Consider the following 144,179-nt stretch of genomic DNA (forward strand, 5'->3'; position numbering starts at 1 on the left):
AAGCCATTCAAGAATACCTGATTGCCACAGGCAGGCAGTAGGGGTGAATTCAGTTTTAAGGACAAGTAATTCCCATGGTGATGAATAATCAATTTGAGAAACTTTAGCTTCAGAAAGTTTTTGTTCAACCAAATGCAGTTTTGAGAGAGCCTCGGGTGTCAAGGACCGAGGTGATTTAGGGTTAGGATCTCCTTGTGAAATCTGGAAAAGAGGGTGTAAATCACCTGTAGTAATTTTAAGATAAGGACGAATCCAATTAATGTTTCCAAGTAACTTTTGAAAATTATTTAATGTGGAAAGTTTATCAAGGCGGATTTGAAGATTTTGAGTCATGATGAAATCATCATGAATAGTTTTTCCCAGATAGTTAAGTGGTCGATCACGCTGAATTTTGTCAGGAGCAATGACAAGACCAAAGGAGGTCAGGTCAGTAATTAAACATTGTAAAAGCGTCTCCACACCTTCCTTAGAGGAGTGGCTCAGGAGAATGTCATCCATGTAATGAATGATATATGCATTAGGAAATTTATGTCTCGTAGCTTGTAAAGCCTGATCAACAAATTTTTGACATAAAGTAGGAGAATTTTTCATGCCTTGAGGCAGGACTTTCCATTGAAAGCGTTGCCAGGGTTGGCTAAAATTAGCGGATGGAACACTAAAGGCAAACCGAGGAGAATCATCAGGGTGTAGTTTAATAGTGAAAAAGCAGTCCTGCAAATCAATAATTATGATATGATTTTGTTTTGGAACAGCTACAGGGGAGGGGAGTCCAGGTTGAAGCGCTCCCATATTATGCATAGTGTCGTTAATTGAGCGGAGGTCCTGAAGAAGCCTCCATTTTCCTGACTTCTTTTTAATTACAAAGACAGGCGTGTTCCACGGACTGTTAGAGGGCTCTAAATGCCCTTTTTGTAATTGGTCAGAGACAATGTCATGTATAGCCTGGATTTTGTCAGATGTAAGGGGCCATTGAGGTATCCAGACAGGATCATTGTTTTTCCAAGCGATATTATCAGCAAATAAATTTTCCTCAATGGCCCCTAAGAAAAAGCCTGTTCATCAATTAAATCAGGAGCGGCGAGAGTTAACCCCATAGATTCCATCACATCACGGCCCCATAACGAAAAGGGCAAGGAAGGAATCACATATGGCTGAAAGAGACCAGAATGCTCATTCATTTGCCAATGTAAAACCTGAGAGCTTTGAGCTACATTGTCTGCCATGCCTAAACCAATTAAAGTAGATGAGGAATTAGTAATGGGCCATGAAGGGCATAGAATTCTTGTACTTCTTTTCCTACTTTTTTCTAGGTTTCTAGTGATAAACTGTCTTCTTCTGGAAACCATGGGCATACCCATATTATAAATTCATAAAGTTGCAACAAATCTTTTTTATTTACTTTAATACCACGTGCTTCAATCATATTTTTCAGTATAGAAAGAAAAAGATCTCTGTTTTTGGTCTGTTGTTGACCCATGACCTCGTGGTGCTTTGTTCACTCACACAAGATCTTTATTTCAACTGTGCTGTCCGGCCCGTGTCCCTCGCGGGAACTTGCGGAGGCGTCTTAGCTAAGGTCTGTCCGTATAAACCCCGGACCAGGCTGCTCCAAGGAGCAGATGACCGTTATGCCTTATGACGTCCTCCACGGGAACCGCAGGTGCAGCCCACTCAGACTCCGTAGCCCTAAGGCCGTGGAGCCGTATTCATGCACTCTCTCACACACTCAGCACCACGAGTATGTTTTCAAGTTTAGAAAAACTTCTCACTGTCTCAAACTGATCACCCTTTATCAGCGAGCTCCGGACGCCCCAGTGAGGATTCTATCCCTGACTGTCTAAAAAAGAAGGGTATTTAGGAGAAATTCACTCACACACTCACACAAGAAGGAGATAGCTTACCCAACGCAACCTCTTCGTTACTTACCTCTCCTTTGGGTGAAAACAATGAAATGAAGGTCAGGCCCCACCTTCGGGCGCCACCTGCCGCGGACCAGCACAGCGATGGACGATGAGGCCGTCTCAGGGTTGAGAGATTGCGCAGGGTGGTCAGGGATTCGATGAATAAATGACACACAGACACACTTCAAGAGAGTGAAAATCTGAGTGTGTCTTTATTAAGCTAGTGGTCAGTATATATATGTTTTTCTAAAAGCATAGGAACAGTGAACATCAAAGAGATCAGTTTGCTCATAGACTTAGCTTAATTGACAGGGCAGTGATTTATGTCCGAAGTTACATCTGGACCTAGCCTCATTCCTAATTGGACAGGCTATAAATTCTTTCTACTGTTTTATATAATTATTTTCTAGTTGCACTATCATTTTTACTCATAATTAATTGTCATGGGTGAATTTATTTTATAATGCAGTTAATATCAAAGGTACTAAAGTTAAGCACATAATAGAAAGATTATTAAACCAACAATTCTATTATAACACAGTGTTTAGTAATGTTTCATTTGCATTAGCCTAATTATTAAATTATGTATGTTTTTTAATTAGCAATCAATGACCAGAAAAAGGAAAGATTTTAGAAAGACAGTTGTAGCAGAATAAAGTTTGTGGGCCTTGAGAAAGCGAGATAAGGTTCCAGGTGGTCAGCATTTCTTTTAATCATCTTTGTGGCAGCTTCTGGTGGTCGTTATCTCTTGGCAGGCATTCGGCTTCTCTGCATCTTAGGGAGTTTGCTGTTCTCCCCCTGCGCGCATGGTTCCTTGCCCACGCCGGACCTCAGGGACCATGGCAACAGCCATTAGCCCTGAGGGTCACTGCAGGGGGGGGTGCAGCAGTCCTGAAAGTGATTTGGAAGAATGCTTTGTATTCAGGGCCAATGCATCAAATTAGGGAGATGTGGGCCTGACCACAGCAGGGGGGAAAACAGTCAACCCAGTGACCATAGATAATTACTCCCTTTCTTGGCATGGAGAAAGGGTTCTGTAAGTTTTCTCCAGCCCTACCACCATAATCATGACCTGTCTCTACAAATCTAAATCCTAAACAGAAATATATTTGAAGAGATAAATAACGAAGAGTGGAGCCTGAACTAGATACCGTGGGGGAAGCCAGGAGGTGAAGATATAAAAGGGCTCTTATTCTCAGGGTTGTAACTCCTTAAATATTGTGCCTGATGCCTCTCCCTTAATGCATCCTAGACACAGCCTTAAACAAGAAGCATAATCTCAACCTACAACAGAGAGAAGGTTTGTTTTTAATCAAACTTTTCTACTCTTTTAAGGAAAGTTATTTTACCAATCAGGCTGGTGTTCCTATGTGTGAAATTGGCCTCAAGAACACAATGATTCTAGAGTAAGTTTTTCATTCCACATAAGAATCTATGGGGAAACCTTTCATTCTCTTGTTTGGCAGATTTCCTTTTATTTATTGTTCAGTGTGGCCTTGATACCCACACAAACATTCTGTCTCACAAAATGAAATTTTTAGGGTTAAAAAAGCAGTGGGAGATTTGGTCTCCCTGAGGCTGGAACAGCATCTCCTCAGGAAAATATCATCCTCACTAATGAGACTGACTCCTGACTCTGTGCTTTAATCCTCAGAACTCCATTAAGGAGGAAGATGTAGAGGTCAGGGAGGTTCTGGAAGTGATCACATCACACAGTGGTGGAGCTTGGGTTTAGTCCAATCTCTTTATTTCTCTATGACTGCCAAACCCAAAGAATATAGGACTCAAAGAAAGCTGAGGAACTTTGTTGCTGGGCATTGCCTAAAAGCGAACAAATTGTTATTCTTAATAACAGAAATCATGGCTATATGCTGTATTTGAAGAAAAGTGAAAGGAATCGGAAAATGTACTTAATTTGGCTAGCAATGATAAGAATTTTAAAAATTATTTTATGCACAAAATTTCAGTAGAAAACTCCTGAAATCAATTTTACAGAAAGATTTTTACTTGTTGATTTTAGTGATGACTCAGTCAGCTGGTGTTGAAATTATCTGTACCTCAAGTTTAGAAAGTAAATAAAAAGTAAATTTTTACTACTTCTAGTTAAATATTTTCTAGACAATGATAGTGCAAAGAATCACATCCATCTGGCCTGCTGGTTTCTATCATGGGCTTTTGATATCTTCAACACCAAGTGAGCGGCCATTCATCAGACTAGAAGGAACATACCAGGTGAAACCATCATTCTAATGAGCCCCATGAGCTTTCTGGGGCCCTTGGACACAGAGACTTTACCATCGAAGGGTGCAATGGTTATTCTGAGGCCATTGGAGTCAAATCATTTGTTACCCCTTAGTTCCTTTGGGGACTTATTTAACTGCCATGTGGAAAACTGCAGTTGAATTGGGTCCACTCAATAATGCATCGATATTATAGATTCTGTGCATATATGCATTGACTTCTATTGAGTATTCTCTAGACATACATACTTTCACTTCAAAGCTGTTTCTTGGACACTTATGTTGTACCAGGTAGTAAGGAGAAACAGATGAAAGTTATGGTTCTTATCTTCAGAGTCCGGTTGTTGGGTCTGACTCCTTAGCCCTTTGGGCATTGTTTTGAGCCCACTAGAGAATTACCTAGTGTGTTTTATGTCCTCAACCTGCATTAAATCCAGAGGAACACAATTGCTGAGTTGCAAGTTTCCCAGTGGACAGCAATATCTATGTCTTTTTCAATCTTGTATCCCCAGCACACACCTCCTGCCCAACATGGGCTTCACACATGAGTGCTGACTGAGGGGTTCTAGGCCTGCCTCCCACTCAATTCAGAGCCTCCCTCCAGTGTCTGGTGTCTGCATGAGGACATTCAGATTCAAGAATCTCTAGCAGCCCATATTACTACTCAATCTCTCTAGATACTAGAAAGTCCTTCCTTCACATTGAGTCAACACCTGCCTACTTTGTATCTTACCAGTGAGACTCAGATTCTCTCCTCAGGAGCTACACAGAATAAATCAATTACCTAATCCATACATTGAGCTACTAAGTATTCAGAGACATCCACATTGTATCCTGCTACCCTTCTTTAGCCTCCATCAACCTGAGTCTTTCAGTTACTTCTCAGATGGCTTATTTCTGAACCCACATAGTCATCTTGTTGAATAGGCAATACTGGCCCCAAGGGTTAAAAAATAGGTTGAAACAACAGTAATTAAGAGTCAAACAAATGACATACCTATCTGAGTAGATGGGGACTTGTACATGTATGTGTGTGTCCAAGTAAAGGATAATTCAACAATTACCAGGAAAAGGTGGTTGGCCACTTATGCTCATTGGAAAGGATGATTTTTCCTGGTTTCCAGAGGGCTTATCTGGACTCTCAAAACAATTAATAATAAAACCAACCAAAAGAGAAGTTATTTTTCTCCATAGATTGCCTTGATTAGATTTCTTGAATGTTGAGAGAGGAAATGTGTGGGGCTAGTGGAAAACTTGCAAGAGGGGCCAGGTCTCCACTCATCTTGAATACAGCAAGGCTCTCAGCTGGTAACCCTTCTTTAACCCTTGCTGTTGATCCCTGTAAAAACACTTGGGGATGGAAACACTTTGATTCTGATGTTCTTGCTAGGAATTAGAAGGCAATGACTTGAGTTTAGAAGGCATGATCATGGGACCAGAGCAGGTAATGTGGGAAATTTTCTCTTTCTGGACAGCGATTGTGCAAGAGGAGGCCAAATCACTTGGTGGATTAAGCAACAATTGAGTGTCCAGGTCCTAGATGTTAGTGGAGACTGAGGCAGTGGGAGGATGGATACCAACAGGAAGATAATGGTAAGTAAGATGCAGAGGGACCAGACGGGTCGGGGTGAGTATACGGGAGAAGACTAGCTTGATTAGGTGCTCTGCATTTAGAGACAGAACAGACCCTTGTGCCACTATTTCCCTGTGTAACATGTAAGTAGAGATGTAATCTTGTAAAGCCTAAGTTTCTTCATCTGTTGATGAAGATGAGCGGTAAAATCTGGCTAGCAGAGGCATGTTGAGAATTTAATGGATGACATTTGCAAAATGGTCAGTATAGGGCCTTGCACAATTTGAGCTATCAATAAATGGGAGTTCTTAAAAACATTAATAGCACAAAAGTACTGAGAGCACAGAAATGTTCCATGGGAATCCAGTGTAACTAAGACGCTGGTCTTTGCCTTCAGTTAGCCTAGACAGAGGCAGTATAGCTTAGTGGTTCAGAGTAAGCGTTCCCCAGCTTTATCCTCTTTGACGAGTTATTTAACCTCTCTGAGTTGGTTTACACCTCTGTAATAATAGCTCCTACTACAAAGCACTATTGAGAGCACTCAATGAGATATAGTACACTTAGGATTCCCAGGACCAGATAGATGTTCATATTACTACTTAGTGAGAGAAGAAGTAGAACAGGTGGAAGAATAGGACTGCTTTTTCTGTAACAACATACTGGCAAAGAGACTGTCTTATGTTGGCAATTTCTGGCAACAGGAGGAGAACAGAATGAGCAAGGGAGGTAATGGTATTATGGTAAGCAAGCCATAGATTGCTCTTTGTTTCTTGGCTAGAGGACAACCCAAGGAAATCAACCAGGCAAGACTCAGGAAAAAGGACAAGTAGGCAGAGGTCAGAGAGGCTGGAGGGGGTCAGGAGGGAGAGCTCTCGGTTAAGTGAAGGTGAGGCAAAGAGCTGGGCAAGTAGGTGCCGGAGCACTGAAACAAGTTGGGTGGGGAGTGTGGAGGGCGGGCAGCTCAGGAGGTCCTGGTTCCCTGGAAGAGGGTTTGAGTGGGCATTGAAACTATGCTGTGCGTAGTATGTTCCTGCACTCAGTTGGGCCCCACACTTGGTGCCATACTCTTAATCATTTCTGAACCAAAGGTCCTCTGTTTTCATTTTGCATCAAGCCATGAAAATCATGTAGCCAGTCCTCTTATTCATAAGCAATACATAAAAGGAAGCCAGTGCTACGAGCATTCACAGAAAGGGAGAATAACTTCCAGCCGAGGGTGGGCAGGGGTGAGGAAAGGTGTCTCGGATGCATTTTGAACTTCACCCTGAAGGATAGAGAGGATCTGGACAGGTAGAAATGAGAGTATGGCTGTATGGTTGCATGGAATATGTTGGCAGAATCAAGAGGTGGAGAGGTGTGGACTGTGTTTGGGGCCTAATAAGAAATCCTTTTCCTGAGCTGTGCACCCCCGGTTATTTCAGGGTTGCCGAGCTCATCTGGCCTTTCCAGGGGGCAGCCTTTTTCTCAAGATCTCTCTTATCCCTTTCCTCCAAGTGCTATTCTGTTAGGTGTCTGCCCAACCAGTAAGTTAAAGTTGCTCAAGTTAATCATATAGATCATAAGTGGCCCAACGGCTGCCAGAGGCAAATTTAACAAGGAATCAAATACAAAGTCTTCATTGAAAAGTGTGTTTTTTGATAGAAAGTGAAAAACACTTAAATAGGTCAAATAAGAGATCAAGTACAGACCAAGAAAAAAACCCAGTTAGGAAACCCCAGCATCTAAACCGAATGTGCTCTCTCTCCATCTTGCTTTAAGCAAGTCCTGTGTTGGGATTTGCACAGCAAGCAGGGTGGTGAGCGGGGATTCCTCCCAGTGTTCAGTCCTGTCCTCTGCCCACCAGCCCACACCGCCATGGACCCAATTTTGCTCCCAATGGTGGATTCCCCTAAATAGAAAGCTGAATGGTCCAGCCAACAGTGCCAACATTGACACTGACAAATGTACCTAGAGTCATACCACAGCAACCAGATAAACAACAATCTAAAAGGAAAAAGGCTTTTTTCAACTTTTCCCAACCTCTATCCTCAACCTTACTATCCTAAATTTCCATTAAAAAATTTATCTCTGTTAACAATATGGATCATGAATGACACATCAATATGCACTTTGTTGTATTCTTACTTGCATAAACATTAAATTTCGACACTTGATCAACATGATTTGATTTTCTTTTCCAATGTAAGTGTCCCGAGGCCTTTAAAAGGTTGAGCTCCCTCTCCTGAATCAAACGTGACAGAGTTGCCTAGGAGCTAATATGTTTTGTGTCATACCAGAGCCTCGGCCTCCTTCTCAGCTGGGTTGCCATCTGGGGGCTGGGGGAATCCACGCCAGGAAGCCGTCCGCAGGATGGGTAGGGAGCCTTCTGGGGGCAGAACTCACCTCCTAGAATAGAGCCAGGACTGATGGGCCTGCCTAGTTCTGAAGCCTCCTTCGTGGTCAAAGTTAGCAACAAAACAGTGTCTGTCACTCAGATTTGTCTCCTGGCCTGGTCTGCTTTGAACTCATCCGTGAATCCTTGGAGAAAGAACTAAAGAGAGACTGTTCCTAGAGAAACGCAGGGCATCTGCATTGATGCCTCTAATGCAGAAAAGCAAAGAGCTCTTCTCCCCAGAGTGGGCACAGAAGCTCCATAGCTTCCGCGAGGTGGGGAAGGGCAGTGCCCAGCAGTCAGAGAGGTGCCCACAAGAAGGTCCAGTGGTGCCCAGGACAGAGGGCAGTGTCCAGGGACAGGCAGTGGTGTCTGGGGACAGGTGGTGGTGTCCTGTAGATGAGAGTGTGTCATTTGACTGTCATTAGAAAATAACATCCACTCACTACAAATAATAACATACAGCATATTTTGAGGAACAAACAGCATGACATTTAACCAAAAGAAATTAGGGAGCATCTCATTTAAGAAGGAATAGGTTATTCAGGAAAAGTTTAAACCAACAGAGACTGCATGTTATCAGGGGTTGGGGAGAGAGGGGGTGGCTATATTATCTTTTTGCAAAAATTCCAAAACTAACAGTTCAAGGTTGATTTACTCTGATGTAATGAAGTGTTAAGTCCAAAGTCAGTTTGTTATTCATATATCCTCTGTCCATGAGCCCAAAGATAAGTCCAGGGGAAGTTATTGACCAGAGAACCTGAGGCGGGATGGGGGCTGGGGGTGGCTACAGGGTGACCTGGAATGGATGGGGGTGGGGCTGAGACCCCAATTTCTGTCACACTCTCCTCTCTTTGACATGAAAGATTGATGTTTCCTCAATCTAACATAAAATGTCATGTGAATGCCACCTCATGACAGGTCAGCTGTCCCCTTCCCCCTGACAGGCTACCCAGAATCACCTGTGGTAGAGATGGTATGAGAGATGCTCTGAGCCCAGTTGTCCTATGCTGATGACAACAGCCATAACCCCCAAGAAAAAAGTCATTTCCCTCTCCATATCCCCCCCCCCCACACACACACATATACTCCTCCTACTTACTAGGGTGCAAAAGGGTGAAGCTGGGGATCCTGCTCCAGAAATAGGGCCATATGGAGGCTGTCAGATCTAGATTTCTGTTATCTCAACTGTTCAATTTTTTCCCCTCAGATAAGTTGTTAAATATTTATTAAGTGTGATTTAAATGTCGTATCATCCTAATACTTGTCATTCAGACGTCAATCCATAAACCAGGGAAAAGTCCTCTTTCAGAGCACACGTGGTGAATTTTCAGCAGCCACGACACACATCCCCTGCGTCACTGACCACACAGGAACTTTGCCACAGGCTTGTTCAGGCCTGCTTTATGCTTCAAGGATTGTGGCAAGGTCTGGCGCTGTACCACAGCACATAGGAGATGCACGTGGCGATATTCTCCAAGAAGAATGTGTGTGAGGAGAAAGAAGGGAATGAGGACAAGGCCATGGAGGCCACACAGTGCCAGGAGCGCAGGAAGAGCCCAGCAGCGAGGCACCAGGAATGGTCCTCCCATGAGCCAACAGTCCTCAGCAAATCTGGACCAGGAGACTGCAGGGACCTCCTTGTGTGCCAGCCCCCTGGGAACAGAAATGCCCCCTGGAGCTCTGTGTTGGGAAGGAGACTTAGCATTGGGGCTAGTGGGGAGGAGTCGGGGAGACAAGCCTGCACCCCCACCCTGCACAGGCTGGCTTGTCCATGCTGGGCTCTGAGCATCCTGGGTCCCCCAGGGCCTCCAAAGTTCATGGACACAGTGGCTGCTTAATAAATGTCTAATCAATCAATAGAGTAAATTGTTTTCCTCTGAAAAAGTCTCTTGCTCCTGTTTTTATCCAAAATTAAAGCCAGCAAAATCTTCCACCACTGTGTTCTCTTTCCCCTTGAAGTAACTTTGCCCACTCCTCTCTACACCAGACTGTGGGCTTTTCCCAGGCTGAGAGAGTGCGAGGAACCCCTGTCTGCGCTCTGCGTGACTGCCTGGGCAGTCAGTAAAGGGAGCTAGAACAACATTGGCATAAAGCAGCCTTCCCTGGAAGTTTGCATGCATCACTCCTACAGACAGAGGCCTAAGCCTTAGTCCCACGCCCTGAGCAGTTCGCAGCGCCCTCTGGTGGGAATAAAGAAACCTTCTAAAAATGTTTCTTTCCCTCTGGAGGGTTTTTGTAACCTGAACTGGCAAGCTCAGGCTGTGACTGGGCCTCAGAGACCACCCAGCTGGCCGATGTCTGTTGCAGTAGTCAGGGTGGGCTGGAATTCTGAAGCTGAACAATACCACCATTCACAGAAACAAGCAGTGCCTTTTATTACATAAAATGAGAACGATTCATATGCATCTTAGGAAGATGTTCTTTTGGTTTCTCAAAAGGAATAACCTCACAACAATCAAAAACGAGAATGAAATAAACAAAGACATGACCAAAAGCAGGGGAATTTTACCAACAGTATTTTCAGGAAAAAAATTAAGTCTTTTCAAGAAGGCTTTATGCCCTAAACTATGTAAATAGTTTAAACACTTAGTAAGTGCAATGGCTAAGGATACTCATTGAAATAAATAGAAAACAGTGAAATGAAAGATAACTCAATTAAGCTTACATTTTAATCCTATCATCAGTTCATGCAGTAATTCTCTTGCCTTCAATGTAGAGGACAAAGTGCATATACAACTTACACTAAAGGAAATAATTTTTGTCTGTTCCCCAATTTAAATGTCCAAACTGGAATGTTGTTTTCAATGCAGCTGATATCTGAGCCGGCCCAGGAAGAACTTTCTGGGTCTGACCTGCCCCATACACACTCGCCATGTTAACACCTGCCCTTAACCCTGCCCCCTCAGTTTTCATGCACAGTTCCCAAGGGTTCCTCCTTCATGGAACCCTGACAGGGCCCAGCCAGCTCTAGCCCATCCTGTCCCTACAGCTGTCCCATCACTCTGCACTTGCCCATGACAGTTAAGAGTGACACACCCCGGGGTGTCTGTGCAAGGGAGCCCTGCAGGTCTGGACCTTAGGGCCACTACCTATCATGATTTGCCTGAATCTAAGAGCTTTCTAGAATGTGGGACTTGCAGTGCTAAAGCCAGAAGCAAACCTGTCCTGGGCAAATAGGAATGAGTTGGTCACCCTGGTGCAGATGGGGGTCACACCAATACTTTGAGAGAGCTCCAGCAGCCAATGCCCAAGAGATCAGAGGCTTCCTGCTGTGTAAACGCCTGTCAAGTGGCATGTCAACTCCAGAGACACCTGCTTTCATTTCTTAGAAGCTCTGGGGGTGTTTGGCCTCTTCCCCTTTTAATATTTAGTGTGTATGTCCCTCCTGGCACTTTCTGTCTCTCTGTACCTGGAGCAGAGTGAGAATGAGATCGCTGCAGAATTCTTCAGCATGGACACTCCTGTTTTTTCTCCAAGTGTGTCAGGCGGAGTAGCTGTCATAAATCCACACATGCAGGTCCGTGAATGTTTTTCACTGGCCAACACCAGAGAAAAATAACCAGTTGGCACTTCAAAAACAGGATGTTTTCATCTGAAATGCAAATTGCTTCAAAAAACAGTTTAATCACATTTATGACATAACTGTCATATCTATCTTCGCTTGGGCTATGGTGGTAAATTAGCACAGACTTAGAGATTTTAACAACAGATGTTATTTTTCACAGTTCTAGAGGGTGGAAGGGTCAGGTCTGGGTGCCAGGAGATGGTGTGTCTGGTAAGGAGGACATGCTTCCTGGTGGGTACACCACTGTCTTCTCGGTGCCTCCTCGCGTGGTGGAGAGAGGAGTCATCTCTCTTACAGCTCTTCTGAGAGTTCTAATCCTGTCCATGAGCACTGCTCTCAAGCTCTTATCACTTCCAAATGCCATCGCATTGGGGATGGGCTTCAATCTCTGAATTTGAGGGGTACAGAAAAATATTCAGTCTATAATAACTAATATTTAACAAGTGCATGCTGCACACCAGATCTGTGCTAGGTGCTTTAAGTACAAGGTACTGTTTAGCCTTCAGAATATGAGGTCGGTTAGTATCCTGAGATTCAGAGAGGTTAAGATCCTTGCCCAAGGCCACAGAGCTGCTAACTGGAAGATCAGGGATTTGAACTCAGTCTCCCTGCAATGCCAGCACTTGCACTCAGAACTATAGACCTGGAGCCGAGCACGATCATGCCTGAGCACACTGATGAAAACACCACAGTTTCACAGACTGTTTTCTGTGGCGACACTGCATGCATTACCAGTCAGGGTGTGTCTCCTTTCTGAACCTGGTTTTTATATCAGACAGGGCTCCCATTCTCCACAGCAAGAGTTAGATAGAAGATAATACCTGTGCAGTAAGGGGACCCAGAAGTTGCCAAGATTTTGGCCAAATAGTCTCAATTTCCATGATCATCCTGGGATTCCCATGCTATCACAATATTCCATGGTCAACATGCCCATTGCTAATTGCCTGTGGTTACTTTTCCGCACAACCAGGTCCTCTTGAAAGTAGGCCCAGTTGTCCCAGCTGGCAGCACAAGGAGCAAAGGAGTGTCAGGTTTTGAAACTTCAGATATACCCGATGGTTTGTGCTTCGAAGGACACCAAAAAAATTAAACTCCTCTCGTGATATTTTCGTAGTTTGACTTTGCATCCCCTTCCTCAATGAAATTCTCTGTGACACTCACATGCTTAGGTTAGCGCTGTTCTGAGTGCTCAGGTTTCAGGGTCAGAATATTCAAATATCACATCTGTAGAAAAGTCTATTTTTATAAACTCGTCTTATGAGTTTGTTAGCAAACTTAATTCTCAAAGATCTCAATTTGGGGTTAAAGATTGCTTCTACTTTCTAAAATTGAAGCATCTAAGTGCATTGAAATCTTCATATTCTGCCTGCAAGTCGTAAAAATGTGCTTTGTAAAGGCAACAATCACAAAAGGAGGGGACCCGGCTTTAACCACTTGCCTATGCAACAGACAGGGCGTTGGGGGTTCACAGCACAAACATCCTGTAATGGGTGAGGCAGGCAACACAGAATGTGCCATGTTCCCTTTTTCTTGGATGAATTGTTTTCCTGTCAACATTTAATTGCAGGTGTTCTTCTGTGGCAAACTAACTCAGCTTCTCATAATTATATCAATAGTTTCAGCTTCTCATAATTATATCAATAGTTTCATAACGGCCAGTGATTAAGGCTTTGTTAGTCTTATGGTACTGGCTAATTGCTTTTAGCTGTAGTTTTTTTTTTTTTTAAGAGGCATGTATTATTTATTTATTTGTTTGTTTCTGTTTTGTTTTTTGTTTATACATGCACTGTGTACAGTCAGAAGTGCGGGAGGGTGAGAGAATTCACCAGAGCCAGAGCAGGGAGCAGAGCAGGCAGAAGGACCGAAGTACACTGCTGAGGGGAGCAGCGGGCGGCAGGAGAGGTCTGCGCACCATGCCGGACCCTCCTCTGGTGGCCGGGGAGCAGCCGGGGATCGAACCGGCGCCGCAGAGGCCACGGGCAGCTTCGCAACCCAGCACTCAACCGCTGCGCCACCGGGGAGGCCCTAGCTGTAGTTTTGTGATATGGGAAATCTGGGTGTGGATGTGCTTCATGTTTAAAATCTTAACTGGCTTTTATACAGCACATGCGTGTATTTCTCAAGGTTTCTACACTGAGCAGGAGTTATTTGGTGGGGGGGGGGGTCTGTGTTGGAAACCTCAGCACTAGAATGTGAGCTCCCCAATGCTTGAATTATGTTCTAGCACCTTATGAATCCTCAGCCCCTAGCATAGTGACTGGCAGCTAGTACATTCAGTAATCATACCATGTTGAGACCTGCAAAGTATAGAAGATACAATTGACTTTAAGAGATATTTCTTGAGCTATTCAGTTTTAAAAAGTAATCAGTTGCCCTTTGCAGGGTAAATAAAAAGTATCAGGCTTTTCTGCCCTTCCGCCATTAGGATTGATGTGGATCCCTGTGGTCCTGAATGCATGTCTGATGGCGGGCACCTGGAGGGGGGTGTGGGCATGCATAAGTGGGTACACCTGGGCTGAGAGACAGAGTTTATAAGGGCGGCGTCACCGGGACAACAGCAAAACCACGAGAAGAGCAGAGAAGCAGAGAGAAGGAGAGCGAAAGAGAAGCAAAAACCACCAGAGAACGCCGGAGAGCCCAGAAAGAGTGAAGACTTGCTGAGGGCTGGGAGGCTGGCAGGCCCCTGGCATCCCTTGCCAGCCGTGTACCTGGTAAATCCCAATAAAAGCCTGAAAAGCCACTGAGGGCTCCAGGACGGACTCCTCTTTTACCCCATCTGCTCAGATAATAGAGATCCTGCTCCATGTCTTCCTGCCCACTACACCCTTGTTTTCTGGAATTCGGTTCTGAGAAACTTGACAGCTATGGTGAGGAACCAGCTCTATGACCTGACATCTCTCTCAGGCTTGTTTGTCCACAGCGTTGACTGGCGCCCCCTATGTTCTCACTGAAGGTCACTGAATTGTAATTCACATTACCCCTAGCAGAAAGGCGGCCAGCCCACGGGGCTTGACCTTTGAAGCAGGTCCCATCTCCAAACTCCACCCCCAGGTTTCCTCCCTTCCTTGCTGAAATCAGGGACAGGGCTGGTGCCCACTCCATTCATCTTGCGCTCCCCTGCCCTCCTCCATGCTCCGCGAGTACTATGGGCCCCCTGCATTGTGCTCTGACATTGTCCCTCTTCACAGCTGCTGCCCCTATGGTCACCTCCTGGGATCAGTTGGAGCAAGTTGTAGTTTTAAAAAATGCTCACAGCAATATTGGCAGATATCCACACTCTTTCAAAATCTGAAAGATTCTTTCATCAAAAAGTTGGGTCTGATTCCTCCCCCTGGAATGTGGGTGAGCCTTTCTCACTGCCTCTATGAATAACAGAACATTTTGGAAAGGGTGCTGCATGACTGATGAAGCCAAGTCCAAAAAATAAATTGGGCTTTTACTTTGTTCTCACTTTGTCTTGGGAGCCCTGAGTCATCAAAAAAGAAGTCCAGGCTGAAGTCCCTGTGCTTGGAGACCCATAGGGACAAAGTCTCACGGAGCCCCACCGTTGCAGCCTCCAGCTGCCTGAATCCTCCCAGGAACAACTGCAGACACCTAAGTAGAGGTCTTCAAGTGATACCAGTCCCCGGCCTTTGAAATGTCCCAGCAGACACCACGTGGAGAAAAGGAGCTGTCTACCTCAAGCCTGGTCCATACTAGATTTGCAAGAAAAACACGTTGTTGTCTGACGTCACTAAGTGTTGGGGTAATTCGTTCCATGGCAATAGTAATTAGGACATCACAGCAAGCTGCTCACCTTGCTCCTGGTAAGACCCTAGTTTATCTGTTGTAGCAGCTGCTGAGCAGAATTAGAGAAGAGTCCTTGTTCCCACCGGTGTCAAATTTCCTTTACCAAACCACAAAGTGTGGAGGCAAGTTAACACTTACAATTTGAACCTATAGTTTCTTTCTTCTTTTTTTTCTCTTAAAGATTTATTTATTTATACAAGAACTGGGGTACAGTTCTGAGGCACGAGTGAGAGAATTCACCAGAGACAGCGGGGCGCAGAACAGGCAGACTGACCGAAGACACTGCTGAGGGGAGCAGCAGGCGCAACAGTTTTGCTAGATAGCTCTGGGGAACTGCCTGCATTCTGAGCTCCACAATGAGGATTATATAAGGATGATAAGGTTGGGAAGTTATTTCAAATGTTTTTGCAGAGCAAGGAAAATGTGGGTAGGGATCCATTAATATATCTATCTGATGTTATGTACCCAATGAGGAAAACAAAGAGGGTCGTTAAATTTACCCTATCTATTTAGAACCTTATATTTGGGGGAACTGGAGGTTTAAGCAACATTATAAATCTTGAAGTTACTGATTTGCCCAATGGTAGACATTTTCAGGTGCTGCTTTGATCATGAAAGTGCTTTCTTATGGAAAGCACTCACAAGTGCTGAGATGAAGCTGGTGCACCCCAACCCATCCCTCCAGGTTCGCTCACCTGAAGCATTGTGCAAGAGTCCAAAGCCTGTCTGGGCAGCTTTAATGGGTCCTGCCTCTCTCCTGGCATTTTGGACCCAGAGGTCCATAAAATTTGTGAAACTCTGTGGCTCACACAGACAGCAGGCCAGCACCTGGCATCTTTAACTCTCTTCCTAGGGGCTCACCACTAATAATAGTATTGCCCAGATTAAGACTGAGAACAGAGCTCTTTTTGTGCAAGTAGAAACTACCCACCTTCCAGGTTGACATTGATCCATTAATCAGTAGCATGTTCAACCATAATTATTGAGTTATGAATCCAACTATTTTTGGATTTTGCTCCAAAGGTTATGGGGAGATGAATAAACAAATGCTTTGCGGAAAACCTTGTGTCTCTCACTTCAGGCTCTCCCAGGTTAGGTTGCCTAACTGTTATAAGATGCAGAGGGGCGCCTCCCTGGTGGCGCAGCGGTTGAGCGCTGGGTTGCGAGGCTGCCCGCAGCCTCTGCGGCACCGGTTCGATCCCCGGCTGCGCCCCGGCCACCGGAGGAGGGTCCCGCATGGCGCGCAGACCTCTCCTGCCGCCCGCTGCTCCCCTCAGCAGTGTCCTTCGGTCCTTCTGCCTGCTCTGCTCCCCACTCTGGCTCTGGTGAATTCTCTCACCCTCCCGCGCTTCTGACTGTACCCAGTGCATGTATAAATAAATAAATCTAAAAAAAAAAAAAAGATAAAAACCATAAAAGTTTAAAAAAAAAAAGAAGATGCAGAGGCCTTAATTACTTGACATGTTCCTAATCATCTAGTCTGTTTCCTCACAGACATTTTTAAAAACGTCTGGCCCCTTTTTACAGCTGATTTGACAGCTAGCACATTGTTATTTTAGCGCCACCTGGGGGCAAACATTGTGCACTGCCTAGGGGCAGACAGAAAATAAACTTTCTTAACTCAGAGATGGTAACTTGTTTTTTTCTGCCCGTCTGTCCCAAATCAGGTATTCCAGCTACAATTGTTCAATTATTCAACAACCCTATGAAATAGGTACTTTTATTACTACCATGTTACAGATGGAGAAACTGAGACACAGTCAGTAAGCAGTAGAATAAGAATTTGAATCTAAACAGTTTGCTTGCAGAGCATGTACATTTTAACCGTGTTATAGAAAACTTCCCGTTTTGCTTCTATAGTTTGACAAAAAGAATTCTTGAAATATAAAGGGTAGCGTGAACATCAGTAAGAGGAAATGGAAGTCCACGAGGGAAGAAATGATTACAAGAAACACTTCAACAGACACCATGACCTCTTGGCTGGAGACTCGAGTACTGAGAGAATACAGAGCTTGCTAAACATGTTTTTGATTCTGAGCAACTGGGGAGGAGAAGATGGAAGCTTGGAGTTGGGCAATTTTTCCAAAAATTAAGATTGTGATGGTGAACTTTGGGATCATCTGTGAGCACTGACTGGTCCTGACCACCCAACATAGGCTCACTAAGTCTAAGTCACATTGGACATGTCTCACTTCCTAACAGGCTGCTGTGGAAGTGGATTTCAGCCAACCTTCTCAGCACGCCTTGTGGATAAGACAAAGGAACATAGTCATATGCACAGTTATTTTCTGGACGACGATGTGACTACCCCATTATTTATTTTTTTTCAAAGATTTATTTATTATTTATATAAGCACTGGGTACAGTCAGAAGTGCGGGAAGGTGAGCGAATTCACCAGAGTCAGAGGGGAGAGCAGAGCAGGCAGACTGATGAAGTACTCTGCTGAGAGGAGCAGTGGGCGGCAGGAGAGGTCTGCTCACCATGTGGGACCCTCACCCTGTGGCCGGGGATCGAACCAGTGCTGCAGAGGCTGCGGGCAGCTTTGTAACCCAGCGCTCAACCGCTGCACCACTGGGGAGGCCTCCCCATTATTTTTGATAATGGATGCTGGAAAGATACTTTTAGTGGTAAAAGCCAAGGGTTGGCCTTCTTTTCTCAGCACTTTAATTCACTGATTGGATGAAAATCTTGATGTCTCTACTAATCCAGAGGACAAATAGCATCAGGTAGGGAGACATGGATAAAATGTAGGAGGCTAAGTTAGGGTCCCCAAACTAAATTGAGTGAGGTAGTTGAATAGGTATTAATGTGAGGCCCTTCTCACATGTGAGGAGTGACCTGGCAGCAGTGTTGTCAACAGAAGTATAATGTGAGCTACCTATCTCATTTTAAATTTTCCAGTAGTCACATTTTTTAAAGTAAAAAAAACTAACCCCCCCAAAAAAGCCTTAGTTGAATTTTAATAATGTGCTTCATATAGCATTTTGATAATATATTTTACAAAATATACCCAGGATACTATTATTTCAACATGTAATTAGTATATAAAACTATTATTGAAATTTGTATATATATATTTTAAAGATTATTTATTTATTTATACAAGCACTGGGTACAGTCAGAAGCACGGGAAGGTGAGAGAACTCACCAGAGTCAGAGCGGGGAACAACAGGCAGACTGACGAAACACACTGCTGAGGGGAGCAGAGGGGGAAGCAGGAGAGGTCTGTGCGCCATGTGGGACCCTCACCTGGTGGCTGGGGATCGAACCGGCGCTAGAGAGGCTGCGGATAGCTTCACAGCACGGCGCTCAACAGGGGAGGCCCTGAAATTTTTATATTTTTTTTGGTCCTAAGTCTTCAAAATCAGTCGTGCCTTCTACACTCACAGCACCTGTCAATTCGCACCAGCCTCATGTGGCTACAAATTTGTGTGGCTTTTGAGGGTTCTCATGAACACTCAGCTCTGTGACCACGCTGCCCTCCAATTATGTCATTCTCGTTAGTGGAGGAACTATGCATAAAAAACCTTCTAAGCTTTGTTTTAGTGAAATAAGAAAGGGTCTGGGCTCTTTGGTATATAAATCACTGTGAAAGCTGGACTGGTGCCCACTGTAGTAACTGCATTCAGCCCTGACACTGAGCATTGGAGCAATTTCAGTAACAGAAAGACTCAAGTTTTTAAAAAGCACTACCTACTGACTTTTTTTTTTCCTGCTCTGCTTATCTGCCAGAGTCCTTGGCTGAGCCTTTTTGTTCAGGGTAGATGTAGTTACTATAGTTAGTAGCAGTTTACATTTTATTTCAAGAATAAACTCCTTTCATCCCCTTTTCTAGTAACAGCTGATGCCACGTTTCAAATTGGTTTTAAGTTTCCATATCGTTTCCCATTCGCAAAACAGTGATTTCTGAGTACTAACACTCTCTCATTCAGCATTCAGGAATGCAGCACTCTAATCAATTATGAATGCAACTGAGGACCAGGAAGTAAACATAAGAAAATTGTCTGAGTAGCCAAAATAGGTGTTAGAAACCCACAAATGTTCAAGTGAAAAAAAATTACCCTCATTATCCCCATTTTGCAGATAAGAAAACAGGTTCAGAGAAGTTAACTGGCTTAAGTCTGATCCCAGGCAAAACATCCTTTTTGCTTCATTACATACCTAGAATGACATATTTCCTTGCAAGACTGAAGACACTAATGTAGTCAGTTCTCCCACCATCACTTTTAAAAATCCTTCCACGGCTTATTTTTTTTTTTTATTTATGAATTCATGGTGACTGAGAGTGTGTTTTCTGAAGCAGACTGCTTGAGTTTAAATGCCAGTCAACGACTTGTAAGCGGTGACATGTTAACTCAATATCCTCCTCTGTAAATTGAGGATAACTCCTTCTTCCATATGCCTCATCCATATAAAGCTTTTGGACAGAACCTGGCCCATAGTAATCCTGAAGAAATATTCTTTTTACTCACTGAGTAAGAGAACATATTTTCACTGTTCTTCACTTGAAAACTCTGTAATATATTGGACCTTCTGGCTTGATGAGCCTACCATAACTATTTCCAGGCCATGGAATCCCTCTGCAACATTCCTGGACAGAAATGTTTTTTGGTAGGGGGCTTGCTGCTTCATAGATAATTCTGCTTTCGGATATCATGAACTTCTGACAAAGCAGTTAGTTGCACCAAATACAAAATCCTTGGACTCAGGATTCTGGTTTTATGATTTTCCCATCCTCTCCACCACCACCATCCTGTCTCTATGGTTTATTACAAGAAAACCTATGGAAACTTTGACATAAATCTTTCCACATTATAATGTGCTTCAGATAAAGCAGTTAACTGAAGCTCTGAGTCAAATGATGAAAGAATACTCTTGCTTACATAGTTAAATCATAGCAATCTAATTATGAATAAAAAGATTAACAAGGCCCCATTATCATTATTATTATTTTGGAAGCAAGGCTATGGGGTCTACTTACCAACACTAGTAACTAGCTCTTAGTAAATGACCAACTTGTGAAAATCTTGGGAAGTGGGAGATGAGCAAGTGCAAATGATGATTGAGAATTCTCCTGGGCTGATAAGGGAAATGTTGACAATTATTTCCAAGAGGTGCTCAACTAGGTCAACTTAGTACATAATATTAAATATGCAAAAGGTCCACTATATTTAGGTTTAAAAGTGGTTTCATTTAATTACTAAGACAGATTATCAGCATTTTAATTTCAGCCTTTTAATTTCATCTTTCTTTCACAACCATTGGATTTACTCAAGTCCAAATCATGTCTGATTGAGGTTGAAAGGTATGCTGCTTTTTACCTTATTCTTAGCTGTTCTAAATTAGTGAAATTTCCATTCTTACACTCATTTTTATAAACCAGGAGCAAAAGGCAATGAAAAAGCAAATGGTAGCAATGGCTGAATAGCCAGTGGCAGGGATGCAGCTGGAACTATACTCATGGCTGGAAGGCAGCCACATACTGACTGCAATCAAAATTGTTCAAAAGCAATGAAACATTTACCTCACTGAAGTCCAAAAGTCCATGAAGAGCAGAGTGTGATGTTACTGAATAATGTAGAAAAATGAAGGCAGTCCAAAAGCCAAAAATACTCCTGTCCTGTAGCATCTGAATTAGAGAGCACTGGGAGAAGCAAATAAAATTTCTAACTCTGCTTTAAAATAGCTTTCTAGAGCCAATGGTAAGTCTAGCTCCTAACACAAACCAAAGTCCTTTTAATTATGAAGTCAACTGAGATTGAATGTATAAAAAGTGCTTCCTAAACAGTTAAATATCCATATCAGGTTTAATTATTCCCAAATTTAATGAGAAGATATATACTTTCTTGAGGACAACTAGGTGGATTGTTGCATAACCTGGATTCCTCTGTTCCCTCCCCTTCATCTGTTCAATCTCTTCAAGCTTCTTTCTAGAAAATGCCATCTGAGTCTAATTGGGAGTGGGGACTGGATTTTTATAACTCTCTTGTAGGTTTGGTCACCCATTTTGCTTGATGGGATGACAACCCAATTAGCTTGCAGGCACCAAGGAGGGAGACTAAGCAGATCAAGAGAAGATAACCAAAATGGACATGGAGGGGACAGCCGAGTAGCCAAACCAACAAGAAACAGGAGTCAAGAAAAAAATAACAACAAAATATATTTGAAAACAGACTTCTCCAGTTGGCATTTTGAATGAAATAGCTAACAATGAACTCCAACCCCTTTTTGTTGTTTCTTTTGTTTCTGGAGTCCTCTTGCTTCTTAAATTCTGCAAATTCAGGCAGCAGCACCAGGCATTAAATCCCCAGAGGGAGAGGTATTAGTAAACCTTTTGCTGGTCATTCTTTTCTGAATGCAAATGGACAAATTCTTAACCCCTCTTATTCATTTCATGACGATCATCAGAAGAAAAAAATTAAGTCAAACTTGCTTACTGAAAATAAAAACAAAACACACAAAAAAACCCTGCAGATAATAAATATCACTGATTCACTTATGTTAAACAAAGTCCAATTTTATTCACTCTTAGTATCCTTGCAGTCCATTGTATATCTTCTGCACTGACCCCTGTTTCAGAAGCTGTTTGATACCTGAAGAGAGAATGAACAAATGACTCCATTAACAAAAGCGTGACTCCCCTAGAATTTAAAAAGCATGTTTCATGGGGCGGTTCATAAAAGTCTTTATGCCAACTGTGGACCTAAATCAAATAACTACCAGGCCTCCCTGGTGGCACAAGAGGTTAAGCACAGTACTATGAAGCTGTCCGCAGCCTCTGCAGCATGAGTTCGATCCCCGGCCGGCCAGGGAGCCACCCATATGGTGCAGCAGACCTCTCCTGTCTCGCCCACTGCTCCCCTCAGCAGTGTATTTTAGTACATCTGCCTGTTCTGCACCCCACTCTGTCTCTGGTGAACCCTCTCACCCCCACTCCACCTCTGGCCTGTACCCCAGCTCTTGTATGCATAAATAAATCTCAAAAAAAAAAATTAATTAATTAAAAAACTACCAATGCCCAACTTCGCCATATGTGACAACCCCACACATGTATGTGTTTTATGTTCAACATGATCCTTTCCTCTCTCTCGCTGGCATACATGTATACACATCCCACAAAATTCTACCCAATAAGAAATAACAAAAAGCAATTAAAACAGAAAGCTTTTTAGGCTGACTTCCATTCCTTCTTTTTTAATTCTAATCCCCACCATTATTCTCCTTTTTAAGGGTCAACCAACTGGGCCCTCTTCTCAACCAGATCACAGATATCACTCCTAAGCCTTTCATCCTTCTAATGCATCCCTCATCTTTTAGAGTTTGATCCAACTAATTTAATTGATTCTGTCCCATACTTATATACTCACACACACTAGTACTCCCTAAGTTTCAAAGCCCAGCTTACACAGCCTTTTGTTAGAGAGTGACAGGAGATTTAATGCTGCCTTTTATAAAGAAAGGCAAGAGCATTCCTAATCTTGTGTTCACTGGTGTTAGTGGTTGATGTCTGAAGTCACTCGAGGATCTGGTTCCTGTTGCCTAGCCTTTATAACCAGCCTTTCCTCATGTGCACAAACACAGGCACACCCACTCATTTACCCCTCACCTTCTCTTGCTTCCTCTGTTAGCTGTTCTTTTGGAAAATCCACATCAAAAGTGATTATCAAAGAGCCCTTGATGTTGTTGTTGTCAAAGTTGGGGAGCCCTTCCCCTTTCTTCCATAGCTTGGCTCCTGGTCTGGTGATCTTATCCCGGGAAATATGGACCTGAGAAGCAAAAGGGAATGAACTGGAGCGGGCCTGGTACTCCCAAAGTATAACACACAACTTCCAGGTGCCCAAAGTTCATGCCAGAGTTCAGCACAGAAGCAAGGATGGAGAGGCAAGAGACACATCACTAGCACAATGTGAGCCAAAGAAAGAAAAGGTTTTCAAAAGAAAAAAGAAGAATCAAACATAGAAACAGGTAAAAAAGCAACACTTTGGCCAGTAAGGACTGTAAAAACCAGAATGCCAAAAGCTAAGCAATGAACCTTGAGTAGAAAGCACTGTTACTGCTAGATGTTCAGGAGAAGAATGAAGAGAAGTAGAATAAAGATTGAGAAAGGAGTCCTCACAGTTCTAAGTTATCAAAGGGATTGAAATAATCTCAAAACCACTGACATGAAGGTCTTCAAAGGAGAGGAAATAGGAAAATCAGTTTGCTTACCTTGTGACCATCTAAGTGAGTAATATCCATATCAAAGCCCACCAGAGACTCAACCAGTGAGACTGTCACGTTTGTGTACAAATCATCTCCTCTCCTTTCAAATATTGGGTGCCTAAAAACAGAATAATGTAAAACTCATCAATCTCCATCTTTCTTAGGGAAGATTTTAAACAAGAATGAAACAAGAATGAAAACCATTCTTTCAAACGATAATCATTTGTTAGATACTCCTTGGTGTAGTGTTAATCAAGACTCTAAAGTTGTGTGAGACTTACAGAGTCCAATTCATAAGGCATTTACATTAAGAGAAACCCAAAAGCATGTCAGACTATGGAAAGAGAGAAGGGCGCTTCGGTAGTTGGGGCTGGGGAAAGAGTAGCTTTGGAGAGGTCGCCTGAGCTGGGCTTTTTAGGCCACCCCAGTTCTAGAGGTACAGATAAGGTGGTTGGGGGGGAGCATGGGGAAGTGTTGAGAGGGAATTTAGGAAAAGACAAGGACTTGAGAAGGCACCAGGTCCACTGAGGGAACAAACAGCCCATGTTCTAGTGGGAAATCCATCTTTCCACATTTAAGTAGAAACTTAGTTTCAGTGGCTCCTTAGAAGCAGAGCTATCACTGCTTTCCAAAATAATAAACAAGAAAGACTGAATTCCAGGCAAAATTCTTATCTAAGCAGCACTTCATGCTGAAGAGAAGCCAAGAAAAGAAGAGCTCTCTCTGCAAAGCAGCAGCACATTATGTAATAGAAGGTCACTTCTAAGCAGGTGCCCCATTCTTAAATTTCACCAAATTTCCTCAGTTAAAATCTCGGTGCTCAAGATTCCCTATTCTCACTTGTGTCTCTTTTATAGAACTCCTTATATGTCTTATCAATTCTTTCCTTCCAACATCTTTTATTTTATTTTATTGTTTTAAGATTTATTTATTTATTTATACAAGCACTGGATACAGTCAGAAGCGTGGGAGGGTGAGAGAATTCACCAGAGCCAGAGCAGGGAGCAGAGCAGGCAGAAGGACCAAAGTACACTGCTGAGGGGAGCAGCGGGCGGCAGGAGAGGTCTGCGCGCCATGTGGGACCCTCCTCTGGTGGCCGGGGAGCAGCCGGGGATCGAACCGGCGCCGCAGAGGCTGCGGGCAGCTTTGCAACCCAGCGCTCAACCGCTGCGCCACCGGGGAGGCCCCCAACACCTTTTAGATTTGTATATCCTGAGTAAATAAATAATTGGGTTCAATCCTAGACTGCATCCCAACATTTTCAGTATCGATGTAGAGTTACAAATAATTATTTAGGGTATTAAGGGCATGAAACAGAGGGTAAAGACTGAAAGCACTCTGGTAATTACTCCAATTTCCATAATCTGATAGACATCTGAAAAGTAAGGGCTAGGGAGAGGGCTGTGAAATGAGAATACTTACTTGACAACTTTGATTCGGAACCGCAAGTCTCCTGGTTCCCCATCCACATGAGGTTCCCCTAGTCAGAACAGATTACAGTATAGTATAAGTCACATAAGTCAAATACCACAAGTCATCTGGCAAATGAGAAAAATTTTTTAAACCACTATCTTAGGTGTTGATTCTGCCAAGTCTATCTGTGAGGGTACTATCTCTATCTGGATATAGCAAGTTTCAGATTATTAGTCAAGAATCATCTGTAGTTCAGGCACAGAAATAAATAACTTGACTGTTTCTTATACAAAGAATGATTCATTGATTTCCTGAACCTGAAGTCTTAAAGGCTTATTTCCTTTAGAGTTTTAAATTTAACTCCAAAAGTGACAAGTGAGAGTATCTTATTAATGCTAGTAGAATTATATATCTTCTTTCATTCCTGAGTTAAAATTAATCCATTAAGGTTTCAACAACCTAATTTTTTATTTATCAGCTTGACAGTAATACTAACATATAAGCAGACCAACCATGATGGCCACAAAAGCTTTCTGTACCTAAAACAGACCAAAGTGTTGGGAATCTATACACAGGCGCTATGCAGCCACTATGATAGGGAGTGAAGCAAGGACAGGGGGAGGTATATACAAGCGAGTGGTGAGCAGAAAGTTTTGATGATACAACATCAATATTATTATTTTACCTTCTCCAATAAAGGGGTACTCCATGCCATCTCTCACCCCAGGCTCTATTTCTACCTCTAGTGTTCGTTCTTCATTCACTAGCCTGAGACAAAGAGAATTTAAAAAGAAAAACATGAAAATACAAACCAACTCCAGATTCAGATAAAGTTTTGCTATTCTATCAGAGATTTTTCATGGAAGACTATTCCATAGCTCTAGTTGACAAAGCTATCTGATATCTAATTCACATTTTCCACAAGCCAACAACCAAGTTTGAAATGAATGACCATTAACAGAGAAAACTACTCACATTTACAGATACTTGCACCAGGAAGGACAAGGTGACATTATCAGGAATCTAGCAGGAGAGTTTATTCTATCTGATTTCCTCCTAATCCCCAAAATCCCAAAAAGACTGATCTAGTTTTGATATATATAATTTAAGGTCTAATGTAAAAGTTGTATTTATAATAATCAGCAAATAGTATTTCAATATTTCTCTAATCTGCAATATTATCTGGACATGTAAGATTTTGCTAATATTCCAAGTAGGAAAAATGAAATAAAAATATTTGTTGAGTATATTCAGAAATAAAGGACACTGCTTATTCAGGAACATAAAAGATAATAATTAGAAGAAATACTTTCCAAAAAAATGAAAATGTACATTTCTTTGCCCTATCATTTGGTAGAAGATGAGGGAGAGAGGGAAGAAAAATCTAAATACAGACCATACGCATTTTATTAGACAAATGAGATGATGTTAGTGTTTTCTGTAGAACAAAAGAGATGATTTTTGCTTACTTGACATTAGGGCACTCATCACAGACCACCTCCTGGGTCATCTGGAAGCGCCCAGGGCCCAGCTGGGTGGTCCGCATCTCTTGCCGACAGTTGCATTTTCGTTTGCCAGGAGCCTGCCTTGCCACAGGTTTGTTTCTAACTACCTAGAAGTGAATATACAACATCAGTTTCTCTCTCCAGTAAACTGGGCTTTGTTTTCTTCAACCTTCAGGGCTCTGTGCCAAGTGCCAGGACTGAAACTTCCCCTTCTCTGGCAAGCCATCCCTCAGGGAAGGCAAACTGACAGAACTCTTTGAGAAGTTAGATATGAGCCCTCAAAAACAGAAATGAAGCAAGCAGATATTTAAATGACTCAAATTCTAAAGCTGGAGAAGAGGGGAGTAAGAGAACTGAAATAACTATGTGTTATCACCATTTCTAAGTCATAAACTAAATACTGTTAAACCAAAATAGTTTACAGAATTACAATCTTTTAAGAAATCTAAGCTGTGTAAAGTATAACCCCTGAAGAAGAACCACAGCTTTCAAAAGCTGGTATGTGGCTATCATCATAGGATTAGCTGTGATTAACCTAATAAAAACGGCCTCTTGTTTTAGGCAACTTAATCTAGGACTGTTTTCCAGAGCTATCTCAATTCAGATACTTTAACACGTAAACAGAGACACAATGACCATCTCTTTGCAGTTGACTGCAATCAAACATTCTGACCCATCTAAGTATGTGGACACTAATACACATGAAGAAATATGTTTTCTGTTTTTGCCTGTCTAATAAGTCAAACACCTAATCACGAGACACATGCAGCATGCACAAGTATTTGGACAACACTCCCTGACAGCATCCCAACACATGAATGTCCAGGTCAGCAAAATAAAGAACTGTATAACTAGAGCACTTTCCAGTACTTACTATGTGCTATGCAAAGCTCTAATCACTTTTACATATATGACTCTATTTAATTCTCACAAACTTATGAAGTAGGTGCTATATTTATCTCTATTCTATAGAGGAGGTAACACGGTTACACAACTACTAAAGAGCAGAGCCAGAAACTAAACCAGTCTAGCTCTGACATTCATGCTTCTAACCCCTATGCTCTAGTTTTTCTAGTAAAAGAATTTACTATGAGGCCTCTTATGCCCTTTACAATAATTAGATTAAAAAGAGTCCCACTAATTGCAAAGTGTGATGTGTGCTGTATATTAGTGGTGACCAATAACGCAAAGAGCATTCTAGAAGGGAACACAGGAGTTAACTAGGCTCGCATTTTTTTCTCCCACCTCAACAACCATCCCGTTTTTGAAGGAGAGGGTCCAAATATTTTTAATACCTTTTTCTATAATTCCTCAGTCTAAGCAACAGTATTACAAGCCAGTTACGTCTTAATGTAATTGTCCAGTCCTCTTTCAACTATTCAGTGTAAAACCACACTAAGGAGAAAATACTTCCTGTTAGCATACAATAGGCTACCAGTTTGCTCCTCCAAAATCCCAGAAAACCTCTAAGAAAACATGGATTCCATGAGATAATAAATATAACACAAAATCTGTAGGAAAACTCCAGAGATAGAAGCTGTTTTGAACTGCTCTGTGTACAGGGTGGTGACTATTACTAAGAGCAACAGTAGCTAGCGGGGGCAGTGAGGCGACTAGAAAAAAGCAGTTTAAGTTCTGCTCACCCCTCTCCTAGAAAAACAACAGGACCCAGACACCAAACAAAAGCAAAAATGCTTCAAGTAAACAAATATAAAACAGTTAAAACCAGCAGGTAAGGGTTCACCCTAATATGCTCTAGCAGGGAAAGAGTTGCCAAAACCCATGGGGGGAATGGGAGTAAGGTCAAAGGCAAAAATAGCTAAAGACTGGGAGGAATCCAACCATCGCCACCCCCCCCTCAACCCCCCCCCAACCCCCCCCCCCGCCACGACAACAAACTGTATATGCAGCAATTGTATTAGAAAAGACAGACCAAGAATTTCAAACAAGTTTGTATGGTATATTTGAGGAGATAAGGCTAGATACTAGCAAAATGAAATAGAAAAAGAGATACTACAAGAATCAAGTAGGAATATTATGTATAAAAATAGAATTGAAATAAAAGCACAGCTGTTAGGATATTATTGGAATGGATATAGCTGACGATGGAAGGATAGAACTAGACAACCAAAATGAGGCTTTCTCCTATAAGGAAGCAGGGAAAGATACAGAAGTAGAATTTTAAAAAATATATATTTAAAAGAAAGGTAAGAGCAGATAGCAGTAGAAGTACTAAATGAGGATTAAGTGTTTGAAAAAGTAATGGAAATAAATTTTCGGGAATTAAAAAAGATAAGTAATTTCAAAATAAAAAAGAACCAACAGTTTTAGTAGAAAATATAAGTCAATTACTTTCTGATTTTAGGGCAGAGAAGAATTTCTTAAACACACACGCATACACACACAAAAAAACACAAATCAAAGTATTAAGAAGTGGCAGATCTAAAGAATCTCTTATAAACTGCTGGTAGAAGTGTTGGAGGCAATCAACTGAGAAAACAACATGGTATTATCACAAACAACTGAAAATTGTTCCTATTCCTCAGCAATTCCACTCTTATATACACTTACAAAGAGAAAGTCTTGCGCATATGTATCTGGATATATGTTTAAGAACATTCATACAAGCATATTGGAATGGAAAAAAAATTGGAAATAACTTTTCTATCTATCCACATAGTATAGCCACAGTGAAATTTCCATTCAGGAGAATTACAGCTATAAGCAACAACCTGGATAAATCTCGGTGACATAACCTTGAGTGAAAAAAAACAGCCCCAGAAGATAACTTATGGTATAGTACCATATTTACAAAGTAAAAAAAGAAAAATATCATTCAGGTATTCACACATACGTAATACAACAAACAAACACACAATAATGGCAACAGAACAATGAAGACAGAACTCACAAGAGTAGTTACCTCTGAAGGGTAGCAGGGGAATGGAACAGTGAAGTGCTAAGTAGGCTGATCTAAGTCTTGGGCTGCCAGATGAGTTCATGAAACAGTAAGACTATCATGAACCAAGGATTACCATTAATTCAATTCTGTACATCTTGTCTCCCTCACCTAAAATACAGAGAGAGTCCCCAGAGACTTCTTTTTTTAAGTCAAAAGAATAAATTCTGGGTGACAATACAAAGAGTTGTATTGTTTGGACTTACTTCCACAAAATTTCCCGCATACACTTCTTCCAAAGTGACTTCTAGATCTACAATAATATCACTTCCTCTTGGAATATTTCTGTCTTGTTGACGAGGAGTTCCTCCAAACATGAAACCAAAATCTCCAAAGAAACTGTAGATAAGTGTAAAATCATCCAGAAAAGAAGTGAGACTTCATGTCTTTATTTACTTTCTTTACATTTACTTTACATTTCTTTACATTTACTTCATGTCTTTATTTAGTTTTCTTTACATTCTTTACATGACAATATATTGTATAAAACTGAGACATTTTGAGTAGATTGGAGTCATATACTATACACAATTTTTAATTATACAATATCAACTATATTGTCCCCTACCACAAAATTGAATTTATCTTTTAATACTATATAATTTAATAGAGATATAATATATGCTTATACCAAAACAATGAAATTTGGGATCAACCAATAATCTATTTCAATACTGAGGAATACCCAGATGATGGGCTTATTTAGAAAAGGTACAGAATGTGTGCATGTAGATATATATGCATGCTGAACTTAATAGTAACATTGAACACTGAGGAAATAACTTCTCTGTAAAAGAATTTGGGGTACACAATTAAGTTTAAAAAGCATCCAGATCATAAGGATCTGGATCAATTCCAGATCTTAAGGAATAGGAAGTTTTTATCTCTACAAGCCAAAAATTAATGTTTATAAGCAACAGAAGCAGCACTTTGAGATTTACAAAGTGATCTTTAACTGTTAAGGCATTCTAATCTTAATTTTTAGTTATTAAGAAGTACATATATTAGCATAGTGATGATGACAAGTACACAACTCCCCTTGCCAATCAACTTTGATGAATGGATTCCTTGAATCTTAAACAAAAACAGGGAGGGAGGATTTGGCTGGAGGAAGGGGTAAATAATAGAAGGCACTTCTCATTCTAGCAATCACTTGTAATAGTTAAGGGGAAGAAGACACGTTCTTAGTGGGCAAAATAGTCAAATCAATCCTGAGGAAGAGAAGGATATCCTAATCATGTAACACCCTAAACTAGACAAGATGAAGAAAACAATGAACTCTATACCCACAGAAAGGAGTAGTCAAACATCTTTTTGCTTATAACTAGACTTGAAACGCCACATTAAGAAGCCCTGGTATGGAAATTCAGTGTTCAATAAAGGGGGGATTCAAAGAGTAGAAAGGAAAAGTGTTTATTATTCTAGTCAATCAGCACTCCCAGAAGATGAAAAAGAGCATTTACCCTAATTCCTTTTCCCAATGCTAGTTATCATAATAGTCCTCTCTTGTTGACAGAATATAAGACAGCTCTGGGTAGGGGAACAGGAATCTGTTTACAAGAATAACTACTCGTTAAAATGGTTTGCAGATTCTAGGACATCAAGGTGAGGATGACAATATCAACTATTTTGTCCCCTACCACAAAATCATATTTATTTTTTAAAACTACATAATTTATTTAATACAGATATAAAGTACGTCACATATATGCTTATACCAATACACTCAAAGTTGGGATCAACCAATGAAACTAGTAGTTTTCAAAAGATTAGATCCTGCCCCCCTAAACTGTCAGGATTGATTTGACTGGTATACTTGGCTACATGGACAACCCTTTCTGTGTTACCCATCTTTTCTGGAGCTGTGTGAAAACAGTAGACACTACCTTCCCACAGGGAGGATGATAATTGATCTTTGGCTCAAGAATCAGTTGATCAAAAGCTTCTGAACAAGGGGGTAATAATTCTTTAATAATCACTAAGTGATTCATTCTCAGACATTAATACTTTACATATGAGTAAATTACTTACTGTGAAAAAATGTCTCCATGGGAGCTCTGATGGCCATCTTTTAATCCCTCTTCACCATAAGTGTCATATTGTTTCCGTTTCTCACTATCTGACAGAACCTAGGTACAAAAGCCAGGAGGGGAAAAGACAATGAGTCTTAGTAATATTCAGACAAGGTACATATGTGTGTATGTGTGTGTTTTAACTATGATACTACGTCTTAGATTTTAGTGGAATTTAGTTTTCATTAGGTATGGCATTAAGGCATGTTTATAATTTTCTTCAACAGACTACGTCATCTCAGGCATTGTTCATTTTATAATTCCCACATTGCTCAAGTGTCTTTTTAATTTAATCAAAATCCACAAAGTCAGATAAAAATCCTATCTGAGATTAGTGTTATGGCTCTGTAGTTGAGAGCTCTAACAGTAAAAAGGTAAGACAAATTCCTCATGCTTACTTCCCATGTAATTGGATTCCAGTGCTCATGCAGTTAACTATTATGCTATATTATATCTCTACACTATAAACTAAGATATGACTATGATAGACTGTCATCAGTGACACAAGCAGTAAATTAGCACAGCCTTGAAATTGGCTCAGCCCTATGTGTCTATATTATAACATCCCCTATTGCTTCCTCCATGTGCACATTAAGAGACTGGCAATTCAAGGGAACTAAATGATAGGTACTCCAGAAATCGCCTATTCCCCTTTGCAATTTTTTGGTGTATGTAAAAATCCTTTTGTGGAAGAATATATATGGCATCTGGCATGATTAAGTTTGTTCTTCCCGAGTATGAACTACAGAGAGTAAAAAGGGACACTGCTCTATAGATGTTATTCAAAGTCAATTCACAACAGAAAGTCTTTCTTTTCTTTTTTTTTTTGAAAGAGGCATTTATTTATTTATTTATTTGTTCGTTTGTACATGCACTGGGTACAGTCAAAAGCGCGGGAGGGTGAGAGAATTCACCAGAGCGGGGAGCAGAGGAGGCAGAAGGACCGAAGTACACTGCTAAGGGGAGCAGCGGGCAGCAGGAGAGGTCTGCGGGCCATGTGGGACCCTCCTCTGGTGGCTGGGGAGCAGCCGGGGATCGAACCGGCGCTGCAGAGGCTGCGGGCAGCTTCGCAACCCAGCGCTCAACCGCTGCGCCACTGGGGAGGCCCCCGAAAAAGTCTTTCTGAGGTTTTAATGGCTTTGGAAAATAACATGCGTATTCACAGCTATATGTTTTCTCATTAGGTTCACTCATAAATAATACCAAAAAAGGGGCCTCCCCGTTGGCGCAGCTGTTGAGCGCTGAGTTGCAAAGCTGCCCGCAGCCTCTGCAGCGCCGGTTTGATCCCCGACTGCTCCCCGGCCACCAGAGGAGGGTCCCACATGGCGCAAGGCGCGCAGACCTCTCCTGCCGCCCACTGCTCCCCTCAGCAGTGTACTTGGGTCCTTCTGCCTGCTCTGCTCCCTGCTCTGGCTCTGGTGAATTCTCTCACCCTCCCGCGCTTCTGACTGTACCCAGTGCTTGCATAAATAAATAAATAAATCTTTTAAAAATAAATAAATAATACCAAAAAACATAAAAAAAAATAAGCTTCACACTCTTCAAAAATTTGCCTTCAACATGGAAAAAAATGGTACCCTTTTATTTAGAGCAATCTGAAGTACATCTATATATGTAACTTAAAATTAAGTAACTATATTTTTTCTCTGATTTTTTAAACTCTTATTTAGATAGAGTACTATAGAAGAAAGTTATTTCAAGCTCATACTTGTGCTCACAATGAAAAAGAGAGGCTGGATAGAACTTGTTAATTCAGTAAAAGAAAGAAAAGATCTAATTAGCATATTCAAACAAGACACATTTTTGGCTCCAAGACCAAATCAAGCACAAGGAGTCACAGTAAAAATTTATTAACATTTAAGATATATCTAGAAGGATAAATAGAAGCTGAGTATACAGAGAGTGAGCATTCTTAACAAGCAAAGACAAATGGGTTAGTCCAGAATGACCGGAGTACTCAATAAAAGCCACTATGACAGGTCAGCTGAGAGAAAGGAAAGCTCTGGAAAATATCTTTAAAAAATAGCTATTCTGTGGAAGCAGAATTGAGCAGTTAAATTTAAAAAAAAAATTCATTATTTTATGATCTGGATTTCCAATATTTTCACTTTTAAGTCTACTACTCTGGTTTTATCTTGGCAAAGAATGAACACTACAATTACGTCTCTAAGAAACACCATTTTAAAGCCCCAAGACTGGCTTATTTTTAAGCCAGTTTGTTTTAGCACATAAGAGGATGTATACATACTCTTGATTTGCTGATGGTCTGTTTGGGTCATGAATGATCTAAGTACAGGTTGTTTAGGTTATGGCCAAAGAACAGCATGGAATCTTTTAAAAAGCACAGTAAATTCTTAGCAACAGCTTCCCTTGAAAATATTTTTGAGTACCAGGTTCCTAGCAAGCAATGGGACTAGTCATAGGAAATAAAGTGCAAAGATAGAATTCCTATTATCAATAAGAAATTAAATGTTGTATCCCTGAATTCTCTCAAGTTCCTTCAACGGCCCCGGGTTAGGATATTCAGTCTTAAAGGATAACTGAAGGTGTCAAGAGAAGGGGAGCTATTTGGTCTAGGTTTCACCTGTATAAAAGTCACAGTTTTAGTTTAATAGTTTCTTTACTAAGGAGGTTTTAAAGTCATTCCTTTTGGGGGGTTCATTAGTTCTCACTACAAAAATATTTTCTAAATTTATTTTCTAGCCTTCTCACTGTACCAGAATTTAACTTGAATTCAGGAGTTTTAATTCTATGACTTTTTGAGCTCCTATAATTTTTTCGTGTCCCTTTACAGAATGGGAGTAAATGGTAATTATAGTTGATAACACTGTATTGCATAGCGGAAATCTGCTGAGCTAGAACCTAAATGTTCTCTCAACAAAAACAGAGATAAATATGTGCATGAAGATGGGCATGCTATGAGTCTTTTTTTAACATATAGTGGTATCAAATCATCATGATGTATACTTTAAATATCTTACAATTTTGTCAATTATACCTCAATAAAACTAAGGGAAAAATAAAACCACAGAACTCTAATTCTGTTTTTAGAGGAAAAGTAAATATCAATATATGCAGCATAGCCAACTTCTAAGGTAATAGATATGAAAGATTTTTAACAGAATATTTAGTATTTCAATCTGTATATAAGAAATTGCAAATTCAAACTATAACTGTTTTATTAGATCTGCATGAAAAAGAAATTTAATTGAATTAGTTACCAAAATTTTACAATCAGGAGAATTTACATGAACATTGGGATTTCCAATTGCTCTAAAAAAATGAAATGCCCTGGCAACAGTGTCTGGATTCATATATGGCAAAAACCAGTGGGGGCTGGATAACAGATGGAGCAAGGTTTCAGTTTCTCCCTTCCTTTATCAATCCTTGTCGATTCCCAACATGGAGAGAGTCTAGGCAGTGTCATATTTTATCTTTTAACTGTCCTGCATGTCATCTGCCTGGTCCACATGGGCTGCGGGTTTGCAATCCTTACTGAGATTTTGTGCATTTTGGTTCCAGCTCCCAAACTGACTGACTGATGATAAACATATTTATTAATCTATCAATCTTACTTTCTCTCTTGTATTCATTCTTTTTTAATATAATTCTCCTTAATAAATGTTAGTATGAAAAAGGCAGAAAATGGTATTTATTAACAAGAATATAAGACTAAGGACAATATAGCATGAAGTACTTTTATTTTTACCCCATTGTCTATTTAAGAAGTGATCTGAAAGGGAGTGTTTCTCTGTTCTATGCACATGGTTTTGCTGTATCTACAGATTTACAAATACTTTATCCTCTTTCCTAACTCACCTCATAAGCAGCACCCAGATCCTGGAATTTCTCCTGAGCTTGTGGATCATCAGGATTGCGGTCAGGATGAAGCTGCAGGGCTAGTTTCCTGTAGGCCTTTTTAATATCCTTAATAGAGGCACTGCGAGGCACCCCCAAGATCTTATAGAAATCTCGCCTGGTGAGGGAACAGAAGGAGAGGACACTTCACTAGTGTTATACATTACATTTTTAGAAGTGGAAATTTTTTTCTTTACACTAATTTGTGTTTAAGGTAACAGGTAAGAAAATGAAGGTATACTTATGATACATAGATAAAAAAAAAAAAGAATGACTAATAGAGTAACACAACAGAATTGGTGGTCTTATAGTGACATAATCACATTAAGTAGCTATGTATCTTTTGAGAGATGCTAGAATTACTCAAAGTACTTGTGGTAAACTTAAAATTACTATCCTCAGTGAAGAAATCCATTTTTTTATTTCATGGTCATACATTATTTTCAACCAATAACCAAATAATCAACTCAACTCACTCCCCTTTCCCCCATTGCTGACTTCAAATGACTCTTGACTGTTTTCAAGTAACACAGCTGGAATGTCAAAGATGAAGTGACCAAACTTAACTTCAGAAGATAACAAAGGTTAAGCTAAAGTCCAAATAAGAACTTTGAAGGAAGAATAACACTAAATTAGATATATGAATTGTAGCGGTTATTTTGGCTAAAAGAGAGAATATAGCAATCTGTGGTCACTGTTAACAGTGATACTAGTTTCTTCAGGTCAAATATGAAGCCCATATGCAGGAGCCTGCATTTCTCAGCAGTTGCAAATCTGTATATGGCATGAGATAGGAGATAGAGATCCAGATTTCCTTGCCAAATTGATGGTAACGCAGCTCTTTGCGTGAAAAGCCAATGGGAAGACAGAGTAAGAGTGTAATGTAGTTCCAGGGCAGGGATTGTATACAGTCTGTAGAAGACACCAATAAATATTCATTGAATGAAATGAATAAGCATCCTCACAAATATCAAATACTTTTGCCAGAGTTACTTTAGCTACCAGAAGTTACATCTCAAGATGTTTTCTCTCAATCAAGGGGAAGGGAAAGTGGATCACAATAGAGGGAGTCACACAGTAGTGATGGTAACTTTAAAATGCAGTGGGAAAAAACGCACTGGGTTACCAGGATCCAGGTAACATAAGACAGAACATTAAAAAAAATGGATTTTATAAGCTCTTAGTCAACTTTAGGAAAATCATTTAACCATTTCATTTGTAAGTTTTAAAACTTATCACCCACCAGGGATTGCATAAGGATTAAACTAAAGAAGTCAAAAGGTTCACAAAAATTAACAATAGAAATGCTGACTGTATAAAGAATGAGGCTTACTTAATATATGTTTAATTTTTAAAAAGTGGTTAAGTAACAACTCAGAAAAATACAGGGAAAAAATGGTTCACATAGTTCAGCATCAACAGTGCAGTTCCCAACAGACTTCTTTACAAGGGACTAAGGTTTAAAACTGAAATATTTACACAATTTACAATGACATTTTGTTTAAACACCTTAGGGCACTTTTTGCTTTAAGTGTAAAACGTACCAAGAAAAACATCAGAGCATTACTTAGGATAAGTAAAAAAAAAGAACTTTAAGATGTTTCACAAGGAAAAAAACCCAAAATTTAAGCATGTATGAAAATAAAAAAAAATTATGAGACAACAAGCACTTAAACCTCTGCTAGGTAGTACTTTCTCCATTTAGCACGAACTATAAAGTATCAGAAGTTACCACCATACTATTCCCCACATTCTAAAGTATGAGCTTCATTCATCTAATCCTGTGTTCACCAGGCTTATAGGATCATGATTCTTAAAGTTGGAAGGACCTCAAAAGTTGATGTGGGTGAGTCCTATTCCCTTCAGGTGGCACATTATTATCCTCGAGTTACACATGAGAACTTAGATGATTCCTTCAAGGTCACATAATTCATAAATGGGATGGGGGTGGGTGGACTAAAACCCCAGTCTCCTAAGTGTCAGTGAAAGGCTCTTCCTGCTCACTATATACCACTCAGCGTCTTAAGAACGTCCCATGCAGGCAGTGGAGCACGGTGACAGCTTAGACTCAAAACCTCCAGAAGCTAGGAAGTACAAAGGTCCCCAAAGGATCTGCTTTACTGCCTCAATTCAATTTCCTTCTATTCCAGCAGGTCCTTCGTACCTGTCTTCCTCACTTCCCCACCCACTTTAATGCTGCTAGCCCCTCAAAGTCTCCTGGCAGGCTCAACATTTTCCAGCATCGCTTCTCGTCGTGTCTGGCACTGCACCCAACTTCTGCAGCTCTGGGCAAGTCCAGCTCTACAGGGCTTCTGACTGAAGCCCCTCTCACCCACCCCACACACAGCCTCCTGCCCATCCCACACTACCCGCCCCTCTGCCCCCACCGCCTCACCACGGCGATCCCCCTCTCCACATCATCCGCGTGGCAGCGTCCCTTCCTCGTCGGCCCTCCTCCCTAGCCAAGACTCACGAGCCCGGTGCCCGCGCCTCACCCGGCGATCACCGCCCCGATGAGGTACAGCAGCAACAGGCAGAAGGTGCCCAGGTTCTGCGGGGCCATGGTTCCCGTGCCGGCCTCTGTGCCGGCCCTTGCCCCACGTACTCCTCACAGCCTTCTCTTCCGCCGCGCCGGCTCGCCAGCCCACGCGACGCTGAGAGGCCGCCTCACGCCGGGGCCTCCCACTTGGTCCGCAGCGACAGCTCGCCGGCCCCCTCCCCAGCCAGTCCACTTCCCGGGAGTCCCGAGTGCCCGGGAGAGAAGCCCCCAGCCGGCGAGAGCCAATCGCCGCTCAGGACATCACACGCGGCCGGCGCCTCTCAGCCAATCAGCGCAGTACACTTCACCTCCGCGGCTGCGTCGGCGGCCAGTTACATTTCGGAATTGCAGTCGCGGTTCCCGGCCAATTAGAAGGGGGAACGTCATATAGTCGCGCTGCCCCAGGAATCTGCTCTGCCCCGGCATCCGCGGGTCGTAGAAAATTGCGTAAAGGTTCATTGGGGGAGATGGTGCCCGTGAGGGCCCTCGAAATAGACAAAGTTCCTCCCGCCCCGCTGAGATTTTCTGTCAATCAGGAAGCTCCTCCTCCAACACTGACCAATTGCGAAAAGGAAGTTTTATCTTAGCTGCCAATTTCGGAATTTCATTCATATTGAGCTACTGGCTGAATGGGATGTGGGCGGAATGGGCGGGGACAAGTTCAAGTCAATCCTCCAACGGACGACTCACTTAGGAGATCGTGTTTTACCTTCTCCTAACAAAAATAGAAAATTGCCCTGTTTTCACAGAGAAGGCGCCTAGGAAGCATAAAGACAGGTTCAGTTTCACCTGCTACCCCGTAGAAGAACACCATGCCGCCCCCCTCGACCCCGTTCTGTCCCTTCCCTATGTCCCTTCCCTGAGCCTAAGTTGCTTTATTTACAAACCTCAGGCAAAGTATTAACCTGTAGTGTTGTGAAATTTTAATCGGAGAAAATCTATCAAACGCCTAGCACAACATCTGGCACATGCTAACCATCAGTTAGAAGAATTCTGATAGCCGTTCCACTTTTGCTCATCTTAGCACAATCTGGTTGTTTATGACAAAACTCTAGGTATCTTCCTCCACTTCTTTCCTGCATTCCCTATCTAAATTTTTACCTTTAAACCACATCCTGAATTTGCGTAATACGTCTCCACTATCCTTCTGGGACAAGTCACATCATCTTTCACCTAAAAAGGGCCTCCTAACTGGTCTTCCATTCTTAGCATCCTATATTTCTTTGCTTATTCCTGCCTCCCCAACCCCATGATTTTTCTTATAGAAACATGTCAGATCATGTCATTTCTCTGCTTTAAAGTTTCCAATGGCTCTTCATTGTGCTCAGAATAAAATCCCAGCTCCTTATGCTTGCTTGTAAGACCTTATATGTCTCGATAAAGCTAGAGAAAACATTATTTTTAAAAACCTTATATAATCTGTACCTTTGCCTTTTATACTTCTTACCACATTCATCAAAACTGATTTCTTATCTCTTTTTTATTACAGCAAGCTTATTCCAGTCTAGGGCATTTTTCCAGCAGGTCTCTCTGCCTGAAACTTTTTTTTCCTTAAGATCCTAACATGAATAACTCCTTTTCAAAATCTGGTATCAGCTTAAATGTTACTAACTCTATAGGAAAACCACAGTAACTCCATCTTGTATGTATATACCATTGCCCTATGCTGAAAAGAGAGCCAATTTCCCCCATTCTCTCTTTCATGTTTCTGTCTATTGATCTTAGTAGGACAAAAACTCATGACCTGTTCCATATACACATCTCGTACCACTAGGTTCACAATAAGAAAGTTCACACATATTAAGCAGGATACAAGAAGACTCTATCAGAGGATGTAGTGTGGCCCCTGTACAAAGTCCTGGTCACTGGCTCTAGTGTTGAGGACCTCTGTATATAAATTACTTAAACTTTAATTGTGATTAATGGATATGCCTGCTTTATTCTTCAGATTCAAATTACCTTATTATTTTGGGAGAACTTATTCAGAAACTCAGAGAAAGCTTCCCTGATCAATCCATTAAAGTTAGGCCATCTTAAGTCCATTATTCTCACACTACTCTATTTTGTTCCCACCCTCACCCTTCATATTCAAAAACACACTGGAATGTGTTTCATGAGAGCACAAGACTCAACTGCTCTGATCACAGCTATATAGAATAGCATCTTAGAACCAGCCCAGCCAGAGAAAAAGTTGCTTCAACTATGATTTCTGATGCTGGGTTCTTTCAGACCTCAGCTCAAATTTGGCAGATGCTCTCCCCCTAAACTTCACAGCATTTGTTACTATCTGAAATTATCTTAGTTTATCTCTTTAATATGTGTTATCTATTCCTCCTGTTAAAATATGCTCTCCAAGAAAGCAAGGACCTTATCTGTTTTGTTCACTACTGTGACCCTAGTGCCTAGAACTGTTCCAGACACACAGTGGAGCTCAATAATAATTGCTGTTGCAGAAAGCAAAGGCATAGAAAGGTGACAGAATCAGCTAACGGTCACTGAACTACTTAGTGGTGCGGCATGGATCCTACTCCAGGTGTTTAAATCCAAATCTTCTGCTCTTTACCTCTTGATTCAGAGTTAAAAGGAAGACAAGGTTGCCATTTTCAGGAAGATGCCTACAGGAGAGATCAGAAAAGGGAACTAAATTGTATATTATGGTTTTATTTATGGTTGTATCTCCCATACCTAGAAAAACCATAAATGAACTAAGATAGCAAGAAACGACCAAATCATGAAATGGAGAATTAGAGGAAAGAGTGATGTTTTCTGCTGGGTGGAATCCAGAAGTCTCATGAAGGTGGTTAAAAAGAAAATCTCGGTTCCAAAATGGAGGACCTTCTGCTGAGTCCACCAAAATTTAATACCAAACCTCACTGCTGTTTTAACAACCTCTTCCCCTTCCGTCCCCCCACCACCTTCCCCAGTTTCAACATTTCCCAGGAGTGTGGTCCTAACTGATTAATTGGGAATATTCTGGTCTGTATCAATGAGGTAATCTTTTCCATTTCCCAAAGGAAATGAGGTTTTCTATCACAACACCCTTTATCCATTAAACCCGAAATAATTTCCTTTTCTTATAGTGCCCTTTCTCAGCTTATAAAAACCTTCCTTTCGAATACCTTTCCCGAGCATCTTTCTACTTGCTAGGTCGGATGCTGCTCTGCTCATGAATCGTTTAATAAAGCCAATTAGATCTTTAAAATTAACTTGTCTTTTTGTTTTGTTTTTATTATTTAAAGGCGACAACAAGGTGGAAAAGTTAATAGAATTAAGGAGCTAGCGGTGGAGGCTCTCGCTTCAGATGATCTGAGTTTATAGCTTGTCTATCTCGCCGTGTGATCTTACTTTGACCTCTTTAAAAACTAGTTTCCCCATCAGTAAGACAACTGTACCTAACTTGAAGGATTTGGGAAGACTGGGATACTACACATGGAGGTGCTCTGCACATGGTCAGCCCACAGCAAGCACTTTATAAATGTAAACTGTCATTATTACTGATCAAAGCATGCTGACCTTACCAGCAGCTACCTATTGGCTGACCACAACTCTGTGGCGCCATCGATAACTTCCTACTGCCCCGCGTTAAAAGTCTCGACACCAGGAAGCAATGGGATCGAACTCTCGGCCCCAACACCGAGGAATAACGGACTCGGTCTCTCGGGTGGCAAAGGCGCGCCCGCCGCTCTAGCCACTACGCCCTCCGGCTCTCGGTGGTGCGAGGTCCCGCGCCTGCGCGCTGGGGGCGACGGCGGGCCGGCGAGCGGGCGCGGGTCGCGGCGGCGCGGAGGGTGCAGCGGAGCGGCGCCTGCCGACGACGCAGGTAACCGCGCGCGGGCCGGCGCCAGGAAGGCTGCTTGGGCCCCCAGCGCGTTAGGCTCGGGCTGGGTAGGCGGTCTTCGTGCTCACCACATCTCAGGCCCACCGCGGGCCTGGGACTCCCCGCTTCCCGAAGTCTGGCCGCGTCCCAGCCCTGGCTGTGTCCCCAGCGCCGGCGAAGGCGCGCGCGAGAACCGCCTTGGCTCGTGGGCCCTTTTCAAAAACCCTATTGAAAATCACGACCCGGTCACTCCGCGGGGGATAATTTGAAGCGGGAAAGAGCTCCATTTTTGCTTACAAATGTAGCTCTCTTGAGTTACTGAGGTCGAATGGAGGGTGCATCCCCAGGGTTTGGCTTTTGATTGCACCCTTCGAGGGACAGGGGCATAATACCTTGCACAGCAGCCTGTTTCCTTTTGGAGGCGAGCTAACATGGGCCTCGAGTGACTTTCGTGGTCTGGTTAGCATTCAGGACCAGGCTAAGCGGCTCCGGTGTTTCAAGACAGTTGCTGGTTATCCTCTCAGTCTCCTCTGTGGGTTCCTTCATTCTGGCCCTTCATCTGACCGTGCGTGGCCTCAGCCTCTGGCCACTCGTCCTGGCAGTCCTTCTCTGGATCCCTTCCCGTTTTTCAGAGATGCTCCCAAAACGGGTTCCTAAATAAAGCAGAACTGTTCTACAGTTAGACAGATTTGAATTCTAATTCAGGACTATGCCAATTTAAGTATGCGACTTTGCATTAAGTCCTTTAACTTCTCTAAGCCTCAGTTTTCTCATCTGAAAGTGGGGGTAACTGTCTCTCCAGGGGGTGTGAGGACAATGGAAATGAAGGCCACAGAAAGTATTTCACGTGCTACTTTATAGTAAGTGAGCACTATTGAGGTCAGTTATTTTTTGAACAGATAATTCCCCCCAAAGAAGCATGAGTTTCTTATCAAATGCAAAATATAATAATGGCAACAAAACATTTCTCATCAGTCGTAACAGGTGTTTTAAGTGATGTTAACACTTAGTAGTGTTCCATGAAGAGGGTACCTTGGTCAAGTGATGGTTTTGTTTAATACAACATCTTGGAAATTAATGGAAAATATATCAAGAGCTTCAGAAGTGTCAGTTACTTCATTTTGCAAATGTACATCTGAAAATCTTCTCTGGGGATTAATCATGCAGGAAATGTGCAGGCAGATGATAATTATAGCATTATGTATGATAGTGAAAACATTAAAACCTTTTTTAATGGAAAATTTTAACGTACAAAAGTAGAAGAGGTAAATAACCCCCCATGTGCTCATTACCCAACTAAAATAATGATCAATATTTTGCCTTTCTTGTTTTGTGAAAATGTTTAAACTAATATCTAAAAATAAAAGTTGAATAAATTAGGATACATTTTTTGGAATGCTATGAAGCTTTTAAAATAATACGAAATTGTATCTATGCTATCAAAATTGTGAAAACCCAAAAACTACAGTGTGTGTAGAAAGAAGACAAGAAGGAAGTACAGTAAAATAGTAACTAGTTTCTCTTTGGTGGTGAGACTAAATAGTTTCCATCCCTTTTATTTTTGATATTTTATTAATATTCCATACAAATTATGTATTGTTGTTATAAGAAACAGAATTAAAAAATACTGCACCTGAACTGAGCATAGCAGAATATGCCATAGCAGGGGCACTGTTACAGAGAATAAAAATGCTTTAAGTTCCCCAGATCTATTTTTGCAGCCTGTGTTTATATAAGCAGTCCTGTCAGCTTCCTGTGTTAGTCCTTCATATTGAACTTATATGGTCAGCGAACATAGCAAATTAACTCTAAACAACCATACTCTTTATGTAAGTGATTTAACTCTGTAATATTTTTGTCCCTTTATTTTGACTAGTGCTACCCGTCAAGGTATAGCAAGATTTTCTGTAATGAGATGAGTCTTTTCCATTTCATCTTTCTGACCTAAGCAAGGATACAATACATTCCTCATGTATTTTCATACTTTCCCTAAAACAAACACTTTGAACCAGTCAAGTAAAGATAATGTATTTTATCACAAAATTGTTCTTGCTTAAATAGTTGGTAATGAGATGTCAGCAAAAATCTATTCTGCTCTAAGTTGATGAGCTATATCTGCCTTTTAAATTGGTAGAGTACATTTAAACAGTTAGGAAAGGGTTCACCTTACAAGAAAATGTATAAATGACTTTTGTTTCAAATACATACGTGAAGAAACTTTGTTTCCTAGGTATGCAAAGAAGGCTTTTCACACAAATGTCCATAGAGATAATATGGACCAGTCCGGAGTTCTCCTCTGGGTGAAAACAGAACCCTTTATAGTGGGCGCCTTGCAGGTGCCCCCACCATCCAAATTCAGCCTTCACTATCTCAGGAAGGTATCTACCTATGTACGAACCCGGGCCACAGAGGGAGCTTACCCACGCCTATACTGGTCTACGTGGAGGCACATTGCATGTGGGAAGCTGCAATTGCCCAAGGATCTGGCATGGCTTTACTTTGAAATATTTGATAGTCTGGCAGTGAAGACATCAGAGGAACGGCTCGAGTGGTCTGAGATTCTGTCCAACTGTGTGTCTGAGGATGAAGTCGAAAAGCAGAGAAATCAGGTATGGCTTTTTATATAATGTGTGTGTGTGTGTGTGTGTATTGTATAATTTGGGAAATAAGCTTTTTAAGATGTAGTAGCTGTGCAGTGTACAGTTTTAGGTTAATGACCATTTGGACTCCAAAGCACTATCTGAGCTGTTGCTGGTTCCAGTTTGACAGTATTTAATATATTTAATAAATGAGATCTTACTTAGCAATCTTATTCACCTATTCCCAAAGCAGTAATGTTAGAGGAACATTAATAGGAAGAGGGAAATATTTCTATTGACTTGAGAAATATTTTCAGCCAAGTGGATGCTTATAAACCAAATTTATTATAGAGTACCTGACTATTTTTAAGTGAATGTCTGCTTTGTGTTAGTATTCAAAGATGATTAGGAAAGCATTTCTGTTCTCACAGAGATCAGAAACTAGTAGAGGAAGCTGGTGGACAGACAAGTGCTACTTAAGTAATATTGTGATATGTACAATAACAAAATTTTGCATAAAATACAGAAATAGAATAGAGAATAATTAATTCTGGTGAGCAGAAAGGATTTCCCAGAGAAAGTATATAAATCAGAGTAGGCTAATTTCAGTCCCAGCCTTTCAGTGACTTAACACTGTAACAGTTTATTTCTCATTCATGCTACAGTCCAATACAGGTCATCTCGTTGGATGAATTTTTTTTAAAGATTTATTTATTTATGCATACAAGAGCTGGGGTACAGGCCAGAGGTGTGGGGGTGAGAGGATTCAGCAGAGACAGAGTAGGGAACAGAACAGGCAGATTGACGAAGCACTGCTGAGGGGAGCAGCGAGCGAGTCAGGAGAGGTCTGCTGCTCCATGTGGGTTGCTCCCTGGCTGGCCGGGGAATCGAACTTGTGTTGCAGTGGCTATGGACAGCTTCATAGGTTGTCTTAACCCCTTGCACCACCAGGGAGGCCCTGCCCCAATATCTTAAACTTTCTTCATACATATATGAACTTTAATGCTGTCTTGATTAAATTTTCTTTCCTTCTTCTATGTACTTAAATTACTAAGGTTTTTTAAAAACTAATTTTAAACTTCTGAAATAATATACTTTTTAAAAGTATATATTTCAGCCTTTTCATCAGTTTTGGGAGAGGATGTCTGACTATCGATGGCAAAGATAGCTTTCTGAGCAGTTAAGGGACTGCAGTTAAATTACATTTAGGAACTTCTCTAGCTGGGTATCAGAAACATATATATCAATTGTCTTATTGTCTTCTTTGGATCAGCAATCTGTTGTGAATCTATTTTACTATATCGTATTTAGTTGTAGACTAGTGACTGATGTGGTTTTAGGACACATGTTTATTATGTTTTTTTTTTTTTTTTGGACAGCTTTCAGTGGACACGCTACAGTTTCTGCTCTTCTTATACATACAGCAGTTAAACAAGGTCTCCCTGAGGACATCATTGATTGGAGAAGAATGGCCTAGCCCCAGAAATAGATCTCAGTCACCTGACCTCACTGAAAAATCCAGTTGTCATAATAAGGTACTGATAAATTTTGATTTCTAGATTTCCTAAAAGGGACAATTTGAGAGGGAGATGGTTTGTCTTCATTAAAACTTACATTGGGGTTACTTAGATAAGCTAGTGATTTGCTATTTGCTTTGTTTTGCTTTTTACTTTTTTCCCCTTTAATTATAAAATGAAGTCAATATATGCCATCTTAATCAAAATAAAGAAGTGATTTCAGTTTCTTCATTGACACAAAAATCACTTATGTGGTTTTGGGGCATATCATTCAGTCTTCTCTTGTTAGCATCCCCATTTTTGTACATGTTAATGAATTTGAATCTGTTTACTAAATTAGGATAAGTGAGAAGGTACAGTATTTGCATAATCTGTTAAATTAATGATAAATTCCATTTTATATGATTGTTATTTGCTTAAGATTAAATTCAGCATGCTTAAGTAATTGTAAATGATATGATACAACCTAGAAGTTAAATTTAATTGCCTTATATTTTGAGTTTTAGAAAATGTCTTATTTCTTTTTTATGTTTTTATAAAGAAACCCAAATGTTTTTACATGTTCGTGTAAAACCATTTTGAAAAACTTTAAGTGAAATGTAGGTCTCAGTTTTAGCGATATCAGACTCTTTTAAAAACAAATGTTCTAGGGCCTCCCCTGGTGGCGCAGTAGTTGAGCGCTGGGCTGCGAAGCTGCCTGCAGCCTCTGCAGCGCCGGTTCGATCCCCAGCCACTGGCAAGGGTCCCACATGGCGTGCAGACCTCTCCTGCCATGCCCACTGCTCCCCTCAGCAGTGTGTTTCGTCAATCTGCCTGTTCTGTTCCCCGCTCTGGCTCTGGTGAATTCTCTCACCCTCCCATGCTTCTGACTGTACCCAATGCTTGTATAATTAAATAAATAAATCTTTAAAAAAACTAAAAAAAAAACTTAAAAAAAAACAAATGTTCTAAAGCTAAAAATAAATCTCTTTGATATTTGGTACTTTTATAATCTCTTTTTATAATCTATTTTTTGTAATAAATTTTGTTTACTGTTATATTCCATGACACTGTTCCTTCCTGGTTCTGCTTCTGATGCTTCTTTCTGACTCTTTATTCATGAACCTCTCTTCCCTGACTTGTACATGGCATTGTTCTCCCAGGATTCTGCCTATGGCAACTTTGTCTCCTCATTCAAGCTCTTTATTCAACATAATTTATTCTTTACCCATGACTTACTATATCTCAGTCACTCATAAGTTAGTCTTCTTTCTAGATTTACCTCTTCACACATAGATTTCTATCTTTACCTTAGATTCAGAATATCCAAGTACAGAAATTTTAGAGATGCCAATAATTGCCTATTCTTTCCACATGCAATTCCTGCTACGTGGGCAACATTGAGAGAGAATGTTTTGAGCTAAGGTAGCCAGCATTCATATCCAGCTCTGCCACTTAGTATCACATGATTTTTTTTTTTTTTTTTTGGCAAGTCAGTTAACTTCTCTAGGCCTTAACCTTTCTTCTATAGTGGGTATGATAATACCTATTTCTGAAAGGCTATGATTCAGTGAAATATTAGCATGAGACATGTTGCATACTGAGCATCAGTGAATTGTGATTGTTTTATTTTTTTTTACATCAATATAAAATCTTGCATTTATTTTTTATACTGTCATCTGTGTTTTTAATTTTTTGTTATTGAAGTAAATTGTACTGTACACACTATATAAGATTCAGGAGTGAACCACTATAAATCACCCCTGATTTATCCCTAAAGGTCCAATTCCATCCTCCACCGTACTATGGACCTCTTTTACTCCAATTACTCACCCCTCATTCGCATTGTCTTCTAGTAATCACTAGAAAGTTCTTAAAATATCAAAGTTTGACTTTGTTTAATACAATCGTTTGTTTGTTTTCTCTATGTACCACATATGAGTGAAATGTCTGTCTTTCTCCCTCTGACTTATTTCACTAAACATAATATCCTGTACATCCCTCCATGTTGATGCAAATGACAAAATGTCATCATTTTTATAGTTGCATAGTATAACTTCTTCCGACAATTGATACTTTACTAGAATAGCCCATCCATTGGATATATTTGACATTGGTCTGATTTGTGATTATAAGCTGTCCCAATCAAAACCCTTATGGACTAAAGAAATAACCTGTTGTGTTGAGTACTTGAGCTGACAGCCCGTGTGGCATTGGGGCCAGAAGTAGCCACCTTGCTCATGAATGACCTGGAATTATGAGGGATTAGAAACTCTGAGGTAATCAGAGAGAAAGAAGAGACTGGAACAGACATGCAGAGACACTCTGGCCCCTAAGGGGAACCAGGTTCCAGATAGCTTTCCAACTCCAGTTGTGATGAGTCCTACCTGTACTTTAGTTTTGGAGATAGCTGTGTACCCCTACAGTAAAATTTACTTGAACTGACCTTTATTCCCTGCGCTAGTGAGTTACCATAGGCTACCCATACTCATGCTCTTTCTTTCTCTCTCACCACCTGTACATAGTTTGTTGTTAAGTCTTACTAATTCTACCTTCATATTAACTCAAAAAAACATACTCATAGCAGGAATCTAGAAAACCTAAATAAGGGACCAGGAAAAAGAATAACTATAAGAAAGAAAAAATCAAAATCAACAAACAACTATGAACCAGAGACACACTGTGGGGGTGGGGGACAGGGAAAGGAGGGATTGGGGTCAAAATAAGGGGGTTGCAATTGCATGGGGAATATAAAAATAAAATTTAAAAAAACTAAAAAAAAAAAGAAATCTTTAAAAAATAAATGCATACATGTAAAAATAAATGCATATACGAATGAAAACAAAAAAAAAGTCCCTTTTCTTCTTCTTTTAGAGGCTCTAATTACATTTTTCCCCTTAATTTCTGTAGTTAGAGCCTACCTAGTTCTCATGCTTTTAGTCTTTAATCCACCTGTTATACTGGACTTTCTAAAATGCAATGGATAAAAATCAATCAACATTATCCAACACATCAACAAAAAGAAATATAACAACCAAGTGATAATATCAATAGATGCCGAGAAAGCTTTAGACAAAGTGCAACACCCATTCAGATAAAAGCCCTTGAAATTCTTGGGATACAAGGAACATACCTCAACATCATAAAGGCCATATATGACAAGCCAACAGCCAGTATCATTCTCAATGGTGAAAAGCTGAAAGCATTTCCATTAAGATCTGGAACAAGACAAGGATGTCCACTCTCACCACTGCTTTTCAATATAATCCTGGAAGTCCTAGCCAGAGCAATAAGAGAAGAGAAAGACATACAAGGAATCCAAATAGGAAAAGAAGAAGTCAAACTATCACTATTTGCAGATGATATGATAATATACATAGAGAACCCCAAAAACTCCACAGAAAAACTAATTCAACTCATCAATCAGTTCAGTAAAGTGGCAGGATACAAATTCAACATGCAAAAGTCTGTAGCCTTCCTATACACAAACAAACAGGAACTGTCTTGTTTGATTTACCTAATTCATCACTTAAACACTACCCATTCTGTGTGAGAGATTCAAAGCATATCTGTCAAATGAATGAGCCAAATCTTGGTACATTTGCCAACATGAAGCCTATTCCCAAATTTATCGTTTCTCTTCCACTGTAAGAGCAGATGCTTTGTTTCATGTAGTGGAATTTAAAATTCCTTCTGTAATTTGAGAAGATAAATATAGGAAACTAATGCTTCATAGAATGATTGTCTAAGGTGGTTATTTTATGTTTGGTCTGAAATTTTTAGAATATTTACTACCTGTAACCTTGAGCAAGTTTATGAACTTTCTGTATCTCCATTTTCTCATCTGTACAGTGGGTGTGATAATAACATCTACTCTAAGATTATTGTTGAATTAAACACTAAAGTTTGTATACCAGTTAGTGCTTGGCATACACTAAGGGTTAGCTATTATGTATTACTTTTGAGTTAGCTAAGCTGGAGAAAGAATTTGTGTATACCTGTTAGAATTACAAAAAAAAAAAATTATAAGATTTATATAGTCATCTCAAATGGTTTTGGAGGGTGGCGATGAGGCAAAGTAATACTATAATATAATGAATATATAAAAGTTTCAGGTCTTAGAGAATCTCTGTTCTTTTAAGAGTGCTTTCTTTTGATATTTTTAGAACTGGAATGATTACAGTCACCAAGCTTTTGTCTGTGATCATCTGTCCGATCTCCTTGAACTGCTTTTAGATCCAGAACAACTCACTGCATCATCTCATTCAACCCATACTAGTCTAGTCTCTCGAGAAGCTGTTGTGGCACTCAGCTTCCTTATTGAAGGTACAGTGAGGAGAGCCAGGAAGATATATCCACTTCATGAACTTGCACTGTGGCAACCACTGCATGCACAAAGTGGCTTCTCAAAGATCTCTAAGACCTTTTCTTTCTACAAGCTGGAAGCCTGGTTGAGAACCTGCTTGACTGGGAATCCATTTGGCACATCTGCTTGCCTCAAATCTGGAAAGAAGTTGGCTTGGGCTCACCAAGGTATTTTTTAAGATTTTAATCTACATTAAATTGAAAGACAAGTTAAGGAACCTAGTGTTTTCCAGCATATTAATAATCACTTCTGTAAAAGACCTAAAAAAAAATTACTAGAGAAAAAGGGACCATCTTCCTTTTGTATATGACTTTTTTCCAAGGCAGCAATAGTCTACGAGTTGGTTCCTCATTCCAGGTTGTTTGGTTGCAATTAACAGAAACTCCAACTTCAGTTAGTCATCTCTTTGTTTTGCTTTCCTCTTTTCCCACTCTCTCCATCTTCCTTTCATTTGCTCATTTGTGTAAGACTTTCCTATTTTTTCTGCAAAACAGCAAAATTTGGCCATTCTATAGTTAGAATGTTAGTATAGAGATGAGGTCCTTTTTAACTACACAGATATAAGCAAAATAGGTATTTCTAAATTGGAAATTTAGATTTATAGTAGAAAGAGTGTTTTTGGTTGCATCAGTAGTTTTACCTGATAGCCCAGCAATAGCTGAAGGGATAGGACAGGTGCTATATGACCTTCTTGGGGCTCTTAATACATTCAAGGAGAAGAAGGACTGAATAAACATCTCAATAGGTGCCTATACTGAGCAAATGCCAGGAAAAGTTAATGGAGAAAAAAAACCCAAAAACACAAGGATATACTTATATAATCTCTGAATTTCAAAGTAATGAAGAAATAGATCCTGTGCAGATGTACAGAAAGTAATTTTTCTATCAATTTTTATCATGCTAAAAAAACTTCAGCTATATCTACAGAATCTTGAGACAAAAAGATTGTTATCCAAGAGTTCTGTATCTGCCCAAGCTATTGCTGTAGTAGGAGGTCAGGACTCTTGGATATGTAAGGCTCCCACAAACATATAGGAGATGATATGTAATTCTCAATGCTAATAAAAAAACTTCTGCAGCTTCAGGTAAGGTTTAATGTTGTTAAAGTAGGCCCTCATAGGAAAAGAAGGATATCTAACTTCTAAGGATTGTACTAAAATGTTAACAGTGGTGTATGGTAGGATTACAAATATTTTTTCTTCTTTTGTTACTAGTAATAAAGTTTCTCTACAATAAGCATACATTACTTACGTAATAAAAGGAAACAATATGAATTGCTTTAAACGAAGAGTGATAACATACTCTTGTGACCAAGAATTCTATTTGGCTCAAATCTTTATTTCCAAGATCATTGCTAACTCCCAAGTAGAGAGCCCACCTTCCTGTCATAAACAGTACCTTGGAGGAGGTACTGTTGACCAGTGTTATTTACAAGGATGCCCTGGTGGTTCATACCCCTGCAGTCTGAAAAACCAATCACATATTGGTGGGACTGCATTAAGAGAGCGACCTATGTAGATTTTTTTTGAGTATCAGTTCCTGCAAGGTACTGTTTATGACAGGTAGGTGGGCTCTCTACTTGGGAGTTAGCAGTGATCTTGGAAATAAAGATTTGAGCTAAATAGAATTCCTGAAATGATATGGTAGTAATTTAGCAGGGGTTCAGATTAGTATTATGACAATTTAAAGAGATTATTTAAGGGTTGGAATGATAAATTAACTCATATTGACATCTTGGAGGAGAAGCTTGATTTGGGTTAGCTCTGCCTTTTACTGTCCATATGACCTTAGGCATGTTACTTGAAGGGTAGAAATGATAAAAAAAAAAAAAGAAATTTAGACCTATAGGCAATATTGAATGGAGTATAGGCTTAAAAATTTTATAAGAAAAATAATGAAATTTTGCAAACATACAGAAAAGTATGTATAGCAAACACATTACCCAATACCTGAATCTAAGATTTTTTTAAGACCTTACAGTTATCTAAATTATGTATACATGTAGACATATTTAACCTTATATGATTTTTTTCTTTGATTTGAAAATATCTCATTTATGTTTTTCCTATGTAGTTGAAGGGACAACCAAAAGAGCTAAAATTGCATGTAATACTCATGTGGCCCCTAGGATGCAACGCATGTTGGTGATGAGCCAGGTTTACAAGCAGACATTAGCCAAGAGCTCAGACACTCTGGTGGGGGCACATGTGAAGATTCATCGTTGCAACGAATCTTTTATATATTTGCTCTCTCCCTTACGGTAAGCAGTCTTCATACTGTTCTGACATTTTTATATTTTCTTTGGAATAGGATTGATACTTTTTTTTTTTTTGCATGAGATAATGTTATTGCAGTAAAATATTTTTCATCTTATTCAAAATAATTCATCTCATTTTTTCATATTTCAGGTCTGTGACAATTGAGAAGTGTAGGAATAGCACCTTTGTCTTAGGCCCTGTACAGACTGCTCTTCACCTCCACAGCTGTGACAATGTTAAAGTCATTGCTGTTTGCCATCGTTTGTCCATTTCTTCTACAGCAGGTTGCATCTTTCATATTCTGACACCTACACGCCCACTTATTCTTTCTGGGAACCAGACAGTAACTTTTGCCCCTTTTCATACTCATTACCCAATGCTGGAGGAGCATATGGCCAGAACTGGCCTTGCTACAGTGCCTAACTATTGGGACGATCCAATGATTGTATGTAGAGAGAACAGAGACACAAATGTCTTCCGGCTCTTACCACCTTGTGAATTCTATGTATTTATTATTCCCTTTGAAATGGAAGGGGACACAACAGAGATACCTGGGGGTCTTCCACCCACATATCAGAAAGCACTAGGTCAAAGAGAACAGAAGATACAGATTTGGCAAAAAACTGTGAAGGAGGCTCGTTTGACAAAGTAAGTAATTTATGGAAGTAATAATTTGTCTTTTATTTAAAACTCCATGGGAAAGCAAATTAATCTGCATGTGTTTATGGGTATGTAAAGTAATAAAAAGATACAGTCTGTCTTTGGTTTCAGGTCAGTATTCCAGGTGCTGTTTAACCCTGGTGATAGGAGTAAGTGGATATTCAAGTATTAGACTTGATTCTCTTAAGAATAATCAAGTTTAGTTGGCAGATATAAATTACTTATTTAAGTGAAACATACAGAATATGCAACATAGTCAAATATAAATAGATTGATTTTAGTTTTTAATTTACGTCTCTATATTATACTGGCAGCTCTCAAATTTGGTTGTGTATCAGAATCATCCAAGGAGTTTGATAAAAGTGCAGACTTCCTGGCTTCACCACACCACAGACAGACTGTCCAGAGGTGAATTCCTAGCGATGGTCCTTGGACTAGTGCCACTTTTTATCAAAGTTTTCCCTAATCCATGGTAAAATATAAAAAATAAGTACAATATTTGAAAATTAGGCTAAATTTAGTCAATTTAAATACTGTCTGTCCTAACATTCCCTTCCTACCTTTGGAGCTTTAAATATTTTAGATATATGCTTATTACAGAGGATCATTGTGGTTTATTATGTCTACTACAAAATTTTATTTCAAGGGCATTGGAACTGAAGTCTGGAAACTAGGGACATATTCTGTGGTATAAAAATTCAGAAAACATCACTATTGGTAGTCAGAGAAGCTCAGTGGAGTAAGTACAGTTCATGTCGGACCTTAAACTATGAACTGAGTTTGGATAGAAGTGAGGACTGGGCAAAAACTTTCAACAGCCCTGGAGGAGCAGATGTAGAAGCAGAAGTAGCTATCCTGGAAGTCATATGCTGAAACAGGATTCTGGATATGGAATAGTGGTATTTAAGCTTGGATGAGTAGGTTGAACCCGATTATAGAGAATCTTGAATTCCAGGCAGTGAAAGTTAGATTTAAGTGAAATTAAGTGTTAGGAGTTATTAAAGGGTTTTGAACAATTGAATGAATAACAGAAAGCTATTACATTTATTCGGGAACATTTATATAATGCTTATATAATGCAAACCCTTTATTAGCTGCTATAGCAGATTTTAAAATGTATAATGCAAAGGGATTGCACATATAAAGATCTTCTGGCTAGAGAGATTTGAAAGAGGAAAGTCAGGATGATAGACTAGGAACTGGACTACAGTGGTGGGAAAGAGGATGGAGTCCAGAAATACTTTAGCAGGAGGCAGGAATCAGTGCACAGTTTTGTGAAAAAGATGAGGAAATCAAAAATGATTCCAAAAATTGGAGCCCAACTTAGAAACTTTTGATTAATCAGTTTTCTTCTAGAAAGAATAATATACACTTAATATATACATTGAAAGTATACACTTAATATATACATTGAAAGTATGTACTTCAAGTATCAACTTAAAAGTAGTGTAATAAGTAATTTTTGTGAGTATAAGCATTTTGATCGTTGATCAAATTTTATTTGTTAAGAGACAATAGGAAAAGTAGGGAATATAGTACCAAGGAGAATTGCTTCTTCTACATCGTTACCTATTTGAGAGCTGGAGCTAGTTTGAGAAAAGAGTATCAAGTTCTTTGGGGATAGTCTTTACATGAAATTCAGTATGTCCTAATAATGTTTTGAGCTTTATGACCTTTTTCCTTATGACTCCCAAGAGCACTTCCGTTAATAACTGGATTCCATTTGCTTGGTATTAGTTATTTTTTTCCTGATTATCATTATCTTGAAAAGTGGCAGCCATCCCCAAAATGTTTCTTTCTAATAATGTAGAACTGCTCTTTGATATATGAATAAAAATGCTTATTTTAATTAGATCTCTTAGTTTTACTTCAAGACTAGAGTGTTATTCTCTAGATAGTTCTGTCTGCATTGTAGAAAAAAGTACTAAGACTCAGAAATTAGTACTGTCCATGCCACTCCACTGAATGACATTGAATGTGTCGTTTAACCTCTCTGACTTTTAATTACATCACATATAAGGTATAAGTAAAATCTACACCTGGTGAGATTGATGTGAAGATCTAATGAGGTAATTTATAATAATGATGTGAGAGGTACTGTGTATAGTTGCGTGAGAGGTGCTAGGTTTAGTAGTATGAATATGAGACACTTTTTTCAGTGATATGTTTGTGAGAAACATCTGGGGAATACCTTTTACTGGGAATATCTGAAATCTGATTTGTTAGAATTAACTTTTTTTTTTTTAAAGATTTATTTATTTATATAAGCACTGGGTACAGTCAGAAGCGCGGGAGGGTGAGAGAATTCACCAGAGCCAGAGCGGGGAGCAGAGCAGGCAGAAGGACCAAAGTACACTGCTGAGGGGAGCAGCGGGCGGCAGGAGAGGTCTGCGCGGCATGTGGGACCCTCCTCCAGTGGCCGGGGAGCAGCCAGGGATCTAACTGGCGCTGCAGAGGCAGCGGGCAGCTTCGCAACCCAGCGCTCAACCTCTGCGCCACTGGGGAGGCCCTGTTAGAATTAACTTTATTAAGGGAAATCATAACTGAAAAAGACTGGATCTAGCCATGATATTTTCTGTATAAATTCTCATGGTTTTGTTCTCATCCTATGAACTAAGAAATAAAATATATAATATTTAGTTACACTGTTGCATTTAGACTATTTAAAACAATTGCAACCCGCCAAAAAATATAAAGATCACAAATCATGCTTCACCTGGGAATCCCTTGTGATAATTCTGTGACTCCTATTACAGACATTCCACTTGGTTTGTATCTAATGGATTGAGCCCCCAAGACATTCATACTGTAGACTAGTCATTCTCAGTTTAATATTCACAGACTAATGATGAAGATCATAACAGGTAATAATATGTTGAACACTTACTGTATGCCAAATAATATTGTAAGAACCTTCTATGTATTAACTTGTTTACCATTAATAATACCCTATTATAACTAAGGAAAGTAAGGAACAGAGAGATTAAATAAATATTTTATCCAAAGTCACATAGGATCTGGGATTCACATTTAGCCCCATTCCAGAAACTAGATTCTTAGTCTTTGTTTTCTGTAGACTATTGTTATATATAATATAATTTCAATGATGTTATGGAAAATGGATTATTATTAGAAAGCATCCTTTTAAAGCACTTCTATTGTTTGAATGCTTCTATTATTTGAATGCCTAGATTTTTTATGTATGTAAAAATCTTCTACATATGTGCAGAGTCTAGGATGTGGTAAGCATTAAATAAATATTGACTCTGAATTATAGTGTATCCAAGCATTCAGATTTAGAATAACACCAGAAAAAAGGAAAAACACTCAATTTAACTTTGGTTTGAACCACAAAATATCTTTGGTTTATATCTGGACTGACATATGATTATATAGTGGTCTTGTTCTTGCCTTGATCTATCATCATCCCATGTTAACCTTGTCTGATGGTGTTCTGTGGAATTGTTTATGTTCAGTAGAACATCATGGCTAGACCAGATTCTAGCCACACAAGGCCCTGCTGATATCACTAAGCTAGTTCCTGACTATCAGAAGCTATTCTTTCTAATCCTAAACATGTTAAATATCCTCTTACTTTAGAACCTTTGCCCTTTTATTTTCCCTCAGCCTGCAATGTTCTTCTCCTGAGACTGACTTGGTTTAATCCATCACTTCACTGAGACTCGTGCTTAAGTGTCATCTCATCCATTTTCTTTACTAGCATTCTCAACATTCTCCATTTCCTTACCCTGTTGATTGTTAGCCAAGGCATTTATAACTACTTAAGTTCATGACACTTACCTGTTTTATTTATTACTTAACATTTCTTACTGGAATATACCATCATTCCCAGGGAGCATAGGTTACATAGATCACATGTGAATGGAGTCACAGGCCTGCCAGACAGAGGGCTGGTCTCTCTTCCTTTCTTTGAACATTTATCACTCAGAACACTACCCAGCATCATTTGGTCCTCAGTAAATATCTGTTGAGTTAATAACCACAATAGAACAAATGCATAATTATAGATAAATCTTTACAAATAGTGCGTTGTATCTGACCAGTCTTTTTTGTTGCTTTTTTTTTTTTTGGTGGTGGTAGTCCAATGTAAAGAATTGAACACAGCAATTACTTGGAGAGAATAAGTGGATATATGGGAATAACAGCATTTATCTCATTCAAGTGTTTTATAATTACTTGGAGTAAAATTAGTATGAATTAGTGTTCTTACATTCTTTTTGCTCTCAATTGCAATTTTAGGGATCAAAGGAAGCAGTTCCAGGTACTTGTGGAGAACAAGTTTTATGAGTGGCTGATTAGTACAGGACATCGCCAACAGCTGGACAGCCTTGTGCCCCCTGTAGCAGGCTCCAAGCAAGCAGCAGGATAAGACTCCTATGTCAGATCACTGGTAGGCATTATAATGCTAGGCATTTAAATTATTTGGGGAAACTCTTATAAACATACAAAAGCATACAGAATGTTATGTTATTGACCATTGCCAAATTTTTCCTACTGCTCCTTTACATACCCATAGTGGTACGAAGACCAACTAAAATATTCATGTGGAACCTGTATAATTATGGGCAAATATAATGACCAAATTTTGTCTTTTTTGCTTCTTTTTTAAGATTTATTTATTTATTTATTTATTTATTTATATAAGCTCTGGGTTAGTCAGAAGTGCGGGAGGGTGAGAGAATTCACCAGAGTCAGAGAGAGAGCAGAGCAGGCAGACTGATGACGTACACTGCTGAGGGGAGCGGCGGGCAGCAGGAGAGGTCTGCATACCATGTGGGACCCTCACCCGGTGGCTGGGCATCAAACTGGTGTTGCAAAGGCTGCAGGCAGCTTCGCAACCCAGCGCTCAACTGCTGCACCACCGGGGAGGCCCTTTCCTCTTTCCATCACCACACACAAAACCTATTAATAAATTAGTTAATGTTTATTAATTGCACATACAAATATTGAATAATGAACTCTGAAAGATCACAGATTCAATAGAAGAGACCATGGATACAGACAAATAAGTTAGAAATTATTTAGTCCAAATACATAGTATGTTTAGTGGAAAGTTTATTTTGCTATTTCAAAGTATTTTTAAAGCTAACAATGGAGGGCCTCCCTGGTGGCTCAAGGGTTGGGACGCAACCTATGAGGCTCTCAGCAGCCACTACAACACAAGTTCGATTCCTGGCCAGGGAGCAACCCACATGGCACAGCAGACCCCTCCTGTCTCGCCCGCCGCTCCCCTCAGCAGTGTATTTCAGTCAGGCTGCTTGTTCTGTTCCCCGCTCTGTCTCTGGTGAATCCTCCCACCTGCCAAACCTCTGGCCTGTACCGCAGCTCTTGTATGTATAAATAAATAAATCTTTTTTTTTTATAATAAATTTTATTTTTATATTCCCCATACAATTGCAACCCCCCCATTCTGACCCCAATCCCTCCCGACCCCCACCCCCCAAAAAGTGTCTCTGGTTCATAGTTTTTTGTTGATTTTGATTTTCACTTTCTTATAGTTATTCATTTTCCTGGTCCCTTATTTAAGTTTTCTAGATTCCTGCTATGAGTGAGACCATCTGGTATTTTTCTTTTTCTTTTTGGCTTATTTCACTGAGCATGATACCTTCCAGTGCCATCCATGTTGCTGCAAATTGCATGTATTTATCTTTTTTGAATGCTGAGTAATATTCCATGGTATATATGTACCACATCTTCTTGATCCAGTCATCTATTTTTGGGCATTTGGGCTGTTTCCAAAGCTTAGCTATTGTAAACAGTGCTGCTATAAACATAGGGGTGCAGGTGCTCTTTGGAATTGATGTTTCTGTGTCCTTTGGGTAAATACCTAGGAATGGAATTGCTGGATCATATGGAAGGTCTATGTTTAGTAGGTCAAGAAATCTCCACACAGCTCTCCATAGTGGTTGGACCAGTTTGCACTCCCACTAACAGTGCAGGAGAGTTCCTTTTTCTCCACAACCTCGCCAACATTTGTTGTTGCTAGTTTTTTTAATATGTGCCATTCTCACTGGTGTAAGATGGTATCTCATGGTAGTTTTGATTTGCATTTCTCTGATTACAAGTGATGTTGAACATGTTTTCATATGCCTGTTGGCCATTTGCATTTCCTCTTCAGAGAAGTTTCTTTTTAGCTCTTCTGCCCATTTTTTGACTGGGTTATTTTCTTTGTTGTTGTTGAGTCTCATCAGCTCTTTGCAGATTTTTGTGATCAGTCCTTTATCATTAGTGTTGGGTGCAAAAATGTTCTCCCAGTTGGTGGGGTTTCTCTTTGTTTTTGTTATTGTCTCTTTTGCTGTGCAGAAGCTCTTTAATTTGATGTAGTCCCAGCTGTTTATCTTTGCCTTCTCTATCACTACTTTGGGTGATGTATCTATAAATATGTCTTTGATGTGCAAATCACGTAGTGTTTCGCCTATATTTCCTTCTATATATTTTATGGTTTCAGGTCTTATGTCTAGTTCTTTAATCCATTTTGAGTTGATTTTTGTGTATGGTGTGAGGTAGTGGTCAAGCTTCATTCTTTTGCATGTAGCAACCCAGTTTTCCCAGCACCATTTATTGAACAAACTTTCTTTGCTCCAATGCATAGTCTTTGCTCCTTTGTCAAAGATTAGTTGACCATAAATCTGTGGGTTTATTTCTGGATTTTCTATTCAATTCCATTGGTCTGTGTGTCTGTTCTGGTCCCAATACCATGCAGTTTTGATGATTATGGCTTTGTAGCATAGTTTGAAGTCTGGGCATGTGATGCCTCCACTCCTTTTTTTTTTCAGGAGAGGTTTGGCTATTCGGTGATTTTGGTGATTCCATATGAATTTCATCAATAATTGTTCTATTTCTTTGAAGAATGACATTGAAATTTTTATTGGAATAGCATTGAATCTGTATATTGCTTTTGGTAGGATGGCCATTTTAATAATGTTTATTCTTCCAATCCATGAGCAGGGGATGTCTTTCCATTTCTTTGTGTCTTCTTCTATTTCTTTTAACAGTGTTTTATAGTTTTCTTTGTATAGGTCCTTTACCTCTTTTTTTAGATTTATTCCCAAGTATTTGATTTTTTTTTGTTTCAATAATAAAAGGGACGGTTTTTTGGATTTCTTCTTCAGCTTGATTGTTTGTGTATAGGAAGGCTACTGACTTTTGCGTGTTGATTTTGTATCCTGCCACTTTACTGAGCTGATTGATGAGTTGAATTAGTTTTTCTGTGGAGTTTTTGAGGTTCTCTATGTATATTATCATATCATCTGCAAATAGTGATAGTTTGACTTCTTCTTTTCCTATTTGGATTCCTTGTATGTCTTTCTCTTCTCTTATTGCTCTGGCTAGGACTTCCAGTATTATATTGAAAAGCAGTGGTGAGAGTGGGCATCCTTGTCTTGTTCCATATCTTAATGGAATTGCTTTCAGCTTTTCACCATTGAGAATGATACTGGCTGTTGGCTTCTCATAGATGGCCTTTATGATGTTGAGGTATGTTCCTTGTATCCCAAGAATTTCAAGGGCTTTTATCATGAATGGGTGTTGCACTTTGTCGAAAGCTTTCTCAGCATCTATTGATATTATCATATGGTTTTTATATTTCTTTTTGTTGATGTGTTGGATAACGTTGATTGATTTTCTGATATTAAACCATCCTTGTGTCCCTGGAATGAATCCTACTTGGTCGTGGTGAATTATCTTATGGATACATTGTTGGATTCTGATAGCTAAAATTTTGTTGAGGATTTTTGCATCAGTGTTCATTAGGGAGATTGGCCTGTAGTTTTCCTTTTTTGTGTTGTCCTTATTCGGTTTTGGTATTAGTGTAATGTTGGCTTCATAGAACGTGTTTGGTATTGTCTCTTCCTTCTCAATTTTTTGGAAAAGTTTGTGAAGGATAGGCACCAATTCATCTCTGAATGTTTGGTAGAATTCGTTTGTAAATCCATCAGGTCCTGGGCTTTTGTTTTTGGGGAGGTTTTTGATTACCATTTCAATTTCGCTGCTTGTAATTGGTCTGTTTAGGTGTTCTATTTCTTCTTTATCTAGCTTTGGGTGATTGTAGAGTTGTAGGAATTTGTCCATCTCCTCTAGATTGTTGAACTTGTTTCCATACAACTCTTCATAGTAGTTACTGATTATTCTTTTTATTTCTGCTGTGTCCGTTGTGATTTCTCCTCTTTCATTTCTGATCCTGTGTATTTGTGCTTTCTCCCTTTTTTCCTTTGTGAGCCTGGCTAGGGGTTTGTCTATTTTATTTATTTTTTCAAAGAACCAGTTCTTGGTTTCATTGATCTTTTGGATTGTTTTTTTAGTTTCAATTTCATTTATTTCTGCTTTGGTTTTTATTATTTCTTTTCTTCTACTGGTTTTGGGGTTTTTTTGTTGTTCTTTTTCTAGATCTTTGAGCTTCGAGATTAGGTTGTTTCTTTGAGTTCTTTCTTGTTTCTTGATGTGAGCTTCTATTGCTATATATTTCCCTCTTATTACTGCTTTTGCTGCGTCCCATACATTTAGGATATTGGTGTCCTCCTTGTCATTCAATTCAAAGAATTTTTTAATTTCCTCTTTGATCTCCTCATTAGTCCAGTGGTCTTCCAGTAGTGTGGTTTTTAGTCTCCATGAGGTAGGAAAGTTCCTTGCCTTCTTTTTATGGTTTATTTCTAGCTTGATGCCTTCATGGTCAGAAAAGATGGCTGGTATGATTTCAATCTTGGTGTATCTGTTGATGTTTGTCTTGTGCCCCAGTATGTGATCGATCCTGGAGAATGATCCGTGTGCACTTGAGAAAAATGTGTACTCCGTTTTTTTTGGGTTTAGTGTTCTATAGATGTCTGTTAAGCCCAAATGCTCTAGGTCCTTATTTAGAGCTTTAGTTTCTTTACTTATTTTTTGTCTTGTTGATCTATCCATTGTTGATAGTGGTGTGTTGAAGTCTCCCACTACATATGTGTTTTCTCTGATGTCTGTTTTCAGAGATGACAACAGTTGTCTGATATATTTTGGTGCTCCTTCGTTTGGTGAGTATATGTTAATTAGTGTTATTTCTTCTTGAAGTATTGTCCCTTTGATCATAATGTAGTGACCGTTGGGATCCCTTTTTATTTTTTTGAGTTTGAAATCTGTTTTATTGATATAAGTATAGCTGTTCCTGCTTTCTTTTTCGGTCCATTTGCTTGTAGGATTGTTTTCCTTCCTTTAACTTTGAGTCTATTTTTATCTTTTGTAGCTAAATGTGTTTCCTGGAGACAGCAAAAGGTTGGGTTTTGTTTCTTAATCCAGGCTGCAACTCTGTGTCTTTTTATTGAAGAGTTTAGTCCATTTACATTTAGGGTTAATATTGATATGTTAGCATCTGTATTTGCCATTGTGTTTGTCTTTCCTTTGATTTTATTTATTCTTTTAATATCTTTTTTTTTCCTTGCCTTCTTTCATTGTTATTCGTCCCTCTGAGGTTCTGGCTTTAGGATTCCTTGTAGTATTTTTTGGAGTGGGGGTTTATTGGTAATGAAGTTCCATAGTTTCTGTTTGTCTGGGAAGGTCCTTATTCTTTCTTCATAGAGGAAGGAGAGCTTTGCGGGGTAGAGTATTCTTGGTTGACATCTGTTTTCTTGGAGTCTGTTGACTATGTCCTTCCTCTCTCTCCTTGCCCGTAGTGTTTCTTCAGAGAAGTCTGATGTCAGCCTGATTGGTTTTCCTTTGAATGTTATTTGTTTCTTCCCTCTTGTCAGCTTCATTATTTTTTCCTTGTCCTGGATTCTTGGGAGCTTCACTATTATGTGTCTTGCTGTATTTTTCCTTTCGTCATGGAAGTTTGGTGTTCTTCTTGCTTCTTGTATATCAATTTTCAGCTCCTTCTTCACATTTGGGAAGTTCTCTTCAATTATCTCCTGGAATATTTTCTCTGTTCCTACATCTCTCTCCTCTCCTTCTGGTATTCCTATAACTCTTATATTTCCTTTCCTCATGGCGTCCGATAGTTCCCGAAGTCTTTCTTCGTTCTTTTTCCTTCGTACTTCTCTTTCCTTTTCTGTTTTGGTTCTTTTTATTTCTGTGTCTTCAAGAGAACTTATTCGTTCTTCCATTTCATCTATTCTGCTTTCATTGCTTTTCCCAGAATTCTTTAGTTCTTCCATTAATTCTTTGATCTCCTGCATTTCTTTTACTTCTCTCTTTAGGGACTCAATTTCATTCTTCTGATCGTTGATTATTTTTCCCTTATCATTGTTTTCCTTTATGAGTTCTGTCATTTTTTTAATCATGGCAATTTTAAATTCTCTTTCTGGAAGGCTCAGAAGTTCTTCCAAGTTACTGTCGTTGCAATCTGGGGGCTGGTTTTCTTTTTGTGGTGTGCTTCTTCCCTGAGGAGTTGCTATGTTGCGTGTGGTTCTTCTATTCCCTACTGTCTGTTTTCTAATTTGCCGTATGCGTTGGGACACTGTGTTGCTGGGACTGGCCGGCATCTTGGGTGAGCTTCTCTGCTCCCCTCTGGCTCCTCCGGGAGCCATCTGTCAGTTTCAAGCAGTCTTTACTGAAGAAAGGTCCCTGTTCTAAAATGCCGATATGGGGACACACTCCCCTGTGCTCCTGGTCTGCCCCGGCGGTGGGTTCCCTCTCCCCCTCTGGGCTTGGACTGCAGGCCAGAGGTGTTCTGGTGTGGGCGAACTTCCCCAGCTCACCTCTGGCTCCTGAGGGAGCCTTCTGCAGGCAGAAGGCTGTTCTAAAATGGCGATGCGGGACACACTCCCTATGTATCTGGTCTCAGGCACACTCTTCTGCGCGCCTGGTCTGCCCCGGCTTTGGGTACTCGCTCCCCCTGTGGGCTCAGACTACTGGTCGGCAGGGGCCCGGCGTGGGCTAACTTCCCAGCTGGCCACTGGCTCCTCCAGGAGCCTCTGCTGGTTTCAAGTCGCTAGGTGGCGCCAGAGATCTCTCCTAGAGCCTTTGGGGAGCTGTTTTTTTGTTTTTTTTTTTTACCTCGTGGGACAGGAAACAGAGCGGGAATGGTAGGGTAAACCTCAACGGCTTTGGGGTGCTGTGTCTGCCTTGTGCCCCACCGTCGTGGAGAACCCACGCCCCGAATTTTGTGCTCTGGATCACAGTTCCAAAGCCCTCAGGTCCAGGACGCGGGCTGTAGCCCAGTTCAGTGTCCACAGAATGGCGTCTTTTGCACCCCGCTCCCGTGCCTGGGTGCCTGGTTCCTGGATACTCAGTGAGGGACTTTCACCTCAGTGAGGGTCTTCGCGCGCGTCTCCCTGCAAGCCTAGGTCGCAGGCGCGGGGACCTGGGCAGCCGCGATCCCAATCTGCGTTTGCTTTTCCAGCCCGCCGCTTTTCCGCGCGATCCCAATCCCGATCCACGTTTGCTTTTCTAGCGCGCCGCTTTTCCGCGCAAGCTTACCAGGCGGCCCTGGGCTGTGTGCTGGTCCTGGCCTCCTCCTGGGGGGCGGGGTCTCTGTTTAATGGTGCCTGGAGCTCACCTCCGCGGTGAATCCTGTAGGGTTCTCCGCAGCTCCTGTTCACGGGGTGTGGTGGCTGCAATAGTTCCTTTCCACTCACAGTCCCGCTTGCTGCGTAGTTTGTTCTTGTTGGTCGTTTTAGTTTGTTGTTTTCCTCCTCTCTGCTGGTCGGAGAGTGCCGACTCTGTGGGTGGGGGAGGGGAGCAGGGTTCTGCGCTTTCCTCCCTTCTAGTCCTCTTTTATGGCAACTTTCTTCTTCGGGCAGTTTGCTGGAGTCACCCGTTTATCTTCCGTGTCCCAGTTCTCACTGGGACCTGCCGCTTTTCCTCCCTATTAACTTTTTTTAATGGGAGATCTTACTCGCAGCGTCTCCTCGCCGCCATGTTGCTCCACCCTCCAAATAAATAAATCTTTAAAAAAAAAACTAACAATGGAAAAACAGGCAAAGACCATAAGTAGGAAGTTCACAAAAAAATACATGTAAGCACAAAGATGGTCACTTTTCTCCTCTCTTCTTTATTGTAAATTGAATATCCAAATTAGTGTGGGTTGGTTTCAGGGCTCTGAAACCAGTGTTGGTCTATGTGTCTAGCTTTATCCCACTACCATTTTGTTTTGATTACAATAGCTTTGAAGTCTGGGAGTGTGATACCGCTATTCTTTTTTGTCAGCATTGGTTTGGCTATTTGGACTCTTGTGGTTCCATATAAATTTCAGTAGTGTTTGATTTGTTTCTTCAAAGAATACCATTGAAACCTTGTTAGGGATTGTATTGACTCTGCGTATTGCTTTGGGTAATATGACCATTTAACATTCTTAATCCAATCCATGAGCAGGGGATATCTTTCTATTTCTCCCTGTCTTAAATTTCTTTTAACAACATCTTACAGTTTTCATTGTATAGATCTTTAATCCTCCTTTGTTAAGTTTATTCCTAGACATTTAATTCTTTTTGGTGTGACTGTAAATGGGATTGTCTTCTTCTTTTTTTTTTTAAAGATTTATTTATTTATGCATACAAGAACTGGGGTACAGGCCAGAAGTTTGGGGGGTGAGAAGACTCATCAGAGACAGAGTGGGGAGCAGAACAGGCAGATCAACTGAAATACACTGCTGAGGGGAGCAGTGGGCAAGCCAAGAGAGGTCTACTGCGCCATGTGGGTTGTTCCCTGGCTGACTGGGGATCAAACTCGTGCTGCAGAGGCTGTGGACAGCTTCATAAGTTGCGTCTTAATTCCTTGCGCCACCAGGGAGGGCCAAGGAGTGTCTTCTTGATTTCATTCTCTTCTATTCCATTGGTTGCATATAGAAATGCAACCTATTTTTGTATATTGATTTTGTTACCTACAATTTTTTTTAGTGGTCTGTAGGGTTTTCTGTGTGTATTATTATGCCATCTACAGGGAGTAAGTTTTACTTGTTCTCCCAATTTGGATTCCATTTATGCCTTTCTCTTGCCTAATTGCTAATTAGGATTTCTAATATTATGTTGAGTTGCAGTGGTGATAGTGGGCATCCTGCCTTATACCTGATCTTAGAGGGAAAGCTTTTAGTTTTTCACCATTGGGTGTGATATTAGCTGTGGGCTTGTCATATACAACCTTTATTATGTTGAATTATATTCCTTATATCCCCATTTTTAAAAATCATAAATGTGTGATCTCCACATCTGTTGATGAGATCATATGGTTTTTATCTTTCCTTTTGTTGATCTGGTGAATGACATAGATCCATTTGCAGATACTAAAGCATCTTTGCATCCTTATAATAAATCAAAATTCTTCTTTTTAAAGTGAAGAATTCAACAGGTTCTATTATATTTGAAAGTTTGCATAGCCTTCAGAACATTTTTATCACCCTAAAAATAACCCCCATGCACATTGGTAGTCACTTCTTACTCCTCCCACCCTCAATATCTTATCCCAGTGCCTGGCAAACATTAATTTACTTTTTGTCTCTTGATTTATCAACTCTGGACTTTTATATAAAAGGAATTCTATAACATGAGACTTTTGAACCTGTTTCACTTAGCAAAATATTCATCCGTGTAGCAAGTATCAGTATGTCATTCCTTTTTTTTTGGGCCTGGATAATATTTCATTGTGTGGATATACCACACATTATCTGTTCACCACTTAATGATTAATATTTGAGTTGATGCCACTTTTCAACTATTATGAATAATGCTGCTATGTACTTTACTGTACAAGTTTCTGTGTAGACATGTTTGTCTTTCCTTTAGCATTTACCTAGGAGTAGGATTGCAAAGTCATAAGTTAACTTTGTGAGGAACTGCTGAACTGTTTTTCCAAAGTTTGGGAAAATTATTATTTATTATTTACTTTTTATATTGCTTACATGTTCAAAGTTTTGTAGAAAACTTTTTATTGTATATCATTAATAAATGCTGAGATTAAGAATTGAAAATCAGATGATGGGCCTCCCCTGGTGGCGCAGCGGTTGAGCTCTGGGTTGCGAAGCTGCCCGCAGCCTCTGCAGCGCCGGTTCGATCCCCGGCCACCGGTGAGGGTCCCACATGGTGCGCAGACCTCTCCTGTCACCCGCTGCTCCCCTCAGCAGTGTATTTCACCACTCTGCCTGTTCTGTTCCATGAGCTCTGGCTCTGTTGAATCCTCTCACCTTCCTGCACTTGACTGTACCCAGTGTGTGTATAAATAAATAAATCTTTAAAAAAAAAAAAATCAGATGATGATTATACATAAGAAATAGAACTATAATAGGGTAATATTTTAGTTTAGACTAATCCTCTTATCCTGCCATGTTTTTATGTCCATGTATGCGTTCCTTTTTTTGATTATGAATTATGACCCTTGAAAAAAGGGAAGATAAGTTACTTTAAACTTTGTGTATTTTACCATTTTTTTTTTTTTAGATTTATTCATTTATTTATTATTTTATTTATTTATTTATACAAGCACTGGGTACAGTCAGAAGCGCGGGAGGGTGAGAGAATTCACCAGAGCCAGAGAGGGGAGCAGAGCAGGCAGAAGGACCGAAGTACACTGCTGAGGGGAGCAGCGGGCGGCAGGAGGGGTCTGCGCGCCATGTGGGACCCTCCTCCGGTGGCCGGGGAGCAGCCGGGGATCGAACCGGCACCGCAGATGCAGCGGGCAGCTTCGCAACCCAGCGCTCAACCGCTGCGCCACCAGGGAGGCCCGTATTTTACCATTTTTAACTATCATCTGATTTGATTCATGTGAAATGCACAGATTTTTCATATTATTTGTATGAATGCAGTAGAAAATTAAGTTATTAATACTTTTCTTTTGTTGGCTTAGGGCCCTGGAAACCAGTTGATGAAAGGAAGATTGTGACTGATGAAAGGAAGAGAGTTTCAAGATAAATCTTGAAACTAAATTTGGAAGATGTTCTTGCTGCTTAAGAGATTTTGGGACTTGTTCTTTTTATTTAAGACCTTTTTTTAGACTTTCATTCCATACTAATTTATTACTATTTAGGTTGACTTTTAGCTAAACTTCTGATTGTCATGTAAACATATTATTTATAGGACATCAGAAGACATCTTTGTGATGCTAAATAGAAAAGGTTGATGAAGGCAGTCTCTGTATATATGTTAATATTAAAGTGAGTGTAGATTTGCAAGTAAACTTCATGTTTTAATTCATATAATAAAGGGTTTCATGCTTTCTAGAGTTTAAATAAAAGTTTTATAGTTTTTATAACTATTTAAAAGGAAATGTTACTCCTTTAAAAATAATTGAAATAAAAGTATAATTCATTGGAATTTAAATATAGAAGAAATAGTTTTACACAAAGATATTTTAGTCTTTAAAGTCTGAAACAATGAAATTGTGTAAGATCTTTAATTTTTATTTTCTGCTTCAAATTTTCAATAAATAAACTTTTAAAATGTAATTTTCTCCTTTTGATAAAAAGAAAGGTTTACTTTTAATTTTAGAAATGTCTTCCAATGTTATTCTGTGATATTATATCAATATAAAGTTTACATTTCATTGGGAAACCTATGTTCTTTAAGATAAAGGAAAAGAATTATCAAATTATTAAAATGAGTCTGAATATTGATAAATGTTCTTTCATATGCTCATTGACTATTTAGTAATTGTATCAAAAAAAGACTCTGCCATTTATTCCTAAAGTTAATTCCCTCAGAATGTGTGTAAATTTTAATTGAAGTTTTCAGTTTCAAGACAAAATTCAAGAAAGCAGAGAATGAAGAAACTCTGGAGTAATGCAAGAGTAAGTTAGGAATTGCAATTGGTTGGCAAAATTAATGGTATTAATCATACTTTTTGAAAGTTGACAAAATTTAAAAATTAAGCATTAACATAATACTTTATTTCTCATAATTTTTTCTAAAGATTTATTTATGCATACAAGAACTGGGGAACAGGCCAGAGGTGCAGGGGTGAACGGATTCACCAGAGACAGAATGGGAAACAGAACAGGTGAATTGACTGAAATACACTGATGAGGGGAGCAGCGGGCAAGACAGGAAGGGTCTGCTGTGCCATATGGGTCAGCTCCCTAGCTGGGGATCAAACTTGTCCTGCAGCCAAAACTCCTGCTGCAGTGGTTGTGGAAAGCCTTATAGTGCTGAGACTTCTTATCCTTTGTGCCACCAGGGAGGCCTTATTTCTCATAATCTTAATAACAAAATACATTTGCCATTCTCTGTAGTGACCATAATCTATCTTGGGCGCATTTCTATTTATAAGAATATTTGTTGGATAGCTGTATTAGTGGAAAGATGAGGAAATGGACTTTTGACAAGTCACTTGGTCAGGAAAATTAAAATGGAGAAGAATTGGTTTGTGATTTATTTGCGTCCATAATCTCATTCCTAAAGCCAGACTTGTGTTAAATACCAAAAATTGTTATGTAAAGAGACTCCAATATGATACCATGTCAGAGAAATGCCACCTCATAGGTGGCAAGTTGGGCTTAGCTAGCCATTTGCAAACTCAGGACTTTCACAGTAACTTTCTGTCTCTCAGGCTACATACTATAGCTACATTCTGATCTTGTAGGTTAGGATTTATGTGTGTGTTTTAGAAAAATATCAAACCTAAAGAACAGTTTTAAGAACCTGAATTCCTACTTCCCTTTGTTTAGATTCACCAATTGTTAGCATTTTTCCCTTTACCACTCTATGTAGTAGTATTTTTGCCCAACAATTTCAGTCGGTTGTAGTTTTCTTGAATATTTACTCCTGAACTTTTACTCCTAAATACTTCCTAAAAACAACGATGTTCTTTTATGCAGAAAAATATAAACTCAGGAAACTTAACAATGGTATAATAATATCTGACATGTGTCCATGTTAAAATTTTTGCTAATCGTTCCAACAATGTCCTTTGTTAGGATTCTTTTCCAACAGAAGATCATGCACGCATTTGCTTTAGTTAAAAGTTCCGTTGCTTTGAAACATGTCACTTCTTAAAAAGAGTTTGGATCTCCTGCAAACTCTGTTAAAATAACTCAGGGATTTCAAGGTGCCACTTTTCAGAAAACCAAACTGGTCAGGTAAAAGGAAGGGTTTTTTTTTGTGTTTTTGTTTTTAATTTTGAAAACCGGCTGGATTTTGGTTTCTTGACTCAGCAAAATCTATAATACAGCAAGGCTTGGTAAGCATTACAGGGGAATCTGAAGCTTTCCTTTATTTCATAATCACAGGTGTTTTTCTAGAAACCATCAAAAACCTCTAAATGACTGACTCAATTTTTGGAACCTATTCTCATGACTAAGCAAATGTTTGATGTGAGAACAGTTCAGTATAAATATCTCCATGCTTCTAGTTCTCTGTTGCTATTCCTGGGTTTCAGCACTAGGGAAACCAATCTATGCACAAAAAATGTCTAAAACTGGTACTAAGGTAAGTAAAAGGTTTTGCTGATTTTTAGCCTACCCAGTTTGTTTTACCTAATGAAACATGGAAAACAGTATTCACTTCTTTGTCTGGAGGTATGATAGTGGTTAGAAGACTAGAATAAGAAGAGAAGATTAAAACATGCTTATTACATGTTTCTACTCTCACAGAATTACAAAACAGTTTATTGAGGGTTTTTCTGGTGCTGTGTTGAATTGTCTACAGGTACATAATGTGTAAATAACTGCTGGTGTGATTTGTGCCTTCCAGCAACTAATATTCTATGAATTTCCACAGGAATGTGACTTGCTGTGAAGAGGATTATGTGGTGCAGAAAAACTCTTCATATTTAATTTAGAACTGCTAGTGTTGACATTTAGCTGCAATTATTCATATTCTAAAAAGTCAGCGAAATGGACCAATCAAGTGAAGCTAAATTCCACATGTCCCCTTCTTTCAAGCAGTTCCTTTTACCTTTACTTTTCCCCAGATAAAGTATTTGCTTAAGTTAGGAAAATTTTGTCTAAAATATTTGATTTGAAAGATCAATTTCTGTCCAACAACTGTGAATCAAATGAACAGTGGAAGCAAAGCCCACGGTACCTGACTTTTTCCCCTAATGTTTTACATTGAAATTTTGCAAACCCACTTTATCTTTTTTTGAATAATTTATTAATATGTATTTTACATCATTCATTTTTCTTTTATCAGATGTAGTCCCCATAGAATTTCCATCACCAATTCTCCTGTGCACCATCACCATAGTCCCTTATGCTCTTCCCGCTCTTGTTTTGACCCTTCTTCCTCCTCCTTCCCTGCACAATGTCTCCTATTTATAGTTGTATACAGGGCAGAAGGGACACAGTGCAGGATCTCTATAACCAAAGCAGATGGATTAAAGGAGAGAGTCCTGGAGCCCTCAAGTGAATCCCATTTACATATGCCCACACCCTACTCCAGGAGCCTGCTATTAGGCATGCATTCAGGTCGGCAGGAATCCATCATCAATCCTAATGGTGGGAGGGCAGAAAGCCTGATAATTACTTTGCCTACTATAACAGTCTCCCCACTTTGAGACATTGGCATGTTTCAAAGTCCACACAGGTGCTCTAGACAATCCTGAAATAGGGATTTGACATTGTTTCCTTCTATTTAGAGTCAGAGTAACCATGTTTGGCAAGAACCTGAACTGGCAGCCTTGAGCTCTTCCCACTGCATCTTTGCAGGAGGCAACTGCTAACTTGCTCCTAATTAGCTAGTGCCTGATTTTTTTTTTTCATTTGGGAACTAGAACTAATAATCATACTCATCATTCATAAGGTTTTGAGGGGGGGAAACAAGATGGCGTCTTCAGCCCTCAGAGATTTTTGAACATGTGCCGTGCAAGTCCACAAAAGAATTTGGTTTTCTGAGGAATATGCTCTTGCCTTGAGGGAAAGCTTTTACAGAACCATCTTAGATGAAAACATCCCCTGCTTTCAAAGATCTCCAGAGATGTACTCTTATTACTTGTAGCTGGCTCCTTCATTTAATTTAGTACTGTTTGCTGGCTAGGCCAAAGGAGATAGTAAATTATTCTCTTACTCATTGCTTCTCCCTTTCCTGCTGTCTTGTTAGCAATTTAATAGAGGAGTTATGGGCTTAACAAGGGCCATGCATTTTACTGAGTTTGTTTTTTTTGTCACTCTGGAATACTTGACATTTTTCTTTCTGCTGTATTGGATTAACAGGCTAGTTTCTGAAATCTGAGAATGAGAGGAATTTTCTAATAGTTTCTAGGAAAGTCACCACATGTTTTAGTCTTCTCTACAAAATGTTTTCCCCAGAGTCTAAAACCTCTCAACAAAATGTTTTGTTTTGTTTTTTAAAGATTTATTTATTTATTTACACAAGCACTGGGTACAGTTAGAAGCGCAGGAGGGTGAGAGAATTCACCAGAGCAAGAGCGGGGAACAGAACAGGCAGACTGACGAAATACACTGCTGAGGGTTGTAGCGGGCAAGCCAGGAGAGGTCTGTGCACCATGTGAGACCCTTGCCGGTGGCCGGGGATTGAACCGGCGCTGCAGAGGCTGCTGCGCCACCAGGGAGGCCTCAACAATATGTTTTTCCCAAGAATCTAAAACCTCTCAACTGCTTCATGAAGGATTTCACAACCCTTCTGCAAAAGGGAATTGAGTGTAGGCTGGTTGCAACATTCTCTGGGTCTTGAGATTTTGGAAAATCTCTTCTTGATAACAGTGTAGGAGCAGGAAGGACACTGAGCAGGTTTTCTGATCCAGCAGACCGGGTAAAGGAGGAGTCAGAGTCCTCAGTGGCTTTTGCAGGTCTTTTATTGGGATTTACCAGGCATATGGCAGGCAAGGGTGCTGGGGGGCCAGGAGGCTGGCAGGCCTCCCAGCCCCCAGCAAGTCGTCACTCTATCTGGGCTCTCCGCCGTTCTCTCGTGTTCTCTCTGCTCTGCTCTCCTGCTTCTGTTGGTTCTCGGCTTCTCTTTTGGCTTCTACTGGCGTCCTCATGACACCGCCCTTAAAAAGCCCAGTCTTAGCCCAGGTGAATTATATCTATAGCTGCCCACACCCCACTCCAGGTGCCCGCCATCAGGCATGCATTCAGGACCTCAAGGATCCATCATCTATCCTGATGGCGGGAGGGCAGGAAAGCCTGACATTTTTTCCTTACCCTACACAGAGCTTCATCCTGGAGCTTGGTAATGGTTCCAAGGCAACACTAGTGCTTTGCTTTAACCTTGGGAGGCTGCCTGGTCTGCCAGGAGGGTGACAACATGGTGGCCTTATAGAACACGCTGTGCATCTCCACTGCTCAGATACTGGTGTCGGGCAAACATGCAGAGGGGACTACATGTGAGAAACAGTGAGGTAAAACATATCTTCCTGCAGCACATCCCTTTTTGGGTGAATAACTGGCCAAAGGTAAATTGCATTGACAATCTATCCATTCGAAAAGTTGCCTTGATTTTCCTAAAGGTCTTTCCTCAGGTTTAGGGAAAACCCCTCAGGTCCAGGTCAGTCTTGTTCTGTTTCTGATTCTGTGCCTGCTGCGTGTTGATCAGAGTCAGCTGAATGGGAGGGAAGACAGCAGAGGGAGACATGGTAAAATGAAGTAAACCAAAGGTTATTAACCAGGAGTTTTGCACTGACATTCACTGGCCTGTCCATACCTAACTCATAATTAGCTAGTCACCTTAAGCAAACTGTTTAACTTCTTTATCTGTGACAACTATAGCAAAAGCTTATTGGCAAATTTTGAGCCAGGTATTAAACTAAATCCATTATCCCACTGATCCTCAAAACAGCCCTCTGCAGTGGATGTTGTTATCCAGTATTACTGTTATGGCAGAAATCCCGTCAGGAAACCAAGCAGCACTCAGAGAGGAGGAGGGAAGCTCTTTGTTAGCACCAAAGGGCTCAGAGAAGATCCTTCAAAGTCCAAGCCCTGAGCAATTAGGCAACAGGACATTTATTGCCTAAAACAGGGGTACCTTATCACTTTAAAGCCAGCTGGGCTACAGAAGCAGGAGACTTCTAGGCGGTTATCTGGGGTATATGAGTTAGGCATGTGGCCTTGAGATGCTTTATCAGTTATTCCCTGAAACTTTCAGTCTATTGTGAGGCTTTGTTTCAACATAACTTTAGACATTTTCCACTTCATTATGAGTGAAGAAACAGCTGTTTAGAAAAGTTCAATGGCCTATCCAAGTCACAGAGCTAGTAACTAGCGGAGCTGAGATTTTGTTTTCCTCATCTGTAAACTAACTAAGGTAGTTAGTTTAGTTAGTTAAGGTAGCAACTAGCTCTGCATCTGCACTGTGTAAACAGGAAAGGGATGGAGAAGAGATAATAAGCCAGGGAAGGGAAGAAAGGAGATGAAGTAGCTCATTTAGGGCTGAGAAGAAAGCTTTTAGGAAACAGGAAATAGGTAAGTTGAGAGAAATGGGAAGGGCAGAGAAGAGGAACGATTAAAGTGGAAGGAAACAATTAGTAGTAATTTACTATCTGGGAAGAATCACTTGTGCTAGAAAGGAATGAGGTTTTATGCATATCTGCAAGTCATTCCTCTCATTGCCTACATCTAATTTAGTCATCAAAGCCTACATTTCTTTTGACTGTTTCTTCATCATCACTCACATTGCAGTTGTTTTTCTGGTGACCATGATCACCTTCCACCTCCCCCACAGCAACCATCTGTCTGCCGACACAAACCACTACATTTCCTCTCCCACTTAAACCAAAGCGATTCTAGCATGGTTCCATGTCATTTTTCTGGCTCGCTTTCTTAATTCTTAACCACATGTTCAGGGTGCACCAGGCCTAATGAACTACTTGTCTCTGCAATGAGTGATGTTCTTTCACTCCTTTGTTTGGGCTACCCCTTCTTCTTTGCCTCAGAAAAACCATGGCTTATCCTTCAATCCTCAGCGCCAAGATCCTTTGGAGACTCCTCCTGGCTCTGAGCCTCTTATCTGAAATGGCTGACATGGTTTTCGCCTTTGAAATCCATAACACAAATAACCACGAGGTGGCAGCATAACACCAGAGAATCAACCATCAGAATGCATGCCACCTGTGATTTCAGCTTCTATTCAAACCTAGCATTGACCTCGGATTGGGGAATGGACAATTTCTGCGGTCCATTTGGTCTGTAATTTTAAGAAACTGCTTCATGAAGCCCTAGGAGTTCCTGAGTGCTATTTTTGAGGATCCTGTCTCCCATTTCAAAGAGAAAAACAGTTCATTTTACAACGAGAGTTTCCAATCTTGTCTAGTGCTTTCATTTGACAGCAAGTAGCTGGAGCCCAGAGACATGGCTTGACTATAGGAGTAGGACTGATTGTGGAGATGTGGCTAGAGTGCAGGACTGCACACATTCTCCAGTGCCATCAGAGGTTTACTCCAAAGATGGTGGTAGGAGCTTGGTAAGAGAGTGAAGTAAAGAGATTTCTTGCCATGTCGTTTGCTACTTTGCAACTGTTAGCAATAAAACAATAAAGAGCATAATATATATATATATTCATGTGTATGTGCTCTCCTTTCATTTAAAATAAGCTTTCTAAAACTGAGGACTGTTTTGTTTTTCTCTATACATCTTCCAAATCACCTAGAATGAATTTCTGCATGTGGGCCTTGCATACCTTCATCAGCCATTGATTGCGGGTTTGTCACATCTAGGCCCAGGGTCCAGAGCTTTAAGACTTCGTCCTTGCCGTTTGAGGAAGTCTAGTAGGAGCCTGCTTGGCGAGACAGACGTGTAAGTGGATAATTTATAATGTGATAAGTACAGTGAGCTGGAGGAGCAAGGAAATGAGTCTGAAGCTGCTGGCTTAACATACTCTTGTTTTACCTCATTTTTAAGCTTTCAGAAAGTACTCATCCTGTTACAGCTAAAGCTGTTTCCCAGAAGGTGAATATTGTGAGGTGAGATAGATTATATACTTTCTCCTCAAAACTGAGGAAACAGGAATTAATAAAATAGGTAATATCTTCTTAATTTTTATTTTATCTATGAATAAAGGCTTCCAACTCTTCAGTTCTCTTTGCCCAATACTTTAGATGACTTTCTAGAAAGAAAAAAAATTTCTGAGGCTGCCGCTATGACTGTGCCTGTGAGTGCAGCTTTCCACATGTACCTGAGTCTCTGCAACTCCATTAGAGTAGAAGGTAGCACTTGGGAAGTTTATGAGGCCCAACTTTGCTGGGATGTGTGCATCCTACCTCAGGGCAGATCTCTGAACACTGGGGCCTGGGCCCTGGCAGAGATCTTCACCTAGTAGGTGGGAAATGCGCTTTCTCTCCTCCTCTTCCCTCTCCCTTTTTTGGCTTTATATGAAAGTGTTTTCTTAAGGTTGTCCTGCCTCTTAATTAAGGTAATGGTGGTTGTCTTCTGTTGGCTTCTGAGACTTCAATAAAAATCTTAGGTCAGTTCACCACTGAACTGACTGATTATACTATACTAAGACTGAATATACTATTTCCAAAGAGTTTTATTTCTTGAGTATTTTAAGGAATTAAAGTTTTCTTATTGAAAGTCAGCTTTTTATGAAGCAGAGATAATCTGACTTTCAAAATGGTGGGTTCTGATCCATCCTGTTCTCTGAGTTTTTGATCTGCTGGTGCTTTCCATCACGGTTACTATTCATTTCCTCCTGTGTTTTCCAGTCTAGCAGAGGGAAGCATAAGATTCAGATCTTTGAGAAAAGGGATTTTAATGATCAGATGAATGAAACCAGTGAAGATGGCCCTTCCATCTTCGTCTATGCCTATAAGGTGCTGGGCAGTGTCTGGATTTTTTATGAGCTGCCCAACTACCACAACAGACAGTGCCTCCTGGATAAGAAAGGATACCAGAAGCCCATTGAATGGGAAGCAGCTTCCCCAGCTGTCCAATCTTTCTGCCACATTATAGAATAATGACACGGATTCGTTCAGAAGCTTCTTCCTAGGGGCCAGCCACTGGTTGGCCTGTCACCCAAGTAGGTATCATAAGTAAAACAATTCATGTGCATCCCAGCATTAACTTTCATGCCTCTCTTTAAACATTTTTAGGGTCCAGCAAAGTAGTGTCCACCACACTGGGCAATTACACAAAACTACTCATCCTTCAGATTACCATTATGTATCTTTGTGCCAGATACAATGTTTCAAAAATCATATTACCACAAAGTGGTTCTTGTTGCTTAAGTTTTATATTGATTCAATAGGAGGGATGATAATAGCTGCATTTACTGAGTGCCCTTGTCATCCCATCTTCTTTTCACAACAACCTTGTAAGAAAAGTGGTTTATTTGCATTTAAATAAGGCAGCAGGAGTAAAGAAATGAAAAACATGCCCAAGTTCAACAGCTGGTGAATGGAGGGACCAGAATTTGATCTAGGATTTTTATGTGTCCATAGTGCTGCTTTTCCATTTATCTCCAACTCAACCCAATCAACACATATTGGTGGGGATCTGTATGCGTAATGTAAGCACAAGACCCAGATAAATTTACCAGGTGGAAAGGCCAGTCAGATCCTGAAGGTCTGATTGAGGAGACAAAATACCTATCAAGTATAGATGAGTGAAAACAGGACTAATAAAAATAGAAAGACCGTACATCACCCAAAGTCCCTTGTTAAAGATCCAGGGACTCCTGTGTCAGTTACTTCTTCACCCTTAAATTCAGTTTTTATGTTAAAAAAAAGGACATAGTCAATAATTTGCCCCCACTTTACATAGTTGAAATGGAATTTTCCTTACTTTGAATAACCTAGAGATTTTTTTCTATATAATCTTGATGAAGAGGGAAACACAACATCATAAAGAATACTGAGTGATGGGCCTCCCTAGTGGCACAAGGGGTTAAGCACAGCACTGTGAAGCTATCCGCAGCCTCTGCAGCATGAGCTCAATCCCTGGACAGGGAGCTGGTGCAGCAGACCTCTCCTGACTCACCCACTGCTCCCCTCAGCAGTGTATTTCAGTCAGTCTGCCTGTTCTGTTCCCCACTCTGTCTCTGGCGAATCCTCTCACCCCCTGCACCTCTGGCCTTTACCCCAGTTCTTGTATGCATAAATAAATAAATCCTTAAAATAAAACAGAATATTGAGTGAGCATCCAAGTGAATCTGGGGACATGCTGACTGCACTGTCTTTAAAAGAGATGTCAAAACTCCTATGTTTATTGCAGCACTACTTATAATAGCTAAGTTATGGAAACAACCTAAGTGCCCAAGAAGAGAAGAGTGGATTAGGAAGATGTGGTATATATACACAATGGAATACTACTCAGCTATTTTAAAAAATGGACTGTTGTTATTTGCAATAATATGGATGGAACTGAAGAGGATTATGCTAAGTGAAATAAGTCAGGAGGAAAAAGACAAATATTGCATAACTTCACTCATGTGTGGAATATAGAGAAACAAAACAAGGAACAGGCAAAATCAAAACAAACGATGTAGACATCTGACTATAGAAGGAGGCTTCAAGAGGGGGAGAGTAGAAGTGGGGAGAGTATCAACAGACTGGGGGAGACAGTGGGTGCTTAGGGGGAGGGTATGGTAACATCAATATGAAGAGGTGTGAACCTGGATCTCAATCATATACAGGGTTGTAAACCAATGTTCCTTCAGTTAAAAAAAAAAAAAAAAACAACAATAAAAAATAAAAAAGATGACAAAGCCCGTATCTCCTAGGAAATCTTCCCAAGCCGAACAGACCAGAATTGCTAAGGATATGCTCTGAGTATACTGTCTGCTACATATTCTCTATCTCAAATATTTTTATTTTGTTAACTTCCCTCAGGTTTCCCATTTGTCTGTTTCAAGTGAGGGACTCTGAGAAAACTGAGTAAACTGTTGTGGGGGAGGTGGGGAAGGAGTCTTACCATGAACCAAGGAGGAGGAATGGATGGTCATTTGCTGAGCTTAAGGAACTCGAGGCATTGCCATCGTACTGTGAAACTTCCTGGTCTCTAAAAGGAGGGAGTTGAAGCCTCTTTTGCTAGCTCAAGCACCTTCAAACCTAAGCACTCCATATCCCTCAAGTTCAGAGAAGGAACGATGAATAACTACCTGATCACCAAACACTACTGACACTCATTTTCAGAGACACAATTTCTAGAAGTGGCCTCAGAGACCCTACCCCACCTTTTCTGCGGAGGAAACCACGGCGGTGTTAACAGTGACTTAGCATCAGCCTCTTCTCACATCAACTGCTGCCGCGTTCCAGTCCTTAGTGAGTTGTCACAGTCTGTTCAAAACAAGCAGAGAAGCAGTTCTGGCAACAGAATAGGGAAACAAATGTCAGGATGACTAATGCAGTCTCAGAGAAGTAGAAGATGGCTTTTGAGAGATAAAGCAGGATTATCATTTGGGGATATTATATGCCTGCTCGTTCATGCCCTGATTCACAGTGAGATTACCACCATTCTCCTCAGCTATAGGCTCATCAATTACTTAATCAATATTAGCTAAAGAAATTTTACTAGCAATTGATATTAGAGGTTAAAAACACTATGTCCTTATCACTCTATCAATCCCAGTTCTGGTAGAACATTCTGCTGTTCAAGCACAACCAAACAGCACGGGGAATGTTTTTCCAAGGTATCTCCCTCAACATTTTATGGTCTTATTGTTCTGAAATGGGAGGGAGGGATCTCAAGGAAATAAGGTAAGGTCCCATTTAGACATTTTTATCCCTGTTTCCATTCTGAGCATTCCTCTGAATCTTTCCCAACTATGGAGTCTACTTCTTCAAAATGTAACATCAGGGTCTCAAGTATAAAACCTGTAGGGTAAGGTTGCCAGATTAAATACAGAACAGTGGTAGAAAACCTAAATAAGGGACTAGGAAAAAGACTAATGATAATAAAGTGAAAATCAAAATCAACAAGCAACTATAAACCAGAGACACACTACAGGGAGGAGGGAGTAGGATCAAAACAAGGGGGGGTGGGAATTGTATGGGGACTGTAACCAAGATAAAAATGCATACATTGTGCAAAAATGAAACATGATGTAAAAATATCTAAATTTAAAAAATAATAATAATAAATTAATTTAAAAAAGAAAAAATAAATAAATATGAAACAGTATTAATTAGTTAACCCCAAGCATTGGGATATAAATAAGGGACTCATTGTAAGTATATCCCAAGCATTGCCCAGGTCATACTTATTCTAAGAATGCTAAGAAATCATCTGCCATTTGTCTGAAATTCAAATTTAACTGTGTATCCTGTATTTTTATTTACTAAATCCATCAACCCTACTTCAAGAGCAACCTATGAGTGTGGGGCTAAAAGGGAGTGGAGCAGGCTATGGGCACAACAGCACACACCCCACAGTGGGCATTTAAATACAAGTTTTAAACAAACACTGCAAGCCAACAAAATGTGTCTGCAGCTTGATTCAGCCTGTGAACTATCACTTCCCAACCTGGGTTTGTGTGAGTGTTCCCTGCACTGAGTCTGAATCTCTCCTTGTGACTTTGAACTTACTACACTAGATCTGCATCCCATATAGTTCTCCTCGTGCAGACAGCTCTTCAGAGATACAAGGGGCCCTCGAGCTTGCCTCCAGGCTGTCCTCGGAAGCAGAACCATTTCCATTTCTTCCATTGTTCCTCTCTTGATGTGGTTGGTGCCAGGACTCTTCTGTTCTGGGGCCTCTCTTCCGTGTTGATTGTAAATTATCTCTTCCTACCTGTCTTAGCTGGGTCTGACCAGTGCAGACCAATCTAAAGTGTTATGTCCATTCTTTAACCCTCCTTTCTCAGATATGGTGTTGGTTAAGCTCAGCCCTCCCCGAGTCCTTCCAGCAGCTGTGATTCAGTACCTTCTCCTCAGAACTGGCACTGTAGTTCAAAGACTAGCACACTCCCTTCGCCTCCAGGGCACTGGGGAGAAATGGACTCAAATCCTGCCACTTCCACGTTAGTCTAAGTCACATAATCTACCATGCGTAACCTCAATTTCTTTATCTGTAAAACAAAAGATAACACTTTGTGGGGATTAAGATGTACTCATGTATGAAAAGCACATACATGTACAGTTGGGCCTCATTCCTTATGGTTATCATAGTCTACCACTGCAAAGCTGATTCAGGAATATTAAATCATAGCACCTAGAGGAAGCACAGGGTTGGATGCTGTGAGCCTCCCATCACCACATTCTTGTTAGCTGATCAATGAGAACTTTTTTGAAATGTTTCTGTTTAAAGACATCTTATTTATTTATTTATTAAATATTTATTTATTTATACAAGAACTGGGGTACAGTCAGAGGCACGGGAGGGTGAGAGAATTCACCAGAGACAGAGCAGGGAGCAGAAGAGGCAGATGGACCCAAGACACTGCTGAGGGGAGCAGTGGGCAAGGCAGGAGAGGTCTGTCGCACCATGTGGGTATCTCCCTGGCTGGCTAGGAATCAAACCTGTGCTGCAGAGGCTGCAGACAGCTTCACAGTGCGGCGCTCAACCCGCTGTGCCATCAGGGAGGCCCAAGACATCTTATTTAATATATATTGTTAATTCATTAACATTGAGCTCATGTCCAAGTTGTGTCTAAGTGCCTCTGGCACTTAGGAATAACAGACAGCATTTCAGCACCACATTTGGGGATCATTTTATATAGAGAAATCACCAGCCCAAAGGAAAACAATGTAAAGACATAGCACTGAGGAGCATGTTTACAGTATGAGAGCTCACAGGGGAAGGCTGAGCTCTGCCTGACGTCATCCAGGAACAGGTGCATTGGGAGAAGTCACCTTTTCACTGCCTGCACATGTCCAAGAATGACCTAGAAAGCACAGTGAGCAGTGATTTAAGGATTACAAATAAATTGTAGTGAATCACAAATTTGCACATACAGAATCTGCAAAGGATGAAGATCAATTGTGTTTTACCCCTGTGGTTAGCATGTTAGGACGATTTCCCGGTATTTAAGTGCCACTGTCACCAAATTGTTTGGTTTTGTTTTTACTTGTTTAATTTTTTTTTTTTATACCTCTTTCTATTCCCCAGTTGTTTTCAGAAGAGCGTTTCTGCATTTTTGGCAGATGCTTCATAGTTTGGAAGAAACACAGCAGAATCATCCAACCCATCCCACTCCCTTGAAAAGAGCCACATTTTTATAGAAGCTTGGCCTTCCTTCCTTCTCAAATATGCCTCTATTCTGGCTCTAGATCCCACTCGATTCCAAGATCAGTGGGGCAGTCCCTAGAGTTCACTCCAACCCTCCTTGCTTTCTCACTTTGACTTTGTCTCTCTTATTTGAGGTCTCTCAAGGGACAGAGGAAAGCGAATGACCAAGTTCTCCTTCCAGCCCTTAGGCTGACTGCCTGTAGTATGCCCAGGAGGGCAGGATTCCTTATGGCTATGACTTCAGTGCAAGGAAACTTCTGTCCACAGACACCTCCCGCCTCTTCCTCTGCAGTGAGCCTCAAACCTCACCATCAGGGCACTGCAGAAGTAGAGGAGCCGGGGCCTCCACACACACTCTAACAACCTGGTGTGGTGTGGTTCTCTAAGCCCACCCCCAGAGGAGGAACTGGTCCAAGGTCCCTGGTCCCAAAACATGTGCTCTTTCCCCTGTACTGTGCAACCTCAGCTTCTCTGCCTTCAGAAGGCAGAACCACGGTGCCTCGCCAGGCACAGCATGAACTACCTCTCTAAATGACTCACAATCCACACACCATTCAGTTCGCCTATCTAAAGTGCACAAGTCAGTGGTTTGTGGCTTATTCACATATGTGTGCAACCATCATCAGCCAACTTTCACATACTTTTATCACTTAAAAAAGAAGCCCTGTACCTATTAAGATCTCCTAACCCAGAGAATGACCTCAAGGAGAACGGTAGCTATTGTAAAAACTCCAAAATAGGGACTCCCTAACAGTAGAGGTATAAGAGGAGATATCATTGGTGAAAGGTTGGAAACCACCTACTCTGGTGGTCTCTCCAGTCACTCCTGCTTAACTAATCAATGAATTAGGTGTCTTTGAGTGACTTTATGGGATGCCCTGGCAAGCAGCTGGAAGGGTGATGGCGGAGAGTGGAGGCACAGCTGGAGAGCCAGAGAGCTCTGTGCAGTTGGGGGAAATAGCCAGATGTGCAAGATGCTAATCTCTCACATACTTTTCTACCAGGTATATGCTGCCCCCTTGGTATTATCTTGGCTAAACAATTTCATTTCCTTTCACTTCAGTAGCATTTTCCAGGACCCATGTAGCCCTTTGTGAGTCAGTACTCATAGGGACTCGACATCTGGGTGAGTGGTTCTGGAATTAACTACCTCTGGGGAAAATCCTGCCAACTTTGCCCACTGGGAGCAGAGCGGGCAGAGATTTTTCTCCCATTTTTCATGCCCCACCTCCCTGAACAGCCCACAACAGCTTGTCCACCAGACCATGGGGCCAACAAGGGTGGGCCTGGCTGTAGTGCTGACCTCTGCAAACTCCCAGTACACACTGGGCGGTTTGCCCCAGCTCACAGTAAACCCGGTGACCCCAGCTAGTCAGTGCACTAGGATTGAGTGCACAGGACAGAAAGGGGGAGCTTTAGACTGAACTCCTGATAGCAGGAGGAGGGGAAGCGGGCCACTACTGTTTGGTTATAAACTAAAAATGTAAAGTATCCCAACCACAAACAAGCTTTTGGGTTTCCTGTAAAGGCCAGGGGGACTTGCTGTTATAAGGGAATCATGTTTTCATGCCTCCTTGGCTGTTTCTTACAGTCTGCACAGCAGCTCACAATTGCAGACATTATTTCAGTTTATCAAGCTCTTTCTTTCACATGCAGCACTTTCTCTGGCCCTCACCATGGCTATGTGAGGAAAGGAAAATAGTTATTGAATAAATTGTGTACCTAAGAGGCTGTGTATCTTTGGGTGGTAATACAGACTTCCTAGACCCCCACAGTTAAGAGCAAACCTTTGAGGTGACACATGTTCACACTGCAAGTCTTTTCTATGACATGATAATTTTTAAAAAAGCCACTGGTGGGGTTGCTGTGTAGCATATACCTGAAGAGGTGAGACTCTGTCCCTCCATTCACATACAGTGGTGTAAACCCAACAGTACTGCCATAAAACTATTTTAATTAAAATAAAGCAAAATAAAAATTAAAAAAACATCTCTTTCATTTTATCACAAGTACAAAGCATACTTTCAGAGTAAATAGCTTCTATGGCTTGATGTACTATTAGTGAAATACCAGTGGGAACTGGTAAGAAATGTTTGTGTATCTGTGCAGAACTATGTGTCAGTAAAACAAATAGACATGCATTTTGCTTACCCGTTGTTTTGTACTACTTTCTACCTTTCCTCCATTTTTTCTGGTTTCCAGTGGGGACCTGATATAATGAGAAGACATGCATGACTGATCTGCGAAAAAAAATGGAGCTTGGTTTTGATGGCTTATCTTTCAGGTATATTCCCTTTTCAAGCAAATCCAGGGGATTTACAAATTACAAATTACAGGGGAAATAGTCACGTTATAATGACTATCTACTGAGCTCTTAAAAATGCATATTAAAATTTCAACAAATATTCAGTACTCACAGAAGGTTTTTACCAGAGTTGTGTGTTGAGTGCGGGAGGATCTGTTGGGTGGTAGAAGCTGAGGTGCACCCATTATCAAAGGAGAGTCTCTCATTTGTGACATTCTCCTATTTTCTTAGACCCTGGAAAGAGGACCCTTCCCCTACCTTGAGCCCCATACTCAGGAGAAGCTTACAAATCAAACTCAAAAAATCAAAACTCTTTCTATCTTTTCTGCCTCTCTCTCTCTGTCCCTGTCTCTGTCTATCTCTCTGATTTGGCAACCACTTGAGTGAGGGGTAATTAGAGGAAAGGGTCATTTGGGCTGAAATGCACTCCCTAGACCAGAGGATGTGAATCTGAACACTAAAGAGCATGAGGGTTTGGTGTACAAAAGGGGGAGAAAACTACAACTTTTGCTCTGGGGAAACCAGCAAAAGGGAGTCTGATTTATTGGCCGATTAATTTTATTTATTTATTTATTTATATGTGGGTTTAACTTTATTAAGCTTTAATTTACAAATAATAAAATTCACCATTTTAAAACTGGTTTGATGAGTTTACACAAGCGTATACAGTTATGTAGCCACTAACACAATCAAGATAAAGAACATTTTCATCCACTCAATCAAATCCTCTTTTGTCCCTTCAGTTAATTCTTCCTCCTCTTCTTGCTCTGACAACCACTGACCTGCCTCCCCTACAGCCGGCCTTTTCCAGAATGTCCCATAGGAGGCATCAGGTAGTAGGTAGCCTTCTGGCCTGGCTCTTTTTACTGAACATACTGCTTTTGAGATACATCTATGCTGTGTAAATATTAGTCATTTATTTTTTTTTTATGGTATGGGGGAGCACATTTTGTTTAACCATTTAGAGCTGATGGAGACTGGCTTGTTTCTAGAAGCTCTGCTTTGTTTACAGTTGCTTCAAATCACCCAAAGTATCCAACTTTTTTTTTAAAATTTATTTATTTATGCATACAAGAGCTGGGGTACAGGCCAGAGATGCAGGGAGGCGAGAGGATTCATCAGAGACAGAGTGGGGAGCAGAACAGGCAGACTGAAAAACACTACTGAGAGGAGCAGCGGGTGAGTCAGGAGAGGTCTGCTGAACCATGTGGGTTGCTCCCTGGCCCGCCCGGGATTGAACTCATGCTGCAGAGGCTGCGGATTGCTTCATAGTGCAGTGTTTAACCCCTTGTGCCACCAGGGAGGCCCCGTGAGTATCCAACTTAACTATGCTCTTCCCTTTTTCTCCACTCAGATGATGTAGCTTTGGGACATGCTTAGAACTACCCAAATATCCGCAGTTGGCAAAATGACACAAGGGAAGAACCTGGTCCTCAGCTTCCTGGGGACCTTAAGTGTGTCTGTCCCCATCTTGGATCCAGCAAGTCAGCTCCCAGCAGTCAGTCCAGGTCGTGCTTCTGCCCCATTCTGCACTGGTCTGAGCTGCTGCTAGGGTTCCTAGGGGGCAGGGTAGATGCAGGGGAGAACTACATTTTTTGACATATAACTATTTTTAATATTCATAACTAGGAGCCAGAGCTTTCTCCCAGACTCAAGTACATAAATTCTCAATGGGCTTAAGAGGCCAGTAAGGGCATTTCTTATATGGTTTCTGGGAAGACTTCATTTAAGTTCTCGATGGTCATCTGAACAAATGGAATTAGTATTTATCTTCTCCAGCTTTTTATTTTATTTTATTTTTTAATTTTATATATTTTTACATCATTTTTCATTTTTGCACAATGTATGCATTTTCATCTTGGTTATACTCCCCACACAATTCCCATCCCCTTATTTTGACCCTAATCCTTCCTCCCTTCCTCCCCGGCCTCCACCCCACCCCGTAGTGTGGTTCTAGTTTATAGTTGCTTGTTGATTTTTACTTTATTATAATTAGTCTTTTTCCTGGTCTCTTATTTAGGTTTTCTAATTTCCTGCTATGAGTGAGAACATCCGGTATTCTTCTTTTTCTTTCTGGCTATTTCGCTGAGCATGATCCCTTCCAGCTCCATGGCCAACAGGTATATGAAAAAATGTTCAACATCACTTGCAATCAGGGAAATGCAAATCAAAACTGCAATGAGATACCATCTTACACCAGTGAGAAAGGCATATATTTAAAAAAATAGCAACAACAAATGTTGGCGAGGACATGGAGAAAATGGAACTCTCCTGTACTGCTGGTGGGAGTGCAAACTGGTCTTCTCCAGCTTTTTCTGGTACTCCTCAATCCTGGTCTTTGAAAGGTTCCAAAACCCAGCACAACATTTCACATCTTTTTCCTTAGCATCCACCTGGGCGGTATATTTATCCCCTGGCGTTGGAAGCTTTAGCCTCTGGGAAGCAGGCAGATGCCTGGGAAGGGCTTGTGAAGCCCAGCTGGGAACACAGGCCAGCTGTGAGCATACGTGAATTCATAGCTCATGGAATTTAGGCATTTGTAGATAGGCCTCCGTTTGTACTCTTGCTCCAAACCTGCAAACACCAGAAAGGGCCTGCTCCTGGTCATGACTAGAGAGAGCATCTGGGGAGCGCCTTCCATGATCCCCAAAACAAATATCTACATCCGTACTCGTGGCCTTCTAGTGGCTCTGAGGAATTAATTCCCTGTCTGAAAGTACTTACTCTGCCCCCAGCATGCAGCTTCTGTGTCGGGAGAATCTTACCTCATTATTCCATCTGGTCCCCTGAGTGACAGCAGCTGTCAGGCCAGGAGAAAACAACCCGTGCTTGGCAGTTCTTCTGTGTGTCCCCAATCAACTCCCTCACCCACTCTCAGTAGCAGCTGCTTCTTCCCCTTTCCTCTCAAGCACACCCTCCCCCCAACCCCCCACCTCCTCCAACCCCCCCCCTCAACTCCCCACAAGGCTTGTCTCTACAGATACCTCCCCTCCTACTTAGTGGGAAGAAGGACTAAAGGGCCAGCATTGGCTCAGCTTCCTCCCAACTCCAGGCACATTTCTTTTCTCTAAATGATTAGGGTTGTTCTGGGTCTTCTTCCTACTTGACTCTCTAATGGATTCAGCTCTTCTCCATATGTATGATTCCCAAATCTGTGTCTCCAGAGATACACTCCTGAACCTCAGCACCGAGCCATCACCCTGTCCTCATGCTGCCTTCTTCTATATCCATGTGGTTACAAAATCCTGCCCAGTCTGCTCTCCAAGGATCTCTCAGAGCCTTCCTTCTGCTCCACCTCCTTGCCTTGCTCCTCTGCTCATCGCCTCCATTTACCCGCCGCCCCCCCCACCAACCTTCTCTCACTCCTCAATCCATCAGCCTCAATGCATTCTTTCTAAAACATGGTATGATTGTGTCATTTCCTTGATTTAAACCCTTCTAATTAATCTTTCAGGGTCTCAGTGTTCGGAACAAACTCCAAACTTCCTGGACTGTGACATATGTCCCTGGTGATGCATACATGGTGCCAAGACCTCAAGGGATAGTTGCGCAGAGTGTGCACTGAGCCATCCTGCCAAGGGGAGGCGCTCGGGTCCAGATGGAGGAAGGGGGCTGAGGCCTGCAGAGGGGCATCTCTCTGACTGACAGGAAGATGTCATCTCCTTCCACCCCCACCTCCAGCTGCCTTACCCCCTCCTCCAATCTACTGCACTCAGAGTATCTTCAAATTTTTCCAAGGTGTCTTTCTTTTTCCTACCAGGAACACCTTCCCTATCTTTTTGCCTGTGAGTCTTCTCATCCTTGGAAGGGGTGTCTTCTCTGACAGCTCCCCTTCCAATATGTCTACAACCTCTCTTCTATGGTAACAGTTTACCCTCATCTCCATCACAGCCCTTAGTATCTCGAATCATGTCTGTTGATCCACAAGTCTCTTCCTTGAGCTCCTTGAAGTCAAGGATTGTGGTCAAATATGTATATCGCCAAGGCAGATGTTTTCACATGCACATGTATGATGCACCTACTCTTTGTAGAGGCCTTCTGTACCACTGCCAGTCCTGGCGAGCTAGGAATTAAAAGAAAGATTTCCCTTGAATATCTAAGTTAAGCATAACTTATCAAGAATCACAGCAGAGATCCTCAAAGCATCCTAGGGAGACAGAGTGTCTCCCTGTCCTTGAAGTTGTACTGCATAAATATTCTTATGTGAGGGCCTCCCTGGTGGCACAGGGGTTAAATGTGCAACACTACCAAGCTATCAGCAGCAGCATGAGTTCGAGCCCTAGCCAGGGAGCTAACCCATATGGCACAGCAGACTTCTCCCATCTCACCCACTGCAACCCTCACCAGTGTATTTCAGTAGATCCTCCTGTTCTGCTCCCCATACTGTTTGGTGAATCCTCTTACCTCCCACACCTCTAGCCTACACCCCAGCTCTTATATACATAAATAAATAAATCTTAAAAAAATAAAATATAAAAAAAAGATTCTTATGTGAAGAAATGTTAATAAGCAGCAGGGCCTTCTCCAGCCACAGAATGCGAGAAAAGTGGAGTCGTAGGGACAAATGCTGGGTGAGTGGGGAGTATTCCAAACACTGGCCCGAAAGAGGAAGACATGGTGGTTCCTTCAGCTCTCCCTGTCCCAAGGGAGGCACATCCTGGTGTCTGGATGTATCAGCCTGAGGAACCTCTAACTCCCCATTCTGAGCCCCTGTTTTCATACAAACTTCTGATTCTAATATTTGGCTTTTAAGTAACGTGACTGCTGCTGGTTACAGGGTGCAAAGCCTCTGGTTCTTCTGGTAGTTATTACTCACGGTAAATTACCCACTCACATGGGCCTTTCTTCATTGCTCTGATAGAAGTTGGTTTCTGGACTCCCAAGGCTGAAGGATCGATCTTAGAACAGGATGACTTTTCCAAAGGATAAAAGATAGTCTGTGAACAATCTCTCTGGAACATAACTTCTTAGGACGTGACATTCAAAGAAGCCGTGTAGCAATGAACAAGAAATTTTTTATTTAGCCAGTCTAATCTGATGGTTAACCATGCAGGCTCTGGGCTAGATAATACAGGTTCAAATCATGGTGATTTACTTCATCTTTCTGTACTTCAACTTCCTCCTCCTTTTCTCAGCACTTTAAGCCCATGCAATCCTTGTAGCAATCATCAGCCAGAAGCGCTAAGTTATAGGTAAGGAAACTAAAGCTCAGAGAGATCACCTCAGATAGGTCTGTCAGCTCAGTGGAGTTGGTACCCATGTGGGATATTCCTGACATTTTTCCTTCCCCCATACAAACACTGGCATAGAATCTCCTGTTTCTAAACAAAAAAAGGTTGATATTTTAATAAACTTAAATATGATAGAAAAAAAATCATCGAAGGCGTTGATAGCATGAGGTGCAAAGTCCTGGGGGTACCATTAGCAAATTGGCATTTCTATTCCCCTTGGGAATGTTCACTTTAGAAGCAGTGTCATTATGATTAAGACATTGTAACTGTAGAAAGTGAGAAGTGTGAACTTCAGCACAGGAACAAATGCAAATACCCAGCCAACTGTATATGTAAGTTTCTGGTGGCTCCTCCTTTGCAGCTACCATTCTAATCTCATTACAAGCAATAAGAGATTTCCTAGGATCACAGACTATTTGAGTTGCTGGGAACCTGAGGTCATCTGGTGCTTCTCCCTAACTTGCAGATGAGAGAACTGTGGGCTAGAGAGGATACATGACTTGCCCAAGGTCACAAAGTCGACTGGGGGCAAGACTCCCAGACCAGTGCTCTCTCCCTTACACTACACTGTCTCTATGTGCCCATCTCTGAGCCTCAGTTTTCCCATCTGTAAAATGGTGTCTGAGTCATCTTGATTTGTTATAAAAAAAAATGATCACAGACTAGTCAGCATAAACAGCAATCATTTATTTACCAAAGTTCTGGAGGCTGTGAAGTCTGGATCAATGAGCTGGTAGATCTGGTTCTGGAGTGAGCCTGCTTTGTGATTTGCAATTGTATCCTCAGGCAGAGAGAAAATCTCAAATCCAGACCTGAAGGCTCTACCCTCACCACCTAATCACCCCAGAAAGGCCTCACCTCCAAATGCCCTAATTTAGGGGACTAGACTTACCTCAACATTCCAACTGAGGGAAGAGAGGCCACAAATATTTAACCCATAGCAAATGGGAATTTAACATAATTTCCTAGATTTTAGGCTTGTGAGGATTAATGTTTACATGAGTGACTTTGTAAACTGCAAGTATTACAAAATATGGGGGAGCAGTGGAATATAGTGAAAGAGTGTATGTTTTTAGAGACAATCTGATAGGAATCCTTTCTTCCTACCTGCTGATCTCAGCTCTGACTTCTACAATATAGGAGCAGACCAGCCCGTGGGGGTGTCACAGAAAGGGGGAGACCGTTTTCACTTGTGGGAAAGTGAGGTGCAGGGACTGTTAATCCTTCATTTAGCCAGTTCTTCTATGTAAAGGAGTGCGGTATCAGTAACCAACGCTTGACTAAATGCCACATTTTAGGCCCAAGGTGCCCTGCCTCTTATTCTTATTCCTTTTCCTTTTCCTTTTAAAGGAAGTACACATACGTAAACTTTGGACAAAGCAGAATGGTGTTCAGGATCCTTCTCAACCCTCTTCAAGCATGACACCCAGCTCTCCCTCACCCCTATCACCAACAGACAACCACCAATGGCATGTTGTGTAATTCTTGTGTTTTTTCATTCTGTTCTATTTAATTACTGAAGATACTTATTGACTTCCTGTTCTAGGTTTGGGGGGTAGGCAACAATAAAAAGTCACAAATGCCTGCCCTCCGAGAGTTGACATTGAAATGGCACTGCCATTCTCACCTGTTCATACATGCATTCAGTGCTCTCATAACCACAGCTACCTCTGTTTTAATGTATCAGTCATTGTTTATCATACATGCTTTTCCATGCTTTTACTTTTCTCACTTAGTAATACCTCTGGTTGTTTGATAAAGGCTACACTGAAACTTGGCCCAGAGGCTATTTTGTTTGGTTCAACTGGCCACAGACATCAATTTTGGCCAGAAGTAAGGTTAAGCCCACAAATAATGCCCAATCAGTCACAGGCAGGAAGAAAGGGCCAGCTGATAAAGCTGTCTTTTGGGGGATAACTATTAATCAGGTCAGGCTCCTGCAGGAGGCTGAATGTTGAATTAATCAAGGCTTTTCATGTTATCAGTGTCAGATTCCAACTCAAACTGGCTTAAACAAGAGAGATGATATCTTGAATCTCAAAGCTAGGAAGGACATGAGGGCAACTCTCTGAGTAGGATGAGGACAAAAGAACCAGATGAAGGTACAAGATCACCTCCAACTCTCCATCTGTCTCTCCTCACTACATGTCTGGCTCAGTGGGCAAGTCAGCCACCATCTGTTCTCCAGCAAGCAGACCCTTTATATTTTGTGGGGGGAACATGGTACCACAAGTTGGAGAAGGACTTCTATTATCTGGGACAAAGTCACATTCACCCTTTTGTCCAGGAAGATGGTGTCTATTACTAAGAGAAAGGGACAGAAAAGATCTCTCAACAGATAGCAATAGTTACTGAGATCCTGTGTAATGGGCTTCTACAATCACATTTCAGTACCATGTCCCTGACAGTCTAATGTTTCCTGACACATATGACTTGCTCAAAATTTAAATTTTAATGAAAATTTCCAGAGCTGTTGTTCTGTGTTATCTTTTATTGACGAAACCTTGCATTACCACATTATATAAGTTTCCGACGTGCATCATTGAATCAATATGAGTATATATTACCTTCCAGAGCTATCTTAGAAAGCTTTATACAACTTGTTTGTGTTTTGTGATTCTGACAACTTATTATTTCTTCAATTCATTCATTCACCCAACATTAACTAAACACTTACCCATACTGCACCATGCATGATTCTGGATTTTGGAAGATACATTGATGAATGAATGACACAAATTCCCCCCAATATTCTAAAACAGAGCATGGATTCATATGGAGCAATTCTTTAGCATTCCTCTTTAGAGTTGGGGGAGGGGTGGCCTGTACCTGTTCACAAGTTTAAGAAGAGACTCAGTTTGTATCCCAGGGTGTGGGAAAAGAAAATGGGCAAATGACTGCTTAGATCATTTCCACAGATAGATTAGTGCACGACTGTGTACAACATGCCATGGAAGAGGGGAGACGGCTCACCCTGCTGTGGAGGGCATCAGACTGGAGGGGCACATATAAGCTGAGTCTTAGAGGCAGGTGGTGTGGCTTGAAAGATTTGTTGGGACTCTTTGGCGGGGTGGACAATAAATAGAAAGCAAGTGTATTTAGTGTAAGTAAAAGGAGTATCACAGGATTACAGCTGCAGTCTGGAAATTCTGAAATCAGGACCTGGAGACCAAAGGCAACCAGGCAGCAGGGTCCTCTCCACCTCTTGTCTTTACTTCTTTCTGTCTGTGTCTGTCTGTCTGTCTCACTCTCCAACCAGCCCCTCCCTCAGACCATTGTTTTCTCTCTTCTGTAGTCCACATGTAGGAACATGGTGTGGTAGAGGGGCAAGGGATGAAGGGAATGTTGAAAGGGAGGCTAGACTGGAAAGCCAGACAGTGGTGAATGGAAGAGTCCAGAGGTCCCCACAGAGAACTCCTGCATAAGCCTTGGAACCTCCTGGAAGCCAGGCCATGCAAACCTTCCCAGGAAGCAGAGTGAGGTCAACTGGCACACAGTGCAGCCTGCCATGCAAAGGGAAGGCCAGTTATTTCCAAAGGAGCATGAACGGAAACCCGCCAGACCTTGAGGAAGGAGGAGGATTCCAGCAGACAGGCCACCTGGTAGAGAAATGCTCCAGAGAGCTAAGGAAGAGAGGACGACCATATGCAGAGGGACAAACAGGAACGGAAGACATGCACCCCCCCTAAGCACATCTACTCATCACAAGTCAGCAAGTCTTTATCAGAGTGAAGTGCAAAAAAAAAGAAGGTCCTTTTATGTGAGTTTGATGCCCACACAGCCTTGCTTTCTCAGAAACCCAAGCCCTATGGGCTCTGCAGTGGAACGTTGATGGAAAGTGTCTCCTCAGTGGCCCCTCAGAGCTGCCCTGGGGTTGGGGGAGTGAGCTTGCACAGTCCCAGTCCCAGCTGCCAAGAGGCTGCAAACTACGTGCACAGCAATGCTTTAGTGACAGATCGGTGAATTTACCTTTTCTATGCCTGTTGCCCGAAGGATATGGTGGGAGGTTATGAACTCTGAGGTCCTTTCCATGGGGATGCCACCCTCAGTTTGTACACTTGTGGCATCGCTCTCTCTCTCTCTCTCTCTCTCTCTCTCTCTCTCTCTCTCTCTCTCTCACACACACACACACACACACACACACACACACACAGAGTTTAGCCTTGCAGGATGATTTCCAGAATTGGGCAGAGCAAAGCCACATGTTGTTTGCCAAGTGAGGAATGTTCCCAGCAGCCACTGCTGCTCTCTTTCCCTACCTTAATATTAGAGCAGGAAAAATGCTCATCCACCTTCTAAATTATTCCAATCTCAGGATAAAGTGGTCAACTAGATATTCACATTTTGTTTATATACTTTGTCGTTTTATATCTGCTAGGCAAAAATTCTTCCTGCCTGTATTTGATTGGAGCAAGGATTGGGTAGCATGGGATAGAAGGAGGTAGGGTATAAGACCACCTGCTTCCGGAAGTTCTGAAACTATCCCATTTTCCTTTGGAGTGTGTTGGGGGGGGTGTCATTTAATTTCTTACAAATGTTTCATTCTCCCCCGCCCCTCCTTATCACTTAGATATGGGGCAATAAGTTCCTGATGTTATAAGAGGACATCATTTATCTGGAAGGAGAGGACTCTGGGGCTGAGGACTTTAGATGTGTTCAATGTTAGTACTTTAGAACAATTAGCACTTTTTCAAACCTGGGGTTTGTTGGTATCTGGAGCCCAGCATTCCTGAGGTCCATGCGAAGGGTCAAGCCAGAAAAACTCAACATTCACAGAAAGTCGTTTTTGGGAATCTAGAAGAAGGATCTGGGCTCACATTCAGCTAAAAAGTATAACCTGTATTTACTGACCCCAAAGTCTGTATGTATATTTCATGGATGATGTCGCCCAGCCCTTATTCGTCCCTCCTGATAAATAGGGATTATCCCCATATAACAGTAATTCACCTAAGGTTGCACACTTTGTAAGTGACAGCTCCAGAATTCAAATCCAAGCAGTGTGAATTCAGAAACCCTATCTTACCAGTTTCTTTACTTAAAAATGTGGTTATAATAATAGTACCAATATTCAGGGCTACTCAGAACATTAGATGGAATAAGGCATCCGCAGCAGCCAGTTCAGGAAGCAGTGAGCGATAGCAACTATTACAGGGTTTTGAAAAGGGCCAAGCACCCCCGATCCAGGCTGAATGAAGCTTTCTTGAACCCTAGGCCGACCTCTGGGGTCCTCAGCACCCACATGTCTCCAGGGGAAGGGGTCTCAAGATGGATCTTCACTTTGAAAAGTTCCCACAGTGTTGTGCCCTTTGCCTGGCCCTTTGATGGATGTTTTCATCTCCTGCACCCTGTAGCGGTGCTTCACTCAGCTAGAGGGGACCCCTCTGCGCTGCACAGGGGAGACCCCCTTGGGGTGCCCCGTGCTGCTATCAGCGGTGGGTGGCGGGTAGTCCTCCTAGCTGGAACGCGCCTGAGAACAGATGGAGCTCTCTGGGCTGCTGGGAGGTGGCAGCTTGGTGTACATTAACTGCTCATCGCGTAGGGGCGGGCGGAAGGAGGCCCGCAGCCGTGGGCGGGCGAAGGCAACCACGAGGAAAGTTGGCGAGCAGAAAGGCACGAGGTAGGCGGAGGAAGCCAGGGTAGAGCTGTGGGCGGGGTGTGCTCAAGGGGTGAGGAGGTGAAACAGCTCGGCACAGAGCCCGGCTATTCACCAAGGGAAGCATATTGGGTAACATTTGTCTAGCTGGTCTCATTAAAACAGCCTCACGTGAGCTGCAGTCAGAGTGAGACGCCTCGTAGCATTCCTGGTGCAACCTGCAGACAGAAACCGAGGCCCAGAGAGGAAAAGCGACTCGTCCGAGTGGCTTAGTAACGTGCTTTCAACCTGGTCAGAGGTTAGAGGCAGTCTCTTTATGAGTAATAAATCCAAGTACTCAGACTTTATTTTATTTTAATTTTTTTAGTTTGAAGAATATGATGATCCCAAAAGAAGTTTGGAAAGAAAAAACATCCAGTATCCTAATTATGATCACTTTTTGCTTTCATATTCAGGCTTTTAGATATGTGTATTTTAATGTAGCTGCAATCATAGGGGAGAGAAAAATTTGCTTTTTCGTTGAATCACATGAGATTTTCTCATGCTACAGTCTTCAGAGTTGTCATTTAAAAAAAAATATCCCTAGATGAGCATAGAATTGAGCTCATGAAATACGACTGGTCTGATTTAGTTAAGACTTCCTTGGGGATAGCTGCCTGTCTGTCTGGTGTCCCTCCTGTTCCATCAGGACAAATCATAGTTTACAAAAGGATAATTTGTAGCCAAAATAAGAAACAGAACTGGACAGGAAAAAGCCAGGAACTCCTGGGTTTGCCTGAGATTACCCATGTTTATATTCTATGTAAGATTGTTTCTCATGCATTGGAATCACTCCGGGAGCATTTTAAAAATATTTGGTCCTAGTCCCCTCTGTGCCCAGAGATTCTGCTTTCGGTTTATTCAGCACTTTCCAGGATCCTAATCTGCAGTTAGGATGGAGAATAACTGGGTAAAAGCCGAATCCTTAGAAAGCTCCTCACCATGTTGCAGAGAGGATGATGAGGGCAGAATATTAGAATCCTTTCCTATAACAGAGTAGAGAGTTTTGTCATTAGTAGAGCGTCACAGGTGTAATGTGCATAAACCATACTTAAAATTATTGGGTAGAACATAGAAAGCATTGCCAAGACTGATTTGGCAGATGGAGTTTCACTCGTCAGTCCCGAGTGCTCTGGGGGTTTCTGTGTCCGAGTCTTCTTGAAGATGTGTCTGCCTTGAGGGACTGCAGAAGGGAAAGGAAATCATCGAATCCAGCAAACATTGTCTGAGCATCTACAGAGGCTCCGCCATGAACAGTGAGCCGCATCAGAACCAACTAGATGTGTGAGGCAAACATCTGCTCCCTCCCCAACGAAGTTGTGTGTCTGGCTGTGATGTATGTCTGATTGGTACGAGGAGCTCTGGGAGCACCTACAAGAGGGCAACCCACTCTGTTCTAGAGTTTGGGGGTGTCTGCAGGAGGAATAAGTATCTGAACTGTGTTTAAAGGTGTTCTAGAAACCTGTTAGAATGGAACAAACCATGCCGAAACCTGCCGGCTTCAAACAATAATCCACTATGTTTTCCTAAGCTTCTGTGGGTTACCTGGGCTCCCTCCCTAGGATTCTGTCACGTAGGGCTTACCTTAGGGTTGCAGTTAGTGAACAGCAGAACCTGGACTCATCCACAGGCTCATTGGACAAGGCATCCAAAATAACTTCAACACTCCCATGTCTAGTACGTTGTAGGGGATAGCTGGACTAGCTTTGGGTTGATTAGGAACTAAGGAGCGAATGAGTGTGAAGAGGAAGGAGGGTAAATGTAGATGACTCTTCCCAGCTGCTGCCCATTTTGAGGACAGCACAGGGAACAGCTGTGACCATACAGACAATTATCATTTCTCATATTGGAAAAATGGGCTCAACCTTTTTCAAAAACTATATTATAAAATTTCAAATACATGTGAATTGATTCACATTATGAACACCCATTTACTCTCTCCCATACTTAATAATGCCTAAAATTTTGTCATTTGTTTCATTTCATCTATTCTTTTTGTCGTTCCTGAAATATTTTAGATCAAATCCAAGACCTCCTCTTATTTCACACTTTTATACCTAAAAACCATAGATTTTTACCAAAGGGTTAGATGAAGCCAAACTTAAAAATTAATCCTTGAAAGCTGACTCTAGAACTGAGGAATGGGAGGCGAGGGTAAGGGGTAAGGGAGAGCGTAAGGAGTGAGAACACAGCGCGGAGGGAGCACAGTGGACTATGGTGATGGACTATGGTAATAACACTTGAATGGGGTAGAGGTTCTATGCTCCCAAAATTCAACAGCAGGGCCTCCCTGTTGGTGCAAGGGGTTTAGCACCACACTATGAAGCAAGCCGCAGCCTCTGCAGCATGAGTTCAATCCCAGCCAGCCAGGGAGCTACCCACATGGTGCAGCAGACCTCTCCTGACTCATCCGCTGCTCCCCTCAGCAGTGTATTTCAGTCAGTCTGCCTGTTCTGTTCCCCACTCTGTCTCTGGTGAATCCTCTCACCCCCCACACCTCTGGCCTGTACCACAGCTCTTGTATGCATAAATAAATAAATCTTTAAAAAAAAATCCAACAGCAATTGTAGGGTAAGGAAAAATGTCAGGCTTTTCTGCCCTCCCGCCATCAGGATAGATGATGGATCCTTGCGGTCCTGAATGCATGCCTGATGGCGGGCACCTGGAATAGGGTGTGGGCATAGGGAGATGGGATTCACCTGGGCTAAGACTGGGCTTTTAAGGGCGGCATCACGGGGACACCCGCAGAAGCAACAGAAGCCGAAAGAGAAGCCTAAGCAGAAGCCGAGAGAAGGCCGGAGAGCCCATAGAGTGAAGACCTGCTGGGGGCTGGGAGGCTGGCAGGGCTGGGAGGCTGGCAGCACCCCTGCCTGCCGTGTACCTGGTAATCCCAATAAAACCCTGCAAAACCACTGAGGACTCTGACTCCTCCTTTACCCGGTCTGCTGGATCACAGAAAACCTGCACTGTGCCCGTTCCTGCCTCTACAGCAATGTAAACCAACATTACCTCAACTTACACACACAAACAAAAAACACAAAGCTTGAAGTAAAAAACAAAGCAAAAGGTTATACCCTCCAAAGGAATTTTGATTAGAATTAGGAATCTGATTAGAACTTTGATAAAGGTATCTATGTTCCAAAAAATTATATTCAATTATTATTATATTTTTAGTTTCATCAATAAAAAACATGACTTTAAAAATATTTCTTGCATCATCAAGATATGATCACCACCCAATAGTCACTCTTTGGTAACATCTATTATCAGGTCCAAAGTCGATAATTGCCCGATTCAAAACACAAGCATCCCCAAGTGTTTTGCATTTGGTTGTTTTTTTTTGTTTGTTTGTTTGTTTTTTTGTTTTTGTGGGACCCTCACCGGTGACTGGGGATCGAACTGGCGCTGCAGGGGCTGCAGGCAGCCTCGCAACCCAGCGCTCAATTGCTGCGCCACCAGGGGAGGCCCTGCATTTGGTTTTTATGTCTTTCACATCTTGCAATCTGAAAACGGAGGTCCCGCTTCCCTCTTTTTAAAATCATCAGATTATTTAAAAAAAAAAAAAATGAGTCGGTTGCTCAGCAATATGAGTCAATTCTGATTTGTCTAGTTGCGCCCTCACAGTATCATTGTTTCTCTGTCCTTGAAGTTTCTTTAACTAGAAATGAAACTTGAAAGGCTTGATCAGGATCAGCTTGTGTGGGTGCAAGTTCATGGGTGTATTTGGGCCTTCATGAGTGAAGCTCTGTGCTTCAGGTGATAGTAATTGCATCCTGGGCTCTCATCACAAGCAATGGGGGCACCTTTAAAAAATCTCTGTCCCAAGGCTGCTCCCCAGACCTTAAATCATAATTGGTGGTGATTGGTCCCACGCAACAGTGTTTCTTAATGTTTCCCAGGTGACTGGGAAACACATACTGAGGTGCCATAGACTGTATTTTTCATCTCATCACAAGGTCCACATGTGGAGGATCCCACTCTTAGTCAGGGGGCAGGGTTACTCTCCATGTAAAGTTCCCCATTAACATACCATCTGATTGTTTCACACACTGATGATTTTCACCTAAACCAGAGGAGAGGGCAGTAAGATGATTTTCTAATTCTGCATTCCGTTCATGTTTTTTAAAAGCTGGAATTCTTCTATAACAAAGAACTTTCCCCCATCCACTTGAGCTCTTTGATGGCTCCAAATAACAATCCATCCAGACAAGGCAAGATAAATGGTTACTCTTGATCAAGAAGTGCATCTTTTTCTGAGACTATTGGGAAGAGATGAGAGTTGGAGATGCAAACTCTTTGAGGTGGAGATCAGAAGAGGAAGCAGGAGAGGGCACATTGTAATGTGAGGTTGGTGTCACCCTCAGCGACTGAGGAAGCAGGGAGGGAGCATACGCCTAGTGTGTGAGCAGTGGGGAAGGTGGCCGGCAGTTAATCATCAAAGAAAGGAGTCCTGAGTGATAAGGGGTCCAGCAGGGATCAGAGTGTGAATATCTGTTAGAACCAGTGATGACACGTCTCTGCAGTAATCTTCAGCAGCAGAAGAGGATTACCTGGTCTGGTGGCACTGGGTCTCACACGGCAGGTACTGAAGATAAGTAATTGAGGGAAGAGGGGTGCAGACAAGACTACAGCTACTGGAGCTTCATGATTTTTCTGTTCCTGTGTATGTCTTCCCCTGCCCAGATCATTCTCCTTTCCTGGCCAACGTCTCTTATCCTTTAAGTCTTGTGCCACATGCTACCTCCTCTAGAAGCCACCTGTGACTTCCTAGCAGAGTAAGCCTGTCTGAATGAGTAGCCCCTAGTCTGTGCTCCCACAGTCCTCTCATGTAGCACCTACCTCCATTTGGATCAGCAGCAATGCAATATTTCTTTAATTATGTCCCTTCTTAGACTAAGTTTTGGGTGAAGTCCATGGAAATACAATTGGACTGTGAAGGGAGGGAGTTGTTGAGAAATGGCAGTGGTGATAGAAAGGACTATTCAGAAACCTAAAACACTCTTGATCACAGTAACTGAGGGGGATAGCACTCACATGCTTCGCTCTTTGAAAACAGGGTTCATTTTAAAACAACATTACCTCTTTCTATATATATATATGTGAATATAGACACACACACATACATGCATAGAAAAGCAAACAAAAAGAATGCTTGAGCTCCTTGTATGAGCCCTTCTGGAGTTCCCAACATATGTGAAATAACACATGTGGTCTGAATGTTGGGGACACCCTCCCCTCCCCAGTTTATACACTGAAATTCTGAATCCAACATGACCATATCAGGAGGCAGGTCTTCTGGAAGATGCTTAGGAGGAAACCCCAAGAATGGGATTAGAATTCTAACACAAACCTCAGAGATCCCTCAAGACTTCCACCATGTGAGGACACAACGGGGAGTCTACAACTCAGAAGAGAGCCCTCTACTGACAGGCTGCACCCTGATCCAAGACTTCCAGCTTCCAGTACTGTGAGAAATAAATTGCTATTGTTTACCAACCACCAAGTCTATGATATTTTGTTCAAGCCACCCGAACTAAGACATATGTCTTGTTCTGACCCACAAGGATGTCTGTGATCTACTCCCACTCTCGCTCTCTCCAGCAGCACTGGCTCCTTGCTCTCCCTCCAGCTCTCCATGCACAAGCCCCTGCAGAGCTCCGTCCTTGCTGCTCCTGCTGCCTGGAGCCTTCTTCCTGCAGATATCCACCTACCTGCCTCCCTCACGTCATCAGGTCTGTGCTTCAAGATCATATTCTCAAAGAAATCCTCTCTCTCTACCCTTTCCCTGCTTTCTTTTCCTCCAGGGACTGAACCTTCACTTGGCACTATTTACACGTTCACTTGCTATCTGTTTACTGTTTGTCTCCCTCACTGGACAGTACTTGCTATGAGGGTGGAGACTTGTCTTTGCTCACCACTCTGCTCCCAGCACCTGGAACGGTGCCTGAGTTGAAGTAGATGTCCAAACTGTAGTTGTTGAATTTGTGCACCTATACCTAGTACCTTTGAGAAACAGGAAAATTGAACTGGAAGTGGTGTGCATGCTTGTCTGTGTCTGTGGCACCCCCTGAACACCACAGGATGAAACACTAAACCCTCAACAAAGCAGCAAGGTGTGTTCCAGAAAACAGCCAGGAACATGTCATGGGTGAACTGAACAAGCAAAATGCATGAGGACAGGTGCATGCTGCGTGACATGACCGTTGTCCTGGGTACGTGTGACACGGGCACGATCTGCCAGCAAGAGCATCCGGAGCCCTGCTGGGTCTGCTGAGCTGAGCACAGAGATGACGAGCACGAAGACAGCAGCCCTCTCCTCAAGCAGCCTGAAGAATAGAGAGGGAACCCTGAGAAATCAATAAAAGGAGGTGCTGGAAGTCATAGAGTGTGGTAGTTAGGATAAGGAATTTGGAGTTTGAAGACACTCAGATTCTGACTCTGCCAGTAACTAGCTAAGTGATCGCAAGCAAATTAACCTCCCTATGTCTTAGTTTTCTCATCTATAAAATGGAAATAATAATAATGCCTATCTCATAGGCCTGTGTAGATTAAATGGGTGTGTGCATGTCTATGTATGTGTGTGTATAAGACCATTTATGTAATGTGTATATATAATATATATCTATAATATGTATATGTAAAACATACATATAATTTATATATAGTGTGTGCATCTACAACACATTTAATGTATTTATTATGTATATATAAAGTATACACAGAGTGTGTCTATATAGTGTTATGTGTGTATATAATGCATATAATATATACATGTAATATATACATATTATGTGTCTATATCATGTGTAAAATGTAATATACAAATCTAACGTGTATATATAATGTATATATGTACTGTGTATATAGTGTACATATAATGTGTATATGTATGATCTGTTAGGTATATAACACACGTATATGTATAGATACATATGTGAGAATAGTGTTTGGAACATAGTAAATATTATATAAATATTGGCTACTATTTATTCTATGAGAGAGGTGTATATGGAGCTAGGGAGGCCCAGGAGGGGGCAGTGCTACCTGGGGTGCAGGAGGAGACAGAGAAGGTGGCCCTGGAGCTGAAGCATGATCGGGCCCTGGGGGAGAGAAGTCGTGTGAGAAGACGACTCAGGGGTCCTTGAGCACCTTCCCGCACATGCAGCATCTATTGAGAGGTGGCAGGTGTCTGACAAAATGTTACTGGCAGGAGCAGAAGGTCTGGCCAGAAGCAGAGAGCAGACTTAGATGCAGCCTGAGTGAGGCTTCCCATTCCTGGGGCCCATCTGGGAAGGGACAATAGGATGGCTTCAGTTCCCCACAATAAGTCAGGGCCATTTACAGGCTGATTGCGGGCTTTTCAAGAAAGAAATACAATTTGCTGGTGCTGGAAAAGACATTAATTTTCTTATGTGGGCTGCATGAGTCATCCGGGAACAAAGCGAGAGATGTAAGCACACTTCCACAGCCTCCTGTGTCACTTTGTGCCTGCCAGGGTTGGTCACTCCTCAGGCATCTCAGCTCGCCCTCCACAGAAGGGTCCAGAGCTGCATCCTTTGAGCTGGAGAAACTGGACCCAGACTGCCTAGGTGCATAGCAAACCTGAGCCAGTTTTGCAAGCCCCAAAAAGGATGGGGGAAAAAAACCTTCCTCCGTCTGTTCGGGGGTTAGATTTTGGAAACAGACCAGTGTATCCCCACCTTGACTATGCTTCTTCTCATATGACCATGGACACCTCCTGTGACTCCTCAATTCATTGAATTTCACATCTGAACATGGGATGCAAGACTCTCTAATTAGAACTGCGAGGATGATGTACTGGATAATAAAATGCCCAGGACAAATGTCCACAGAAACTGTGTTTGGTAAATCTTAGTTCTGCCCCTCCAGATGGTGAAGCATATGAAACTCCTAGGCTAGCCCCGGACACCTCTGAACCCCCACTGTAGCATGGTAAGAAGAGATGCTTGACCTCAGTCATTGTCTTCCACACTGATAGTCTAAAGCTCTATGACTGAGGCAAGAACAGGCTTGCCTTGAGGTAACATAAAAGATATGCTTGGCCTCGGCTAGTTAGAGAGTGGAATGGGTTACTAATGGTGAATAACTGAGTAATATCTCCCAGCAGATGCTAGATCAATCTGGGTTGTGGGTTCCAGGGGACAGGCAGTGCTATTTGGATTGACTGTGTGGTTATTTATTTAGGCTTGAGTCACAGGTGGAGGCTAGACAGAGGAACTGGAATGGCCCTCCCTAAGCTTGTTAGAGGCCTCCTGAACCCCTGTGGGAAGAAGAAGGGAGGACATTTGTGTGTCTCATAGCAGGCCTTTTAAATCTGTTTGGAAGCAGGGAAACAGCAGGTATGTCCTCCCCTCAGAGCAGCTGAAATACCAACCTCTTTCAGACCCTGCTCAAATTCAGTCTTCCTTAAGTAGTAGGCTGCTTGGGCTCCTGGAAACACATGTTTTGGACTCAAAATCTTGTCCTGGTGCTACCTCTTATTGGTTATGTAACTTCCAGAACCTCAGTTTCTTCATCTGTAAAATGGGGAGAGAGTAATCCCATTCCTCACTGAGTTGGGGAGATTAAAGGAGAAGATGTGGGACACACCTGGCACATAGTAGGTACTTAACAAACAGCAATTGTATAAAACCTTTTCAGGGTCCCTGTGGGTCCCTAGTAACTGCTCCATGCCATTATTGAGGTTCAGGACTATTCACGGGCCTGCCTTCATCTCCTATTCTAAGCTTCTAGGGAGTGAGGCCTGCTTCACATCCATGGCTGACCCCCTGTGTGCCCACACAGAGTAGGTTTTCAACAAAATTATCCCGAATTAAATGGAAGGCAATTCTCGAGAAGAAATAACATTTCTTTCCTCACAGTCTTGCTTTCTGGTTCATGTCAGCTTGAGCCTGTGGGTGCATGCAAACCTGGTCCTTGGGGCTGACTGCTGTGGGGACTCAAGTTAGTGTACAAAATCGGGCCGGGGGAGGAGGGCCGGCCAGCCATGACATGCCCAGGGGCCCATGTATGTTTCTGTGGCAGGAAATCACAGAGGTAAAACAATGCAGCCTGCCAGACCCTGTTGAAATGGCTGTTCTTCTAGTCATTTGTAATGGAAGCCTCCAGCAGAACATCAGAGTTAATTGCAAAGAAGGGTGAGTCACACAAAGCAGTCTGGAAAGAGAAGGCACTAGTAAAGGTACAAACAAAAAAACAAAAGACAGAGGAAGACCAGTTTGATGTCCTGGGAGCTGTGGAGGGTAGAGAGGGCTGCCAGGAAGGGGCTCATCATCAGACCCACTGTCCCCCATTCTGTGTTCAGGACCACATAGGTGATCTTTTGTCAAAACCTTTCATCATTATTCATTTTTGAGATTTCAAAAATACCCACAAACACAAAAATCATGAGGCAGTCATCTATATATATGATTATTCAATCCTTGAGAAATGCTGTGAGAAACATCAGCCTCATTTATGAATGTGAAAATTGAGATGCAGAGATTCTGTGGTGCATCTGAGGTCACAGGGGTCTGTATGTGGCATGAAACAGAACCATCTATCAGCAAAGCCTACACTCTGTTCTCTGCAGCATGGTCTGGTCCAATCTCCTCCCTGGTGCAGGAATGGCCACTAGCATTCCTGTCACTTGTCTTCCAGCCCAGATTCCACCCAGCAACAAAATCCTTGTGTATACCTAACACTTCTGTACATATATGTATGCCTGTTACAAACATTGACACCTAGCCTTCACGATGGCCCTAGGAAGTAGGTCTTGCTATTTCCTCTACTTTACAGATGAGTACAAAGAGGCTAAGGAACTTGCCAAGGACACTCAGCCCATTCACCAGGTTGGGGATTAGGGCCAGGTGGCTGGTCCCCGAGGCCAATTCTGGTCCACTTTCCTCTGAAACTCCCACAGCCTGCCCACTTCACTGCTGCACTGCTGTTTAAAAAGATTTTCCCTATTCTAATCCGAGTCTGCTGTCCTAGAACTTCTCTGCCCACTGCTTTTACTTTTGTCTTCAGACGCAAATAAATTCCAACCCCTCTTGGATGTGACAGTCTCTAGCTAGTAGCCCACCTCACTCTTCCCACCCACCTGAATCTTCTCTGGCTCTTGTTCCAATTTTCCTTCTGCTTCTGGTGTTGATGAGCCTCAGTGGGGAACACAGAGCTGCCCTGACATTCCAGGCATCACTGGATAAGCTTATTGGAAGTCACATCACCCTGCTGGCTCTTGAGTCATTTCAAGGACATTCCAGGACATTCTCTGTTCACCACTGTGAGTCATGTGGCCCCAACCTGAGCTTGTACACTCAGCTGGGAGTACAGGGCTCTACACCCCAATGTCTCCCAAAAGGCTCAGTTCAGTTCCTGAGGCTACTCAGAGGAACTTGTAGACCACCCTTGGGGGTGCTTTCCGCGCTACCAGTCCTCCTGGGGGCCTATACTAATGTCCTCCTATATAAGCTAAGTGAGAGCACAACAGTGGTTTATAGGAGGAAGAGGCATCACCCAGGTCTGGGGTTGGCTGGCATCTGAAGCGAACTATCCCCTTGTTCCAAGCTGCACAGGAGGTGGTTTAGGTCAATTGCAGGTAATGTAAACGTGTCATTCTGGGAATAATGAGGAGGAACTGCAATCTCTCTGATTTGGCTCCCCGGCACTGTCTTGAATGGGGTGCACTGAAGCATTTCTGGTCTCAGCCCACTCACTAGACAGCAATGTCTTAAGACCAGAGCCTGACACAAAAGGGATGCCTTCTCTTCTGCCTCTGGCCGAGTGAGACTGCCATGTTCCCGCGGGCAAGGGCATGATTACAACCTTGTAATCCAGCAGCACGTTCCCCAGACTCAGGGAGGCCCAGACAGGCTTTGGCTACAAATAGACTATAAATAGACACCTGTGAGCTGAGAGCTAGACTTGTCAGGACAAGCCCTAAAAGTTCAGCGGCGATGTTCAAGGGAATGGGTCTGGAAGTTTACTCCTTGAGATGCTGGTTTTTATGTTCTGATTGGGAAGCTCACACATACGTGCTGAAACCAGCCTTGTATATCACTAACTTGTTCAGATTATTGATGAGGGCGAACTAGGCCCTTCGGAACTCATATGCCATCAGCAGTAAATAGCAGGGCCTCAGATGGCAGCATTTCGTCCCGTGTCATTTCATTATAACATGATGAGGAGAAAAGAAATCCCAGCCAACTAATAAAAAGATACTCTTCAAGGACCTGGTTTTATTATATGTGGTTTCGCTTAAACTTGCAGTTGCCAAGATCCTACTGGGGACCCTAGGGAGGACTTAATGTGAGGACTTGCAGAATCTCTCTTCAACAGTCTAAAGAGATCAGCCCTGCAACGGTTTCAGTGTAGGGCTTACTCCTTTGTCAACAGTACCTGTGGCAAAATGTTCTTTCTGCAACTTCTACCCTCCCAGCTCTCATTCTGTTCTCATTCTGAAAAGACCTATAACTATGGCAAACTCCTCTTCCCAAGGTGGACCCTCACATCTATAAACCCAGATGCCCCCAGGTTTCTTTCTCCCTTCTAAGCACCCTCAGCTGCTGAAAATCACTCACTGGCAAGTTTTCCAGCTCCCTGAGCCCATCCTTCTCAGGTCTGGGCCCAGGAGGCCCTACTTAACCCTTACTGTGCCAGCAAAGCAGCTGCCTCTCCTTGTCTTGCTGTTTGTCTGGTTGGGAGCACTGGGCAAGCGGTCCTCTTCCTTCAGTCCCAGTGAGCTGAGGGGAGGGCTCTCCTATCCTTGAGGTGACTGCAGCAAGGAGCCTGCCCTCCAAGGCCCCCAACCCACCCTCCCAGGAGTGAGTAGGGAGGTGGGCTATGAGCTGGGGATTCCAGCACAGGAGCTGATACTCCTGTTCTCCTTTCTCAGCCCCAGCAGCCCTTGTTTACAGCTTGGCCCAGATACAGGAAAGGCAGCGCCATCAGCCTCCTGCTTCTGCTGTTGTTCAGCCCGGTAGGGTGAGTCCCCCAAGCTCTAAGTCGTGACAGGCTTTGTGTAGCTCCACGCATCTCGGCTGTGGTTCTGGTCCTTCAGGGGCTGCCAGTAGAGTGGGGGGTGTGGGAAGGGTATGTGTGGGTTGGGCCAGGAGCCATAGAAGCATGGAAGAGTTGCAAAGTGCTTTCGGAGCCTCCACCTCCTGCACCTCCCACCCTCCTGGGCTAAGAAAACAGCCCAGAAGCAGAGGAGGCCCCACGGGAGGGACAGACCTTCAATTTTCAGCCAGGAACAACTGAAGCTCCAGAGGGTTCCATTGTCCTGGGAGCTGTGGGGGCTTGTCAGAGACTCTGGTAGGAGCTGTAATCTGCATTTCATTTTATGGATTTATATTTGCTTTGTTCACTTCCCTTTGTTTCCCCAGAGTTGCTTTCGGTGTAAAGGTTTCTTTTGAATATTTTTCAATAACACTAAAAAGAGGAGGCGTCCTCCACCTCCCATCCTATCTGGAGGACTCCTAAGGCTGAAGAGATTCGGCAGTGACACCTTCCTCCAAGCAGAGGATAGTGACAAGAAAGAAATGTAGGTGGAGGGGACAGACAAGGATTGCTGAACCCTTGTAAAAGTGTCAGATGCTCTATCCATGTACTCAGATTTCATTCTCACGACAGCCCTGTGGGTAAACTTGATTTTTCCCATTTGGTTTTTTGAGAGGAGGAAACTCAGAGGCTCAGAGGAGCTGGGTCACTTCTCTGACATCCCAGGGGTGTGTAAGCTGATGAGAGTCAGGATTGGAACTGAGTTCTGGGATTGGAACTGAGTTCTGGGATTGGAACTGAGTTCTAGACCCTTCATGGAGCCCCCAGTTCCATGGAGCTGGACAGGCAGGCTAGCTCCACCCCTCCACTCTGGTCTGGAGTTGACTACCCAGAGCCCCTTCTGTTCTCAGCCCTGAGAAGATCATGTGTTTTGTGTCTATGAGCTCATCCCCTCCTAGGCGTATGAATGAGAATCCTCAGAAGAGACATGTCAGTGGGGAAAGAGGACACAAAAAATTGAGTCTGGAGGACCCCACCCACTCAGACCCCGAGTCCCAGTCTGGGCTGTTCTCAGGGTCTCTTGGGAAGGGCAGACATGTTAAGAAGTTGTCAGTAGACCTAGGATGTTCCTATGGGGCAAGAAGGCCTCTCCAGTTTCACCTGTAGGAGGCTGTACTATCCATGGAGCATTTTGCAAGGGGAATGAAGTGTGACCAATGCCCCAACTCTGTGTCTGTCTGTTCAGTCAAACAAAAAGTTTCCTTATGTGACACACCCCTGGGATGTCAGAACAGAAAGTCCTTTGGGCCAGTCATCTAGCTTCGGATTCCCAGACTAGTGACTAGTCCAGTGCTCTGTCCTCTCCCTCAGTAACTTTCACCAGCAGTGGTGTCAGCCACTGGTTCTGGCTCAGGATCTCCCAGGAAGGTCCAGGAATCCACAGTGTAACCTTCCCCCCACCTCAATTCTTTATTTTATTTTATTTTATTTTTATATTCCCCATGCAATTGCAACCCCCTGATTTTGACCCCACCTCAATTCTTATGTACGTTGAAATCAAACCTCTCTGCTAGGACATGCAAAGGGCATTGAAGAAGCTTTAGTTATTTTTTAATTTTTTTAGTATTTTTTTTTTAAGATTTATTTATTTATTTATGTATACAAGCACTGGGTACAGTCAGAAGCGCAGGAGGGGAGAGAATTCACCAGAGCCAGAGCGGGGAGCAGAGCAGGCAGAGGGACCGAAATACACTGCTGAGGGGAGCAGCGGGCAGCAGGAGAGGTCTGCGCACCATGTGGGACCCTCCTCTGGTGGCCGGGGAGCAGCCAGGGATTGAACCGGCGCTGCAGAGGCTGCCGGGCAGCTTCGCAACCCAGTGCTCAACAGCTGCGCCACTGGGGAGGCCCCTAAGAAGCTTTAGTTATTAAGGTGTTTAACCAAGCAGATCTAAGGGACAGGGTTTAGCCAGACTTTATTCATCTTCCTCTGGGCCCACCTGCAGGGTGCATAGCCTGGAAGAAGTAGGGAAGTTTGTGAAGTAGGGGTTACCTCTAGAGGGGTCTATACTCTCCAATTTAATTCAGCCCTGCCCAGCCCTCTTCACCCAAAGTGAAGAGGGAAACCTAAAGTTTACCCTTTCATGGTAGATTATCAAAGACCTGGCCAAAGAATCCAAAGAAATGTGTTCTGGATTGGGCTTTGATGCTAACAGTGGAAACCTGGAGAAACAAGACATGTTCCCACACTGTCCCTTCCTCAGGATAACAGAGGATAATGACAGTCCTGCCTTTTTCTGTTCTCACATTCCAAGACCTTTTGATTCCTTGATGGTGGACCCGTCTTAATCAGCAGACATCCTCCCCCACACCCACGCTGGACCTGGAACACAGCAGGTACATAGAAGAGGCTTATTGTCAGAAGAAAGTAATTTGGAGGATTAAGCAGGACTTGCGGGAGTTTGTTTGGATTAGATCCTGACTCCGGGGCCACAGGCATGTAGAACAGAAAAGATGTTCTTCTCCTGGGACCGTGTTCCATGAGTGGCTTAGTTCAAGCATATCTCAGAAGCTCATGCTAGCTGGCCAAGCTGAAATGAGTGTTGGAGCTGGTTGAGGGAGATGTCGAAGTCATGGGGTCTCCCCATTGAGTCTGGGAGAGGTGCCAGACAAAGGGGTGAGTTAGGAGAGAAGCAGCTGGCCTTCCAGACTTAGTCCTGGGTATGCTGGGCTGGCATGGGGGACACACACTAGGGCCACTCTGATTTAAAAAGAACAACTGACTTTGTGTGGCAACATGAAAGGAATTAATCACCGCTGCTTCTAGGGAGAGACCAAGGTGGCTTCCTGAAAGGATCAGCTTGATTTAAGGCAATGTTGGAAAGAATTTAGGAATTTCTCTGGCTGCAGAATGTGAAACATTATTCTAAAGCTTAGAGAAAACCCTGGCACATGGTGCAGGCTACTGGGTGTTCACAGATTAACATTAAGTTGCTGGCTCCACAGGTGGGAGAACGCAAGGTGGCTTTATCTGAGATCAACCGATCCCCTCCCCTGCCTCCTGAGCTCTGGGGCTAAGCCAAGATGAAGCAATCACAGCTCAGCACTGCAGTGTGCTCCACCATCAGGTAACCTTAGTATTTATGCTTTTCTTTGTTCTCTGAAGTCTTCTTCAAGTTCTCCGCCTTGAATGTAAAGTTATTCTAGATTCAGAGAGTAATCTGAATTTTAAAACTTGTTTTCAAATGAGAGAGACCCAATTCAGGTACACATGGTGGTTTATCACCCACCCAGTCATGGAAAATGTCAAGAGAACTGCTCTGTTTTCCGCTTTTCTAAGATAATCATGCTCCATACTCGAGCTATTGATTGAAAACTTGATGTTGAGGAGATTCCCACTGTCAAAACAAGCAGAGGATTATGTACAAGGGGTCCTCCTCTCACCCACTGGCCCAGGTCTGGGCCAGGCCTACACATGCCTCCACTGCTATGGATGTATCTAGAAGGCAAGAATAAAAACCTCACTGAGCACTGAGGTGGTGGCTCATAAGCAGAAATCTTGGGCGTCCGTGACAGCAAACTGCTGTCCCTGGGATTCCCCCAATATCTCTGAACCAAAATCCTTGCCAAAGCAGTAAATGAAGATTCTCAGGGCTCTGGCGGCATTAACCCACTCCAGCACCAATGCTGTGCTCTCAACAAACTAGCAGCAATGAGGCCCCAATATCCAGTATGACCATTCAGGGATGGTTACTCTGTGAATTAAAGTCCTGTCATCACAGGGTCAACCATAACAGTGGTTGATAAATAACCTTTCCCAGTGCCCTTCACAATCGCCACAGCTACTGCCTTGGGTGCCTTGAGATCCCTTCTGGAGTGCAGCAGGGGGTCTCCATGCTAGGTCTGGTCTCATTGCTGGTGTGGATCGACATCCCCAATGTCCTGCTGGATACTATCTTTAACTTCCTTAAGTAACCAGAGGACCCAAATATGTCATACTTGCACTGGTTCTAGGGAACCTCAGGTAGGCACCTCATAGCAGTTACCTTGGTATTGATCCAACTGTTGGCAATGAGCCAGCTAGCGGTCGCTCTCATCCTGGATCTCTCCTGGCAAAAGTGGCCCAGCTCTGGTGCCTAGTTGATCCCAGGATCACAGTTCTCTTCCATCATCAATCAATGTAGGCTGGAGTCCACCTCAGTGCTCATTGTGACACCACAGCATCAGAGAGCTGAGAAGGGGACAGTTTTCATGGTCACCCCTATTTCTACATGGAACTTTTGATAGTGCAAGAAGGAGACACCCATTCATGCTAGTTTGAGTACAGAGGATTTGTAAGGCTCCATATAGAAGAGCCGGAGGAGCAGCATGGAAATTCTGGCACAGGAAACACATTAAGGTTTGGATTCTAAAATCTGGAGCTGTAGGTGGCTCCGAATTCAAGGAGACTCTGATTTCTAAGAAGCACTGATCCAGGGACTTTCCATCTAACTCAGGGGTAGCAAGTGCAAATACCTACATTTGCCTGGCAGGTAACATAAAGATGAGGCTGGCCGGGTAGAGCACTGTAGGGCATGGTGGAGGCTGGTAGTTGGGATAACATGTGATCCATGTAAAAAGGCAATTGCATTCCAACTCTTGCTGATTGAAACTACTCAGATCCTGTGTTGCAGAGTTTATGGCTTTTAAAGAGAAGCCAGAAAGCTAGAATTATGTAAAATCTCCCATATTCTAAATATTGGTAACAGATTCACAAAAATGCAAAACATAATATGGATTGAATAAGATAAGTCCTATTCCACAACTGCCAGCTATGCATCTTTTCAAATGATTCACCATTGACCTGACTTGTTTATAAACTGGTGAATTCTTTTTTTTAAGTTCCTATTCAAGCTCCTAAGAACAGAAAACTATTTGACCTGACTCATCTTTTTGGATTAGATCAGTCCAGACCATGATTGGCTGCCTTTAGTTCAGGTGCCAACCACTGCCTCTTCCCAACAGCTGTGGTCTGCAGTCAAGAGGGAAGGTGGGGGCAAAATGTGATCTCTTAATCACCAGAGCCCATGGACAGGCTGGCTCCCACTTATACAGGCTACACACAGTGGAGTGGACTACGGGACATGTCCAGTACGTGTGTGTTATCTCAATCACCAAGCAACCCATACCAGTGAGTCTTCTCCAGAGAAACAGACTTTCCATCTATCTGTCTATTCATGGAAAGAGACAAAGACAGAGAAAGACAAGATTTATTTTAAGGAATTGGTTTACACAGTTGTGGAGCCTGGTCACAGGTCAGCAGGCTAGAGTTTCAGGCAGCACTTGATGCTCTAATATTGAGACAGAATTTCTTCGCCGTGAAACTTCAGTTTTTACTCTTAAGGTCTTCCACTGCTTGGATGAGGCCCACACACATTATTAAAAGCAACCTTCTTGACTTAAAGTCAATTGATTTTCGAAGTTAACAACATTTACGAATCACCTTCATGCCAAGACATAGATTAGTTTTTGAGGAGACGTGTGGGGACTACAACCCAGACAAGTTGACACACAAAAATAACCATCACACAGCCCCTGAAATAGATGTGGCTTCTCCCTTTTCACAGATGTAAAGACCAGCTATGGAGGAGTGAGAGTTACCGGCCGGTGGTTTGAACTATAGATTGGTCACAGGCACATTCCTCACTTGGCCTTTGGACTCCAAAATCTACACCTTAATGCCGAATCCTCCTGCCTCTCAGTTAGAGAGAAGTCTGCACCTGTCTGGGGAGGCTAGCAGACGTGTTCCTTCCCAAGAAGTGCTCTGAGGAAGTTGTTTCTCTGAAGCTGCATCTGCTTCTCCTTTCTTGATTTTCCTTTTCCCCCGGGATTTCTTGCATTTCTCCTGGTCTCCATACCATGCTTGTACAGTGGCTTCCATACCTACTTACAAAACTGATAAAGATGATTTAGACAGCTTTATTCCCCATTAAAAAAAAAAGCACTTAACTATGGCGATGGTGCACGGGTGAACTGGTGGAGGAATTTCTATGGGGACCACATCTGAGTAAAGAAAGCAAACATTTTCTGTTTTCGTTTTTCATAAAAAAATGAAAAATGATATAAAAATATATAAATAAATATAAAATTGCTTGAAAAACTTTCTTCCAGTTAATCAGAGAAGCAGAGAGGAAGAATGACAGACAGCAGACCTGCATACTAGCTTCTCAAGCTGCTTTTCAAAGGTAAGAGGCAAAGAAAACCCCAGAGATGGACACAAATTGCTTAAAGATATTTCCACCAAGAGAAAAGCCACAGCTTCCCAGAGAAGTCTCTTTTATTTATTAAATCAGCTTGCTGGAGCATCTTCTCCAGTAAAAAGGGTGGCCCTGCAGATGGGATTTACAGTTTAGTGCCCACTATGCCAATGGCGAGGTAGTAACTCGATGCTGCTTTCCTACGTGTGCGCGGCCTTGTGCTCTGTGGTTGAAAAGGCCCTGACTCAGCCTGCGGGCGTGTGCCTTCTCTCTCCAGGATTTCTCAAATCCCAAGGTCCTGTGTGGGTCCTCAGCAGCCATGCTAAGAAAAGTCTTAGTGCTTCTGGGAAATGGAGGATGGTACATTCTTGGGGTAACAATTTTTCCAAAGTAGGAGTTAGAACTCTTTCCCCAACTCCATCATTATAGATGAGGGAACTGGACGCAGAGAGGCGACTTACCAGCATGCTGTGCATGGGAGCTGCACTTGGGAGGGCTGGTCTTTCTTGTCTGCAAAACCCTCCCATTGGTGCTGCTTTAGGCTGACAGAGAGCACGGCTCACCCAGTCTCCAGGGGCAGGCAGCGAGCTCCAGAAAAAGGACATCTATGTGTTTACTCCATCTCCTGTTATCTTTGGAGTGACTTTGCATGCCAGTCCTTAACCCTTTGCAAAGCTCTTTGCAAGTGTCTCCACAGTGGATTAGGGAAAGGCAAGGGCAAGCCTGGAGGGGAGGCAATGTGGAAAGTTCCTGCGAGTGTATAGGACATGAGCTGGAGAAGACAGAGGGAGAAGCGGTGGGGGAGTCACCAACACAACAGCACTTTTGACAGATTTTCCTTATTTGTCTGTGGAGGGGATTTCAGATCACTCAAAATGGACTAAAGTGGTCGTCAAGGCAACAGTGTTATAGTCATCACTGCCATGGAAACCCTTTCTGTGGCATAATATAAATATTTTCCTTTAAGAATGAGAAGGGGAGTTGAGTGGGTGACAAGTTATTTTGTAAAGCTCACAGGCTGTGGCCAGTCTGCAATGGGAGGAAGGAGGGAACTAAATTAGCTCTGATTCTACATAGTTCACAGAACAGGCTGTTTTTATTTGCTTGTTTTTAGATTTTAAAGCTAAAATAAAATTGGGGCAAGGAGGGGGGGGATAGCAACAAAAATAGTCCATATTTCTGAAACAGGAAAGTTAAGAATGTCCCATTTTCTCCTGTTTCTCTCAGGGGTGGTCTGTAAGACCAGACCCTTGAAAGAAGTAGTGAAGTCATTTTAAAGAGTTTTCAAAGACCTCTCTTTCTCCTCAAGCCTCCTCTAATGGAGGATGAAGATTTTAGAGAGTAAAAGTTCCAGAGACTTCTGAGGACGAGTAGTTCAGGTAGTGACCAAGGAAAAGTGACATCTTGGGGGTTCATTTACTGTTTCATTATTTGTGGTTAGCACCACCAAAAAAAAAACCAACAACACTGCTTACATTTGCTAGCTTGGATGTGTCTCCACATATACCAGATGCTGTGGCTACACTTTCACTGCATTTAGCTTCTTTAGAAGAAATACCTAGGTAGGGAGACAGGACCAGATGTCTTCTGAGTTGTCTTCCAAAGCTAGATACTAGGATTCCCTGGTTCCTGCTCTCGGCCTTTATGATTCTGAGTCAATAGCTTATATTGAAGACACACAGAGCCTATTGTTTTAATTGAGTGGCAACATGAGTCCCCAGGGCAGCGCTGTGGGCGACTGGAGGAACTGGTCACTCTGCTGCAGCCCTGGACCTGCAGCATCTCTCCCCGGGCCTAGAATGTTGCTGTCAAGGCCTCTGCCTGGCCCTTCTCCAGGTGGTTTCTATTGTGGGAGTTTTGCTGGCTTAAGTCACTAGTCAGAGAGCTTTTGATGAAACAGGCTCACAGAAGGCCCAGCCAGACTGTCCTGATGACAGGCCTGAGGCAGCCAGCACTCTCACACTTGAAAGCTTGCCCACTGGCCTGCACTTCTTTTCCCTGGGCAGTGGGAGGAGAATAATGGTGGTTCTCTAATCAGGGAGCATTCTGCTGCAGTGGCCCTGTAGCCTGAACTTGCAGACTGTTCCAGAGAAGAGCAGAGTGAGAGGGGGCCTTTGCTTGGAAGCTTAGCTGGAACAAGTGGTAGATACTGTCTTGGAGACTGAGAAGCTTCAGAATTGTCATTCAATTTATTTGTAGCTCCTGGGGGTTGGGGGTTGGGGGGAGCACCCTAAGTCTCCTGGAGCTGGGCAGAGACTTTGATTCCTCGCAGTCTTCGTTTTCTGTTCTTGAGTGAGGGAAACAGCAAAATTGATCAAACAGACAAAAACCAAATCTATAAAATGCTTCCTATTTAGAAATGGAGCATGTATACTTATTTAACAATTCTCAAAATACCGAGGAAACTTCTTCGTAGTAAGAGAGGGGAGCGTTAGAATATATATATATAAAAGAAATACTACTTCCTTCACCACAGAGTAAAATAAAGGAACAGGTCTGCTCCAGAATAAGACCAGTTAACAATTTTGTTTTAAAGTAATATCAGGTAGACTCATGGATGATGGATCCTTGACAAGTTTCTTTCTCTTCACCATGATAACAGCTTTTGTTGTTTCGGTTTATATAATGAACACAGGCTCTTTGGAATATTTTCAATAACATATAGACATGTAAGAGAGAAATTTAAAACATCACTTGAAATCCCATCACCCTAAGATGTTCACAAAGTCATTTGTTGACAATATTTTGCATACATAATACGCATAAACTCATGTATCATGTAACATAAATGAGACTGTTTTATGCATGCTGCTTTTTTTAAAAAACATTTATTTATTTATTTATTTTTATTTATACATACAAGCACTGGGTACAGTCAGAAGCACGGGAGGGCGAGAGAATTCACCAGAGGCAGAGCGGGGAGCAGAACAGGCAGACTGACAAAATACACTGCTGAAGGGAGCAGCGGGCGGCAGGAGAGATCTGCACGCCATGTGGGACCCTCACCCAGCGGCCAGGGATGGAACTGGTGCTACAGAGGCTGGGGGCAGCTTCGTAACCCAGCACTCAACATCTGCACCACCAGGGAGGCCCCACATGCTGCTTTTATTTGGGGAGTTTTTCTTTTTAATGCAATATCTTCTTTCCCTTCTGCATGCCATTTCACCGCATCCCCCTTCTTCCCACTCCAGGTAACCACTTTGTGTTCCATATCCTTTGATAGAGGTCAAAGAAGCAGAGGGAAAAGGGAAAAAATATTTTCTAGAAAGCTCTCCAAGTGTTCCGACACAGATTTAACTCCTTCTTTTATTACTTTCGCCCTTGGTCATTTGTTGTTTTGGGGGTTTTTTTATTTATTTATTTTCATTTTCTTTAGATTTTAACTGTGGTTTTAGTTGTCCAAAATGTCATTAAATGTATGGTTGTTAAATCTTGCTTCTTTTTTATTAGATAGACTCCAAGGAGAGGGCTAGTTGAATGGAAGAATATGTGCATATTTTATTTTAAAAAATAGATCAAAGTTATCTCCAGAAAGATTGCTATCTCATTTGTTACTTAATAAACATTTATAAGGAAGACATTTGGGGTGAACTTTTCCCCCAACAGTCTGATAAGCAGTAGTTATTTTCCTCTTCTTTAATTTTTTGCCACTCTGGTGGGGGTAAAGTGATAGCTTATAATTTTTAGATGTTACATTTCTTTGATATTTAGGGGCACTAATAGCCACATGTTTATAAGCCACCTTGCATGTCTGCACATTATCTACTGGTAGACTTGGCCTTTTCTTCTTTATACTTTAAAAAATCTTAATTTGAAACAACTTTCACCTTAGAGGAGATAGTCACAAGCTATCACTGGGAATGTTAACTTGATCTCTTGGCTGTGGCGGTATCTGCAAGGTTTCACACTAAAGTTATTATTTTCACCCAAATTCAGTTTTTCTTTGGAACTTAACTGAATGCCCAGTTCTCGAGGCAAATCTAAGTATTCTCACTGACTTGTGAGAAATCCCTGCCCGTGTGTTAGCAAAGGCCAATCACGTTCACACAATGATCTTGCAAAGTCCGCTGGCTTCTCTGCTCACTGTTGTAATAGTTGCTGACATTTTTTGAGTGCTTACTGTGTGCCTGTGTTGTCTTTTTGTTGCTGCTATTCCTTGATTTCAAGTCTGTCTCAATGTTCACAGTGTTCTTTTTATCAATAATTAGCTTTTTCAATCAAAGTAACACAAGTTCATAAAACCTGTTTTGAAAAAACACCAGTCCCTTACCCATTCTTTGCAGCCTTCCCATCTTCTCATCTTGCTCTTTAGAGGCAATTACTCTTTTAGCCAGTTCTTTAGCATCTACCGCTAACTCTTCTCTAATTCTTAGCCAGTTTTAGCCATTGTCTATCAACTTCCTAACATAGTAGATAAGACTTAGCTCTCATGTACCAACATTCTTTCCCATTTTCCTTCTCTATCTTCCAAACATAGTTATAGCACAATGTTTGGTGAAATTGACACTACATATGTCATTATTTTGGTTATGCAAATATCTTTCACTGTTGAGCAAAGAAATGAGTCAGAATACTCTTCTTATGTGGACTTTAGTTTTTCCTGGAGATTATTATTACTTACACATTTGCCTGTTTTTCTACAGTCTACTTCCCTTCCCAATGTTCCATTATCCCTTCCTCCAATCAGTTAAATTTTCCATATGCTTAATCACATTATTCCATTAATTTTTTTCTTTGGAGACTCTCTGATATCTGACTGGTCCTTTCTCATAACATCATGTTCTTATTTTATGATGTAACATAACTTTTTACACTCCTTTATTGTACAATTCCTTTGATCTCCTTTTGTTTTCCCCCTCTGGAAACTTCCCTTCTGCTCTCTATTCTTTTTTTTTTTTTTTTTAAATAGAGGCATGTTTTATTTATTTGTTTGTTTTGTTTATACATGCACTGGGTACAGTCAGAAGCGCGGGACGGTGAGAGAATTCACCAGAGCCAGAGCGGGGAGCAGAGCAGGCAGAAGGACCGACGTACACTGCTGAGGGGAGCAGCGGGCGGCAGGAGAGGTCTGCGCGCCATGTGGGACCCTCCTCCGGTGGCCAGGGAGCAGCCGGGGATCGAACCGGCGCCGCAGAGGCCGCGGGCAGCTTCGCAACCCAGCGCTCAACCGCTGCGCCACCGGGGAGGCCCTCTCTATTCTTTTAAAGGGCAAAGCCCTGAAAAGCTACTAGGAAATTCTGGAGTTTGTTGAAAGAGCCTGTCAAATGATTTGTCTTCAGGATTTTCAAACACTGAGCCAGATTTTTCACAGGATTGATGTAAATACCAGTTTTTTGGTTACGTGGGTTGGAGAGAGGACCTGGAATCCTAACACTCTCTCTACATACATTCAAACAATGGCTCTTGTTTTTCATCCCTTTTTTCTTAGCAAAACCTGAGCCTCTCAGCAGTCTGTGGGTTCAACTTTATGGCAGAATTTTTGAGGGTAGACCCTCAAGCTGTAAGTTGCTACTCTCTGCTAAATCAATGATGTCTCCTTAATCTGCTTTTCGTGTTATAAAAATTCATTTAAATGTTTTGTGTGCTGTTGCACGCCTTTTCTCTATGTTCTTGGGCTAATTTTTCTTCCTTTACTGTCATTTTGGCAAAATTATGGTAAAGCAAAGAAAGGAACACTTGTGGCCAATCAGCTTTTTAAAACTGAAACTCATCACATGCATTCTAAAAACATTGAGTGTCAAAAAAGGAAGCAATTAAGGACTTGATTTCTTTCTCCCAGAGATCTCCTTGCCTCCTACACAAATTTGTCTATTTACTTCTCAGGGAAACAATTTCTTTAGACTAAAAGCTATGAGTGGGTAAGCGTTAGCAATCAAAAGACATAGCCTGTTTGTTGACAAATGGAGAGGATTGGAAGGGGGAAGGGAAGAGAAAACAAAGTGTTAAAAAGCATTGGAAAGAAGAGAACCAAGGAAGCAAGAGTTCAGTACCACCTTTATTCTTTAAATCCCTCCTACTTTCTGGGCCTCCCCGGTGGCACAAGGGGTTGAGACACAAACTATGAAGCTATCCGCAGCCACTGAAGCACAAGTTCGATTCCTGGTCAGTCAGGGAGCAACCCACATGGCGCAGCAGACCCCTCCTGTCTTGGCCCCTGCTCCTCTCAGCAGTATATTTCAGTGAGTCTGCCTATTCTGTTCCCCACTCTGTCTCTGGTGAAACCTCTCAAACTGCCCCCTCCCACGCAGCTCTGGCCTACACCCCAGTTCTTGTATGCATAAAAAAATAAATCTTAAAAAAAAAAAATAAATCCCTCCTACTTTCCACTCTTAACATCACAGTCTTCATTTACACTTATAGTGTCTTACACCTGGACTGTTACAATGGTCTCCCAGCAGGTATTTCTCCTTTCACTCTTGGGTCCCATAAATCTATCCCCTACATGGTCACTCCCCTGTTAAAATCCTTTATTGGCTCCTATTGCACTCAAGAGGAAGTCCAAGTCCCTCTCATGACATATGAGGCTTTCTGTTACCTAGCTTCTGCTTGTCTTTCTCCCTTTGGTTCTTGTTGTAAACTCCTTACCATTATTCATGTTTTCCCTTCAACCTGAATTTTCCCCTGTCTGCCTAATGTCTGCTTATTCTGCAACACTCTCAGACATTGCTCACTCCCCTAGAAAGTCCTACTACCACGCCTATCCCCAGGGAGGTGCTCCTCATTGGACTCTTGTAACAACTAGTGCCTCCAGGCCCTGTATGTGTGTGCATATATGTATGTATTGTGTGTATATATTTAAATAGTTTTCTGCTCACTATGTTCTTTCTAGGTTGTGGGGGTCTCAAGAGAAAAAAATAGCATTTAGTTTTTGAATCTCTATCAATTGACACAGTACTAGCACATAATAGACATGGTATTGAATACATCAATGAATTTTAGAAGGATTCATGTGGATGGGGTGACTAGAAAATGTTTTCCACAAGGGATTTGTCTGTGGTGAATTTCAGTCCCAATCTAGGTGGGTGCCTATATGAAGATACTTCATATAGGATTTTGCTGGATAAAACATACTATTTCATATCCAAAATATGTTTTTAATGGGTTAGAGACTTAAAATGAGGAGTCATAAAAGTACTAGTAGAAAGCATGTGAGGATTTTGAATATTACTGTGGAGAATATTTTTTCTACCCATGAAATAATATCTAGAAAACTTAAAATTCTGATGGCTCACCTATACACTTTTTGAAAACTCCATAAAAAGTGCCATAAACAAAGTCAAAAGACTCAGAAGACAATTAGACGCAGCACAAAAGACTGATTTCATTGTAGATTCACTACAATGAGAAAACCTACAGTTCAACAGAAAAATAGGCAAGAATTTATGAACAGTTAAATGTAGGGGCCTCCTTGGTGGCTCAGGGATTAAAGACACAGTGCTATCAAGCTGTCGCTAGCAACTGCTGAATTCACTCCCCGGCCAGGGAGCTAACCCGCATCTGGCACAGCAGACCTCTCCTGTCTCACCCCCTGCTCCCCTCAGCATAGATCTGCCTATACTGCTCCTTACTCTGTCTCTGGTGAATCCTCTCACCCCCCACACCGCTGGTCTACACCCCAGTTCTTGTATGCATAAATAAATAAATCTTTTTTTAAAAAAGAAATGTAAAGGACATTTGGGTAATGTGAAAGATACTCCACCTTATTTACAACAGAAAAATATATGTTAAATATTTGAAGAGCCACCTTCACTTAGATTAGCAAATTGGTTTGGCAAGAATGTAGTGAAATATGCATTCTTACACAATATTGGCAGGGATGTAAATTGAAATAAGTTTTTAGAGGACAATTTGCCAATATCTATTAAAATTGAAAATTCTATTGCTTACTTTTGATATGGCACCTTTAGGTTCATCTTAGCTAATCTAGGAGTATAAATTTAGATGCATCAGAATATTGTCTTCAAAAAGAAATAATAAAAACCAAAGCAGAAATAAATGAAATTGAAACTAAAAAAACAATCCAAAAGATCAATGAAACCAAGAGCTGGTTCTTTGAAAAAATCAATAAAATAGACAAATCCCTAGCCAGGCTCACAAAGGAAAAAAGGGAGAAAGCACAAATAAACAGGATCATAAATGAAAGAGGAGAAATCACAACGGACACTTCAGAAATCAAAAGAATAATCAGTAACTACTATGAACAGTTATATGGAAACAAGTTCAAAAATCTAGAGGAGATGGACAAATTCCTACAACTCTACAATCACCCAAAGCTAGATAAAGAAGAAATATAACACCTAAACAGACCAAATACAAGCAGCGAAATTGAAATGGTAATCAAAAACCTTCCCAAAAACAAAAGCCCAGGACCTGATGGATTTACAAATGAATTCTACCAAAGATTCAGAGACGAATTAGTGCCTATCCTTCACAAACTCTTCCAAAAAAATTGAGAAGGAAGGGATAATACCAATCACGTTCTATGAAGCCAACATTACACTAATACCAAAACCGAATAAGGACAACACAAAAAAGGAAAACTACAGGCCAATCTCCCTAATGAACACTGATGCAAAAATCCTCAATAAAATTTTAGCTATCAGAATCCAACAATGTATCCATAAGATAACTCACCACGACCAAGTAGGATTCATTCCAGGGACACAAGGATGGTTTAACATCCGAAAATCAATCAACGTTATCCAACACATCAACAAAAAGAAATATAAAAACCATATGATAATATCAATAGATGCTGAGAAAGCTTTCGACAAAGTGCAACACCCATTCATGATAAAAGCCCTTGAAATTCTTGGGATACAAGGAACATACCTCAACATCATAAAGGCCATATATGACAAGCCAACAGCCAGTATCATTCTCAATGGTGAAAAGCTGAAAGCAATTCCATTAAGATCTGGAACAAGACAAGGATGTCCACTCTCACCACTGCTTTTCAATATAATACTGGAAGTCCTAGCCAGAGCAATAAGACAAGAGAAAGACATACAAGGAATCCACATAGGAAAAGAAAAAGTCAAACTATCACTATTTGCAGATGATATGATAATATACATAGAGAACCTCAAAAACTCCACAGAAAAACTAATTCAACTCATCAATCAGCTCAGTAAAGTGGCAGGATACAAAATCAACACGCAAAAGTCAGTAGCCTTCCTATACACAAACAATAAATCTGAAGAAGAAGAAATTAAAAAACCCATCCCTTTTATTATCGAAACAAAAAAAATCAAATATTTGGGAATAAATCTAACAAAAGAGGTAAAGGACCTATACAAAGAAAATTATAAAACACTGTTAAAAGAAATAGAAGAAGACACAAAGAAATGGAAAGACATCCCCTGCTCATGGATTGGAAGAATAAACATTCTTAAAATGGCCATCCTACCAAAAGCAATATACAGATTCAATGCTATTCCAATCAAAATTTCAATGTCATTCTTCAAAGAAATAGAACAATTATTGATGAAATTCATATGGAATCACCAAAAACCCCGAATAGCCAAAGCTCTACTGAAAAAAAAAGAAGGAAATGGAGGCATCACACTCCCAGACTTCAAACTATAGTACAAAGCCATAATCATCAAAACTGCATGGTATTGGAACAAGAACAGACATACAGACCAATGGAATCGAATAGAAAATCCAGAAATAAACCCACAGATTTATGGTCAACTAATCTTTGATAAGGGAGCAAAGAATATGCATTGGAGCAAAGAAAGTTTGTTCAGTAAATGGTGCTGGGAAAACTGGGTCGATACATGCAAAAGAATGAAGATTGAACACTACCTCACACCATGCACAAAAAACAACTCAAAATTGATTAAAGAACTAGACATAAGACCTGAAACCATAAAATACATAGAAGAAAATATAGGCGAAACACTACATGGCATGCACCTCAAAGACATCTTTACAGACACATCACCCAAAGCAGCGATAGTGAAGGCAAAGATAAACAGCTGGGACTACATCAAATTAAAGAGCTTCTGCACAGCAAAAGAGACAATAACAAAAACAAAGAGAAACCCCACCAATTGGGAGAACATTTTTGCACACAACACTAATGATAAAGGACTGATCACAAAAATCTGCAAAGAGCTGATGAGACTCAACAACAACAAAGAAAATAACCCAGTCAAAAAATGGGCAGAAGAGCTAAAAAGAAACTTCTCTGAAGAGGAAATGCAAATGGCCAACAGACATATGAAAAAATGTTCAACATCACTTGTAATCAGAGAAATGCAAATCAAAACTACCATGAGATACCATCTTACACCAGTGAGAATGGCACATATTAAAAAAACTAGCAACAACAAATGTTGGCGAGGTTGTGGAGAAAAAGGAACTCTCCTGCACTGTTGGTGGGAATGCAAACTGGTCCAACCACTATGGAGAACTGTGTGGAGATTTCTGGACCTACTAAACATAGAGCTTCCATATGATCCAGCAATACCACTCCTAGGTATTTACCCAAAGGACACACAAACATCAATTCCAAAGAACACCTGCACCCCTATGTTTATAGCAGCACTGTTTACAATAGCTAAGCTTTGGAAACAGCCCAAATGCCCAAAAATAGATGACTGAATCAAGAAGATGTGGTACATATATACCATGGAATATTACTCAGCATTCAAAAAAGATAAACACATGCAATTTGCAGCAACATGGATGGCGCTGGAAGGGATCATGCTCAGCGAAATAAGCCAAAAAGAAAAAGAAAAATACCAGATGGTCTCACTCATAGCAGGAATCTAGAAAACTTAAATAAGGGATCAGGAAAAAGAATAACTATAAGAAAGTGAAAATCAAAATCAACAAAAAACTATGAACCAGAGACACTTTTTGGGGGATGGGGGCCGGGAGGGGAGGGATTGGGGTCAGAATGGGGCATGTGCAGTTGTATGGGGGAATATAAAAATAAAATTTATTATTTAAATAAATAAATAAATAAATAAATCTATTCTAAAATTTAAAAAAAAAAGAATATTGTCTTCATCAACAAATACTGAGTGCATAGTGTATACAAAGCACTGTGCTCTGTGCTACAGAAATAATGGTGAGCTAAAAAGATAAGGCATCTGCTCTCAAGAAAATTGGAATCTACTGGGGCACAGAGACATCAGTTAAATAGTTGTTACTTTGGGGAGGGCTCGGAGGGTGTGTGAGAGTTTACCTAAAAGGAAACTGAGAGGTGTCCCAAATGGTGTCACTGTGAGTTGCATTCAGAGGGTCCAAATTTGGGGAGAGACAAAGCAAATAACCACAACATGAATAGTCACCAGTGGTGGTTCCACATAACCTAAGGAGTTTAAGTAACACACCTTTTATTGTCTACCCTTTCAACCTTCTGTACCTTGTCAGAAATTTATGCAGGTTAAAGAAGGAAAAGAGGGAGGGAGTGAAAGAGGGCAAGGTACTTCATTTCTTTGAGTTTTAATTTAATTATCTATGAAATGGGGATAATAACACCCTATAGGGTTATCATGAAGGTGAAATTAAATAATGAATGGGTCCCTACCAAGAAGGATCAGTGCAGAAGGAATAACTTGTTTAGCCAAGTTATTTGAGACAAGTTCATTGATTAATAACTAAGAATTAATCCTATACTTAGACAAAAGCACTTTTAAATCATTCCATGCAGGGGAGAACTTTTTTTCTTTTAACATCTAAAGAGAAAACAAAGCTTTTTTTGATAACTCAATCCAGGCTTTAGTAGTAAATTAATTCTCAGTGTGCTAAGATAAAAAGATCTCAGAGCTATAAGTCCAGGAAACAATAGATCAGAGGAAGCAAGTCCAGAGACTTGCATGAGATAAATCGATTGGTAAAAGGAAATGTACTTTCCCCAATGTTGTCTATTTTTCTTCATACTTAACCTAAATACTCCTGCCTGACATTTTTCTTTCGTTAAGAATATTCCAGTGACCCTCCAAATGCCTGGGCATTGGCGTAAGAAGATGAATAAATATTATAAATGCATCCTGACCTCAAAGGCCTTAAAATATCAGGTATAAGATGCAGACACAGGGACAATTAGGAATAAATTCAATAGAATGGGTAATAAAGCATTTTTTATATGGCATGGAAAAACCTTTGTAGTAGTATCATCTTCTCTAGAGAGAAAGGCACTGACTCATAACATCAGGTATTGTGTGGTTGCTGACATCATGGTCAGGCTATTTCCCTGAAATATCCTCAGGCAAATTTCTAAAATATCAGGTGACATCCCAGAACTTCAGGGCAAGCCAGGAACATTTTTAGGACATACTCCAGCATCTAAAATGCAACAAGTTCTTAGTTATCACGGTTTGTGACTGGATGGGTTTAATGCCTTGTAGAGTTTGCTTCTTCAGAAGTAACCAAGGTCTATTGAATATTATAGTCTCATTTCTAAATGTTTTCCAGGAAAAATTACACTAATGTCTTGAGAACTTCCAATTTGCAATCTCTTTCTTGGATGACAGGAGAAGGAGAGGGGCAAGAGCAATTCAGAGGCCATAGGTCAGAGGGAGACTGGTAGAGGGCAGCAAGGGGCACTAAAACTGGCCAAGCACACTACCCAAATAGTTTACAGACTACTCGGGTTCAGAGAACAACAATAATGGGATTTATTTAACAAACCAGGGAGAAATAAAGAGCTACTGAGACCAAAAATGGCCGTTTAACTCACCCGTGTCCAGTGTTTTAAAGTCCTGTAGGGTAAGGAAAAATGTCAGGTCTTTCTGCCCTCCCACCATCAGGATAGATGATGGATCCTTGCGGTCCTGAATGCAAGCCTGATGCGGGCACCTGGAATAGGGTGTGGGCCTAGGTAGATGGGATTCACCTGGGCTGAGACTGGGCTTTTAAGGGCAGCATCACGGGGACACCAGGAGAAGCCGAAAGAGAAGCAGAGATGACCAGAGAGCCCAGACAGAGTGAGGATTTGCTGGGGGCTGGGAGGGCTGCCAGCCTCCTGGCCCCCCAGCACCCTTGCCTGCTGTGTACCGGGTAAATCCCAATAAAAGACTTGCAAAAGCCACTGAGGACTCTGACTCCTCTTTTACCCGGTCTGCTGGATCCTAGAAAACCCGCACTGTGGTATTCCTGGCCTTTACAAGTCCTCAACACAAAGGCTCCCAGGATGGCATCTTCTTGGAGTGCGTGGCAGCCAGACTACAGGCTGGGATCCAACTCATGAAGACAGCAGAAGACACAACAGGAGATGCTCACCGGATCTGCCGAGGTGTGCCAACACAGCACCAGACAAGCGACACTCAAAACAGCAGCTGCAGCAGCCTCAAGACCAAAGGGCCACATTCAGAGAGCACCCGGCTCCTGGTCTTTGTCTTTTCCTTCCAGGCTGTAACAGCAGCAAAACTGGGAACAGTTTCAGTCCCTTGACTACTTGCAAAGCCTCTAAAGTTTTCCTCTCTCAGGTCAGCTGCTGGTAGCCTCTCCATGTCCTCCAGAGGCCTGCAACAGCCTTCTAGAAGAGCGGCGTGACTGGGGCAGAAACAGCTGACCCCGGATTCACTGAAGATTCGAAAATGCTGAAATCCTGAAAGCTGAATCCCAAGCACTGAAAAATCCTGGGGGCTGCTTCTGCAGTCCCTTATATTTCCTATCAGAGTTTCCACCCCCATATTTTGTTTGCTATCTCGCCTCACCAGCACCCCCTTCTAGGGGGCTCCATCTCTAACAGTCTTTGGCTTCAGCCACCAGTTACAATGGGGCATAGAGAAGGAGAGGACCTGGGTGGTAACAAATTGTCTCATTGGTTCATACTTTTGCTTGAAAACTGCTGCTTCAGAGTATGCATTGGAATCACCTGGGAAACATTAAAGACCTATTGATTCTTAGGTCTCAACTCAGATCATTTAACCCAAGTCTCCAGGCAAAATACCTAGGCATAAACATTTTGTAAAGGTTCCCAAATATTTCTAATGTGCCCGCTGGGTTGAGAACCACTGGCGTTGACCTTCCCTTCTCTTTCATTCATTCAGCAAACATTGAGTGTCCACCACATGCCAGGCATTTCTTTAGGTTCTGGGGACTGAGTGCTGAGCTAAGCAGACAATAGCACTAGCTTTCATGAAACTTCCTCTGGAGCTGCATTGCCAGGTGCTTAGATACATCACAAGCTTTAGAAGCAAATGAGACATCCTTTCATCCAGATCCAGACACATCCGTGAGTCCATCCCTTCAGAGTTCCCACACGTAAGTAAGGCTCAGCTAAGACACCAGGCGCAGGAGCAGGAGGGAGATGAAGAATATGAACAGAGGGCCTCCCTGGTGGTGCAAGGGGTTAGGCACCACATTATGAAGCAATCCGCAGCCTCTGCAGCACGAGTTCGATCCCCGGCTGGCCAGGGAGCAACCCACATGGCGCAGCAGACCTCTCCTGCCTCACCTGCTGCTCCCCTCAGCAGTGTATTTCAGTCAATCCGCCTGTTCTGTTCCCCACTCTGTCTCTGGTGAATCCTCTCACCCCCCGCATCTCTGGCCTGTACCCCAGCTCTTGTATGCATAAATAAATCTTAAAAAAAAAAAAAGAATGTGAATGGAGCAGCAGGAGGAGGGTGAGGGTTGAAGGAAGGGACCAGGCACATGGAAGATGCTGAGTTAGTTGTGCTTCTTATTACATGGAAGAGGAGAGTCATCACAGCTTGGCAAACCATTCCAGTGAGAATCTGACAATCACTTTTGAAATAAAATCTTCTGAAGAATTTTTCAGGAAGGAAAAAGGAAATGGAAGAGGAATTTTGAACAATGTACAAGAAGGAGGAGAGAAACCAATGTAATAACTGCCTCCCTCCCACCAGTTGGTAGGTTTTGGAAACTTTGCACCTTAAAGTAGGTGGATTCACACCCTGTGAGGGCCCAGGTGGGAGCAGCAGATGAGAGAACAGCAGGGAGTGGGTCTAGGGAACAACAAAGGCTGCAGGTCTTTGACAAGGTTAGAGAGGAGAGGGGAGAGGGGGAAATCCCAGGGAAAGCTCCACAGTCATCTTTGTTTCTGAAAATGCAAATATCACGAGATTTGGGAGCAATCTTAGAGGTTATATATCCCAGTCCTCTGTGACAAACATGCATCTGCCTGAATGAGAGAGGGGATATCAGGGTCCTATAGTGAGCTACTACAAAGTCTTGGTGCAGAGAGTCCTGGGGCTCCCCATGACTCTTCCTCCTCAGATGGGGAGCAAAAGAACTGGAGGAAAATGTTAAATCCCATAAACTGGGTCCATCCCTGTGACCTGCCTTCACCTGATCTCATCTGCCCTACTTATATTCCTGCTCCTCCTGAGGCAGAAGGAGGCTCAGTGCTCTGAGAGAGCTGGACTAAGTCTCACTCCAATGACTTGCTTCCCTGGGAGCTCCAGACGCCCTTGGCAGCCACTGCCCCTCCATCCCAACCAAACAACTGGAAAAATTCCCTAGACTGATCAGAGGAAACTCTTGTCATGCTGTTAGGAGGCTGTCCATTCAGACTCGCTTCTTGAGAAAAATTCACAAGGAAATGGCACTCTTCCATCTCAGAGATGAAGACAAGTGCATTTGGGTCCTTCACAGATGCCCAGAAGGCTGTGGGACTTGGAGTGTGGCTTTGTCATGGGACCTATATCATACCCTATATCATACCTGCCTGACCCCAGAGTAAACCCAGAGGAAAATGGGATACTTTGCACACCACTTATCCCATTCTATTCCATGAACATTTTTACTGTGACAGGAGGTGTTCTTAAGAATCATAATTTAAGCACATATATGATTAAATTTAATTGCATATCTACTGTATATGTTGTTTATATACACACATATACTTAATGTATAATTTATAATATATTTTCATATATACACAAAATAAGCTCATATTTAAAGAGTAGTTTTCTCTTTTCTCCTGCCAGCCTACCCATCTAGTTTTCCAGCTCTCAAACCGCAGGATCCCCAACTAACCCTGGGATTCTATAGAGACCATAATGTGATATTCTAGTGCAATGCCCTGGGGTCCATGTGAAGGATGCAGAAAGGCAGGCTGATTTTGACCATCAAACCTGCTGAGGTTGGTCCATGTCAGGTTTATCTCTTTCAACTCAGGCCAAATTTAACAATTTGGAAGTTGCATATAAAAATACTGATTTTTAGGGCCTCCCCGGCATCGCAGTGGGTTGAGTGCAGTGCTGTGAAGCTGTCCACAGACTCTGCAGTGTGGATTCGATTCCCAGCCAGCCAGAGAGATAATCACATGGCTTGGCAGACCTCTCCTGCCTTGCCCGCTGCTCCCCTCAGCAGTGTTTTCGGTCCGTCTGCCTGTTCTGCTCCTGGCTCTCTCTGGTGAATTCTCTCACCTACCGGCACCTCTGACTATACCCCAGTTCTTGTATAAATAAATAAATCTTAAAAAAAAAAAAAAACTGATATTTAGGTTTACCTTAAAAATAGGGAGATCTGGTTACATTGGTCCTTCATCGACAGCAATGGATGGGAGCTAAAAGCAACTGCCCTTTGGATGATGCCATCAGCTCTTCCACCAGACATAGAGCTGCATGTCAGGCGTGCAAGCTGGGGCCTTGAATTTGACAGGATGGACCTTGTCACCCCTATCAAATATGTCTTATGAATAGGAGTGTCATGTCCCTTTAAAGTTCCCTAAACTTTCATTCTAAGTTCCTTCTTCTCTGTCCCCACCTGAGTGTCAGGAGACCACCCTCCCCCTCAGCTCCCACCCCTGCACTTTGATAATCTCCAGGCAATTATTGGAGGGGATCTTGACTTGTTTTGTTTTTAAAACAAAACCTATAATTTTGATGCATTAAGGAAATGGGGTTTAATGATTGTTCAACTTCTGGCTGGTGAATAATATACCCTCCTTCCTGATATACAATATACAATTCCTAATATACAGTAAAGACTTACTTTAAACTTTGAGTCATTGGTTGCATACCATAATACACTTAAGCTAAGACATGGATTATTTAGTTTCACTCAATCTCTACTACTTGCTTTGCTTCCCAGCGCTGGTTACCATTTATTCTCATCCTTTTATTGTTAAACAACTATAAACACTATTTTTTTGAGGCAGTAAATTTTATTTTTATTCATATTATCATGCTTCTAAGAAAGGCGGTGCACCTGCAAGGGAGACTGACAGGGCCAAGCAAGTCAGAGACTCAGAATAGAGTTTTTGGTGGCATGAAAGCTATTTTTCATATGTTTCATATGCTAACCATATCTTAATTAATCTTTTTAGTCTTGCCTAATACAGTCATTCACATAATCCACTCGACCCTTTCAGATGTTTACATTTGCTCTCATAGCTAACAGCGTCTTCTTGACAAGGCACAAGAATACCTGCCATTTTCCTCTTGCTGTGAGGCAGGGAAGAAGCAGGTGACCGGTGGAACCTAAGACAAATGAGCTACTATTTCACAAATCTCTGCTGCAACCAGAGAGAGTGGGGGAGGAGGGTGTACCCTGTGGGACACGGGGAATAGCCCAAGGTTTGAACCCGTCCTCCTTGGCTTGAATACTAGCTCTACTACTTTCTTGATCTGGGAATTTCAGCAATTATCTGTCCAAGCTTCAGTTTGCACATCTGAAAATCAGGACGGTATGATCTTTTGTTGGGTTAGTGTGTAGACTAGACGTAACATGAAAAGTGGAATTGTGGGGGGGTAAGTGTGGCTGTTGCACACTTCCAAGCTGAATTGGCTGTGGTAGCTCAGACACAGGCCGATAGCCATGCATGGAGGTTCCTCTTTGCAGAGTGCTTTACTTAAATGCTGTGGGGAAAGTGCCTACACTTTCTAGTGCTTGGAATGGTTTGGGTTGCAAAGAAGAGTAAAAAAAAAAATCTTTGAAGTGTCTTGCAAAAAGATTTAATTCATGCTTAAAAAAATTGGTAGGGGACTTATGTCTCCTCTTGCTCATTATTCTAGTATTTGATCTTCAGCACCAGGGGCCTGAGGGTGATGAGGTTTTTGGAGTTAGTGGATTTGGAGTGTGGGGTCCTTGGGTTCAGTCTGGGAAAGGTTCACCAGAGTTCCCCTTTCAGCGACACACAGTGAGTTCCCCAGGCGAGTTTCTCCGCGAGACAGAGACATTAGTTATATTTAAAGAGCAGGTTTATTAGGGAAAGGGACAGAAGAGTAAAAGATACTTGCAGAGACACAAGCGGACAGAAAGAGCTGCCCCGAGAGGAACAGGTTTGCTGAGAGAGGCCTGCATGGTTGCAGGGAGGCAGCCTTGAGGAGAGTGGCCTCCACTGAGGGAGGTCAGTGAAGGGAAGTTCCAGCCTGGTATAGGTCACGGGCAGGCCGGAAGCTGCTGCCCTACAGAGGGAGAGAGTTGGTGAAAAGAGGCACCTGCATAGTCACGGGTGGGCAGTGGGAGTGCCGCCCTGAGCCTGTGCAGAGACTGCACTGATACAGTCTTCTTCTGTTTGGGAGGGTCACTCCTTGTGAGCCTCCAGTTTGTTGCGGACTTTGGATAACCATGCAGAATCCAAAAGGAACTGAACATACCAGGATGGGGAGCAGAGATTCCAGGATGGGCCCAATCTCTATATCTTTACCCTCAGGTTTGTGCTCCACTCCCTATAGTATCTGATCTTGCTTGGGTCTTATGCCTTGTGGTAAGACACTGGCACCTAAGGATCCTGACCTCTACAGCTGGGTTAATGGTCATTTTATTCCCCTCAACGCCCACCTCCTTGTGAGTCAGTTTCTGGTCTTGGGGTACCTTCTTTCTAGTCTTTCTATTCTTATCCTCCATCAAGGGTACCACAGGCTCCTTGTGATTCTTGGTGTCATTTCAAGGGCAGGGAGAACAATGCTGGGCTGCACAGTCATTCAGTCTGACAGTTGCAATAATCTTACTATAGTGGTTCTCAAACTTGAGTGCACATTAGAATTGTTGGGGGCAGGTGTTAAAGATGCAAATTTCCAGACCATGCCCAGAATTAATGAGTTAGAATTTCTGTGATGATAGGAATCTGCATCTCAACACCCTCGCCACAAGGGGTATCTGATGCAAGTGGTTCCCCAAGCAGAGCTTTGAAAATCCTCTCTTCTCATCTAACCCCTCCCTTCCTTACATCTTCTATATAAGGTCTTTAACTCAAAGCCACACAGTGTCAGCTAGAACTGATTCAAGGCAGCCCATACCTTGCATTGGACAGCTTTGGTTAAAGGGGGTTCCTCTCTACTTATACTTACTGTTTTTCTTCACAGAGCTGGGTTTTCTTTCCCCAGTGGATAGTACTTCAAATACTCAAAACTAAGATCCTGTCTGCAATCCTTTCCCTCCTAGACATCAGCAGTCTCTGATTACAAATGGAGTCCCAGTAATGATTCTCATCCAACTGGACTGGTTCTTGCCCCTTTGCAATCAAATCCCACACCAATTCGCAAATCCTTCTCCATTCCCTGTGGCTCCTGCAGGCCCCACTCCTCTCCTGTGTAACCCCATCGGTGCAAAGCAGCAAGTCCCTTGATTTCAGGATACCCCACCTACTGCAGTGTCTACAGTGAAAAGCTTGTACTAGTGGCCCCAGAGCTACCTGCAGCCCCCACAGGACAGGAAAATTGGTCTTTCTGGAGAACTTGGTGGTCCAGCAGCTGGCTGATTTCGCTTCAGAGCCATGAGGGCCTGTTTGCCATGCCATCACTGAACCCCCAGGCAGCCCAGTGTGGTTGTCCACATCTCAGAGAGCTCCTGATGAAAATAACTCCTTCAGCTTCTACATGAACCTCCTTTTGCAAAGTGTTCAGTTGAGTAGTTGTGCCAGGGCTGACCCAGGGGTCCAGGAACTGATGCCTCATGTTTTCCTAGCTCCCTGCCTTTCTGTGGCACAAGCTTCTTTGTGCATTTTGTATGGGAAAAATGAGCAAATCAATGTGCAGGGCCCACCCTACTATTAAATTATGCACGGCCAAACAGGCCTAAGTCCAGTGAGGGACCCCCATTACACACCTGACCCCTCCCCTCCTACACCCTGTGCATGACCCCTCCTACTAAATGTACAGTCATTTGGAGTCATTTGGATCCCTCCCCAGGGGATCTATGCTTGGTTTCATGCTTTGTCATCACTGTAGTTCTTAGTCACTGTTGTTCTTAGTCATTCGTTTTGTAAATGAAGGCTGATGGGGCGGAGAGCTCCTCCTGGGGTGCAGGCCAGTGTGGCATGCTTGCTTCCAAATCTGCCACCACAGTGGGTGGCAGGCAGTGGATGTGCCAACAAGTTGAACTGGCTGCCTGGGGTGGAATCTAGGCCAAACCTAGCAGTGATGACAAGGTCAGTAGCAGCAGAGTTAGCAGTGGTGGCCACAGCATCCAAGCCTCGGAGAGAAGAGGGACTGTGCGTGGGAGCAACAGCAGGACCGCTGCTGGGAGATCAGCTTGGCTGGCTGTTTCCAGAACCCATCCCTGCAGCATCTGCACAAGTATTATTAACTCTCTGGCTTGAAAGCCAAGATAAGAGCTGCCAAAGCCCAACAGTAAACCTTGAGAGTAAATTATTACCAAATAAAAGCATATGCATTGCAATAAAGCATATAATGGAGTTATTAGAATTCTTCAGAGTTTAGATTCTGGTTCTGAAAAGTGCTCGCACTATACAAAGGAAATATACACAGCTTTGTATTAGATTATTAAATATAAAGCTTATTGTATTTGGTGGAAAAGGACACTATTCTCATAGAAAGCTTTAGGTGAACCAATTTTCAAGAAGACAATTGTGAAATTAATTTTCATTGTATTTGAAGGTACAGTGATAAAATGCACAACAGAAATTCTGAATTATGTAAAATCGTGAAACCACTTTTGGTTTCTTGCATGACCTCACAATGTACAGGAAATGTCAGAGGAAACTTTCAATGACATTGCATAAAATTATTTTAAAACTAAAACGAAACTAGTTTGTATGAAGACTTATATCTTTTCTTAAAAAAGTGTATCATTAATATTGGAAATCCTCTTTCTCTAATCCTTCTAACTAGGACTTCCAATACTAAGTTAAACAGTAGTGGTGAAAACGGACATCCTCCTCTTTACCTGATCTTAGAGGAAAAGCATTCAGTTTCTTACTGTTGAGTATGACATTAGTTGTGGGTTTGCCAGATACATGGCTTTTATTATGTTGAATTATTGTCCTTCCATATTCGTTTTTTGAAGAATTTTTTAAATCATAAATGGAAGTTGAATCTTGTCAAATACTTTTCTGCATATTGATATGATCATATGGTTTTTATATTTTCTTATGCAGATGTGATGATTTGCATTGATTGATTTGTAGATGTTGAACCATCCTTGAGTCCCTGGAATAAATTCCACTTGATCATAATGTCTGATATTTGTCATATATTGTTGAATTTTGTTTGTTAATATTTTGTTGAGGGTTCTGCATCCATTTTAATCAGGTATATTGGTCTGCAGTTTTCTTTTTTTGTAATGTCCTTGTTTGGTTTTGGTGTCAGAGTAATGTTGGCTTCATCAAATGTGTTTGGAAGCATTCCCTGTCCCTCAGTTTCTTGGAAGAGTTTGAGAAGGAAAGGCATTAGTTTGCCTTTGAAGATTTAGTAGAATTCACTAGTGAAACTGTTTTGGTCCTGGACTTTTGTTTTTAGGGGAGACTTTTGATTACTGTTTCAGTTTTCTCTCTTGTAATTAGCCAGTTCAGGTTTTCTATTTCTTCCTGAGTCAATCTCAGAAGGTTGTATGCTTCTAAGAATTTGTCCAATTTCTTCTAGGTTATTCATAAAATACATAGAAGAAAACATTGGCCAAAATATTCTAATGTCACTGGGGGAATATGACTCCAACAGCCAAGGAAAACAAAAGCAAAAATAAATAAATGGGACTATATCAAACTAAAACGCTTCTGCACAGTGAAAAAAGTTATCATTAAAATGAAAAGATACCCTATTAAATAGAAGAAAATATTCACCCATCATATATCTGATAAAGGGCTGAAACCCATAATCTATATAGAACTCATATTACTCAACAAAAAGAAAACAAAAAAACACAATAAAAAGTGCACAGAAGAGTGTAATAGACACTTCTCCAAAGAAGACATACATATGGCCAACAGGCACATGGGAAAAAATGCTTATTATCATGGAAATGCAAACCAAAGCCACAATGAAATACCACATTATACCCCTGATAATGTCCCATATCAAAAAGACCAGAAATAACAAGTGGTGGCAAGGGTATGGAGAAAAAGGGACTACATATCCACCAACAGAGGGGGCCGCTGTTGGTAGATATGTATACTGGTCTGGTACTTAGTATGGAAGTTTATTAACTATTGAAAGTAGATTTCCTATATGATCCAGCAATTCCTCTCCTTGGAACTACCCAAAGAATCAAAAAACACTAATTTGAAGGACTATATGTGTCCTTATGTTCATTGCAGCACTATTTATAACAGCTGCAGTATGGAAACAATTTAAGCGCTCAACAACAGATGAGTGGATTACAAAGATATGAAATATGTACACAGTGGAATACTACTCAGCTCTAAAAAGAGATAAATCTTGTCATTTGTGATATCATGCATGAAACTGGAAGGGATTATGCTAAGTGAAATAAGTCAGAATGAGAAAGACAAATACCTGGTGATTTCACTCATATGTAGAATATAGATTAACAAAGGAACAGACAAAACAAGCCCTAGAAATCTGACTGTAGAACTGAGGCTGCTAGAGAGGGAGGTGGAATATGGGAAGCAAAGTAGAGAGTGGGCCACATGGGCTGTGAAGGACAATGGGTGAGGTAACATACATCCGCAAATGTGTGAATCTATGTTCTGAATCATTCACAATGTTGTAAACCAGTGTTATGTCAATTAAAAAAAATTTTAATTTGTCAGAAATTTACCCAGTGTTGCCACAACCTATTAAACACTCTTAGTAGCTTAATACCAGTTGCATCACAAGAATGATTTTTCTCAAATTTTATTTTTAAGGCTATAAGGCATGATGAAAAATGTATTCATTTACTTATTTATTTGCCTCCTCCAAACTACAAGTGCCCTAACCCCATCTGTCTCTCTCCGTCAGTTCCTCTGCCATTTCCCTTATTCCCTCTGGTAACCATTATCTTCTTTTTTGCTGAGTTTAAATTTTTATTTCTTCTATTGTTTGCATGTAATGGGGGGGTAATTTATATTCCACAGATGAATGAAACCATCCAAAATCTGTCTTTCACTTTTGACTGATTTCACTCAACATGATCATTTCAAGGTTGAACCATTTTGTGCCAAATGCCACCATTTTATCTTTCTTCACCACTGTGTAATATTCCATTGAATATATGCTCCACAGTTTCTCTATATCCATTCATCAGTGGAAGGGTACTTGGGTTGGTTTCATGATTTGGCAATTGTAAACAGTGCTGATATGTAACATGGGTGTAGATGGATTTTTATTTTGTATTACATTTTTCATGTTATTTGGATAAATAATAGTGGTATTGTTGGGTTAAATAGAATTTCCATTTTTATTTTTTTCAGATGTCTCCATACATTTTTCCACAGGGGCTATATTAGCTTGCATTCCCACCAAGAGTGAATGAGAAGTTCCTTTTTCATTACAACCTGGCCAACATGGTTCATTTGTTTTATGAGCCATCCTCACAGGGCATTCTCAAATTTCAAATCATCAGTTGCTAGCCTACAATCTTGAATTTGCCAAGAACAACTCATACTACCTTTAATTATCATGCCTGAAGATGAAATAGCTAAAGGCATATATAAATTTACAGAAAAATGTTAAGATCTATTGAAATATTACATTCATAAACTGTTATTGCATTATGTAAGGTTATGCCACCAAAATATTATTTTTCAACTCATAACTTTATATTGCTACTCATGTATTGCTATTCATTATCCCAACCATGTTTCATAAGCAAAATCTACATTTTAAAAGGAAAATTTATATTTTATTACCTTTAATTGTCCTTTTTTTCCCTACCTTTTAAACAGAGGTGTCTCAGATTTATTCAGTATGCCTCCTCTGAATTTATTTTGACCACTGATAAAAATGGACTTGCTGGAAGGTGTTACCTAATAAAGGAGAACACCGTAGCTTCAATCATTTAAGTTGGCTGGGCATTTTGCCCTCTCTGCTTCTTTTTCTCCTTCCCGCTCCCACATCCATTAACCCAAATACGCATGATACCTCTCAGAAGCCTCCGCTTTAATCATCTTCCCCCTATTAGGCATTCTGCTGAGGATGCCTGTGCCCAAGAATAGCTTTGGGTAAAATGCCTAAGAGACCAGAGCTCAATTTCTTCCTCCTCCCCTTGATTTCAGCCTCCCTAAATTACAGGCAGGCAGAAGAGGCCACTGCTACCTGCTGTTCCTCCTTCTTGTAGTCAGCCTTGGCTTCTCCAAATTGGGGTAACTCTAACCCAATCTGCAGCTTTGGTCACAGCAAGAAGAAAAAAGCAAAGCAAATGCTGAGGTCCTCAGCATTTGATTCCCTTTTGGAGACCTTCCTGCAGCCCAGTCATGCCATGCAGAGACATGGCTTTGGGGAGAGAATCTGATCTCTCTCATTGGATCTCTGACACACCAGCTGTATACCTCGTACAGGTAACAAAAGCTGTCGAAAGATAGACAGGGAGGCAACAGAGTAAGATTTAATTTTCTGTTCTTTTGGACATTATGCTACCACCTCTTCCAAATATAAACCAGTACATGTGAGCCCTTGTTTCCAACTGGAGCTCTGGCTCAGCCAAATGATCCAAATCAGATATCTCACATCTCTGAGTTGAGGTCCATTATCCCACACCTACAGAGACTGCTCTTTGATCAAGACTGATGGTCCCTCAGGTTTTCACATCATATGTGTGTAGAATCCCTGGCCCCAACTCCCATGTGAGTGACTATATGGAGGGTCCTCCATACCAAGAGGTAATTCTCATATACCAGCACAGTCCTTGAGAATTCAACTCAGTTCTGACATCTGCCGGAGACAGCATCAGATCCCACAAGTAAAAGGATCGGTCTCCAAAGACTACCTTCCGCTTCAGATTCCAGTGGCAATACCAGGCTATTGTCTGTGCTTCTGAACAAGCAGCTACATGCTGGAGGTTTCCCAACCACCTCCTCAGACAGTCACAAATCTAGGATGCTACCTGTGCTTCTGATCTAGTGACTATAAATCAGAGGTTCCCACAAACCCCTCCTCAGCTTCAATTAATTTGCTAGAACAGTACACAGAACTCAGGAAACATGTTTTGTTCACTAGATCAGTAATTTATCACCAAGGATACAAAAGGATACATGAATCAATAGCCAGATGAAGAGGTGCCGAACAGGTGCTTCTGTCCTCCTGGAGCTTGGCTTTGTCAAGGTGGGATCTGGAAGCACCAATTTCCCAGCCCAGAATCTCTCCAAAGAACCTCTTTTTGAGTTTTTATGGAGACTTCATTACAAAGGCACAGTGGATTAAATCATTAGCCACTGGCAATTGAACTTAATCTCTAATCCCTTTCCTTTCTCAGAGGTTTGGGGGTGAAAATGGAAGTTCCAACCCTCTCATCACATGATTGGCTCCACAGACAACCAGCCCCCATCTTTTGAGGGTTCTAGGAGCTGGTGGCTAGTATACCCAGAGGAGGGAGCCGGCTCATCTCTTACCAAGTGGTTTCTACCTTCCAGCCACTTAGAGGAGTTGTCTGCTCTCCAGGTCTGCCCGCTTTGAACACCTCGGGAGCAGGCTTCTGGAAGCCTCCCTAAGCTTGCATTTAGGTAGCAAGGGAGGATTTACATATGTACCTCTGGCCAGAGAGGTGGATTTTCAAATGCCACCTCCTCTCTGAGGCTGGCCCCTCCCACTCCTGCCTCCTCAAGCTGAGACCCTGAGGGGAGAATTAATTTGCCCAATAGACACAGCCTACAACACATTAATTGCATCTCTGGTCTGCTTCCTTTGGGATCACATGGGACATCCAGGACAAGCAAGGACCTTTGGAGCCAGGGGGCAAGGGGGGTATCAGACAGGCGGAACCTCTCTGCAGGTGTGTTTATTTAAAGACTCCCAGGGAAGGAGTAGAGAGAGGACTGAACTGCACCCTTCCTTTCAACACCCATCGCTTCTGCCTTTTCCTCCTATCTGAAGGCACCAGAGCTCTGGGCCTGAGACTTTGAAAATAAAAGCTGAGACCATCCATTCCTGTAAGTTTTCAAGAAATCACATCTGGCCTCTCAGCTGAGCTCACCCATATTGAGGGGATAGAGAACTAGATGGCTAGGGAGGTGGCTGGCAAGGCTTGTTTAAGATAGCAGACTGAGGCTGGGGGCTTGAGGGTGCAGAAAGCTGACAGGCAGAGGCTGCTAGCCACAACCACAAGAGGCATAGCCACAAGAGGCAGCACACAGAAGCTTGTGGTGTCTTTACACCTGTGGGTGGCAAAGTGGGACAACGAGGCTAAAGGGGGTAGTGGAAAAGCACCAGGATGGGGGAAGTCCCCATGAGAGCTTATAAAAGTGAACCTGTTAGGGGGAAAGGATGTCCTGAGATAATCTCATACAGGCTTTGTGGACTCCACCCCCACTCCAGACTAAAGCCATCAGGACATTGGGGAAGACAAATCCCATCACCACCAAGGGGAGGGTGGCTGGGACCTGAGGGTGGAGTTGGGCAGCCAGGTTGGATATAAAAACCAAACACGTGGGCCTTGCTCGCTCTCTGGCTCGCGATCGCTCGCCTCCTGGCTTCACCGCTCCTGGCTGGCGGCCAGCAATCAGAGCGCCATTTTGGGATTCCTAATCGGCGGATCGGGTAGGACTCATTTAAAACTTTGTCTCCCACTTTTCTCCCAGAGCTGTACATTTCCTCATTTCCCCTTCCCTTGTAAATAAACCTTTTATTAACCTTTCACGTGTGCCTGCAGTAGAGCATTGATAAGTCCTTTTAAGCGCGCGGGTGAGGACCCACAGTCAGGCACCCCGTTTTGTATCGGGGTTGCTCTACAACAAACCTACCCCTGGGGCCTCCCCTGGTGGTGTAGGCGGTTGAGCGCAGCACGTGAAGCTGTCCAGCTGCCCACAGCCTCTGCAGCGCTGGTTCGATCCCGGCTGGCCAGCGAGGGTCCCACATGGCACGGCAGACCTCTCCTGTCTCGCCCGCTGCTCCCCACAGCAGTGTATTTTGACTGTCTGCCTGTTCTATTCCCCGCTCTGTCTCTGGTGAATCCTCTCATCCTCCCACACATCTGGCCTGTACTCCAGTTCTTGTATAAATAAATAAACCTTTAAAAAAAAAAAGTAAACCTGTTATAGGACAGGGAGAGGGGCAGCCCAAACCCCGCAAACCTGCCTATTCTAAATAGGTTCTGCCATCCGCCACTTCAACACAAAACATAGGAGACTTTAATGAGAAGGAACTTTAATAAAACTAGGAAACAATACAGGTAAGGCAAAGAGTCTGGTTTCTAAGTGAAGCACCCAAAGTTACCCGTCCCCTCGTGGGTAAAAGTCCATCCAAATGGGATTGGCCCAGAGCAAGGCCCCAAAGCCTGCCACAAGTCTAAAGCACCTTCCAGTGGGGACCCACAGCAAAGGGTCAGAAACAATCAGAGAAGTCTGGGAGGAAAAGAGCAAAATCAAAATCAAGATAAAAGCTGCCATGGTCACCTCCCCACGGGTCTCACCCACATCTGTGTCACCCAGTCCACGACCAAAAGACAAGCGCAGTTTCTTCACGTGTCTCTAGGCTCCATGCGCCTCCTCCAGGTCTCCTGGCTCCATCCTGCTTCCTTCCTCAGTCTCTTCTTCAGCTTCTCCTCTTCCTGCTCAGCTCCACCCTCCCTTGGGTGGGGCAGGGAACCTCCCCCTTTCCTGGGGACCACCCTGTTACAAACCTACCCCCAATAGTAACCAGCTCCTCCCTTGGACCCCCTCCTGCTGTCACGAGTCTTTTCTTGCAATAAACCTGAATTTGCTAATCTTTAGTCTGGTGTTTTGGGGATTATTCCTCAATCGCTAGGTAACAGGGTGGTCCCCAGGAAAGGGGGAGATACCAGGTTTCCTGCCTCACCCAAAAGGAGGGTGGAGCTGAGCAGGGAGAGAAGAAGCTGCAGAGGAGACTGAGGAAGGAAGGAAGCAGGATGGAGCTAGAAGGAGACCTGGAGGAGGCACATGGAGCAGAGAGACACGTGAAGAAACTGCACTTGCCTTTTGGTGGTGGACTGGGTGACACAGATGTGGTGAGAGACCCGTGGTTGCCGCGGACCAGCACAGCAGTAGACGATGAGGCCACCTCAGGGTTGAGAGAAGCGTGCAGGGTGGTCAGGGCGTCGGTGAAAGAAATGACAAACAGACACACTTCAAGAGTGAAAATCTGAGTGTAATTTTCTTTGAGTTTGTGACCAGTATATATATGATTTCCAAAAGCACAGGAATGAATATCAAAGAAATTAGCTTGCTCATGGGCTCAGTCTATCACATCAGGGAGGTGATCTACATAACAAACAATGACCATTATAGAAGAAAGAAGGAAGTTTAGAAAGACAGATAAGGGATTAAAGTTTGTGGTTCTTGGTGGTCATTATCTTTTGATAAGCTTCTGCCTTTTCAGGGAACTTCCCTGCACTTCCTCTGCTTCAGGCTGTTCCACCCCCCCCCACCCCCCCCCACCCCCGTTGCCCAGCCGGATCTAAGGGACCTTGGCGAAAGCCATTCCTAAAGATCACTGCGGTGGGAGGTGCAGCAGGTAGGGTTTTGCTGTTCTTCCCCTGCGCGCTGGTTGCCCAGCCGGACCTAGGGCCGGTTAGCCCTAAAGGTCACTGCAGGGGGATGTGCAGCACGTGGGGAGGTGACAATGGCGGTTTTTGTCTTGATTTTGATTTTGCTCTTTTCCTCCCAGACTTGTCTGGTGGTTTCTGATCCTTTTCTGTGGGTCCCCACAGGAAGATGTTTTAGACTTGTGGCAGGCTTTGGGGCCTTGCTCTGGGCCAATCCTGCTTAGATGGAGTTTTACCCACGAGGGGACAGGTAATTTTGGATGCTTGATTTAGAAACTATATTCTTTGCCTTTCCTGTATTGTTTAATTGTATTGAAGTTCCTTCCCATTAAAGTCTCATTTGTTTTGTGTTGATGCGGCGGGATGGCAGAACCCATTTAAAGCAGGCAGGTTTGCGGGGTCTGGGCTGCCCTGTAACAGCTAAAACACAAGAACCCAGTTGATGGGCAACATCTCATCATAGTTTTCCTAATGGAATAGGCCTCTTCTATACTTCTCTCCCCAATGCAAATACACACATACACACACTCACTCACTTGTACCCATATACACAGACAAACATTCACATGCAGTCACACTCACAAACCCACAAACATTCATTCACATTCACGTACTCCCACACACTCACATACACACTCACAAAGGATCACACTCATTTACACTCAAACAGACTCACACATACATACACTCACATGGACACACAGTTGGAGAACCCGGATACAAAGTCTGATAAGTCTACTAGGATGGATGTTAAAGGAGCCTGAGCTGAGACATGCTGGTATGGATTAGATAGAGACGGTCAGCTATCAAGGGGGGAGAGCCACACCAGGTGCTGGGGCAGGTGGGAGGGGATGAAGGGAGAGCAGCCAGGCTGGTGGGGCCAGGTATCCAGAGAATATGGGACTTGGCAAAGATGGGGGAAGAGTTTGAAACATCACAAGGACCTGTTAAGAGGTGGTAAGTGTCAAAACACAAAAAAGCAGAGATCCACAGACGATACTCTCAAAGGAGACAGGGGGGTAGAGTAACAAATGCACAAGAAAGGGAACAGACAGAAACAAGGTTGCTTGAAGCTAGAGGCACAGTCAGATTCCAGAACAACAGAGACTTAAATGCAGGACATAATCGAACCAAGAATGTAGAATGAGATTTGGGAGAACCAGGGTCACAAGGTCAGAGTCGGATCCACAGCCAAGGCATGGATGCTGAGCTTCCGCCCACCCTTCCTAACTGAAGTCATAGGCCCACAGGTTGGCACTAGGGCTGATCTTGCAAGGGGTGGGAAAGGTCCGTTATCAGCTGGGTTGGGGCAATAGAGCATCACATGTGTCACCTTGCATAAAATGAAGAATTTGGCTGCAAAACTGTCATGCTTACAGCAGGGGTTCTCAGTATTCATGACACATTGTAATCACCTGAGGAACTTTCAAATACATCAGTACCTGGGCAATCTCTCTTCCCTACTCTAACCCACCCCTGCACCAATTAAATGAGAATCAATAATTCCTTGGGAGATTTCCATGTCATCCAAGGGTGAAAACTACCCACTTATAGGCAAGAGTCGAACTCTCAATATCCACTAAAGATGTGCAGTGCAACACAGCAGCTACAACCTGCACATGGTGGTGAGCCTTTTAAATAACATCAACATGAACTGAGATGTTTTGTAAGCCTGAAGTATGCACTGGATTTTGAAGACAGCTGAACAAAAATCTCATTAATAATAAAACACTAATTGAAATATTTTGATATATTGGGTTAAACAGAATATATTATGAAAATAAATTTCACCCGTCTCTTTTCACGTACCTGTATGGTAAATGGTTTTCAGACTTTTCTACCCTCCCAACATTAGGTTTGCCCTGCCTGATGGGG

The 144,179-nt window shown here is 42.0% G+C and overlaps 3 protein-coding genes across 4 annotated transcripts; 2 read left to right on the forward strand and 1 right to left on the reverse strand.

The window, feature by feature from the left end:
- Positions 1–21,971: 21,971 nt before the first annotated feature.
- DNAJB11 (DnaJ heat shock protein family (Hsp40) member B11) lies at positions 21,972–38,015 on the reverse strand (the record flags this gene model as incomplete). 2 transcript variants are annotated; one of them, XM_084231423.1, is made up of 10 exons in its annotated part: positions 21,972–22,036; positions 23,050–23,209; positions 23,652–23,763; positions 25,068–25,125; positions 25,744–25,826; positions 26,528–26,670; positions 29,729–29,861; positions 31,554–31,651; positions 35,414–35,570; positions 37,948–38,015. In XM_084231423.1, the coding sequence occupies 10 exons, from the start codon at positions 38,013–38,015 to the stop codon at positions 21,972–21,974; spliced, it is 1,077 nt and encodes a 358-aa protein (XP_084087549.1). The 2 variants fall into 2 exon arrangements, with proteins under 2 accessions (XP_084087549.1, XP_084087550.1); XM_084231424.1 differs by lacking the exons at positions 26,528–26,670; positions 29,729–29,861.
- A 6,027-nt stretch (positions 38,016–44,042) lies between these two features.
- Positions 44,043–57,557, forward strand: TBCCD1 (TBCC domain containing 1; the record flags this gene model as incomplete). Its single annotated transcript, XM_084232349.1, has 6 exons — positions 44,043–44,417; positions 45,767–45,922; positions 50,050–50,416; positions 52,323–52,509; positions 52,658–53,155; positions 57,428–57,557. The coding sequence occupies exons 1-6, from the start codon at positions 44,082–44,084 to the stop codon at positions 57,555–57,557; spliced, it is 1,674 nt and encodes a 557-aa protein (XP_084088475.1). The 5' UTR covers positions 44,043–44,081.
- Positions 57,558–70,370: 12,813 nt separating this feature from the next.
- CRYGS (crystallin gamma S) lies at positions 70,371–76,927 on the forward strand (the record flags this gene model as incomplete). Its single annotated transcript, XM_084232711.1, is given in 9 exon segments — positions 70,371–70,430; positions 70,433–70,455; positions 74,909–75,038; positions 75,622–75,673; positions 76,102–76,132; positions 76,134–76,194; positions 76,199–76,214; positions 76,217–76,286; positions 76,681–76,927. Coding segments are annotated over 9 exon segments (690 nt in total).
- Positions 76,928–144,179: the final 67,252 nt, after the last annotated feature.

Source organism: Talpa europaea (assembly GCF_964194135.1).
Source record: "Talpa europaea genome assembly, chromosome: 4".
Taxonomy (NCBI): Eukaryota; Metazoa; Chordata; class Mammalia; order Eulipotyphla; family Talpidae; genus Talpa; species Talpa europaea.